Source organism: Protopterus annectens, chromosome 17.part0 (genome assembly GCF_019279795.1).
Source record: "Protopterus annectens isolate FY-2018-M chromosome 17.part0, PAN1.0, whole genome shotgun sequence".
In the NCBI taxonomy this organism is placed as follows: domain Eukaryota; kingdom Metazoa; phylum Chordata; order Ceratodontiformes; family Protopteridae; genus Protopterus; species Protopterus annectens.
In genome coordinates, this window is record NC_056751.1 from 395,489,711 (window position 1) to 395,633,889 (window position 144,179).

Below are 144,179 nucleotides of genomic sequence, written 5' to 3' on the forward strand. Positions count from 1 at the left end.
ATAGTAGTCTATGAAATGAAGAAAAAAGTAACATTGATCATTCTAATTGCTGCACCCAAAGATTACAGTGTTTTTCGTACAGAGAGACATAAAGTCATAAAATACCAGGATTTACAGGCAGAAACGAGGGCAGTGTGGAAGGATACCCATATAGTTCCAATAGTAGTAGGAGCGACGCATCTCAAAAAATAATTTACAGTTGTATTTAGATATGTTAATGATGCATCTAACTCCATCTGATTCTCAGAAATAATCATTTCTGGGCACATTGCGGGTGCTGTGAAGAGCACTTTGGGCTAAAGTCAAAGACTGAAACAATATTAACTTCATGAACTTTAATCATACTTTGACTTAGGAATGGGTTCTTTCCCATCATGGTATTAGAAACTCAAAAGTATTGAAGAAATTAAAAAGTGTCATACAAACAGTCTGTCATTTTATCTTATCACAAGTGGTTAGAAAAAAAGGATCTTATCACATTTGATCTAATGATATACTTAATTTCATTTGACCAGTTATAACTCTGATAGTAAGGAACATTTATGATTTTGTCTTAGTGGTACAAGTTTTCTTACAGATTTAAATATAATATCACAGTTTGCTTTATCACAGTGTACTGAATTGTATGAGATGGTGGTGCACTTCCAGTGTCTGTTCCCTTTTTTCTATTGTAGTGCAACTGTGGAGTTGTTATATATAAGTTTGGGGGGGTGAGGGCAGATCCACCAACATGAGGATCTTGCCCTTGTGAAAAACATTTTTTTTATTGTTTTACTTTTAATTACGCTGGGTTGGATGATGTGAGTTTACAGCACTTGTGTTTGATCAGTTGTGCTTAGATATCTTGTCTCTTAGATCAAATGGCATGCACCCATTTATTATGTTACATCTACAAAGCTGTTCACCTAATCACAAAACATCTAAACATTTAGTCTAAAACACTTTTAACTGAATCTCATTCAGTCTTAATCTTCATATATAAAGATACTACTCCAAAATGTTTTCTTTGTAGAGGCAAGCCCGGCTGTACCCCAGACCCCATACTTAAAAATAGACTCAATCTATGGTTGCACAACAGGAGAGAAAAGAGAAAACACCACATATGGTGAATCACTGTGATGCACAACCGTGTGGATGTGGAATAGAAAGGTACAAATGGAGCACTAAACTAATCTGCCTTGTAATTTCTACCACCATAACACCCTAAACCATACCAGTATTAGTTCTCTATTGCCTATGACAGATTTTTATCAAATGTAATTAGACTAAATGAGTCTTGGATGAATTTTCTAGACATTTTAGGTTTATACTAAATGAATCTTAGTTGAAACGTTACAGACACATATGTATACCATGCCCCCACACACACACGTAGATATTTGTGTTTGTGTGTTTGCAAAAATATAGCTTTATATCACAATGATTAATTTAAATTAACCTTATCTCTGTACTAAGAATGTTACTGGCTTTTTACATGAAAATAATCTTTTGTACAAATTCAGAAGATATTACAGTAAATGCAACTTTTCAGTTCTTAGAAACATGATCATGCAATAAATGGTCATCTACATAAGGGGCATTTAATAGGACTTTTTAGACTGGACATCTAATTTTTCTTTCAATAAAGTTCTTGCTGTGCTACAGTTTTATTTGTAGATAATCTGACAAGCATCTTTCTGTAGTTCTTTACTGTCATAGTTATCACATTCTCCATTTTTGCAGCAGTACTGTTTGTGGTAATTCTGGTTACTTATCTTGCTTATACAGCTTCCCATTTTTCCCAAGGACAATGTTGGAACGCAGGTCAACTGCTTTACAAACTACTTCAGCTTCAGGTTGCAGACTTTTTCATGGCTTTGCATTCTTTCTCTGACTTCAGCTTGTAAATCTGGTAGTCTTTTGCAGTCTCTATCATAATAGTATCTCTGTCTATGCAGATTTCTTTCCAGTGTTTTGTTTATTTTGTGTTGATTTTTCAGGCATCAGTAATTTAGCTGGAGGAATTTGTTTGATTTTAACCATTTAAGAAATGAACTGGAGAAAGAATGAGCCCCTGTAATGAAGCAGACTGTGAGAGGACAAACAACATAACTAGTCTGGCAACTCTTTTTCATAAGATTCTTTACTGTTTATAGTTCTGTCCACTTGTCCATCTGAGTCTGTGGGTAACATGGATTTGATGTTATGTGCCTGAATTTCCACTAAGCCTTACATATTGTGAATTCCTACTTCTGTTTTATGGACCACTGTCAGATATGAGAACAGTATGTACCATGTCTAAACTACATATGCTTTAATGCACTAGTAATATGTGCCCATGTTGAAGCTATCAGTTTGTTTCTTTTAGGGAACGTGGCCTAATAATCTATCTATATATAAAATACTTAGCTTTGTTGAATTGTAACACGTCTGTGCTCAGTTAACTAAACATATGATTCAGCACTGGATATGATACCATCTTTTCATTTAGATTATCATTATGGTATGCGTTACATATGGCATAACTCTGTACTACACATTCTATATGAGTGTACATTCTCTACAGATGCGTTACATCTCTTGCATTGCACGCTAGTTTTCCTAGATATGATTCACGTCTACTTTCTTCATTTCTTTTTTCAGTTGCTTAGGAATCACTGTTCTGTTACTTTGAACATTAAGCCATGGACACAACTTATGTCTTTCTTGAAAGAAGACTAAGACTGGATTTTGTATAGGATACCATCACTCTGTACATTCTTTCCGTAACTGCAGTGTTGAAATCAGTTTCAGTGCCTCATATCAGATCCATTCATTAGCATTTTCCATGAATAGTAAGAGAGAGAATGTTCAGTGTTAGTATATTCAAGTAATAGGGGGGTGGGATTTGACACCCCTCTGCAAAAAGGGCTTCTCCTATTGGAGTATTTTAAGCTGGGTAAATTAACAGGTCCATGCCCCCTTTTATTCACAATCCAGGGAAAAAGCAGAGAGAACAAAAACTGAAGACAAGAAAATATTGAATAAAGTGATTGCCATGAGGACAAAACATAGTACGAATGTTGACAAGATGATATCAAATAAGAAGAAACCATGACAACTACACAAGCAACTAATTACAATGAAAGGTATTAACAGATGGAAATACAAAATGTAGTCTCAAAAGGATCTTCTGAGAAATTCAAAATAAAAACTGGAACAGTCTCCAAACAATAGTATAAAACAACAAAATACTACAAACCACTGTTAAGCCAGAAGACAAGCCTTAAAACAACTCTTTAGTGTTAATGTAAATTTATTTCGCACATTCAGTAGCAATAGACTTCTTTAGAAATGAATTACACAAAAGACACATGAGCATGAATACTTGAAATAAAATCACATTAACCAGTCAGAATACAAATGCAAGTTAAAAACACGTTGAATTTTAATTGCCACTCTGTTTAACCCTTTAGCATCTAAACTCCTTTAGTCAACCTATGGTCCTTTGGAAAACATTTAATATCTATGGTGTCATTTAAACCTGGTGGTTTGTCTTCCTCTCATCTTACTTGCCATTCAGTTTCTTTTAGCTCCATCTGATCTTTATAATTTCCTTCCCTTAAATCATAAGGAATGTGTTCTACCACTGCAAAGGGAAACTTCTTATAATTACTGCACCTAACGTTATGTTTATATAGGGCATTATTTTCATTCTTTGTTTTAATAGCATAAAGATGTTCCTTTATCCTTGTACCCAACTTCCCAGTACCCATTCCTATGTAATAACGTGGACAGCTTAAACACAAAGCTATGCATGCAATCCCTTTAGTCTGGGAAGTATATATTCCAGCTATTTCTAGAGTGTACTTTAAATGTTCTAGCATCACGTAGGGCCCTTCATATATAAACCTACAAGCAGCACAGCCATTGCACTTAAAAGTGCTTTTGTTTTGTTGGTATGTGGAGCCCCAACTTTAGTGTGGTCATGTTAATTTAATGTTACTGTGCTTTTTATAAACAAAGAAAGGATGTCAACCAGATCTCTATTCTTATCTATAAGCTTCCAGTTGGATATAATATTTCTGATAGCAGTAGTATCTAAAGGGGTCTTCTTTGTTTTGTTGAGTCTCATTTCACCCCGACCATATTGCTGAAAACACACATTACTGAAAACTCATTTCACTGAGTCGAACTTAGTATATATGGCACTGTGTAGAGTACTGTAAGGCAAGTAAAAGGTATATGCCCCTTTCCCCACTGTAGTGCAATCCTGGAGTTAGTGTTTATAGTTGGGGGGGGGCTTGCGCTACAAAAATTACACTGGCTTGAATTTCCCAATCTGTTATTGCTCAATCAGCTCACTACTGCCCCACCCTATCATCCATAAACCTGAAAACTGCCCTGCCCCTCTCCAACCTAGTGCAACTAAATACCAACCCCAGGACCCTTAGATCATCTGATAAACTTATACTCAATGTTACAGAGTCCCATAATTACTTTGATGACGCTCTCTTCTCCTTCAAAGTAGACAAACAGTGGAACCTATTACTCCAGAATATCTTAAAAAACACAGGTCATCATAGCTTCAAAAAACTCCTAAAGAATACCTTACTCAACAATGGCTATGGACCTGTAATACTCCTGGCTAGTTTTCTCATGCCTTCGATCAAATGTTTTCTGTTCTGCTATCTTCATGTCTTGCTTCTTCTAAATGAAAATACCACAATGGTTTTTAGTTTTATATATATATATATATATATATATATATATATATATATATATATATATATACACACACACATATATATATATATATATATATGAGTTTCATATTACTGTCTATAGTAATACTTAAGAAATTTAATGTTTTCTGTTTTACGTTCCTCTTTTTGTAAATTGTGATTGTTGGCAACTGTCAAACTTTTTGTATATTGCTTGTAAATCTTTTAACAATTTTTGTAATCTTTTTGTACTATTGTTATGGAACTTATCTCCCCGGGTCTCTGCTGAAAATGGGCTACTTGCTCAGATGGACTCTACCCGGCTGACAAATGTAAAATAAATAAACTTGCCTTACAGTACTCTACACAGTGCCATATATACTAACTACAGTCCAGTGAAATGAGTAACTTGTGTTTTCAGCGATGTGGTTGGGGTGAAATGAAAGTGAAATGAGAATCAACGAAACAAAGTAGATCCATATATATATATATATATATATATATATATATATATATATATATATATACATATATATATATATATATATATATATATATATATACATACATGTATGTGTGTGTGTGTGTATGTATATATATATATATGTATATATATATATATATATATATATATATATATATATATATATATACACACATATACACAAACACATATATATAGGGCAAGGAAGATGGTACCATTGTAACAGGAGTGCATAGAAAATTTACTGATGGCAACCAGTTTTTACATGCATCTAGTTGCCATCCATCCCATACAATAGCTGCCCTTCCTTATAATGAATTCTTAAGGTTGTCAAGAATTTGTAATAAGGAAGATCTTTTAAAGGATGAAATTTGTTCATAAAGAGAGGGTATAGTCCAGTTATGGTTAAGGAGGCAATATATAGAGTATACTATAGGAATTTAAATAATCAAAGTAAGAGAAATAAAATAATACATGAGATGAAAGAAGTAAAGTCAAATCAAATGCAAAAGATTTATTTTGTCTCTATGTATAACATTAGAAGTAAGGAAATAATAGGGATGCTGGAGCATTACTGGGAATTTTTGATGCATGATAAATTTTTAATAAATGTTTTATCAAGACATCTCCTGAGATCGTATGTGAGAGGCAGAAGCATAAGGGACATGTTGGTACATGGATTATTTGCTTTACCAAATCTACCAGTACCTAGAATGTTGGTGGAAACAGGTTCAATCAAATGTGGGAGATGTCCAGTGTGTCCACACATTAAGTGTTTTGAATGTATTAATGATATTTCCTTTATTCCCAAAGATAGATTTTCATGTGAATCAAAGGGGGTAATTTACATTTTGAGTTGTCCTTGTAATATGTTCTATGTGGGAGAAACAAAAAGGATGTTTCGGCTAAGATTTATGGAACATATTAGGGACATTAAAAATTGTAAAGAAGAAAAAGCAATTGCTGCTCATTTTATGAAATCACATAACAATGATTATTCATTATTGAAGGGAAGCATTTTAGAACAAATTAATTGTTTTTGTATGGATGAAAATGTTTTAAAGGAAAAACTTCTATAAAAAGAAAGTATTTACATTTTGAAATTTAATACAATGGTCCCTATGGGACTTAATGGGGAATGGATTTGGAGAAGTTTGCTTTAAGAGGTAAATGGTTTAATGATGGTTTAATGAGTTAATTCATTATTTAATTGATGTATAATGTGTATATAAGCTTGATGTTTGATGAGATTTGTATTCCAAGAAGGTGTTTTCACCGAGGCGCTAGAATTAAAACAGTTTTATCTGAAGATGTGTGTTTCATTTGGTGGTGTTGTTATGTCTGTAGAAAGTAGTTTGCGCTCTTGTTTTGCATTTTAAGCAGTCACTGTCTGGCTTTGCAGAGCTAGTATGGATTTGGAGCTGTCTGTAGAAAGTAAGTGACCCTTTTGTTGTTTGCTGTCTTTAAACAATTATTGTCATATCTGGCTTTTCAGGACAAGTGCACATTTGCAGAATTAATATAATTTGTGCAAGCAGCATGAAATAAATTAATGTGCAACTATTGTTTGTTTGGACTAGATCTGATATGCAGTAGGTGGCTATCATTTTTATCAACATCATCTGAAGTACTCATAGATGTGACTATAACTGCCACGTGGAGATGGGAGCTGCCAGCAAAATGCAGCTGAGCTTGTTGTTGTTTGCTGAGGTTTAAACAGTTATCTGGCTTTACAGGAGTAGTGTGCATCTACAGTAAACAATATGGACTACTTAACTGGACATCTGAGATGTACACAGACAAAGCAGCTATAACTGCTGGGGTGTTTTATGTAGGAAATGACTAGCTACAAACAGCTGCTTGCTCATTATTTTGCCTTTGCATGACTAATGTGATTTGTGTGAAGCAACTTGGAATACTTTAATGTAATGAAAATTTTCATGTTAAGGAAATGTGACAAACATTACATGGCTATCATTGTTTGTCACAATCAGCTGTATGAACTATACACACAATTGACTGTAATTGCTTGGTGGTGGAGACTTGTCTAGATGAAAGTAATTAAGTCTCTTGTCATTTGCTCATTTTGAACAGTAATATTTCAGAGAAGACATAAAATGCATCACAGATCATATGGCGGCTTAAGGCTGTATAAGAGATTTTAACTCAGGCATAATAGAGGCCTATACCCTGAAGCCCAGCCTAGTTTAAAATTGCCCTGCTCAGAGGTATGCAAAGAAGGTCACTGTTATGTATGTGTGTGTGTGTGTGTGTGTGTGTGTGTGTGTGTGTGTGTGTGTGTGTGTGTGTGTCTGGCTGGGGATGATGTCATTATTTTTTTAATTGTTTTCTAAACCTTGGGGATGTGCAGAAGTTGCTGTATAGCTTGTGTTGGGCTGGGAACGGTGTAGTCATTATTTCTTTATCTTTTCTCACAAACCTCAGAAGTATGTACAGGGGGTCATTATAGCGTGTATTGGAACAGTGTACATTCTAAGATTAATGAGCTGGAAACATTACTTTGATCATTGTTTAAACTTTCCTCACAATCAAACATCAGATGCAAATACAGGTGGTATATTTTGTTGGAGTACATGGAGGCATACTGTTTATGTATATATCACAGCCAAAGGCTGAAATATGTTATCTTCTAATTGTCTTTTCAGTTTTTTATTAGTCTGACATTAGAGAGGTACACAGATTTTATTTTGTCTTTTGGGGGTAGGGATGAGGAGACATGCTGTATATGTATGACCTCAACAACATGAAATATATGACTGTGGCCATTTTTTGTTTTCACTATCATTCCATTCTAACAACAAAGGGGATACACAGAAAGTATTCAGGCCATCACTGGTTCAAAAAAAGATTGTTTAAAGAAAATCTCTGAAATGCACCTCAGAGCATCTCATGTGGCCTCCAGACCCCCAGCTTAATTCTATTATTTCCTCCACAGTTATTACAGTGCAGTCATAGTCAATTAGAGTGCATTGAAGGGATGCAGGGGAAAAAAAAGGAAAGTTGAAGATTAAGACTGAATGTTTTTTTCTTATGTTGAAGAGTAAGACTGAATGTTTTTTTCTTAATCAGGATGTTTGTTCAGGCCATTGTTGGATGAACAGGTTGTTTAAAAAAATTTAAAATGCATCTCAGAGCATCTAGACCTCTTATAGCTTTTGGGAGCCTTGTGGGTACTCGGATCCCCAGCTTAATGCATCTCTATAGAGATATATTATGCATCAGTGCTCTAGGCTACATCTTGAACAGAAGTCATACACCATAACAGAAACAAATCAAAATAAGAAAATACACACTGTGAGGCATCACTGACCACTCTCTAGAGTTTAAATAAGCAGACCTCCTTCATTAAACAGAAAGCTTCATTAATGTTAAAAAACATAACAGAAACAAAGCATAATGCATGATGTCAGACTGTGACAGTGAAAAGCCTATAAATGCCTGCATTAAGGTACCTATGTGTAAAAGCCAGAAGCCAATGCTATTAAAGTTTTTTCAGGAACATATCATAGGTGACTGTCTGAGCAATTTTTTCCCATGATGGTTATAAGGAAAATACCAAAATCTTTAAGGTATAATTATTTGGTTTTCCATGCTAGAAATATGATAGAGTTTGATAACAACAGTTTGGTTCAGATTTTGATATCTATTCACCTGGAACTTATGATACCAGTTAGACCTAAATGAGATAGTCCATTTCTTCATCACAACCTTTCCTGAATGTTTTAAACAGCGTGAACATCCTTCAAAGAATTATAATAGACTCAAACACCTTCCATAGATCCTTTCCAAAACAAAGGGTATAATGTCCCGTAGGGATCATCTCTGGTCTGTTTACAACCAGTTCAAACTTGATACCAGTCTGAATAAGTTAAGACAATTTAAAAACCCAGTAAATGACTTGCTATTCTCTTGAAAAAGAATTTGAGATAAGTCAGTTCATATGGCCAATACAAAAGCTATGTATGGCTCATATCTATGAGACTACATCTTAGTTCTTCAAAGACAAAAATCATTGCTTTCTGAGAGGAAATATTAGGCACCTCATAGTATTCATTTCAAAATCCCTGCAAGAGGTAATTCTTACTGAAAGATTTTCTTTCTATGACAAGACTTCTCAGTCCACCTATTATGGAAGTAACATCAATAAATCTGCTTGGTATTGCAATGCATAGCTAGCTTAGATCTGACAATTAACTGATATATTGGCAAAAACTAGAGAAAAAAGTTGACAGACTCTACAGAATTAATATATTCTTCTCACATAATACTAAATGATTACTTCAGGCATGTATAAAATAGCTAGCCCTCTCATAGCTGACCTTAGACATAGGCCAACTAGGCGGCCGCTCTAGCATAGGTGCTTTTCCAGTAAACTGGATGGTGTAAATAGACAAAGATGGGGGCTCCAGGTGGTGTGGGGGGCACTGTGGAGCCCTTTTGCTAGGGCATCACTTGACGTAAGGCAACCCTGCCATCTCAAAGAAGTGAGTGAAAAACGTATACTTCTACTTTTAAATTTTATTAATAAATAACAGTGAAATACAATGGTTTAGTCTTTTCATTTCTCAAAAAATGCCAGGATACTTCTTTAGAACATTTACCTATAATACATGACTTTAATTACTTTAAAAATATGACCTACAAATTACTCATTACACACACAGAATCATTATATATCCTGCATTCATAAGAGCATATACAGGGGCAGAGGACTCTGTTTCATACCTTAAATTGACATTGTAAGCTATACTAATATAGTACATTTGTTTTCTGCCGTCTGTCATGCAAATGAGGTGCCTGTCCATGTCTGGCAGTGTGTGCCATATGAATCTAACATGTACATAAAACTTGTTGTTAATAATGCATTGTTTTTTAAAAAGTGCAAATCAGAGGTTTTATTATGGTTGTATGAACAAGTTTTATGTACATGTTACCCTTTTAAGAGAAGTAATCACATGGGGGTAATTGTAGAGTATGAGCACATCCTATTGGACATACTTGTGTATAAAAACGTGTTCATGATGAATGATTTTAGATTCTGAAGAAGTCCATGGAGTTAGTGGACAAAAGCGTTAAATTTAATAAAGTTTTCTTCCACTCCAGATGGGTCTTTATTGTCCTATGTGGATCTAGTTGCCGGTTTTAAGTGTTTACTTCATGTTGTATTTATTAGTCGTTTTTATATAGTAATGCTTAAATAAGTTGTGTGGTTTACCAGTGTGTGCCACATGGTGTATGTGAAAAATGCTTTGGCCACCATCTTTTTTGCTATTTTTTCATGCGATTCTTCAAGGTGAGACACCATGGCTTAAGAGGATTGAAGTGCATAGGTGGTGGAGTTAAAAATCTTTCTTTACCTCCTCTATATCGCGGTGGTGGTGCTGAGGTAGCATTGTCAGCTCACAGTAAGACGTTGTCCTGTTCAATTCTCAGCTAAAGCGTCTTCTGTGTGGAGACATGCATGAATGGGCATAAATTCGTTAAAGGTTGTGCGTCAGGGCTGGCAACTCGGCACGTAAAAATCTACTGCCAATCATTAGCGGACCGGAGTTCCACTGTGGTGACCCCAAACCGGGAAAAGCCAAAAGACACAACAACCTCCTCTATAAGGATTACAGTCAGAGGCTACTGAAGGAAGGCTATCAAAGACCTCAGTATAAGATTGAAGCCTGGAATAGTTCAGCCCAGGCTGTCACCCTTGCCATTGGCATCCCTCACACAGAAGAACACTGCCATCATCATTACAGTAACATGAAGTGTCATAACCCTGATCTCCTAGGCTGATGGCAGGATGCCGTTAAACAGCAGTCAGCACCTATGCATTGTACATAGTACTTATGTGAGCTACATAGATAAGCTGCCGGTGGGTGCCATCAACAGATGTCACACAGTGCTCTTTTACTCACCTTAGCCCCTGAAGATATCACAGTGAACAGGCAGCTGCATAGGAAGAGACTGGAGCTCTTAAGGGAGCAGTGGGCTGAGTTTACCTACTTCAGAATTTACAGCTTTAACAATTAAATTAAAAGAAGTACAGCTGAAGTTTCATACAATATTCATTAAATAACTGACTAACACTTGTGTGATAACTTCCTTAGTTCAATGGCAGCAGTATGAATGTTGAATATTACAGTGTGCATGTGTGCTGAAGCTTGTCATTTACTAGGACAAGTGGGTCAAAATTATAAGACTGTGCTCCCATATTGTGCTAATGCCTATGAGTTCAGCCCCCCCCACCCTATGTGTGTACTGATCCTCTTCCCATTGAGATATCCATCTCATTATACCATGTGCGTTCTGATACTCTTCCCATTGAGATTATACCATGTGTGTTCTGATACTCTTCCCATTCAGATATCTATCTCATTATACCATGTGTGTTCTGATAATCTTCCCATTCAGATATCTATCTCATTATACTATGTGTGTTCTGATACTCTTCCCATTGAGATACCTATCTCATTATACCATGTGTGTTCTGATACTCTTCACATTCAGATATCTATCTCATTATACCAAGTGTGTTCTGATACTCTTCCCATCGAGATATCTATCTCATTATACCATGTGTGTTCTGATACTCTTCCCATTGAGATATCAGTCTCATTATACCATGTGTGTTCTGATACTCTTCCCATTGAGATATATATCTCATTATACCATGTGTGTTCTGATGCTCTTCCCATTGAGATATCTATCTCATTATACCATGTGTGTTCTGATACTCTTCCCATTGAGATATCAGTCTCATTATACCATGTGTGTTCTGATACTCTTCCCATTGAGATATCTATCTCATTATACCATGTGTGTTCTGATACTCTTCCCATTGAGATATCTATCTCATTATACCATGTGTGTTCTGATACTCTTCCCATTGAGATATCTATCTCATTATACCATGTGTGTTCTGATACTCTTCCCATTGAGATATCTACCTCATTATACCATGTGTGTTCTGATACTCTTCCCATTGAGATATCTACCTCATTATACCATGTGTGTTCTGATACTCTTCCCATTGAGATATCTATCTTATTATACCATGTGTGTTCTGATACTCTTCCCATTGAGATATCTATCTCATTATACCATGTGTGTTCTGATACTCTTCCCATTGAGATATCAGTCTCATTATACCATGTGTGTTCTGATACTCTTCCCATTGAGATATCTATCTCATTATACCATGTGTGTTCTGATACTCTTCCCATTGAGATATCTATCTCATTATACCATGTGTGTTCTGATACTCTTCCCATTGAGATATCTATCTCATTATACCATGTGTGTTCTGATACTCTTCCCATTGAGATATCTACCTCATTATACCATGTGTGTTCTGATACTCTTCCCATTCAGATATCTATCTCATTATACCATGTGTGTTCTGATACTCTTCCCATTGAGATATCTACCTCATTATACCATGTGTGTTCTGATACTCTTCCCATTGAGATATCTATCTTATTATACCATGTGTGTTCTGATACTCTTCCCATTGAGATATCAGTCTCATTATACCATGTGTGTTCTGATACTCTTCCCATTGAGATATCAGTCTCATTATACCATGTGTGTTCTGATACTCTTCCCATTGAGATATCTATCTCATTATACCATGTGTGTTCTGATACTCTTCCCATTGAGATATCTATCTCATTATACCATGTGTGTTCTGATACTCTTCCCATTGAGATATCTATCTCATTATACCATGTGTGTTCTGATACTCTTCCCATTGAGATATCTATCTCATTATACCATGTGTGTTCTGATACTCTTCCCATTGAGATATCTATCTCATTATACCATGTGTGTTCTGATACTCTTCCCATTGAGATATCTATCTCATTATACCATGTGTTTTCTGATACTCTTCCCATTGCCATATCTATCTCATTATACCATGTGTGTTCTGATACTCTTCCCATTGAGATATCTATCTCATTATACCATATGTGTTCTGATACTCTTCCCATTCAGATATCTGTCTCATTATACCATGTATGTTCTGATGCTCTTCCCATTGAGATATCTATCTCATTATACCATGTGTGTTCTGATACTCTCCTCATTCAGATATCTATCTCATTATACCATGTGTGTTCTGATACTCTTCCCATTGAGATATCAGTCTCATTATACCAAGTGTGTTCTGATACTCTTCCCATTGAGATACCTATCTCATTATACCATGTGTGTTCTGATACTCTTCCCATTCAGATATCTATCTCATTATACCATGTGTGTTCTGATACTCTTCCCATTGCGATATCTACCTCATTATACCATGTGTGTTCTGATCCTCTTCCCATTGAGATATCTATCTCATTATACCATGTGTGTTCTGATACTCTTCCCATTGAGATATCTATCTCATTATACCATGTGTGTTCTGATACTCTTCCCATTGAGATATCTATCTCATTATACCATGTGTGTTCTGATACTTTTCCCATTCAGATATCTACCTCATTATACCATGTGTGTTCTGATACTCTTCCCATTGAGATATCTGTCTCATTATACCATGTGTGTTCTGATACTCTTCCCATTGAGATATCTATCTCATTATACCAAGTGTGTTCTGATATTCTTCCCATTGAGATATCTATCTCATTATACTATATGTGTTCTGATCCTCTTCCCATTGAGATATCTATCTCATTATACTATGTACAGCATTAGACATGAAAAATATGTATGAGCATCATGTTTTAACACCTGTCCTAGCCTGCCACAGTCACATCCACACCTTCTGCACCATCCACTATCAGTATCCCTAAACTGGATGCTGGAAGTATAACAGCTACTAGTAGCAGTGCCAGTGGAGGTCACACTTTTAAATTATAAAATTCACAACACTGTTAAACTTGTAAAAATAATGAAATCTAGTTGGTTCCAAAACAGTACACCACCAGCTGTGAATTAAATATTTAATAATTGCACACAGTATTTAACGCTTTCATCTCATATCAAGTGAGACTTCATCAGAATACATTCATACAAACGCCAAAAAGAATTTAAATAACCTTGTCAGTTAAAAATGCAGGTCACATTACAACAGTAATCAATATTTAAAGACACCATTACAAAAATCACATTTTTTCCTAAAATCATTACCTTTCTTTTACTAAAAAATAATATTATCATATAATATATATATATATATATATATATATATATATATATATATATATATATGTATATATATATATATATACATCATAATATTACCAGCATAAATGTATATCCCACTAAATATACTCTGATATAAAATACATTATATTTGACTAGCCCTTTCATGTAGTAAGGGTGCAATGAATATAAAATTATTTAAGCCTGGTGAAAACATAGCAGCCAACTTATACTGCCATTTAGTTTCCTTCTTTTTCAACCTATTTTTCCAGTCACCCCCTCTTGGTTGTATTTTAACTATTTCTAGAATCCAAACATGAATTTATCAAAATTTTGGCAAACTTGAACATGTCTATATAGAGCATTGTAAACTTTTTATTTTTGATATAATTTAGATGCTCATATATCCTGTTCTTCAAATGAAGTTCTGTTTTGCTTACATAAAAATGTTGGCATGATGAACATATTGCCAAATATACTGTTATACTTGTCAAACAATTCCCTTTCTGGAATAGCACCTGACTACGCAGTTTATTATTCAAGGAAATTATTTTTTTCTTTATTAATATATGGGCATTGACTACACATTCCACAATGGTGTATACCTACAGATGTCATATCTATAGGATGTACCTTATTCTCAAATAACTGTTTAAAATTAGGTCCTGTACTATTTACAAATCTTGGTGTGCTACCCACTCTATTTAGAATGTCATGAATTATCCTAAGGATATTCCAATTTGCTCTAAATGTTCCCTTAATTTCATCTGAAAGATGATTATATTGTAGCACACAAGCCTTTTCATATTTAACCTCCTTTTTATGACCAGAGTTCATAGCCTTACTAGTGACCAATAATTCACCCAATAATGGTTTATATACAACACCCACTTTGCATAGACCTCATCCAAAACTTATTTTATTAGGGCCTGGGGGTACCCTCTTTCCTGGAACATGTATGATATTTTATCAAACTCTGCTTTCACATCTTCCAGGTGTGAAGTCATACAGGCCATTCTAACAGCTTGCCCTTTAATGATACTTCTTTTTTGTGCTAACATATGATTGCTTTTAAAGTGCAAATATCCATTACAGAAAGTATCCTTCCTAAAAATCACTGATTTTAATCCACTTTTGTCATGAGAAATATACGTATCCAAATAATTAATTCCTTTTCTATTATAATTATAAGTAAATTCAAGGAAATCTGTGGTTTGGTTCATATATACCATAAACTTCTTTATTTCTTTCTCTGGCCCATCCCACAAGATAAAAATATCATCTAAAAATCTTGCATAACTTTTTATTCTATGCTAGAAAGGGCCATCTATTACATACTTGGTCTCCCAACCCAGGAGAACCAGGTTTGCATATATAGGGGCACATGCCACCCCCATAGCTACACCCCTGATTTGTTGGTAATAATCTCCTTCGAAATAAAGGTGATTCTTTTGTCATCCATTGGCTGTTAGCAGTCATTGTGGGAGAGAAAACTGATAGGAAGTTAGATGCCCAAATCGGCAAGATGGTGAACCTCCTCCAGCAACTCATGAGTCATGTCCCTGTTCAGCACTGTCTTCACCATGTGAAATAGGGCCCAGTCATAATGATACCAGGATTGTGAGCAATCTTCCACTGGATCAATGCTGGTAGGAACTGCAGTTGTGGAACCTGAACCCCCATCCTTGTGTTCCCCTCCCTTTTCTGTTAATGCCCACCCCATTGGTTGTACCGTCCTCCCACTCACCATTGTCTCCACTTTGTTTATTTCATGTCTCCTTTACCAGTTTTGCTTCTTTGCCATCTTATCACACACCGTTTCATTCTTATCTGTCTTCTTCAGCTACCCACACTAACCCTTTTGTCTTCCTCATACTTCTTTTACCCCACACTAACCCTTTTACCTTCCTCATACTTCTTTTACTTCCTTCCCCAACTTACCTCCTATTTATGCATGAAAAATAGGCACCTGTCGCACAAAAAAAGTTTTCCCACCTTCCCCACCACCATCCTGCTCATTCCTTAGTTGGTAACCTCCTGTTCAACCCCCTGCTTACTCACTCTTTTCCTGTCTTTTCTATATCCTTTTTCCCCCTTAAATCTGTTCAAAACATAGGTACACATACCTCATACACATCCATCTAGGGCTTCCAACTGATTTATCTTTTGCGATCATAGTGGGTGCAGGAAGATGCAAAAAGCACAATTGATGCTATGTACAACTGATAAGCACTGCTCATCGTATAGCTACAAGGTATGAAAAATTCCCAACTGTCCCTTGCAAATGGACCCAAATGAGGGGGCTGCTGCATTTACGTCCGACTTCTTCCAGCACCTGAACAAGATCAGTACCAATCTGCTCTAAATATAATGGCAAATTTAGGAAAGTGCCTTACAGGTGAAACTCCCATATTAAAAATGCACAACAAAAGAAAGAAAATAAGGAAAAGCTGCAAGAAATCCCTTTCTCTACCTCAAGATTACATCAAAACATGCCAGCAAGAAACTTAAAAACACTATTAGAAAATGTAAAGCAGAGCATGAACTTAAGGTTGCTCCAAATTTCAAACCAAAGTACAAAATAGTATTCAATTGTATCAGAAAATTAAGAAGTAATGTCCAACAAACCACTGAGCTCATCCATAATGATATCACCCATTGTGAGCCCAAGGATATCGCTAATATATTAGCAGAGAAATTTAGTACCAGCTTTACTCCTCCTACGCACATTGTTGCTCCCACTAACCCTAAGAATTTAGTTTCCTCTGAAATCACCTGTCAGAGGCTAAAAATAATACTTCCATTGGTCTGGACACTATTCTGGGCTACATTCTCATTAGTGCCAAGTATGTTTTGTCTGAGCCTCTACTTATACTGTTCAACCTTAGCATATCTATAGGGTTTGTTCTTGATGCTTAGAGAACAGTCAGTGTGAAATCCCTACACAAGAGAGGTCCTTCTATAGACCTGGGTAATTATAGACCCATCAGCCTCACTAGCCTTATGTGCACAGCCATGGAGCATGTCATAGCTGAACTCATGTATACAGACATGGGCAACCTAACTGATCTAGATCCCAATCAGTTTTGTGAGGGGCAGGTCCTGTCTCCTGAACCTAGTAAGCTTCTTTGAAAAGGTTACAGGGGCTGTGGACAGTGGTCACTCTGTGCATATTGCTTATCTTGACCTGGCCAAGGCTTTTGACGCTATCCCTGAAGCTGGTATTATTGAAAAATTAGACAAGCCTAATGTAAATCCCCACATTGTCTACTAGATTACAAATTAGCTATCCAGGACATCCCAAATTGTGAAAGTTGCTGGTTCTCTCTCTGATGTAAATGGAGTGCCACAGGGGTCAGTTCTAGGCCCTTTGCTGTGTGGTACTTGTTTTGCAGACATCCAAGCCAATATCCCAGAAGAGTGATTGATCAAGGTTGCTGATGACTGTAACCAGAACTAGAACCAGTGTCTGTACAAACACCCACACTAAGGGCCTAAATCTACACCAACAAATAAACAAGACTCACTGGAGAGATAATTTCCTAACTCAGTATATTCCTAGTCTATGGAATAAGTTAACACTAGAGTTCAAAGTACTGCTTTGGCTACCTTTAAGGCTAGTCTTGATGACCGGATGCACAGACGTGTACTTATATCAGGTGTATTATGTACAGCCCTGCTCAGTTTGGGAGGTGAACATTACTAACAGCTTGAAAAGGGCCTAGTTAAAGGTGTATATGGCTAGGCATCTTATGCTCCAAGTCACTGCTTACCTAGTATGTTCTTGTGTTCCTATAATTCACATCTCCAAGTGATACATACACGCATAGTCATTAACTTCTTATGTTGGCCTTTACCATCCCCAGCCACGCAAATGAGTTTGTGTTATTGTACAACAATTAGCACAAACAAAACTGGGTATGACCAGCAAGTTTTATGTACTTCACTTTTCATTCTGTTACACTGCCTAATATGCCTGTTGATAATGAATTAGATTCCCAAGGTGGTGCCCTGAGGTATGATTGCAATATCTCTTACTCTTTTGTTTTGCAGCCGTGTGATAAACCTTTACTTTGTGTTTCCCAGAAAGCTTTTGTCTGACTACTCTTAGAGCTCAGCCTCTAAATTAACTGCCTTGCACAAAATAAGTGATGAAGATAATAGGTTCAAGTCTCCTCATGGGTGTATGCTTTTGTCTGTTTTGTTCTTTCTTGCGTGTGTGGCCTATACAACAACTATGTGTTTCCCTGATAGCTTTTTCTCTGACTGCTGCTGTAGCTCAGTCTGTAAATGAAGTGCCTTGCACAATGCAAGTGAAGAAGGTTATGGGTTCAAGTCCCTTCATGGGTTGTATGCTTTTGTCTATTTTATCCTTTCATTCTGCTCAGCCTGTATATAAAATGTTTTGCACAATTTAAATGATGAAGTTTATGGGTTAAAGTCTCCTCAGTGTTGTATGCATTTGCCTGTTTTATATATTTTTTTCACTGTGCTGTAACTCAGCTCATAAATTAAGTCCTTATTAAGGCATGCAATGAAGGGTGTAAGTTCATTTCCCACAGAGGTTGCATATAGGCACGTAATTTTTAAAGTAGTGTGTTTTTTTACTGACCTTTGCAGCATAGTACCAGTAGAGTGGTCAGATTCTGATGATGTTGTACTTTCATTTGGTCAATGTATTTGTACTCTTCTCTCCTCCAGCCATGTATGTGAAGTTTTCTTTCTTTCTGTCTCTTCCGTTATTTGATATTTATATGCAGGAGCATCCATACCAGCACCCCCTACCACCATCCAGTTATGTCATTCCACCATCAGTTGCTACTAAATTACTATCAGCAACATTACTGCCAGTCCCCAGCTGCCACATTCATATCCAGCCCCCAGCCAACACCACTGTCCTTCCTCTGTGTGCCAACTGCACCTCCTCCATGTCTTCCCCCCTCCCTAACTATATCACACCTCCCTTCACAGTCCTGTCTATTTTATATGTTTGTTTGTGTACCTACTCTAACCCTCCTAGCTTCATCTTAATTCCCTTAATAGCTTCCACAAGTTATTGTCTCAGCATATATGTTTCATTGAGTCAAAACCTAGGTCAGTATTCAGGCTGCCTTATACTCTCTTTCTCTAGCTGCAACTATGCACATAAGTGAAAAAATATGTGGCTCTGCTTACTGCTTGGTGTGATGGATCTGAAGTGTTCTTATGACACTCAGTCTTGCTGGCTGGATTCTGCTAAAATACAAAGTCTGGTTATATTTGCATTCACAGTCTGTTGCATACAGAAACTTGCAGAATATACACTGATGAGAGAATATACTTTGCAGCACTTGTCTTTAAGAGCAGCAACCAATAACTTTTATAATAAACCAAACTGGACAAACATTGCAGCTTAAAAGTACTGTTCCAACTTTACTTCTCATATAGTACAGATGATGTGAGAGATATACCATTTACCTCAGGACTTGTGTCCCTACCATACCTCTAACATAACTGGATTTATACAGCTCTTTATATACAGTTTTAGTCATGCATAAACATATACATTTCCTCTTGATATTCTATTTTGGAGAATTGCTCATCCTGTAGAAACAATACTAAGCTTCCTTGTTTAACAATGTCTTGTAAGAGACCATCTTTTCTGACAGTGTGAACATCCTGTAACAGTGTCCTGTTGTCCATGCAGAAAAACATGTTTTTGAGGAAACACATTGTCCTGTATTCTATTTGGATCTTTGTATAAGAACACCTGTTCTTGTGCCAATGCTGATAAGCATGTCCTGTTTTCCATGCAGAAAAACATATTTTTGAGGAATCACATTGTTCTGACAGTGTGATTGTCCATTCTTTAAAAGCAGATTTTGCATTTTTGCTCTTGCATACATCCTGTTTTTAAGTCTGTAAGGGAAAATGTCCATTCAGCAGGTTCCTTATTTTCCAAGCCATGGTCATTTAGTATGACTGCTGATCACATATTACTAAACTCTGTTTCTGCATTTAAGCAAGCTTTTTCTTTCAGCATATTTACAACAGAATTAATTTCAGCCTTATATTCATAAAATCTAACAATTCCCTCTGTTTTTAAACATACTCAAAACATTTTATATAGAAAACACATTAAGAAACAAACCTATAATCTTCTTTTGATAAAAGTCAAAATGCATAGCTAATACAATGATATTAAGTATTACTACAAAAACTGAATGTATTTAAAACTTTTTCTTTTGCAGACCATTCTGTCAAAATATTTTATCAATTATGACCTGTGTCTGCTTTAATGTTATTTTTTTAACTTGATCAGTTTATTCTTTTGCAATCACATAATTTAATTTATGACTTAGAACTGTTTCATTAACTCTTTGCAACTGTTGAATTAACTATAAGAGACAATAACTATGTGCTACTGCAAGCATTTATACAATGCTGAAAATATACAGTTTTAATGTCATTTTAACCATAACATTGTGGTCATGTCTCTGAACTGCTCAATAACATCTTGGTAAAATACTGAACTGGGCTTAGATGATAATAAATATTTGAAAGCAATTATTTTACTGGGGTAAAACCGGTGATATTACAACTTGACAAATTACTTTTTAACTTATTACAATGTATTCTGTACAGTATGTATTTACATAGACTGTTTGCTGTTCATGCATTTCAATCTAGTAGGTACCCTGGACCCATTTTTTCTTTAAATATGTTTTTTCACACATATTTATTACTAGACATTAATCTCATTTGTACAACATTGTTTGCCAAAAACATATTAAAAATAGTGACCAAGCTTGTTTAATTTTTTACATATCTTTACTCTCTCTTGTATAGCTGTAATCAATTTTAAGCCATCTCTTGTTTTTTAAACCATCTCTTGTATAGCTTTACAGTTTAACAGGTTGTAAATACAGCTATTAACAACTTGTAAAATATCTTATCCTGTCAGGTTTAATCCAGTTTACCAGTATTTTTTATACACTAATACCTGTTTTTTCCTCTCCCTAAAAGAGTATTGTCAAGAAGGAATGAGATATTTTTTCCTGTAGCTTTATTTTAGACCCTTATTATTTATTTTTATGTAGCTGTATTTCAGACCCTTGTTGTTTATTTTTTCTGTAGCTTTATTTCAGACCCTTGTTGTTTATTTTTTCTATAGCTTTATTTCAGACCCTTGTTGTTTATTTTTTCTATAGCTTTATTTCAGACCCTTGTGCAGTATTGCTTATACAGTCAGTGTAAAACTGAGAAAGTACCCCTCCCCCTGTAGTACTGCAGCACTATTTACCTGCTTTATGCTGTGAGAATAGAATGTATGTCAGCCTAACACTTTGGCCATACATTTACTTTAAAGCTGTTACTGTTTATTACCTCTAGTAGGTATTTATACCCTCCTGCACAATTGATTTGAACTGTATGTATACTATAGCCCATTTGCTGGCTGTACTTGATGCAACTGAGTTTTTTTTTCTTTTAACATTTACTTGCAAACAGATTATCAGTGACATCTATGCACAATTGTGACTTTATTATAATTACCAAATAGTGTTGCCTGTAAACATTTTAACAATTATGTTTTAATAACAATGATGCTTTAGAAAAACTCAAGCTACTTGTCTGGCAATCAGTCTTGTTTATCTTATCTTTCCAAAATTTCCTGTAACTATTCATCTAGTCTAGGAAGGTCTGAGCTCGCATTTCATACTCTGTAAACTATAGTTAATTATTTTGGCATTTTTCCTTTAATATGATTGTGATTTGCATAACTATGCATTTATACAACATAAATAGACATTATTTTACAATTACCTTACATGGATTTCAGTATTTTTTATTTATTTATCTATTGAACTGTCCTGCCATTAATTTTACAAAAACTGTTTGACTAATACCATCTGTGATTTTATTTATTTTTAAAATTCAGAACTTTAACTGTTTGGTGTTACTATACAATTATAACATATGTTTATTTATATTTGCTGTTGTCTCCCTTTTGCTTTTGTGCATTGTAAACAAATGTATTCTAGATGAAAAGAACACACATGCATGTCTGTCTTGTATCTGTATATCTTTATACAAGCATGTCAGTCTTGTGACTTTAAATCTTTATTCTTATTATCTATTTTTATTTAATTTTATACACTAGAACAGTTTTGTTTACCTTTTGACTGTGCTAAGAATGGCATTCATATGCTTTACTTTACTGTAGTACTGATAGATGTCTTGCTTTAACTGAATGAAAATAAAACATTTAAAAAATGATTTGTCCCTACCATCCTAGCATGTATGCTTAACCATTTTCAAAACATAAACATATTATAAAATATATTTCTTTTGCACAGATTAACTGTGTATGTAGGAAGTTCCCAGTCTCTGTCAGTTCAGCTAATTTATTTCCTTTATCCTGCAACTGCTGTTGAATTTCCTGTAATGTTGCATGGTCTTTCTGACATTCTTTAGTAAGCTGTTCTGCTGAATTTGAAACTCGTATGCCCTTTTGAAAAGATGTATGTATAACTTGTCTAAGCTTCCTGAACTCATTGTGTCTGTCTTTTAGAAGTTTACTACATTCCTTTGTAACAAAATGTACGAGGGGTTCTATCAGTAACTGATTTGACTCACATGTGGTGACAGGACATAACTGTTCAACATCAGAATGTAATGGAAACACTTTACCCTTAGTTAATTCTTTATCATGAACAGATCTGTCTTTACAGTCTATTTTTTAGCAATATGATGCAATATTATTTTATGGCATAATACACAAAATGCAGTTTTTGTTGAAGCACACAATAAACATTTGTTATATTCCACATGGTTTTCTTTGAGATACCAGTCAAATATTGTAATACATTTGCATAATGCCTTACTATCAACCTGCCCTAATAAGGTTTTACATTTACTAATGTGCTGTGTATACCAACATAGCAATTTACTAAAGTTTGGTTTACTCCCTGCATGAATTATAAATAATATCCATATTAATAACATCCAAACTGTCTAATATACAAACTGCCTAAGAATATACAAACTATCTAAGAATATACAAACTGTCTTAAGAATATACAAACTGTTTAACATCATCCACACTAAATATGTGACACAGAAAAAAGTCTTACCAGTTAGCAAGAAAACAGGTGATCAGGCTGCTGTTGCTGATGGCTAGAAATTTTTCAGAGTCACTTGAGAAGCTGGTGAAGCACAACAGGCAGCGGACCGCTGTACAAGTGGACATTCACCTTTTCTTGGAGAATTTATGGCACTGCGAATTTCTTGAACTAGTCTCACTCCGGATTTTAGACGTCTAAAAAAACTTTACTACTGCAAGCTGCATAAACTGCAATACTTCTGTTTAGGATTTACACATACGTACAAATGTTAGTTACTGCAATTTGACTGAAGTGACCCTCTGCAGGGCTTACCATCACTCCCCCTGTGTTTGAATGCAGATTGTAGGTTCAAATGCAGGCTAGCTTGCCATTGAAAAATTACATGGCTCTGCTTACTTGCTTGCTGCTGCTTGCTGTGGGATTTGAAGTCTTCTTATGACACTCAGTGTTGCTGGCTGGATTCTGCTAAAATTCAAAGTCTGGTTATATTTGCATTCACAGTCTGTTGCATACAGAAACTTGCAGAATATACACTGATGAGAGAATATACTTTGCAGCACTTGTCTTTAAGAGCAGTAACCAATAACTTTTATAATAAACCAAACTGGACAAACGTTGCAGCTTAAAAGTACTGTTCCAACTTTACTTCTCATAGAGTACAGGTGATGTGAGAGATATACCATTTACCTCAGGACTTGTGTCTCTACCATACTTCTAACATAACTGGATTTATACAGCTCTTTATATACAGTTTTAGTCATGCATAAACATATACATTTCCTCTTGATATTCTATTTTGGAGAATTGCTCATCCTGTAGAAACAATACTAAGCTTCCTTGTTTAACAATGTCTTGTAAGAGACCATCTTTTCTGACAGTGTGAACATCATGTAACAGTGTCCTGTTGTCCATGCAGAAAAACATGTTTTTGAGGAAACACATTGTCCTGTATTCTATTTGGATCTTTGTATAAGAACATCTGTTCTTGTGCCAATGCTGATAAGCATGTCCTGTTTTCCATGCAGAAAAACATATTTTTGAGGAAACACATTGTTCTGACAGTGTGATTGTCCATTCTTTAAAAGCAGATTTTGCATTTTTGCTCTTGCATACATCCTGTTTTTAAGTCTGTAAGGGAAAATGTCCATTCAGCAGGTTCCTTATTTTCCAAGCCATGGTCATTTAGTATGACTGCTGATCACATATTACTAAACTCTGTTTCTGCATTTAAGCAAGCTTTTCCTTTCAGCATATTTACAACAGAATTAATTTCAGCTTTATATTAATAAAATCTAACAATAAGATCACACCAAACACTGTTGGGGCTCATGCTTGACAGATAAGCTGCAGGGCTGCTCATCCTTCTCTGTGGTTGCAACGTGCTGCTATACAGTCTTCCTGCAGTCTCTGCTGCAGCCACAGCCATAATGTTTAATGAGCTACTCATTGTGCACCCTTATTTAGTTGCATTCATTGCTAATGAGCATTGGGGCTCATTGCATTTGCACAGTAAACAGAGAAGGTCTAGCTGCAGTAATTCTGAATCACAGGGCCAGTGTATTGGTTTGCACTGGATATGCACTCAATGTGGCAAGTGATCTGTACAGAGTCAACAATGACTGAAAAATGTAATCAGTGTTAAGAAATGACTTGCCTAAACAAATTGTCATTGATAAATGTCCACTACTCGCATCAGAAGAATTTAATAAAATTGAAAGTAAGGACTCCTCTTTTTTTTTTTTTTTCAGTCCAGCATGATTTTTATAAAGGTCATAGTACCAAACTAGCTTATCTTTCTTGCAACTTCTCACTTTTGTTTAGGACAGTATATTGTTGTCCTATTTTTAAATTTATCAAAAGCATTTGCTGCTGTCAGTCACTCAATTCTTTTCAATAATCTTGCTTTATGTGACAGCTAAGAACTTTATTTTTGCTGATTCTACATCTGTCTGAATAACAGGACCCAGATTGTTAGGTGGGCACATTGAACCTCTGATCCTTTCTATATTTTGTCTGGTGTCCTCACAGGAGCTATTCTTAGCCTTCTTCCATTCACTGTTTTTGTGAATAAGATAGCCAAGATCTAGGAACTGCCACATTGATTTAGTATGCTGATAATTCTGCTCTTTTGTTTGCTGATTCTCAAACTGATTAAATAAACACCAGTTTCCAATTTGCATTTGATAAAATCCAATTCTGCCTGTATGAAAATGGGTTATTGTTAAATAGATCTAAAACTTAAAACTGTTATTTTTCTCACATCAGATTGACCTTCAGAGTTGTCTGCTTATAGAACATGTTAAGAGCAGTAGTGTTCTGTGAGCTATGGCAGATTTTAAACTATACAGAGTCACCCTCAGTCAGCATCTGAAGTCTGCCATATGTATTAATAGTTACTCATTATGTCAACCAAAACTTGGACTTTTTTTATTGTAATAAAATATTTATGGCTGACCAAACTAATAATTTTCTTGCAGAATAACTCCTCTTTCCTACCTTGGCCACTTGGGACTGGCTTCTTGACATACACTTCTCAGCTCTCCACTCTAGATAAATGTTATAATAAGGTAGCCAAGTCTGCATGCTTCAATATTTGGCATCTCATTAAGGTCTCTACAGTGGCTAGGACATTCGCATTATAAAGAGAGTTGCACCCTGTATACCAAATCAGATCTTCATCATCCATCCAACAGATCATTTGCATTTACTCCATCCATGCTAATTTGGTGCTACCTTGCTCCTATTTGTAGTTGATGTAGTATATAACAGCTTTGCACCTGATTTCTGTATGTTACCATAGACGATGCAGTTTGGAAATTCTTTCTCTCACACTTTTTCAGTAACTGGTCTTGCAGCTGTAATGAGGTACCACATAATTAATACTATACTGATATGACAGCTATAGTCTGTTGTCTGATTGCCTTCCTCTTCTCACTCATGCCCAATCGTACCAGCATGTATATTGTACTGAAAAGTGTATATAACTCTTGAAAAGGGGTAAAAGAAAAGAAAATGAAGAAAAAACTTATTTTTGCAAAGCCATGTTTGCAAGACTTTGATACATGTTTATATATTGTTTTAATGTGGAGCTTTTCTTTGGGTCTTTGAAGTGCAAGGCCTACTGCCAAGTCCAAGAAAAGTATTTCTAATTGTTTCTGACATTACTTGTTTCCTGTCTGATATAGGGAAATTGTTTTGTTGTTTCATATTTGGTGATAATAGAAAGTAATGAATGTCTTGTTAAATAAAGTAAACTAAGAAGAAGTGCATGATGTGAAAAATAAAATTATGGAAGTAATGACTGCCTATGATTACATAGTAATAGCAAACCACAAATTCCATAATGTATCCTTAATTAGACCCACAAAAAGATAATGGGATGACTTCCTGAAGAAGATGACTAAAAGATAGAGGTGTCTCTGTTTACATCAAAAATAAATATACTTCAAGGCTGGTCAAACAGGACAATGCACTTGAGCTGATCCATGTTCAAATCACCATAGGTAGAATCCAATACCACTTCCTTGCAAGCTATAGGTTCCCCCCCATGACCCAGGAAACCCATACCATGTATTTAAACTTATTGGAAATGTTCACCATCCATCCCAATACCATATTCATGGGTGACTTTAATTACCCCACTATTAACTGGGAATCCTATATGACACCAAATATATATGCACAGAGATTCTTGGATTTTGTAAACACAAACTCCATGGACCAGGTAGTCAATACACCAACGAGGGCGTGCAACCATACTTGATCTGGTTCTAACTAATATGGGAGACTCCTGCACACACCCTACTGTAATTACTTCCCTGGTAAGATCAGACCACAAAATGTCTCCTTTGAAGTAAAAATAAAAGCTGGACCCCCAGCTAAACATGGAATATTTGGGAAGTATTCTAAGGCTAGCTTCCTGCTATTAAGTGAGAACCTGGCAAAAGTTCAAGCCCCTATAAACCCTGAGAACTCTGCTGCCTATGCAGAACTGTTCACAGAAACCCTGTACAAGCATGTTAATAGCTGCATAGATGCAGCTGTACCCACCAGGAAGAGATACAGAACTAACTCAAAAAACAAGCCACCCTGGTGGAATCACAAAATCAGTAGGCTGCATAACAAGAGGAAGAAAATCATGGCAAAAATTAGGAGGTGAGGCAGCCAGCAGGATAAAAGTACTCTCATCAAACAACTCAGAGGGCAAATAGTTTACTAAAGCTGAATTTGAGGCAAGTTTGGCCTCCCAGGCCAAGGACAACCACAAAGCATTATTTAGTTATGTCCGCAACCTCAAAGACAATACACAATTGTGTGCAGAGCTCATTGTAAATGGAGCCACCTATACTGAGCCAGAAGATATAGCAAACCTCCTGGTTGATAAATGCAGCTCCAACTTTACCTCACTCTCCCCCTCAACCTTCCCTCAGGAAATATAATCAAATATAACTCCCTCTACTGTCACTAGGGAATAGTTCCTTAATGCTATCTCTAAGACCAAGAACACTGCATCAATGGGCCAAGATAATATCCCAGTATGCCTTCTAAATAGCATGAAACATGACCTATCAGGGCCTCTGGAATTACTATTTAACTGTAGCCTCCAAACAGGATGTTCTTCGTTCCACATTGCTGCAGTCCTAACTATTGGGTAGTCCGCTGTCCAGTCGGCCCGAATACCAAAGTATAAGGCTGACGTCGGTCAGGGCGCATTAGACTGACGTCAGTACGTCAGGGTACTAATGCGCATGACCGATGCCATATCCTCAGTCTTTTTTGCCGCATGGTCCGATGCAGAAGCAGTTTTGCGAGTGCAGGTTGGCGTTCTGAAATTTTCTGAAGTCGGAGTTTCAGACCGAATCAAAGTTGGCTAAGTACCCCGTTGGGGAACATTTTGGTTTTTTCTTGCCTCAGTATTTAACCGGATGTCAGAAAAAGTGAATAACTGTATTTCTTGTGGGAAACAGATACCTCATAGGGATTACCATACCTTGTGTATACCTTGTTTAGGGCCTGAGCACGTCGTTGTTGGATGCCGCTCTTGTGCTAGATTTAACAAACGCACTATTAAGAGAAGGTTAGACTGTGCCAGGTTAGTGTTTGGGAAGCGTTGCAATTATAAAATGCCGTCGGATGTTCCGACGCCCGCTTCGTCCAAAAAGCGCAAGGACAAAACAGCAAAGCCTAGGGTTGATGAACCGGCAGTCCCAGACGTCGGTTCTTTAGAAGGCTCAGTGGAGCCAGAGGTTTTGCCAGGAGTATCTTTGGAGTCTCAGGCAGAGACTTTACTGTTACAGGATGTGCCTTCTCAGGAGGTAGGCCAGGCTGAAGGGGCTTCTCAGGTAACTGTTCTTCCCAAGGTAGTTAGAGCCTCTCCTTCTGTTTCCAAAACTTCCTTGAGAGGTAGGCCAAGTTTAGCTTCAGTGGGGGCTTCTCCTAGCACTTCAGGTTCTGTGCCTAAGAAACATATGCTTAAAATGGCAGAAGATTTGATTACTATGATTAGAGGTTCTATGCCCCCTTCTGATAAGAGGCCTAGGGTGGAACCTGAGTTTGAGAGTTTTGAACAGTGTTCAGAGGCTTCTGAGTCTTCTGCGGAAGACTTGCAAGAGTATCCTCCTTATTCTGATTCTGATGTGGATGATTCCACTCCTACAGCTTCTCCTCCTGAGGATTTCTCATTTTCAGAGACTCTGCATTCCATGCGGGAACACTTTAAATGGGAAGGCCAGGATTACTCTGATTCCAGGAAAAGGCTTAGGGAATTCTTGTTTTTACCCCAGCATAGGCCTTTAGCTATACCTCCTGTGTTGAATGTGGTGGAAGATGTTTTTGCGGAGGCTTCCCTGAATCCTGATTCTTTGCCTCCTGCTCCTGTTAAACCTGATAGGTACTATAGGGTGCCTGAAGCTCATAAGTATCTTTTTAAGAGCCCTAGGGCAGACCCGGAAACTGTTTCTCAGGGACCTAAAGGTGTTAAGGCCTCTGTTGTTAAAACCCTGTTCCCACTGATAAAGAGGCAAGGGCTTTGGATAGATGGGGAAAGAAAGTGTATACTTCTTCCACTTTAGCCATGAGGGCGTTGAATTGTCAATTTCACATGCTAAAATATCAGAATTATCTCCTTTCACAATTGAAATCTAAGGTGGATGCTTTGGCGGAAGGTATTGAGTGTAAAGAGTTGCTGGATTTAGTTCATGTGTCTGAACAGGTGGGTAAGCCTTCTTTGCAATGTGGTTTTGATGCTGTACAGGCCTCCTCGAGGGTGGCTGCCACTAGTTCTGTTCTTCGCAGGCATGCCTGGTTGAGGGATCAGAATTTAGCTGAGCATGTTAAGACAAGGATTTTGGATGCTCCTTTACAGTCTGATGTGTTGTTTGGTCCACCTGTGGAAGCAGTTTTAAAGAAAATGGAGGACAAAGCTAAGTCTATGCAAACTGTTAAAGATTTTTTGCAGGTACAGCCACCGAAATTTAGTAGAAATTGGCCTACTAAGGGATGGACATATCCTGCTTATGATTCCCAGTCTAGGGGTAGGTCTAGACGTGGTAGGGGCAGAGCTCAAGGTTCTTTTAGGCCTAGAACAGGAGTTCACCTGCTCAGACTTCTGGTGAGGGCAGGGGTCAGTCCTTTCGTAAACAGACCCAATGACCTGCCTTTTCGGCTGCCAGTAGATTCTCGTCTGGCAGCTCCTCTGGGAGGAAGACTGTCTCTTTTCAAAGAAAATTGGGATTTAATTACTCAAGACAGATGGGTGTTGGATATCATTCACCACGGTTACAGGTTTTATTTCCACACATTGCCCCCTTTCAAAGGCATGCCAGACGTTCCTCCTCCACAAAGGAAAGAGGCTCACAAGCAAATTTTTCAGTTACTCCAAATGGGGGCCATTCAGCCAGTCCCTGTATCAGAAAGGGGCCTAGGATTTTATTCTCGCCTGTTCCTAGTACCAAAGAAGGGGAACACGTGGAGACCAATTTTGGATTTATCTCTCCTCAACACTTATCTGGACATTCCCAAGTTCAAGATGTTGACGTTACAACAGCTTTTACCTCTGCTGGGCAAAGATCACTGGATGGTAACTTTAGATCTCAAGGAAGCTTACCTTCATGTGCCTATACGACTAAGTTGCAGGAAGTATCTGCGTTTTCGAGCTGGAAATTCTCATTATCAGTTCTCTGCATTGCCCTTTGGCTTATCTACTGCGCCCAGAGTATTCACAAAGGTTCTGGCTCCAGTGATAGCTTACTTCAGGCTACAAGGAATTCAAATCTATCCTTACTTGGACGACTGCCTGATTCTGGCTCAAGAAAAGGAAGACCTTCTACAGCATCTGGAACATGTTATAGCAGTGCTAAGATGCCTAGGGTATTCTGTGAACGAAATAAAGTCCAGTCTAGTACCCTCTCAAGACATGTGCTTTCTGGGTGTGAGACTGAATACAGCAGCCCAGATGGCCTTTTTAACCCCGGACAAACAACAGAGTCTATCACTTTACTTCCATCAACTATCTCATCAGTCCGTGCTGACTGCAAGGACAGTCCTTCAAGCATTAGGGTTCATGGCATCTTGTATTCTGGTGCTTCCCAATGCCAAACTGCATATGAGGAAGCTACAATGGTATCTCAAAATGTATGGACACAGCACTGCCAGGATTTGGACACTGTCATTCAAATAATACCTTGCCTTCAAAAAGAATTTTTGTGGTGGGCTCAGGAATGTCACCTAAACAAGGGACTCTCTGTGACCCGGCCAGAGGCGAGTCAGATTTTAACGACAGATGCCTCGGACATTGCTTGGGGAGCTCATCTGAATGGAAAGTGGATACAAGACAAGTGGCCTGCCAGACTACAGCATCTACATATCAACATGAAGGAGATGTTAGCAGTCCAGTTTGCATTAATGGCTTTCAAGGAGTTACTTCTTCCAGGGCAGGTGTTGATTCTAACAGACAACACAACTGTCATGTGGTACATCAACAAACAAGGGGGAACACATTCTTATCCTCTATGCAGGCAAGCAATGATTTTATGGGAGACTGCGCTCAGCTTGCAACTAACTCTTCAGGCAAGGTTTCTGCCGGGAGCACAGAACTCCTTAGCAGATGTGTTAAGCAGACAAATCATGGATCCCCACAAGTGGAAACTGGATCTTCATGTATTTCAAAAATTGACAGTGTCCTGGGGAACTCCAGACATAGATCTGTTCGCTTCTCCACTAAACCACCAGCTGCCACAGTTTTGCACAAAGGGGTTTCATCACACAGCTTGGAAAGTGGATGCTCTGTCTTTCAGTTGGAAAAATCTTCATGTGTATGCCTTTCCACCTCTACCTCTTCTTCCAAAGGTGCTCTTAAAGGTCAGACAAGACAAGCCAAGGATGATTTTAATAGCTCCAGATTGGCCTCGGCAGCACTGGTACCCATTACTGAGGAGTCTGGTAAGGAAGCCTCCATGGCCTTTACCCTTGATTCCACACCTATTGTCTCAGAGGGACGGTCATCTGCTCAATGTCAAGCTTCAATCTCTTCATCTAACAGCCTGGCATATTCTGTTTTGAAAGACAGCAGGTCTCAACTTCCTCAACAAGTTTTAAATGTGATTTTGGAAGCTAGAAGACCTAGTACGAGAAAAGTGTACGCAGAAAAATGGAAGAGATTTTTATTTTGGAGTGCAGCAAACAATTTGGAGATTTCTGAGCCTAATTTGAGTGTGGCTCTTCAATATCTTACTGAGTTATTGGACAAAGGTTTGTCCTTCTCTTCCATTTAGATTCATGCTGCAGCAATTTCAGCTCACTATGATTGTGACCCACCATTGTTTTCGCATCCTTTGTTCAAGCAGTTTCTCAGAGGGGCAAAGAATATAAGACCCCCACGTAGAGCTCCTACTCCTGCTTGGGATCTCAATTTTGTGTTGGAAAAACTTACTCTACAACCTTTTGAGCCTGCAGCTACTGCTGAATTCAAATACTTGTCATGGAAGACTGCTTTTCTGTTGGCTATTACTTCTGCAAGAAGGGTGTCTGAGTTGCAGGCCCTTATGGCAGTAGAGCCCTTTTTGATTTTCCATAAGGATAGGGTATCATTACGTACTAATCCTTCTTTTATGCCTAAGGTGGTTTCTAGTGTGGCTTTAAACCAAACTATTCATTTGCCTACGTTTTATGCAGACTCTCAACATAGAGCGGAAAAGATTTTGCACACTTTAGATGTGCACAGGCAATGCGTTATTATTTGAGCAGGACTAAGGATTTTAGGCAGTCTCAGCAGTTGTTTGTTTCTTTTGCTTTGAGTTCGCAGGGCAAGCCTGTGTCAAAACAAACTATTTCTAGGTGGATTGGGTTTTGCATTGCATTTTGTTATTCCCATCATGGCAAGGAGATTCCAGCTGGGATTAGGCCTCATTCCACTAGGGCTACTGCCACTTCAACAGCATTTCTAAGGGGGTGGCAACTAAGGATATTTTGGAGGCAGCTACTTGGAGTTCAGTGCATACTTTCTCTAAGCATTATCACCTTCCTCTCTACTCTAAGTCTAGGGCTGGTTTTGCCACAGCTATTTTGCAAGGCATGTTGTCAGCTCCTGCTTCTTTATGATTTGCCAGCCTCCCTTACCTCTGCTTTGGGATTCTACCCAATAGTTAGGACTGCAGCAATGTGGAACGAAGAACATAGTACAGTTTTGTACCTACCATAAATGTAGATGTTCGAGGATCCACATTGCTGCAGTCCAATTTACCCTCCCTCCTTCCCCTCTGTGTTTAGGGGTGGTTGTGTAGGTGAGGTTATATGCTGATATTTTTGTATATATTGTACATATTTTTGGTGCAGGTATATTGGGCCTTGTCTTTTTAGGGTCTTCTGACATCTGGGGCAAGAAAAGACTGAGGATATGGCGTCGGTCATGCGCATTAGTACCCTGACGTACTGACGTCAGTCTAATGCGCCCTGACCGACGTCAGCCTTATACTTTGGTATTCGGGCCGACTGGACAGCGGACTACCCAATAGTTAGGACTGCAGCAATGTGGATCCTCGAACATCTACATTTATGGTAGGTACAAAACTGTACTTTTCATGCCTCATGAATAGAGAAAGGCAACAGTCATCCCTCTGCACAAAGGTGGACCATCTACAGATCCTGGAAATTATAGACTCATACGTCTCACTGGTCATATATTTACATCCATGGAAAGAATTATCATGGAGATGATTAATAGAGATATAGTAAACCTCCAGACAGTGGACCCAACCCAGTTTGGTTTCGTCAAGGGCAGATCATGCCTACTCAACCTGGTGGACTTCTTTGAGAATGTCACCAAAGCAATGGATGAGGGCAAAATTATTCACACTGCCTACTTTGACCTGGCCAAGGCATTTGACACAATACCTCACTAGGGCATTGTTGACAAACTCAAGAGGTTAGGTACAAACTCATATGTCACCCGGTGGATAGCCAACTGGCTCACAGACAGGACCCAGGAAGTCAGAACTGGGGAATCCACCTCTACAAAGAGGCCAGTCAGAAGTGGAGTCTCTCAGGGACCAGTCCTTGGACCGCTCCTTTTTGGCATTTAATTCTCTGATGTCAAGGCCAATGTCAGTGGTCTCTGGCTGGCTAAATTTGCAGATGATTGCAAAGTAGGAGCTGTCATTGAATCTTAACACTGACACAAATGTTCTCCAGAAGGGGCTGACACAGACAAATGACTGGTGTCAGAGCCATGGACTAAACCTAAATGCCAATAAATGCATAATAGTATCCTTTGGGAAGTCATCAATCCCTTGTAACTATCATATTGACAACAGACCCCTTAGAGTTGACCCAGTAGTCAGGGACTTAGGGACACAGATAGTAATCTAGCCTTTGACCATCATGTGTCTACAGTGGTGAGGAATAATTCTATGTTGCACAATGTATAGACAAAGGTATGGTATTTAAGTCCAAGGAAGTCATTATTCCACTGTATTCGGCATTCATCAGACCTATCATTGAGTACAATACCCCCCTTTGGTATGTACCTAACCAGGCATATCCAACAATTGGAATGCCCATACAGGTTCCTCATTAAAAGAATACAGGGTGCAAGTAAAATGTCCTATGCAGACCACCTCAGGGCCCTATCCCTGTATTCTGTCTCCTACAGGCTTTTGAGGGGAGATCTAGGCCTGGCATATGGGGCATTGTCAGACCCCACTCTGATGGACCTCCTGAATATCCATAAAATAAACAGCAGCAGAATTACCCATTCTAAAGACTTAAACATTGCCTGTGATATACATAAGACCTGCTGGAGAGATAGGTATGTATCCCAGAGACTACCCTGTGTATGGAACATGCTCCCCATCCATGTGAAGCAGAGATCCTCCCTAACCCAGTTCAAGTGCAACTTGGATAATTGGATGGGAAACCAGAAATTCATCCCTGGTTTGGCACCTATGTCTCTAATGGGCTCAGGTAACCTGTAAATGGTTCATCTCTCAGGCCCATGCTTAGACTTATCAAGGGTATCAGAACTGGTCAGAGATTTGGGATGCATGGCTAGGCTTAAAAAGGCCCTTGTGGTTGGTAGCCTAGTAAACACCTATGAACCTAATAGTTTCACATTCTGAGAGGGATGAGAGACCAGATTAGAAATAAGAACCAGTTTGAGAAGGTAATGACCAAACAGTTTCACATTTCAAAAAAAAAAATGACAGACCAGAACATTGAACAGGGTGATATGGTTGATCAATGTCAAGTGACAGAAACTGATAATATAGGGTCCCCAGTGGGGGGAAAAAACATCAGATAGCATTTCTCAAGTTACTGTTCCAGTCTTTGCTGGGCCTTGAAATGCTTTTTGCAGCCCTCAAATAATTTCATGCAGATGCAAAATTTGGATGGGAGGAGTGTATTTTTGGTTAAGAAATAGTATACTTGTTCAAAAATGATTAAGAAAAAGTATTACTGTTAGACAAAAAGAATGGCTCGGTTATACAACAATGCTGAATGAAAGAATAATTAAAACATGAAGTCATAGTGCTTAGTTATATTAACTTACCGAGAGTCTAGGATAGGTGTTCAGTGATGGTAAAGCTTAATCGTAGCTAAATTATATGCACACATTTGAAAATTAACTTGAAATTTGCATTATTAAATAAGTATCTCTGATCATATGTACATTGTTCTTTTTATGCTATGTAATAAAATGTAAAAGAAGGAAAATGCCATGTGCAATTTATACATATATTGATTTACTTATTTATTTAGCTTCATGTTATCTTGCTGATCTAATAATTGGGCATACCAGTTGAACATGAGACACTATAAATACAAATATATTAATAAGTAACTCTTTCACATATATTAATATTTTATTCTTATTGCACGCTTAGAACAAATACACAACAAGCTCCAAGTTTATGTATTTTTATATACAGACACACACAAACATATGTAGAGCGAAAACAGAACAAGTTCCAAATGTGTGTATGTGTGTGCATGTGTGTATGTGTGAAACTAGATATATAAAGAGTGAAACAGAGCTGCATGTGCATTTCTTTTCAATGTATCTATATGTATCTATACCTATATGTATAGCTAGATACAAATATAGGTACATACATATGAGCATGTATGTATGTATTTCTTGCAATGCAAAAATAAAAATTTTTTGCATATGTATGTATATTTAATTTTTAAATAGAAAATACAGCTTAAAAACAACCTATCATATTAATTCACGTTGATCCTTACAGAAGATAAGAAACCATGTGTTACAGAAAAAGACTGTAACCAATGTCCTTTTCCTTGTATGAACAACAGATAATCCCATATCTAAGGCCAACCAAGGCTGTTCTAATTGAATCAAAAAGGGTGGTCCCCTTTTCCCTTCTTCCTTTAATACTTTCGTTCCCGACATACCACCTACCTTGGATGCATCAGCACTTCCCCAAAGTGGGATACTTATAAGTATAAAGCAGCCATGTCCAATAGTTCTTTCCTGATAAACAAAAGGTAGATAACTGAATCAGACCAGCTTTTTTATGCTCTGTTACATTTCTGCTTCCTGCTTTCTCCTTTCTTTTGACCTCCTGCTGAAACTGTTTCTTTATGTGACAATCAAGATATTCATCCTAATGCTCCCAGATAATGTGAAAAAGATACATAAGCCCTTTCTGTCCTTCCACTTTCCTTGTTCTTAAAAGGTAAGTCTTTTGTTGTTTAGACAAAAGGTGCCCCACAGAGCCAATTGCTTTTGTCCAACAGTGTAAGCAGTAGTTTCACTAAACTGTTCTCATTCAACAATAAGCCCCATTCTGTGAATACTCCAACTGCATATTCCCCGACTTTTGTTGCCATTTTATGGGTGAAAAAGACCCAGATTCTGTACACATGTGCTTTGCAAACCTAACAATGTATTAGTTTATATTTAGTAACCTTGGTTTTATCTTGCTGTACCTTTATGATATCCAGTTGTTGTAGGGCAGTATGTGCTTTTTGGCAATGAACGTACATATGGTTGGGATAAATTGCACTGCAAACTGATTGTGAGCTTTTCTTCACCTATCACCACACACAATGAATTTGACATAGCATCAGCAGCTTGACTAAAAAACAAAACAATACATACTTTTAATCCCTATCCTCAGGCCAGTTTGTGTAAAATAATGTATGTTTCCTATTGTATCCAGTTTCTTTGAATATGGAAAATCTGTAATTACTGGCATTGTAGAACCCTATAGCAACCTAAAACTATTTGAAAGAATATTTTAAGTGATGGACTAAATACTGATGACTTCTTATTAAATATTTTAAAACTCAAAATACTTATTTTTAAGTTTAATTGAATAACTCTACTATTTTTTTTTTCCATCTATGTCTTTCTTCAGGGCAGAGTTGCTTTTTTAAAAATAACTCACACTGAATAGAATTAACCAAACTATTTTAGATATTTCTGTTATGATGAACATTGCAGCAAATAGGAAAATGGTGTACACATAAGCTACATAAAAACTGAAACTTTGAACAACAGCAGTAGATTCTGTACTGATAGAACATGTACAGATATTTTCTTGTGTTTAAGTTTAGTACAAAAAATAGTTGTTTCTCAAAAATGCAATCATCTTAGAAAATATGTGCTGCTTGACATGAAATTCATATCGAATCCATTGTAACATTATGGTATATAACATTATAGTAGTCCAACTACTCTGTTTTGGGCTTGACCTATGGCCCTGTGCAATTGATGTAAAAATAACAGGTAAAGAGATAGAATTAAGTCTGCTTTCCTGAATAATTGCTGAAAAGCTAGAAACGCTGCCTTAGTGACCAGAACGAATAATGAGAATCGCTAACAAGGCAAAGGTTTTATGCCAAACTATTTGGTTTCCTCATGTATGAAAATGTTATCTTGGACCACTCTAACCTGACAGAAGTCTTTTGAATCAGATTCTGGTGATTGATTACTTCAGAGTGAGACCAAGATGAGGGGTAATGCAACCGCTAAGTCTCTTTTATTTTAGAAGGGCACAGATTTTGGTACAGCAGATGATTTCCTGCTTTGTCTTTCAGAACATGGCAGTCCTAGTAAAGGTGAGTTTTACTGAATGCCTCTAAGATGTGTCTACAACTTGCTTCATGACAGCATCCATAGCATACATTCTGAATCCAGCTCATATCCTTTTGAATTCCATTAAAATTGCAACATTAGTACCCCCTTTTGAAAGCAGGAATACCTTTCTTCAGATGGGAACTAGCAGTTTGTTTCTCATGTTTCCCATATTCTGCTGAAAATAATCTCTCTCCAGCTGAATAGTTATATTGACAATAAGAAGGCTTACTATCTGATAACAAGGAGCAGTGGTGTGTGTACTACTAACAAAGTCTAGCCGTGTTTATCAAATGACACTAAAGAATGGTTTGCTAGTGAAGCATTATTGCAGAGTTTATATTATAGGACATCAGAGTTTATATTATAGGACATCAGTTCTTTATTAAGTTCCTCCAATTCTACATGCATTTTTTTCCTGGTTTATTAATAACCTGACTTGAAAAATAACAGGGCTATATTTAATACCATAACTGTTGAATTAAAAAGTCCCAAGACAGGCCAGTGTTTGCTTAATATTTCAAAATATCTGAGCCATCACATCCACACTTAGCTTAGAAAATGAAACCTACTACTGTAATTCTGGACAAAGCAAACCAAATATATAATCATCTAGGAATATCCAAGTAAGGGCTAGATTTGGCCCTCAGATATAAGTACTTGGAGAGTCAAGTGCCTGTCACATTGGCATATTGTCACATACATCAGGATATAGCCTGAATAGCTTTAGTCTTTATAAAAATGTTAAATCCAAATAAAACAGACAGCCACGGTACAGCACAGCAAAGTGTCCTGGTTAAACACACAAGAAAACTTCCAGTAGTTCCAGGTAAGTTAACAGGTGTATTTTTCAAAAACAAATTTAAAAACAAGTTAAAAACAAAGATAAGCACTTGCGTTGCCTCTTTTCACTAGCCACTTCATCAGCTCTAACTAGTAACACACTAACATTTAAAAAGAGAGATGCAGTTACATCATCAAGTCACCTGACATCAGTATAGGTCTTAAGAGGGCAGCTTCATTTAAACCAATCCCTTTATCAACTTGCATTTCTAAAATCCATTTTGTTTCTATACATTCAACCTTGGTTCTAATGTCACCACCCCTTTTATTACAGTTAAACAATTCTAATATCTTAAATCTAAACTGATAAGTATCACATTTTAATGCATGTTTATATAAAGCATTCCTGCTATCATGTTCTCTTACACTATATAAGTGCTCACACATCCAGTTCTTCAGGCATCGATTTGTTACCCACATAGCTGTTACGGAGCATACAGAATACAAAGTAGACAAGATTACTGCTTTTGCAGTCTCCTTAGAAATGGAAAGTATAAGTGTGTCTTGTGGTGGGGTGCATATACGTATCACCATTGCATATATACTTACAAAAGTTACAAGTCCTGCAGACATACATACCTTTCCTTTCTGATATATTATTCTTCTTAATAAGGGATTTGTAACACAGAATCTGTTTTAAAGACCTATTGTTCTTAAAACAGAAATGTGGTCTATCACTCAGCATGTTCATATACCTCATATCAGATGTTAAGACATGCCAGTTTTTCTTTACCACTTCACACAATGTGTCAACATCACTCCAGTAAGTAATACCCATTCTAAAGTTATTTCCATATGTATTATTTAATCTAGCGGATGTTACATTCTCAATTTATACAGAAAAATAAGGTCTAGCCTTATCACCCATGTGATGAACAACTTCATCACATACAGTATTAACCTCAGTCTCATTACACCTCCTTGTCAAAAAGTCATTTCTAAGACTCTCACGGGATTTTTTCATAGTGTCATCACTTACATGTAAGTGTGCATACCTATAAAACTGTCCCTTCAGGACTTTTTGATGAACATGTTTCGATGCATACTATTTCGATGCAATACACTGTTCTTCTTACATTCCTTCTTCTAAAGTTTTGTGCTCAATGCATTATCTTTCAGGAATACATTTACATCTAAAAAAATCAGCACTTGTTTCAGATATAGATGTTAGAAACTTCAAAAAATCTATTGTATGGTTCAGATACGATATAAATTCTTGTAACATTTAATTTGAACCAAACCAAAAAATATCATCCACAAAGTGTGAATAAAAAGATACATAATTCAAAAAGAAATTACTTCTGTCAAAGATGTTCCCAGTATGCCAGCACCATGTTGGCGTATATGTTCGTGCACATGGTACCCATTGCTACACCACCCTTTTGAAGGAAATACTGGTTATTAAAAATAAAAACATTATTTTCCAGTATAATATTTAGTAATACACGTAGAAGTTATATCCTGTCTATACTATATGTTGAATTTTTAGACAAAAAGAGTCTCACATACTCCACACCTATATAGGATCATAGGACATTAATAGACTATTGGCCCTGAGGCCCTTACAAGCCCAGCTAAGAATTTAGCCCATGTTCCAACAAGTCAGCACCTGATGCCCCTGTCCAGCAGGGACACGGGTGGAATCCCAGGGATGTATTTTCTGTTCCCCATCCAGTTATCTAGGTTGTGCTTAAAAAGGGATAATGAGGTACTCTGCTTGACGTGAAGAGAGAGTCTATTCCACAGAAGGTGGCAGTCTCTGGAACACAAATCTATCCCACTAACAAGTCCTATTCATGTCATAGACCAGGTTGAGGTCATGCATGCGGGTTACTGAGTGGAGCCTGACTTGCGGATATGCAGCAGTCTCGTCAAGGAAGGTCTGAGATTGCTTTGTGTGCAGAGAGAGGTCACCTCTGAGGAGTCTGTATGAGACTGAATAGAGGGACAGGGCTTTTAGCCTATCTGTGTAGGGTAGATGTTTGAGGCTCTGGATTCTCCTGGTGAGGAACCTCTGTGGTCTCTCCAGCTGCTGCCTGTGCTTTGTGAGGTTCATGCTGGAAGGGGGGGTTGTACTCAATAATAGGTCTTATAAGGGAAGAATACGGGGATGTTATGACTTCCTTGTCCCTGGATGAGATACCCTTCCTAATGAGGTGGGCCACGTGGAAAGCCTTCAGTACAACGGAGGCAATATGATGGTCAAAATTCAGGTTGCTATAAACCTGGGTGCCCAGGTTCCTCATGGCTGACTGCATGATAAGACTTTGTTATCAATGCAATAATTTGTGGGATGTCACTCTCCTCAAAAAGGATGATGATGTATTTTTTGGCATTCAGTTTGTGGCCATGTTCTGGCACCAGTTATTTGTTTGGGTGAGACCCTCTTGGAGGATGTCCACATCACTAGGGGAATTGATGACAGCACCCAGCTTGCAATCATTTGCAACTTGGTCAACCATAGCCCACTGGTTTTGGCCTGCACCTCAGAAAAGTTTATTCCAAACAACAGAGGCCCCAAGACCAATCCCTGGGGTATGCCACTCATTACGGGTCTACTGCTTGAGATGGCTTCCCCTATTTTGACTAGGTGGGTTCTATCAGTGAGCCAGTTTGCTACCCATCTGGTAACATATGGATTGATGCCTAGCTGAGAGAGTTTATCTATTATACCTAAGAGGGGAATAGTATTGAGGGCTTTGGCCAGTTCAAGGTAGGTGGTGTGAACCGTCTTCCCCTCGTCCCTGGCTTTGGTGACTGTCTCAAAGAAGTCAACCAAGTTTAATAGGCATGACCTCCCCTTGATGAAACCAGACTGTGTGAAATCAAGTGTTTGGAGGTTGCAAATGTCCTTGTTAATGAGGTCCATGATAATCTGTTCCATGGCCTTGCAGATCAAGCTAGTTAGGATGATGGGTCTATAATTTCCTGGATCAGTAGATGCACCACCTTTGTGCAAAGGGATGACAGTGGCTGTCCTCCACTTGGCTGGGATGAAGCCGGTACTCAGGTTTTGGTTGAATAAGAGTGTCTAATGGTGCTGCAAGTTCTTGCCTGAGTTCATGTAGGATGCAGCCTGGGATGTTATTGGGTGCCATGGAGACTATATTTTCTTGCCTTTGAGAGGGCAATGATGACTTGCTCCTTAGAGATAAGGGGAGGGGGGCTGGTACTGGGGATACCCTGATTTACTGATTTCATTTGGGATTACTGTATATAAAGATGTACCATCTAAAATGACCAAAGTACATGTATTCAGAGTTCAGACTAGACCAACTATATAATCTCTTCAGAAAGTTATTGGTATATGACCGAAGCCTATTTGACTGAGACCAAATGACCGAAAGTTTATTTGACTGAAAACTCATATGACCGAAAAACAGCACTGGCAGGTATATGTCCTGTTCCCCACTGTAGTGCAACCCTGGAGTGAGAATATATTATTAGGGGGTGTGGGGGGCACAGCCTCCCACATTGGGGTTGTGGGGGGGGCATAGCCCCCTACATAATTGCAGTTTATATACTATTATATACATGTGTATCCATTAACAATACATTAAAACATATAACCAGTAAAAACTGGTTGCAAAATGTGGGGGGGGGACTACACCCTCACACCCCCATTGTGGGGGGCTGTGCCCCCCACACCCCCCAACTTTATATCCTCACTCCAGGGTCGCACTACAGTGGGAAACAGGGCATATACCTGCCAGTGCTGTTTGTCGGTCAAATGAGTTTTCGGTCATATGGATTTTCGGTCAAATAAACTTTCGGCCATTTGGTCTCAGTCAAATGGGCTTTAGTCATATGAACTTTCGGTCATATGTAGTGAACCCATATATATATATATATATATATATATATATATATATATATATATATATATATATATATATATATATATATATATATATATATATATATATATATACATATATATATATATATATATATATATACACACATATATATGTATATATATATATATATATATATATATATACACAGTGGCTCTGTGGCCCATCCCAGTCCAGACACAGTAGGTCTTAGAGGTGGATCTGCTAAAGATTGTGCACTTTAGGCAAACCATATATATAGTGGGAATAGTTAGAAATTCCACCAAAAAATATTGATAAAGATTCTCATTTATAGCACCTTCCATTAATAATTCACATATTTCAGAATACACATTATTTACCAGCGTACACACCTCAGATTGCTCACACTCCTTATAGGTTGATGAGTCACTTAACATCAAGTTCCTACCATCCATCAAGACAACTCCACCCCCTTTATCAGCGAGGCCTACCTGAACATGTTCTAAAGATACTACCTCATGTAAAGCAGTCCTTTCCAAACTAGGAATGAATTGGTTAGGCTTCCTAAAACCCATACCTGATTGTGTGCTGTTATTGCCATGACGCAGTCTAAGTGAAATATTTCTGACAAAACAATTTAAATCAGTTAATATATATCAGGTATATTTGAACTTCTAGAAGGCTCAAAAGAAAGCCCTTTATTTAAAACAGTATACTGTTCACTGATTAGTTCATGAGATGAAATATTTCTAGTCCATTGTATTTTGCTTCGCATGGATGGTGCCAAATCTAGCTGTTCCAGCTGGACTAATTTCCTCTGTGGTTGTCAATTCCTGCTCATTGACCAGCCTTTTTTTTCCTCTTCTCTTGTCTCTTACCAGCTCTGGTAGAGTAACATGTAAAAAAGGGTTTGAAACACTACCAGTGTCTGTGGAGGCACCCATTTGTACATTAGATGAAGTTGTTGGAGCCCCATCATCACATAAAGTAGAAATCAGTTTACTTAAAACACATCCAGTCCCCACCCCCCAACATCAGAATTAACAGATACACCCATCTTTTTACTGACAGTGGTAGGCTGTTTAATAGTTTCAGGTGCAGCAGTAGGAGGTTTGTCCTTCTGGAATCCCACATTCATGCTGTTTCTAGCTTCTTCCTTGCTGCCCTGTATCTTTGAGAATACATGGCCCTCATGGAAGTCAGTTATGTCCCTAGCAAGCTTTCTACATTTTGTCTCTTGTAGACATTTCTGACATAAAGAGACATATTGAAGTAAATCATCTAGCTTCTGTTTGCATCTGTCCGAAGTTATAAATACATCCAGTTTACCTTTAGACACTAAAACAGTATTCATGGTAGCTTCTTTCAAAGGGCGAAAGACATCAATAAGAAGTCGCGTATATTTGTAGCTCAACTCAAGGCTAAGGCATTGCCATTGATTCAACAAATTAGGATAGAAATTCCTATAAGTTGGCATCCTGAGTATTCACAGGCCTCTTGGGACTACTTTATGATGTATACAGGCTTCCAAATGAAGCCTCTGCCATTGTAAACATTTCAAATTGTAAACAGCATTCTCAAGTGCTTTAAAATATACATTGAATGTATTAAAATCAAAAGTCACTGACCCAGAGGCATCGGCACAATCAATATTTCGTTCATTAGTTGTAGGTAAAAGTGGATTACCTTATATCTCAAGAATTCTTCCAAAGTGATTAAATCCAATTCTATCAGGCTTATAGTCCAATTCAATAGTATTCCTTTCTGCCATCCTTCTAGTATCCAGGAACAAAAAAGTGAATCAGAAAAACACCGGATACAAGGTTAAGGCTGGTAATCAAATGAAAAAAATTAAATCCAAATAAAACAGACAGACAGCCACAGCATAGCACAGCAAAGTGTCCTGGTTAAATACACAACAAAACTTCCAGAAGTTCCAGGTAAGTAAACAGATTTAATGCATCAAAAACAAGTTTAAAAACAAGTTAAAAACAGAGATAGGCTCTTTCACTGCCTCTTTTCACTAGCCGCTTCAACAGATCTAACTAGTAACACACAAACTAACATTTAAAAAGAGAGCTGCACTGTTACCTCATCAAGTCACATGACTTCAGTATAGGTCTTAAGGGGACAGCTTTATTTTTAATGATCAGTATTTCCTTCAAAAGGTTGACATAACAATGGGTACCATATGTGCGAACAGCTATGCCAACATGGTGCTGGCATATTGGGAACATCTTTACATCTCGGACAGAAGTAATTTCTTTTTGAAGTATGTATCTTTTTATGCACGCTTTGTGGATGATATTTTTGATTTGTTCTGGTTCAAATGAAATGTTACAAGAATTTATATCATATCTGAATCATACAACAGATTTTTTGAAGTTTGTACCATCTACATCTGAAGCAAGTGTTGATTTTTTAGATGTAAAAGTATTTCTTTTAGATAATGCATTGAGCACAAAACTTATTAAAAAGGAATGTAAGAGGAACAGTGTCTTGCATTGAAAAAGCATGCATCCAAAACATGTTCATCAAAATGTCCTGAAGGGACAGTTTTATAGGTATGCACGCTTAAATAAGTGATAACACTATAAAAGAATCCTTTGCCAGTCTTAGAAATACTTTTTTGACAAGGGGGTATAATGAGACTGAGGTTAATACTCTATTTGATGAAGTTGTTCATCACGGGGTTGTTAAAGCTAGACCTTATTTTTCTGCATAAATTGAGAATGTAAAATCCTCTAGATTATAATAATACATATGGAAATAACTTTAGAATGAGTATTACTTACTGAAATGATTTAGAATGAGTATTACTTACTGGAATGATTTAGAATGAGTATTACTTACCGGAGTGATTTAGAATGAGTATTACTTACCGGAGTGATTTAGAATGAGTATTACTTACTGGAGTGATTTAGAATGAGTATTACTTACCGGAGTGATTTAGAATGAGTATTACTTACTGGAGTGATTTAGAATGAGTATTACTTACTGGAGTGATTTAGAATGAGTATTACTTACTGGAATGATCTAGAATGAGTATTACTTACTGGAGTGATCTAGAATGAGTATTACTTACTGGAGTGATTTAGAATGAGTATTACTTACTGGAGTGATTTAGAATGAGTATTACTTACTGGAATGATTTAGAATGAGTATTACTTACTGGAGTGATTTAGAATGAGTATTACTTACCGGAGTGATTTAGAATGAGTATTACTTACTGGAATGATTTAGAATGAGTATTACTTACTGGAGTGATGTTGGTACACTGCATGAAGAGGTAAAAAAGAACTGGCATATCTTAACATCTGGTATGAGGTATAGGAACATACTGGGTGATACACCACATTTCTGTTTTAAGAACAATAGGTCTTTAAAACAGATTCTATGTTAACAAATCCCTTATTAAGAAGAATAAAATATCAGAAAGGAAAGGCATGTGTGCCTGCAGGACTTGTAACTTTTGTAAATATATATGTAATGGTGATGCATATACGCACCCCAGCACAAGACACACTTATACTTTCCATTTCTATGCAGACTACAAAAGCAGTAATCTTGTCTACCTTGCATTATGTGTGGTCTGTAACAGCTACTAAATGGGTAAAATAAATCGATGCCTGAAGAATTGGATGTGTGAGCACTTACTGTATATAGTATAAGAAAACAGGATAGCAGGAATGCTTTATATAAACATGTATTAAAATGTGGTACTTCTCGTCAGTTAAAATTTTTGGTATTAGAATTGTTTAACTGTAATAAAAGGGGTGGTGTCATTAGAATCAAGGTTGAATGTATAGAAACAAAATGGATTTTAGAAATACAAGCTGATAAAGGGATTGGTTTAAATGAAGCTCCCCCTTAAGATCTATACTGAAGTCACATGACTTGAAGTAACTGCCTCTCTTGTTTTAAATGTTAGTGTGCCACTAGTTAGATCTGATAAGGCGGCTAGTGAAAAAAGTTGTGAAAGTGCTTATCTCTGTTTTTCTATTATCTTTAAACTTGTTTTTGAAGCATCATCAAAAGCATCATCTCATCACAAAAGGATTCTCATCCAGAAAAAAAGAGGTAATTGTTCCCCTCTACTCATCACTCATTAGACCCATTATAGAGTACAACGCCCCTTTTGGTATGTACCTCACAAGACATCTACAACAACTGGAAAGACCACAGAAATGCCTCACAAAGAGGATTACTGGCCTCAAACAGATGCCCTATGCAGACCGTCTCAAAAAGCTACAGCTTTACTCCATCGCATATCGCCTACTCAGGGGCGATCTCTGCCTAACATACAAAGCTATGTCAAACCCAGAGCTGTTGGACATGCTCCACTTAAAGAAATCCCAATCCCTCCAAGCTACACACTCTAGGGACCTTAACCTTGTCACCACAATAAACAGAAAATGCTGGAGGGATAGATTCCTGTCCCAGAGACTTCCAATACTCTGGAACAGACTACCTATCTATGTCAAACAGAGCTCCTCATTAGCACTCTTCAAGAAAAATCTTGATGATTGGGTGGGAAATGGAAAATTCACCCCGGGGATCACTTGTGTGGCTCTGCTTGACAGGGGCACAGGAAAATAATTTTCTTGGGTGGCAAAAGCCAGGGTACATTTTTTGGCTAGGCTTGTATGGGCCCTAGGGCCGATAGCCTAGTACCTACCTATAAACTTATAAATGTGTTTACTTACCCGAAAATTCTGGATGTTTTCTTATGTGTTTAACAAGGACATTTTGTTGTGCTGTAGGGTGGCTGTCTGTCTGTTTTGTTTGGATTTAAACTTTTTAATTTGATTACCAGCCTTAACCTTGCATCTGGTGTTTTTCTGATTCACTTTATAAAGACATACTGATAGTTGTACTACATATCTCAAACTTAATATTATTCATAAACAGACTTCACAGTTACCAGTGATGTACCACAAGGCTTAGTTTTAGGTCCTTTCTTATCTGGCATATATTTCTCAGTTCAGGACAGGACTTCTGGCCTAAGGTTAACTAAATTTGCAGATGATTGTAAATTGGGTGATATTCAACTGACTTACAATTGCTACAGCATGGCTTAGACCATGTTAATAATTAGTACAAGGACAAGGGTCTCAGATTAAATGTAAAAAAAAAGTGTAGCATAGTTCAGTTTGGTAAATAAACCAATTTCACTTACCGTATAGGAGGTTCATCCTTCTGATCAGGCACTGTTGTAAAGGATCTTGGTACTCTTGTCGATAATTACTTATCATTTGACCTTCATGTCTCCACTAGATTAAAATAAGTCTTAATTCCCCTTTATTCATATTTTTCCAGACCCATTATTGAATATAATGCACCTTTTGATATGTATTTATCTAAACATATCACAAAACTTTAGAGACCTCAGAGATTCATAACTAAAAAGATCTTTGGCCTCAAAAATCTTAGTTATCGGGAAAGACTGGCAACCCTTCTTTATACTCAGTCTCTTACAGACTCCTCCAAGAAGATCTATGTCTGGCCTTTCGTGCCATGAAAGCTCTAACCCTATTTGATCTCTTATTCCTTTGCACAACTGATGGAACATCAAACACTCAGTTAAAGGGACTAATCCTTCATCAGCAGATAAGTAAGGCACAGCTGATGTGTGAACATTGGGTCCACTTCTTAATTTCGAAATCTCAAAATCCCGAACATCAGAATCCCAATGCCCAGATGTTGGAAATTTTGAAATCTCGAAGTTAAACAATTGAGATCACCCAACAGTGCAGAATGGTAACTTTACCATTCTCTTCAGTCTAGTGTGATCTCGGAGTTGGTATATTTAAATAGCAGGGGGTGTGGGGGCGCAGCAACGTAATGTCTAACTTTTTTTGTTTTAGTTTTGTTTTTTTTTTTTTTTTTTGCATTTCAAGATTTCAAAATCTTGAACATCTGAATGCTGGGATTCTGATGTTCGAGAATTTGACTTTTTGAAATTACGTAGTGGCTGTGGACCCGATAGCTTTATACCCCAATGTATCCCTTACCTCTGGAAAAAACTTCCACTATATGTCAAGCAGAGTAGACACCCTTGCCACCTTCAAGGCAAACCTAGATAATTGGATGAGCAGCCTCAAATTCCCTCCTGGTGTATCTTGTCTTGTCTCCTGGATGCTAAAGGAAATTTTTAAATGAGGTTTTAGCTAGGCTTGAAATGGTCTGCAGACCAATTGCCTAGTACTGACCTATGAACCAAATAATATCCTCAGATTCAACCCTTTAAACAAGGTGGCATATGTTTTGCTAAGGTTCATTTCTCCCTCCATTCTACTAGCTTTTTCTAAGCTGGTTTTCTTTTCCTTTCCTGTTCCTTTCTGGGGAGAAGGTACTTTTCACTGAGATAAATACTATTTGTGTTTCTTTATAATGAATGTTGTCCACAACAAGATTCAAGCTTTTGTGCAGGGATTATTCAGGTTTCCCTTTCAGCTTTTATTACTAAGAGTCTGTACAACTATAGATTGTGTGATCTTCTCTGTTTACTGTACGTTAACTTCAAAACAGCATTTCTCTCTACTTAATGTGTGACCTTTGATATGAACTTCAAAAATGACCTCAAAAGATTTTTGGTTATAGAGGTTAGTTGCCATTACAGTATTTGATAATTTCATCCCAAATGCTTATGTACTATTCACTGCGACTGTTTTGAGATTTAATATTGTACATAAGCATGATCATGATTTGCAGTAATGTGTACTGTATGTTTATTTCCTTGCCTTACTCCTGCCTTACATTATCAAATATTGTGCTTGAAATTTGCATTCATATTACATCACATTTGTTTAATTGTGGAAGTAACAATAAGCTTGTCTGTTACTTCGGAGTACTTAACATTCTGCTGCCTCTCCATCCTCACATTCCTCTTCACCCTTTCTCTACCTGTCCAATGCCCTCTGGAATGCCTTTTTCAATTCTTTCTCTTTTACCTGTTCTGGTAATCCATTCAGTGTGTTCACATCTTTCACTCTGAATAATAGTCACATTTGCTGCCTTTGCATTAACAGACATTTTGGTATCAGGCAGTTTGATTAAAGCTAAACCATTCAAAATTATTTCATGTACTTCTCATGATGCTCTTCATTATGGGCTATAAAAAGTGGTGAGTAATAGCTAACTGTAGATTTGATCTAGGACACTCCCCCAGTCCCATCTCTTTACCGCATTCTACCTAATAAACCCTTTCTGCACTTGCTTTTAGTCTTTTTTAATTTAATTACATTTTTTCAAACTGTGTGTGGACTAATATTGCTACATACTCAAGTGTGCCAGCTTGCACTGCATGTGAATTGTTTTTACTACTGTTTTTGCTACTTCTCTGAAAAAAAAATTGTAAGCCTGTTTCCTACCTTTCCTGTAATTAGTGTTCCAGAAACAGATTTGCTGTATCCAGGAGTATTTGTAAGCTTCTGAGCCCCCAAGCCTTTCTGTGTTGGAGGGAAGCCTTCTAGCTTATCAGTGGGAGTGGTAAGCACTAGGTAACCTGTCTACCACATAAGGAGTGGTTCTGGCCCAGAATTTGTAGTTATTGGCCATTTGGGCTTCCATCTCTCTCAACTTTCTGATTTGAAGGCCTGCATTTGCACTTGTTTCTGTCCTGTAACTACTGGGCCCATCTCATTTGCTCACTCAAAAAAAAAAAAAAAAAATCTGCTTTTACTGTATTTGTGTTTCTTCCTACTTTATTTTGTTTTTGCGTCATCTTAAAAGTACTCAGTTGTATTTATTACTGCTTGGTGTAACTCATTCTAAGCCTTTTAGTTTAAGCACTTGGGCTTCAGACCAGTTGTTTTACATTAGGAAGGTTTGTGGTCTGCAATGTAGTGGCAGGACAGGTAGCTTACATCCTTCTAGTTTGGGAAATGCTGATTGAGGGCTCAGTGTCTGTTATTCTAAAAGTGTATTAATTCTGTTTTAAGCACTTGGGCTTCAGGCCAGTTATTTTACATTAAAAGGGTTCGTGGTCTGCACTCTTGTGGGAGGAGAGGCTGGACTCTGCCCTTCTAGCTGGGAATTTCTGGTTAAAGGCTTATAGTGCCTGCATATTTAAACTGCTTCTTACTGAAATTGGTACACCTTGTTTGCTATAACATAGACTAGATCCAGGCCTGCTGAATCTAGCTTTGTTTGTATAACTTGAGCACTAATCCAGGCATTCTTTAAAGTATTCAATTGTATTTATTACTGCTTGGTAGTAACTTGATTATAGTGTAGCTATCATTCTAAGTCTTTTGGAATAAGCACTTGGGCTTCAGACCAGTTGTTTTACATTAGGAAGGTTTGTGGCCTGCACTGTGGTGGCAGGACAGGTAGCTTACATCCATCTAAGCTGTGAACTGCTGATTGAGGGCTCAGTGTCTGTTATTCTAAAAGTGTATTAGTTCTGATTTAAGCACTTGGGCTTCAGGCCAGTTATTTTACATTAAGAAGGTTCGTGGTCTGCACTCTTGTGGGAGGAGAGGCTGGACTCTGCCCTTCTGAGCTGGGAATTTCTGGTTAAAGGCTTATAGTGCCTGCATATTTGAACTGTTTCTTACTGAAATTGCTACACCTTGTTTGCTGTAGCATAGACTAGATCCAGGCCTGCTGAATCTAGCTTTATTTGTATGCTTGTTGTTTGTTTGCTTATTTTCCTGAAACACTAGTTCCACCTAAAACGCGGCTTTTCAGTGCTTCTGTGGATCCCTAGTGATATCTGCATTGCTTACTGTACTTATTTCCTTGTTTCACTTGAAAGAAAGGTACTGTTTGTCATTTTGCATTTAAGTTACCTGTAACACATTGCATTTAAGTTACCTGGCACTTGCTCACTAAAGCAATTATATAAGTCAGCACTAAAATATTAAAAGCACTACACCCTCACAAACTCCCCTTGAGTACCTTGTTCCTCATTGGCCCTTTTTTTCAATTATAAAGGAATTCCCAATACTATTCTAGCATGTCCAAAGGTCAGTTGTCAATCTCCTCTCCGGTCCAGCTTGTGAATCTGGGAATCTTGAGGCAATGTTACAACTGCCTCATGTACACAGACAACCCTCTCCTCCTCCCAACAAATTCCAACACATGTGAGAGATGCAACCATATAACCATACTGGAGGCTAAGCTCTCTCAACTCAGTACTGGCGAAACCAGTCAGGAGGAGAAGGAAACCACACTCACTACAATTCCAGTCTCACATAGACCTACCATGACAGCAAACCAAACACATAAACACACAAAAACATACTCGGAGGCTCTAAATAAAAATCTGCCTAAGCAGCAGAGACCTCCAAAGCAGACACCCAAGCAACCGCTACGCCAAAACAAAACACGTGCAACACATAGCTCACAAAGCCAGTGTGCCGAACAGTCACAGCCCTTAAGGCTAAACAACACACCTGATACACTTGTAATAAGTGACTCTATCGTCAGGCACACTGACGTCCCGTTCACCAGGCTGAACAAGGAGAAAGTCATGGTGAGCTGCCTGTCGGGCGCTAGGATCCGCCACATAACACAAGCACTCAGGTCACTCCAAGGCAAGTACAAATATGACTCAGTCATTGTCCATGCTGGTGTGAATGACCTGAGATGTACCTCCCTGGACTACATGAAAAGAGACATAGAGGAGCTCTCTGATCATGTAGCCCAGGCCGATATGACCCTGACCTTGAGTAGCATCTTACCCTCACCAAGAATGATGCCACAATATGAAGACAAGATGATCAATTTCAACAATTGGCTTAAGTATTGGTGTCATTCAAAGGGGATCCAATGCCTGTCAGCCTGGGATGACATGCTCGACAAGCCACGATGCTTTGCTAGGGACGGCTTGCACCTGTCACCCCTGGGCATTCGGATATTGGCAAAGGCTCTTGCTACCCCCATAGTGCCTTTTTTAGGCAAGGCTCAAAAGACAAACCCACCTCCATAGGTATCACAAGGGATAAGAAACTAAGAGTAATGCTACTCAATGCCAGAAGTCTAAACCTCAAGATGCACACACTCGAAACTCTCCTTACCATGGAGAACATCGATATCTGTGCAGTAACAGAAACCTGGTTCAAGGCTACCGAGAGCACCCCAGCACTACCAGGTTATACCTCATACCATGCTTTTTGGCCCCAAAACCTGGACCGAACCACAAAAGGAAGGGGAGTATCAATATTCGTCAAAGATACCCACACCTCCAGGTTGGTGGCACAGCACGAAGCATCAGAGACTATCCATGTGCAACTAACAGTGGGTAAAACTGCCTTCCAGTTTATAGCCTGCTACAGACCACCCTCCCAAACCCAGGAACCCCACTCGGCCTTCCTGAGAACACTGGAATATATGAAGGGCTCTCCAAACACCATTATATTGGGCGACTTCAACTACCCAGACATAGACTGGGAGCATTACTCTACCTCCAACACCCTAGCCCAAAGGTTCCTAGAATTTATAAACTCAAATGCTATGGAACAACTTGTTACCACTCCCACAAGAGGGGAAAACATAGTGGACCAGATCATCACCAACATGGAGACTCTATGCTCCAGACCAGAAGTGTATCCCTCACTGGTATGATCAGACCATAAACTAATCTCACTGGATATTCACATCCCGACTCCACCCCCTGACCTGAAAACCACAGTGAAAAACTTCTGTAAAGCAAATTTCACACTCCTCAAAACCGAGGTGGAATCCTTCAAAGACCCCGGGCCTGTGGAAAATACGGTCCAGACCGCAGAATCCTTTATAAACGCATTCTATGAACACCTTCAGGAATGCATGGATCATGCATTCCCAAATAAAACCAAGACCCAATCCTCCAAAGGCAGACGTCCTGTCTGGTGAACCCCAGCCATAAACAAACTATACAATAGAAGGAGGAAGCTACTACATGATAGAGCAAAATCCCAAAAAGGGAAGGCATCTCTGATCAGTATTAGCAAAAAACTACGGGCACTCATAAAATCGTCTAAGGCCAGCTTTGAGAGAAAAATTGCACAGGACACTAAGGATAATCACAAGGCTTTCTTTACTTATGTTAGGAACCTGGGTAGGAATTCCCAGATATGCTCAGAATTAGTCCAAAATTACAAAAAATACACCAAACCCACAGACATTGCCAACATCCTAGCTGACAGGTTCAGTGCAAACTTGTCCCCCCCCTCTCCACCAAAAGGGCAAATATCTATCCCAGCAGAGTGCTGCCCCCCTGACATCTCAGATGCTCAGGTAAGAGCTGTCCTCTCCAAAGCAAAAAACACAGCATCAGTGGGACCAGACGGTGTCCCGGACTGCATCCTACATGAACTCCAAGAAGAGCTAAACCCAAACATAAAAACTACCGTTCAATCTCAGCCTTACTACAGGATATGTACCCAAAGACTGGCGTACAGCAACAGTGGTCCCTCTCCACAAAGGTGGTGCCTCAACGGATCCTGGAAACTATCGCCCCATAAGCCTGACTAGCTTGGTCTGCAAGGCTATGGAAAGGATCATCATTGACCTCATAAATAAAGATATTGGGGACCTACAGACACTGGATCCTACCCAGTTCGGCTTTGTTAAGGGAAGATCCTGCCTCTTAAACCTGGTTGATTTCTTTGAAACAGTCACCAAGGCCATTGACGAGGGGAAGGTGGTCCACACAGCCTACCTGGACCTCGGAAAAGTCTTCGATACAATACCCCACTTGGGCATTATAGATAAGCTCACCAGCTTAAATATAAACCCCTATGTCACTAGATGGGTTGCAAACTGGCTCAAGGACAGAACCCACATGGTAAGAATTGCTGGAGCCATGTCAGACTCCAAACCAGTTACAAGTGGTGTCTCGCAAGGCTCAGTCCTGGGACCTCTCTTGTTCGGTATATATTTCTTGGAGGTACAGGCCAACACGGAAAGACTGTGGCTGACCAAGTTCACAGATGACTGCAAACTGGGTGCCATAATCGACTCTCCAGCCAACACAAGCATCCTCCGAAAGGGCCTCATAGAAACAGACAACTGGTGCCAAAACCATGGCCTCAAGCTAAACGTCAAAAAGTGTATAATCATCCCCTTTGGCAAAAACAAAGTGCCCACAAATTACCACATAGGTGGTAATCCATTAAGTACAGAAGAAGTAATTAGGGACCTGGGGACCCAAGTTGATAGCAATCTCTCATTTGACAACCACGTGGCCAAAGTGGTTAGAAAAACATTTTATATAGCCCACCTAATCATGAAGGGATTCACATCTAGATCAGGGGAGGTCATCGTGCCTCTTTACTCATCCCTCATCAGGCCCATAATTGAGTACAATGCTCCTTTTGGGATGTGCCTTACCAGACACCTGCAGCAACTGGAAAGACCCCAAAAGTACCTCACCAAGAGGATCAAAGGGCTCAAACAGATGCCATATGCTGCCCGGTTAAAGAAACTCCAGCTCTTCTCAGTGGCATACCGCCTGCTCAGAGGCGATCTGTGCCTGACGTATAAAGCCATGTCCAACCCGGAATTAATGGACATGCTGCACCTCAGAAAATCCAAATCCCATCGAGCTTGAGAGACTTGAACCTCAGCACTGAAATAAATAGGACATGCTGGAGGGACAGATTCATAACCCAGAGGCTCCCTTCACTCTGGAATAAAATCCCAGTCCAGGTTAGGCAGAGTCCCTCATTGACTCTCTTCAAGAGGAATCTTGATGAGTGGATGGGAGATCGTAGGTTTACCCCGGGTATCACTTCTGTGTCACTGTTAGACAGAGGCACAGTATACTAACCTCGAAAAAGGGCATAGCAAAATTAATTTAAAATGGATGGCGAAAGCCAAACACACTCTGGCTAGGCTTATAAATGCCCTAGGATAGATATCCTAGTATGAACCTAGGAACCTATAAGCACTTTTGGAGAGCCAGACAGCAGTTAACCCCTTAAAATCTGCTGCCCAGATACCTCTTGAACTCTTAGTCAAAGAAATCAGAGCAGAAGCAAACATAATGGTGGGACAAAGGCCCAAAATCAAGAATGGATTTTAATTATTGCTCTTATAAACAAAGAAATTTGCTAGAATAACAGGTTTTGTAGTAACATGCATTTGCTGAAGAATATGAAGTCTGAAACTCAAATGTCTGACATTATTTAGCTACTTTACTTTTCAATGATTTTCCAGCAAACCACAAATGTCATGAGGAACAGACCAAAAATATGAGACAAAAACCTCTTCCTGTCTCTAGTAGACACTGTTTTGAAGAGCTTTAGCTTCTCTTATCTCTCTCATCATATTCTTTTTCCACCATCCCATGCACCTGTTCGGTGTCTTTCTTATGGACTTCTAGAATTCTAAGATCCCTCTCCTTGTATGACTTTCAAACTATCAAACAGTTGCACTTGCTTCACAAGCTAACAAGGCAGTACTTAAAATCCTGCAAACTAGCTTCCAGGAATATATAGACCTTAAATTTCCAAATGTACAGTCTGATTTTGTAAGAGGCAGAGGCACAAAAGATTCAACTGGAAGTATTAACTGGAAAATAGAGAAATGAATGGAGTTCCAGAAAAAAAGTATTTACTTCTTCTTTGCTGTCTATTCAAACACCTTTAGTTGTGTAGGACATAACAAACTGCGACAAATTCTTAAAGAAGAGGGTATACCAGGTCATCGTATTTGCCTCCTGAGGAATCTATATGCTGACAAAGAGGCGACAATTAGAAGTGAATCTGTACTAAATGACTGCTTCAAGATTTGGTTAGGAGTGTGACAAGGCTGCACCAAGTCACACAGCTTATTTCATTTATACACTGAATATATCATGGAAAATGTCGGAGTAGATAAAGAAGATAGTGGATGCATAGCAACAACCTCAGAAATGCAGATGATGCTACTCTGGTGGCTGAAAGTGAGAAAGAGCTGGAGAGCCTGTTGATGAAGGTGAAAGCAAAAAGTGCAAAGGCTGGCTTCCTGCTCAGTGTCCAGAAAATGAATATTAAATCTTCTAGCTCACCAAATGTTTGTAAAAAACGGCAAAGAAGTGAAGGCTTGTGAACAGTACCTAACTTAATTAAATCTTATAGTCACACCATTGCATTTCCTAATTGCTGGTGCGGAATTTCATATGTTAAACACATTAATACCGTTTTTCCTCCTTCACTAGCGTTACTCATTCGTTTCTTATCAGTCACATTTTCCTGTCTGCTATTTTTACAGAGAAACAGGTACAGTGTTTGCTATTCTTCATTTCATCTCTCATTTTTCTGGATATATTTCCACTTTTGTAAGTTATATATTGTATCACATGCATTATGAAACTTTTTTGGCCAGATTCACAAAATTTGCAGAACTACTTGGCATCAGCCTGTAGCAAGCTGCTGAGGCTAAGCTTAGCCAGAACTGCTGATTCAAGGCTCCAAGGCAGCTTAGTGTAGCCTTCCCTGTGTTGAGCAACCCGAGACTGGTTTAATGTCAAACTGGGAGAGTAGCACCTGAGCAGCTTGGCATATTAGCACATTATTTCCGTATTATAAAGTAAACAACGGTGTACTCCTGAATTCAGTGCGACTTCACAAAGCAGCTTCAGCATCAGCCTAGTATTGCTGTCTGTGCTCGGGGTGCACAGGACTTGTTCTGTCCACTGCAGATTCAAGTGCACAAAGCTGGACCATATGTGCAATTAAATGAAAGTTATTCTGAATCCCACAACATGTATTTTATATTGCATTAATCTCCACAGTATTTGTTACTGTTAGTATGGTTAGACATGTTATTGTCCATATTATTGTTGATCTACTTTTCTCTTGGGGTCTTGTCTGAAAAAAAAATATTACCAATTTTATTAAGATTCACTGAAACAACTAAAGCTTTATTTGTTTTTTTTCTCCCGCAAATATAGTATGCTTGGAGCCATTGTATGGCTTTCACTTAGCTATTACTCACCAATTTTATAGCCCATAATGCAGAGCATCATGAGAAGTACATTAATATTCACATGAAATAATTTTGAATGGTTTAGCTTTAATCAAACTGCCTAATACCAAAATGTCTGTTAATGCAGTCAGTAAAGCTCAGGGCAGCAAATGCGTCTTGTTTCAGCATCACTCTAATATTCATAGTAAATGGAGAAAGAACCAATCATTTCTTTATAACAAATAGTTCTTCATTGTACATGCAAAACTAAAACAATAAAGACAGTAGCTTGTTCAACAACAATTTTCTAAATTTTCTAAATGAACTGCTCCTCATCAGAACTAGTCCCTATCAGAACTAAAAGACTAACATTTAATCCAGCTCCATGGCTATCAAGGCAAATTGAACTCCGAAGCATATCTAGGCTGGGTCGAAAGGTACAACTGCCCTGGGCACAAAGTGTTGGGGGGTACTCAGCTGATTCTGAGCTCTGTTTAAAGCAGTACTGACTTTTAAATGCTGTCATTGCATTTGTAATCAAAACTGAGCACTGTAGTGCTGCACGTGTAGTCTAAAGTGTAGTAACTCCACACTCCCTGCATATTATATATACCAACTCCGAGATCACACTACAGTGGGGAAAAAGCTGTATTTCTCAGTCCCCAGTGGACTAGGATCTCCATTCAAAAGCTTTGACATTTTAAAAATTTGATTATATGGTCTTGCTCATATGAAGTTTGACTTTCCATTGAGTTAGTCTTCTGAATGGGACCACTTTTGCAGCATGTGAGCTACACCTGCATGCAGGTAAATGGTGTTTTACCTCTTAGGGTAAGAATAAGGCTAGATAATGGGATAAACAGAGTGCTGTGTATATTAGTGTTTTTGTTTTAAGCTTAGCTTAAGGGAGAGGTAAGGTGATAGTTTAGCAGTGTGTATGTGTAGACGACTGTGTGCAGTGCATGTGTGTGTGTGTGTGTGTGTGTGTGTGTGTGTATGTGTAGACGACTATGTGCAGTGCATGTGTGTGTTATGTGTGTGTGTGTGTGTGTGTGTGTGTGTGTGTGTGTGTGTGTGTGTGTGTGTAGACGACTGTGTGCAGTGCATGTGTGTGTGTGTGTGTGTGTGTGTGTGTGTGTGTGTGTGTGTGTGTGTGTGTGTGTAGACGACTATGTGCAGTGTGTGTGTGTGTGTATGTGTAGACGACTATGTGCAGTGCATGTGTGTGTGTGTGTGTGTGTGTGTGTGTGTGTGTGTGTACTTTCTTACCTGTCTTGTGTAGTGATACTGTTAGGGGAAAGGGCTTTTGGTAAGGTAGTGTATAGGTATGAGGTTAAGGGCAGTGGGAGGGTTATGGTTAGGTATAGCACATTTGGGTACGCCTGTATCGGGGTGAGGGAAAAACATAGAAGTACCAAAAAAGTACCAGAAACATATATGCCAATTCAAACACTTTACTAAGTCTGCAATAATAATAATAAATTAAAATAATAGCAATACCTAGCAGTACAGAAATAAATCAAAACAAGAATCAGGATTGTGACACAAATTTAACATATTCTACAATAACAAAAAAGCACTAAAAATCACAAATTCAAATATAGTATTAGCAAGAGATATACAAAAAATGTAAAAAACGTTCTCTTGATGAAACAGAAACCATTCTAACATGAAATGAATCAGTGCAGGGAGAGACATTAACTCAATATTTAGCAAAAACAGTCCCCAGCAGCAACAGAAAAGAGCCACTCTAAGTTAGGAATCAAATTGTACAAACACACACGCACACACATATGCGGCTCCCTATCAGACGATCGAAATGCTGCTTCCACGAATACGAAATGATTGGCACGTATTGCGCGAACTACGTAAACACTGAATGTCCAAAACAGCAAAATCCAAAATGTTGAAGTGTTTTGGTTGGCCCTTCTGCGGTATAGCTCCATAAGATAAGTGTGCGATAGGTATGGACCTTAGGGTAGGGTCCGGGTTAAGGTAAGTGTATAGATAGGTAATGTATGTAAGATTTAGTGTAGTGTTAGAAGTAAGGTTTTGTTAAATGTATTTATGTGTATTATTTATTTTGTTAGGATATATCTCCGTAGGGGAAGTGTATGGTAGTTACGGACCTTAGGGTTAGGGAGTGGTTAAGGGTAGTGCATAGATAGTTGTGTATGTGAGGTTTAGTATAGTGTTAGAAGTAGGGTTTTGTTAAATGTATTTATGTGTATTATTTATTTTGTTAGGGTATGCCTCCATAGGGTAAGTGTGCAGTAGTTACGGACCTTAGGGTTAAGGAGGGGTTAAGGATAGTGCATAGATAGTTGTGTATGTGGGATTTAGTGTAGTGTTAGAAGTTGGGTTTTGGTGCTTTACTTTAGGGTTAGGAGTAGGGTTTGGTTAGTGCTTGTATGTGTATATAAAAATAACAGAGGAGTGCACCATGCGCTGCATAGTCAAGACACTTCAAAAAAGTCCATAAAATCCAACGTTTAATGCTTCACACTCACAGAACATTTTCCAACAGCATACCAGCATGGTCCACGCCCTTACAATCTGATTGTAAGTTCTGTGAGTGTGAAGCATTAAACGTTGGATTTTATGGACTTTTTTGAAGTGTCTTGACTACGCAGCGCATGGTGCACTCCTCTGTTATTTTTATATACTTGTACTTTTTTGAACTGAGGGTGCTTAACCTTGCAGGTATTGGTTATTTTCTTGTTAGTGCTTGTATGTGGTTTATTTATTTTGTTTGGGTAGGTAGTATGTAGCGGGTGGTGGGGTTGGCAGACTATGACCATTCGATGTTTTAAATTTTGCGGTTTAGTGCGTTCAGTGTATTCGCGGTTCGAGTAATGCATGTCGCTCTTTTAGTATTCGTTGTAATGGATTTTCGCGGAACTGATACAGACCCCGCATATGCAATCACACCAATACACAAAGTGTAAAATCTCTACTAGACACTGACCAGAGGTAAATTTGAAGAAGCAGGACAGAAAAGTACAACATTGCATGAATACAAATGCATATTAAAACAAAACATTCATATTGTCACAAAAAACTATTAAACAAAAACAAGCATAGGATCAGCTAAACTAGATAAGAAAAACAATGGAATAAAAAAAAATGATGGGGTGTGCGGTGATTACTGCTTACATATACGTGTGTTTTTCAGTACTTAGTACTTGCCACTGAGATGATTCCCCTTGTATTTTCTTAAGGTGCAACAATATACCATAAGCTAAACCAACTTAAAAATGATGGGAGAATCACAACATTTGAATGTCTTCTAGTTTTTGGAGCTGCCACCAGAATCATTACTCTTGCGAACATTTTTGAGACTGTGTTATCTGGAAAATAGTATACATGTTTGTGAAGCACTGTGCTACTGATTCATAAGTCTACTCATCCGGATCCATTTACCTACCAGAACTCAAATGAGGTGTTATGTTGTGCTAACACCTGTTTATAAACTGAACTATGCAATACACTCATCAGTTTGACAGAAGAGGCCCTCAAACAACTCCTCTGAAAATTTCATGCCAACATTTGACACATTTAAAAAGTTATAGCCTTGCACATCAGTTGATTTGTGACAATGCATGGCTGAACTACCTTACGTTAGAATACAAAATTGACCATATAATTATCATATATAAGCTACTAAACAAAAAAAAAAAAACAAAAAATAAAAAACACTTGCAGATGCTCATTTTATATGGGCAATGAAACACCTGGGGAAGGGCACGGTACAGCTATTACTGTTTTATACCTGGGGATGGGTACAGTACAGGTATTACTGCTTTACACCTGTGGATGGGCACTGTACAGATACTTTACACCTAGAGATGGGCACAGTACAGGTTTTACTGCTTTCCCAGAGATTGTAAGGTACAAGCCCTTTAGGTTCTTCCCTTAAAACAGAGTTGGATGTAATGTAACATCTATACCACAAACACCCCTTCACAAGTTATTTCATACATGGAGCAATGTACTGTTTTCTGTTTGCTAAACTTCATATATTTATTAATTAAAACAAACTTTGATTTAACATTTTGAGGTATGAAGCTCTGCAATCTGATCAATATTTATCAGTTTCTTATAGAAATATTGCTACATTGAAAAGGTCATAAATAGGAGTACATGCTAAGTGTAGTTTCTTTGTTTCTTTCTTTCAGCCTCATTACTGTTACAACTGAGTACATATTAAACTGGAAGGATGTTTTGTGAGTCTAGGGGCTCGCCCCTCAGAAAAAATATGATTTTCTTTACTTTGGTGAGTGTCATTAATTTAATAAGTTTTCCTTGAGACAGCATTCACTGCAGCATACTTTGAAGATGTGCTCGATAATCTGTTTTCTGTAATTTAGTAAACAGAGTATATTTATGTGACATGCCCAACACATGATAAGGTTCTGAAAATGTACTGATACCTGTATGGTGACTGTTCTTCACTGCTGTGAAATTCTTTTTCCAGAGTGTTTCTCCCCAGGTTGTCTTTATAAATGAGCTACGCTCAGCATGGACAACCAAGTCAATAATGTATAAAGTAAAATAACTATTTTACTATATGTTTTTTCCACAAGACAGTCATGAAATTCACAGTCACTGGGATTCACTAGAATCCTCATTACTTGCGCTAAGTGCCCACAGTGGATTGGCCAATTAGTGACATGACAAGGCAATGTAATTCATATATAGGTTAGGTTGCAATGAGAAAGACCTCATTTTCATTTCATTAACCATGCTAGTGTTCTCCGTAGGGCAGTGTGCATCCCATTAGCAAAAGCAACCTATTACACACACATACATGCATTCAGACATCCATGCACATGCATACACTCATAAATAAACCCACACGTGTGCACACACAAACACACACATGCTCCCAGACATTCAAACACTCATACCCACACTGTCTTCTCCACAAACAAGCCCACTACACTCACTTACACTCAGAAAAAAGTCACCCATTCACCCACATGCATATCCCAACACAACCACACTTGTGACTCCCTTCCTAACCCCTACCCAGTGTGACCATCTAGGCAGATACCCCTGACACACACACACACATATCTTTACTGAACTTAAACATAAGACAACTATTCCCATAGGAGAGAATGAGTGACTACTGTGTTTTTTAAGGTGGTCACTTTTTCCTCTTAGAGTAAAATTTTACTCAGCCAAGCTGTTCTCTCAATCACTTGGCTGAGCAAATAGACAACCATAGACATTTCTTGGGAGTGCACATGGCTAATTAAAATTAGCTACTCCCGTGGACTGCCACATTATTATGTGGTTCCACACATGAGACCATTCTCCATGCCATGGTCCCTATGAGGGTTAAACCTCAGAGGTAGAGTGGTTTGAATCAGAAGGGCCTGGTGCAATAGAGAAACCTTCCTAACAAAGGCTTCCACATTGTACTAAGCCTTTCTGAATCTCAGCCAGTAACTTGGATTATTTTTTAATTATTACTGATTCTTACCAAAGTTAATTAATGTACATTATTTATTCTATTCCACCATGTTGACAAAACATATATTTCAAAAATTGTAGTACCAAGAGCACACAGTACTTAATGGCACCTTTTTAAAAGAGGAATAAACCAGAAGTTTCCTTTTAATAATAAAGACAGTAATTTCATCATTCAGAGCAACAGGTGCAGCTTTTTTCTACAGCTTGAAATATATTCACAGCTTTATGAAGAGTTTTAGTATCATGACTTTACTGTGTTTTTCCTCTTGACATTTCTTTGCACTATGATGTTAAATATGGGGTAGTAAATTGCTAGTATGGTATGTACAAAGGTTGAAAACGTACATAGCCTATTTTATATATACTGATGAGCAAAATAATGTAACATAGAGATGTTGTAGAGATTGACACCCTCACTTATATAGGGAATGTCTGTTTCTCTCTGTCACCACTACTTTGTTTTTCAATCCCCCTGTGTCTTGTTATTGGCTGTACTATTTTATGTGTCTGTATTGCTCCTTAATGATTGGGTTGATTATAAGTGATGTGTAATGTTTGCAACTAGGATTGTGTCAATATGGTTTGTGATGTAAAATGCTTGCAGCTGGGATTTTGTCAATATGGCTTGTTTTAATTTATATAAATGCATGATTGCCTGTGTCGTAAGTGATAATTTAATAAAGGTATTTCTTGTTAAAAAAAAAAAAAAAACATTTGCTGTCAGTACAACACGCGACAGAGTAGTTATGAAACAGTGGCCTGCCACAACATCAGCCCAGCATGTGACAAGTACAAACAGACAAGTAACAAATCCTTGTATCTCACGGTTGCTTCTGTTAAACTTGTGAATTTTGCACAGGTAAAGGGCCTTAATGCCACGATTTTAAAAAAGCTGAATGACTGTAGTAGAAATGAATGATTACTTAAAATATCTTGTGTGTATGTATGTGTGTGTGTGTGTGTGTGTGTGTGTGTGTGTGTGTGTGTGTGTGTGTGTGTGTGTGTGTGTATGTGTATATATATATATATATATATATATATATATATATATATAGAGAGAGAGAGAGAGAGAGATTGCATTTGTATACTTAATATGACTCCCTGAAGTCAAAAGGGCTGAACAATGAATGTTCCTGGGGGCATTTGTTTTGCTGGTGGTCTTGAGTGTAATTTATTGCTAATTTCTATAGGTTGTGTCTTTATTTTGTGTTAATTCTCTTTATTCTCCTTTGAAGGCTTTGCCAAGACTCCTGTAAGTTTTTTTTTTTTTTTTTTAATAAACTAAGCTACAGAAGCTTATTACAGTGTTTCATTTATTTTAATGCTGTTTTTCTAGTGGACCATTATACGATCTATTACTTGCATTTGTGCAGTGTAGCATTTATGATCTATAGTATGCTACATGTAATTATTTCAACATAAATCCCAGAGTGAATAATTTTCATATTGCTATACCTTACACAAACAAAACACAGTAAATCTGTGAGTTTTCATATTTTCATATCTTACGCAAGCAAAACAGAATACTCCAGTCCATATCCATCTGATCCCTTTCAGACCCTAAGCTATTTATCAGCTAGCTCATCTTAATACAAGACTCCATCTTTCCCATATTTAGGACACGGCTTAAAGGTCACCCTTACCCAGAGAAACTAGCTATGTATGCAGGTGCCTTCCTCTTAATTAAGTTTGTTGTGTGTCTACCAGACGTACAAAATAAACTCCAGTACAGCTTTGCACTGCTCTGTGACTGGAAAGTCAAGCACCACATTTCTAATTAACCCCTTCCCCAAAAATACATGTTATGTGCCACCCCAAAGAAACTAATGAGCTCCCACCATTCTTGTTACAATATGAGCAACAGAACAACTAATATAAATAAACAAAAATATCTCAGCATGATTTTGGATCCAACTCTTTCCTTTACAAAGCTTACTGAAGAGATTATTATTAAAATTCAAGCTCAACTGAAACTTTGTTAGAAAGTTCACACCTTATTTGTCCTGAAGCATGAAAAGCAATTTCTAAAACTGCTATTATTTGCAAATTTCAGTAGGGTCATCCTTTGCTGGCTGTACAACCTGGACCTAACACCTATAGTCTACAAATGGCAGAAAATAAATCTTGCAAATTTTCTGCACACCTAATAAAAAATAAATTGGCTCCCAATACAAAGCATAGCCACCCTGCTGCTGAGATCAATGCTGTTTAAATTCTTAATAATCTGCAAGTGTTCTCTCTTAATCGCCAATAAAAATTTAAGGATTAGTCATACTCACTTAGAGAAAAAAGATGACACCCCAAACCTAATTAGACCCAAGTAGAAAACAAATACTGGAGAAAAAGCCTTGATGAAAATTGTTCCTTCTATATGGATTGAGCTTCCCACACATACAAGAATTCAAGAAACACTGAGATGCTTTAAGATTAAACTGGAAAAAAAAATTCTGGAAAATTCTGAATGTTCATGTTTCTGGGACTCTGGTTAAAGCTGCATGCTAAGAATTTTTGTACTTTTGAAAGTAAAATCTGGCTGTTTTCCTTTACTTATATTGATGTTAATTAACAACTGTTGTGTAATGCATACTACTGAAATTAGGAACTCTTGTAAATACTTAACTGTATTCTATTGCTCCTTGGAGACTGGGTCATGAATAATAAATAGGCTAATAGACTAACCTACCCACCTGGTCATTGAATAGTAGTAAATAATTACATCTATATCTACCCCTACCTACATAAATTCGTCTGTCTATCTGACATGTAGTATGAAATAATATGACCATAAAATAACAAAGGTTTATTGAACAGAAGTAAAATACTGTTACAGATTTTTTTTGTATATAAAGCTAAAGCAACAGAAGCTATATAAAGGACATTCTCAGTGCATCATAACAGTTTTAAGAGAGTTGAAAGACACTTTAAACTAGCTTCCCTCTTTCTGCATTCCCAGTGACAAATGTCCAGGCTTCTGAGTGTTATTACTGAATTTCTAGTTTGTTGAAGCATACTCCTCAGAACCATTGTACCAGGCAAAAAAATCTCCCTACATCAACCTCTCTGATAAACAAGGCCATAGCCTTCCTTTTATATATTATTTTAATGGAATAATTAAGAAGTAACCCACGCATGGGTGTGGGTAATGCTGGATTTACCCATGGTTGGTGTGGTTTAGAAACGAGGGTGAAGCCTGAGTGGCCAAACAAAGACAACCGTGGGTAAATCCAGTATTACCCACACCCAGAAGTGGGTTATTGCTATTATACAATGACATTATTTAAGAAAGAAAATACTTACTTTTCTTAAATAATGGCGTTGTATAATGCCTCCGTGCTGCCCTTCCGCAGCTGTCCGGTATTCTGCGGCAGTTCTGATGCACTGCACATGCCTATGGTTACGTAGTACATCAGAGCTGTGTGTGGAAGCAATGGAGAAAGCAAGATCTCCGTTGCTTTTTAAAAGGTGTCTTGCTATGTTAAAAGAGTTTAACATAGCGAGATAGCTTTAAAAAAAGCAACAGAGATCTTCCTTTCTCCGTTGCTTTTTTTAAAGCTGTCTCACTATGTTAAATGAGTTGACCTATCAGTGTGCTCGTTTTAGAATATTAATGAGGGGTCATTGTATAATTGGTTATTAACAACAGTTCCTGAGGGCAGCTTCTGTAGCTAATACAAAATGCTAAAGAGACAATGTTGTTTACACTATTTCCAGTGATATTCTATACATATATCACTGTTATTCATGTTATGTCACTTCAGTTTTACAACATATAATAGGATGAGAATGTTTTTATATGTGTGTGTGTGTGTGTGTGTGTGTGTGTGTGTGTGTGTGTGTGTGTGTGTGTGTGTGTGTGTGCGCGCGTGAGTGAGTGTGCGTGAGTGTGTGTGCAAAACAGGGACAAAATGAGTTAAGCTGCCTTTTCTGGAGAGTAAAAAAAACATGGCTAAGTGACCAGCACCTGTCAATGATTACTAATGAAGAAGAACAACATTACTATTTTGCATTTCTGTTACTTTTCTTGATATGGAGGCAGAAAACAGAGCAACATAAATAGAACAGTCTATGAATACTTTTTGTAGGCTTCATCAGTTACTCTGTTCAAAGATATGTTTAAATATAGAATCTTCACATAGAGTAAATCAAATAAAAAACCCTGTAGTGCGGCGTGCCACAAATTATAACTTTTGCAGACTGTGGCATACCTCGCAGCTTGCCTTATCGGCTGTGATCCACTGGAGCACTCATCTAATTATTCGTGAGCAGAATACTGTTTATCCAAATGCATTACAGAAATACCATGCAACATGCAATCTGTTCCTGCCAAGTGGAATGTCATCCATAATTATTTGTCCAACAGATGAACAAGGTTACGCTTTCTCATACATGCCACACTACTTCAAAGCATGGAATTACACAATGTGACCTATCTGTACACATCTGCCTCACACAGAATCAGCGGCATCTAACATTTCTAATGCTCCTTTACTCCAACTCCTACTGGCACATATACAGCATGGACAAAATTTGAAAAATATTTAAAACTATTAATAGGCAGTAGCTTCTGAGTTGTATTCCTGCACAGATATAACCACTGAAACTTGGAGTCAGTAGGATTTCTAGTTTTCTGCTTGCCTGGTTTGCATCACAATCTGTGAAATTCTGGTTGGACACAAACACATTTTACATATAAATGTTTATTCTCATTTAAAGATTTCTTGCAATCTTCATTAGTAAATGCTGATCACACGTGGGTTAATTTGCTTTGCAGTAAGCATGACAGAAGTGTTTTGTGTGCTTCTCTTAAGTTATGATACCTATTTAGATTTTATTTATTTATTTATTTGACATTTGTTTACCGGGATGGTCTGACTGGTCTACAGAACCAGTTTTCAGCAGAGCCCCAGGGAGAAAAGCTCCACATACAGTACAATACAAATATACTATAATCCAATACAATACAAATGACATGAGAAAAACTATACAGAAATAAGTTTAATGAACATAAACTATGTTACAAGGTGTTACAAGATAAACTGCACATCTAGATAATGCTATGCAATTAAAACATTATAGATAATAATAGGCACTCTCAGCATATACATAGCCTATGAGTAGATAATGTCCAAAAATAGTATGTACGTTGTACATTGTATGACATTGACTGTTCTAGTACATGAAAAAACAGAATGTTGGTTTCAGTTAGGAAAATAATAGCCAGAAAGTTAGTGATGCAGAAAGACAGTGAGAGAGTTAAGAAGAATAGAGGCAATCCAGCCTGAGAAGTGCCTGAAGGATATGATATAGAAACAGAGAAGGAGTTAGAAGAGTCTTAGGATCTTATAGACCGTGAGGGAGTGAAATGTGACACAAGAGGATGATGAGGCTAGTGTAGCAGAAGAGGAGGAGATGAGCATTAGGTAGGCTTTATGCAGGAGCACAGGCTTGTATTTTTGAGATTAATTTTTAAAAAGGCTTTAAATTGGGTTAGGCCATGCATAGACCTGGTAGCTAGAGGTAGTGAATTCCATAGTATAGAGACAGAGTATGAATACAGAGAATGACCTGGTTTTCTCATGGGTTTTGAGATAGCCAAGAGGTTTTTGTCTTCAGATCATAGGGATCAATTTGGTGTGTAAGGTGTGACTAGATTGGCTAGTGCAGGGCAGACAATAGGGTTAAAAATAAGGTTGTGCAAGGTGGATAGATGAATAAAGGCAAGTTGGTTGAGGAGTTCAAGCCTGTTTAGTTCTAGGAGTGGTTTACAGTGGTGTGTGTGATATCTACAGTTTGTGGCAAACTTTGCAACTTTGTTGTAGCACTGCTCCATCTTGCTTAGGGTAGAAGATTGTAAGTTAGTTAGGACAGGGGCAACTTAAAGGAGGGAGGGAAGTAAAAAGGATTTTGCAAGGGTAGTTTTGGTTGCTGTAGTAAAGAAATGTTTGTTTCTATATAAGAGTCTCGGTTTTTGATGAGTTTTCTTTATATTTTGCTGTATATGGGAGTTGAATGAAAGTTTATTGTCAATGATAACTCCTAGAAGATTGGTTTCCTGCACTATTTCCGTGACACTGTTGTCAGATGCAAGGATGTTGAAATAATCACTGACAGGTGAGGTTCTAGTTTAATCTTCTTTGGATTAAGAAAGAGTTGGGCATTTCTTAGCCAGGATTCGACTGCAGTAAAGGACTGTTGAGTTTTTGAAAGTAGTTCTGGTAGTGATTGAGCAGTGCAGATTATGGTGGAATCATCAGGGTATTGAATGAAGGTTCCAGGGTGAGAGGCAGTGTGAAGGTCGCTTGTGAAAATGTTGAAGAGTAGGGGTCAGAGGATGGAGCCTTGAGGGACTCCAATAGGGTTATGTAGAAAGGGTGAGAGTTCATTGGACCATTTCACTGCTTATTTACGATCCTTGAGGTAGCTCTGAAACCATTTTACTGTGTTATCTGAAAAGCCTAAATCAGACAGTGTGTTCAATAGTAAGGGGTGAGACACTGTGTCAAAGACCTTGGAGAGATCAAGAAAAACTGAGGCTGTATAGCATCCTGCATCTCTGGCCTTGTTCACGATGTCTGTAAAGGATAATAGGGCTGTAGCTGTGCTGTGGCTAGGTCGGAAGCCATGTTGGGTTTTGGTTAAAAGATTGTTTTTCAATAAATATTGCATTACCTGCTGATGGATAACTCTCTCAAGAATTTTGGATATGGGTGACAAGATGGATATAGGATGAAAATTGGATGGTTCAAAAGTGTTGCCTCCTTTGCGGATGGGGGTGATGTGAGATTGCTTCTATTTGGTAGGTACTTCTGATTTAGATAAAGATCTATTTATAAGGATACTGGTTGGTTAGGCAATTGAGCTGGCAGCCAGTTGGAGGTGGTGTGGTGGAAGATTATCAGCTGAGGTGGAGCAGGGTTTTAGTTTTTGTAGCAGTTTCTTAATGGTGTCAGTGGGTATGGGCTGTCATGAGAATGGGGTTTGTATGACATTTTGTTGAGTAGGGATTATTATTGAGAGGGTTAGAAGTAGTTGATGGTGTAGAGTTAGTATCTGAATAGGTTGAAGATCGGGGGGGAGGTCCAGCATTAGTGGTGTTAGTTAGTAGGTCTGATATTGATTTTATGAAGTGCTTGTTAATGTTTTTGACTATTTTTGATGAAGGGGTATCAGGTGGTGGGGTGTGCTCTCTGTATGTTCCAGAGTTAAGTAGAGAAGATATGGAGTGCCAACATTTTTTGGGGTTGATTTTATGCTGTAGTTGAAGCCGGGAATAGTATGACTTCTTATCTCTGTTGATTACTTTTGTCTCTTCCATGTACTTTCCATATAGAGTCCACATACTTTCAATATATATATATATATATATATATATATATATATATATATATATATATATATATATATTACTGTGTGACTAGGACAGCTCAGTGAGTGTATATTAATATACAACAGTTAGATGCAAAATATTTTGTCATGAATACATGTCATTAAGAAGTGAAACTTTTTCTCCAGTTTTTATTTGTTTTAGGGTTTATTATTTTTACTAACGGTATCCAGGAGGCGTAGCTTTCCAGTGTACTGAAATGAATCAAAAACTGATTAAAAAGTATGTTTTTTTGACATATTAATGTTTTGTATGAACTGCCCTAATTCCATGATAGTCATGCACTGTTGCTAGAAATATTGTCCTGTTGATTGTGGCTTGTACAAAGTGCCATGACCTTTCAGTGACAGTAACAGTATTGTGTTCTTAATGTTGAATTGCACAGTATAATGAATTTATTCATCATGTTTCAGTATAAAAAAGAATGCCTTTGTGCTTTATCTGTTATGGATTTGATCACTGGTATTATTGAAGAAAGAACTCTGAGCAAAAGGTACATGAAAGGCGTTCTGAGCTCAAATTGAATGCCTCAAGGGCAGCGAAGACAGATGAGTTATACCATTGTATAGGTGTAAGAGTATTGCTTTGCTGTAACCTTGAAGTCAAAATAGACTTTGTGAATGGCTGTATTGGAACTCGGCAGTCTTTGAAAAGAATGTATGACAGAACTTTACTGACAGGCACTATAAGTTTGACAATATTGACAGTTTACAGTGTATTGACAGAGGTCAGATCAAGTTTCTTATGATCAAGAATGTGCAAAACAAAAAAGCAGTTTCTAATGACTTTCTTAATTGACATCAGGTCATAAAACTACCTGGTTAACACACAAATAAATAAATAAATACATACATACATACGTTTAGGTTATAACTGCAGTTGCTTTTAAGAATATTATTTTAATACATTGTTCAGTCATCAAATACTGCTGCAGGCTTATTACTGATTTTACTTTCTGCCAACGTCAGTACACATGTCGACTTCACTTTATTTCCTTTTACTCAGTTAAAGAATGGTGTTTGTCTTATATGTGAATAAATAACTTTAATAATCTCAATTTGTGATTAAAAGTTCTGAATTTGCAAACTTGCTAATAATTCAAAGCAGTTTTTAAATTAATAACTGACATTTTGTATGATACTGCATCTCTAGATTAGTACAGATAATAATTTCCAAGAGATACTTCTATTGTCCTTTCTTGTTCCTATCATCAGAAGCAGTTACTTTCCATTCAAATACGAAATTTACCCATTTAGTTTAGTAAAGTGCCACATCAATGTGCACAACCTAATTAAAGCAATGTACTGAAACAGTCACACTGCCCCCCCCCCCAAAAAAAAATCAACAAACTAGAAGAAATATTTATGCACTGTTACTTGCTGGGAGTAGAGGCCCCCTCACAACCATGTATGTAGGATTTATGCCTATGCCCCTTGTATCACATAAAATCCATTTTTCCAATGCTGCTGAACTACATACGACTCCTGTAGCAACCCCATAAACAGCCAACATCATCAAAAATGTTTAGTAAACAACAAAAGAATGGAAGGAGATTGCCAGACCCTTCTTCCATATCACACACACACACACACACACACACACACACACACACACACACACACACACACACACACACACACACACACACACACACACACACTTACAGATAATTTGGAATTGCTAATCCACCTACTACATGTCTTTGGTTTGTGGCAGGAACTGAAGTACCCACAGGAAACTCATGCAGATACAGAGAGGATGTGCAGACTCTGCACAGAAGGCACTCCAGCCAAGAACTAGACAAAATAAATTCTTAATGTGAGGTGATAGTGCTACTCATGGCACCACTGTGCTGCCCACCTCATAAATATTATAATCAAACCTCTGGCTACTGATGCTGGAGGAAATTTATATTTCCACTATTGCAGTAACCAGCATTTGAGGTGTACTGCCCATATTCAGGCAGCACTTACTAACAGTTTCAGCACAGTCAATATATGGTGCACTGACAAAATGTAACTGCTACAAAAACACAGTCAACATGTGATGTATTGACATAATGTGATTGTCAGCATGACATACACTGTATACAGTACACTGGCACAATGTGACTGTCACTGTATCACAGTCAGCATATGTTGCAATGACACAATATGACTGTTACTGTACCACAGTCAGTATATGCTGTACTGACATAATGTTACTTTTACTGTTACTATAGCACAGTCAACATATGCTGCAGTGACACAATATGAATGTCATTGTAGCACAGTCAATATGCACTGCACTGACACAATGTGACTGTCATTGTACCACAGACAGTACATATGGTTATTACTGTAGTACAGTTAGTATATTTTGCTGCTGCTGTGACACAATGTGATTGTTACACTAGCACAGTCATTATATGCTACACTGACACAATGCATCTCTCACTGTACCATAGTCAGTTTATGCTGCACTGACACAATGTGACTGTTAATGCAGCATAGCCAGTATATGATGCACTGAAACAAAGTGACTATCCAATGAAGCGCAGTTAGTATATGAGGCACTGACACAATGAGACTGTTACTGTACCCCAGTCAGTATATAATGCACTGATCCAATCTGACTGTCACTGAAGTACAGTCAGCATAAGAGTGTCTAAATTATGCTATTGAAAATTTATAAGTTTGAATATCATATGGTCATTACCATATGATCAAACTCGTAAATTTTTGAAAACGTAAAAAAAAACAATTTAACTCCTGAACATCTTAAGCAAGGGAGCAAGCCCACTGCACCCCCCCACACCCCCCGCCACTTAAATATACCAACTCGGAGATCGCACTACAGTGCAGAAAAGGGAAATCTTCCCATTCTGTGCTGTAATGCAGCTCTCCATTGACATGCTCACACATCAAAAAATTTGAACATATGGTGCCGACCATATGACGTTCGATTTTTTCGCTATGCGATAACGTGGTATAGATCCGCATATGATGTGGTAACACAATGTGACTGACACTGTGGTACACTTATTATACATTGTGCTGACATAGAATAGCTGTTACTGTACCAAAGTTAGTATTTGCTCCACTGACACAATATGACTCTCACTGTAGCATAGTCAGCATATGCTGCTGACACAATGTGACTGTCACCATGGACACTCAATATATGCTGCCCTGATGCAATGTAATTATTACTGTAGTATAGTCAGCATATGGTGCAGTGACATAATGAGACTGTCACTGTACCACTGTCAGTATATACAGCACAGGCACAATGTGACTGTCACTGGAGCACAGTCAACATATGCTGTTGTGACAAAATATGATTGTCATTATGACACATTAAGTATAAGTTGCACTGAGACAATATGACAGTCACTGTACCATAGTTAGTGTGTGCTGCACTGACACAATGTGACTGACATTGTAGTACAGTCAGTATATGCTGCATTGACATAATGTGACTGTCACTGTACCAGAGTCAGTATATGCTGCACTGACACAATGTGACTGTCACTGTACCAGAGTCAGTATATGCTGCACTGACACAATGTGACTGTCACTGTACCAGAGTCAGTATATGCTGCACTGACACAATGTGACTGTCACTGTACCAGAGTCAGTATATGCTGCACTGACACAATGTGACTGTCACTGTACCAGAGTCAGTATATGCTGCACTGACACAATGTGACTGCCTGTGTAGCACACTCAGTATATGTTGCACTGACATATGTGGCTGTCACCATAGCACATTCAATATACACTGCACTGACACAATGTGACTGTCACTGTGCCACAGTCAGTATATTGTGCACTGACACAATTCCAGTTTAGCAGTCAAAATATGCTATGGGCACAGTCCAATTGTCATGTTGACACACTCAGTAAATTGTCAGATAAATTAACTGATTCCACCACAGAAACTTCAAAATGTATCTTGTTTTGTTGTCCAGTGTCCTTTGGAGAGCCTTCTTAGGCAGTACATAAACCTTTGGAAACAAAGTAAATCAGTAAGATAGGAAAAACTCTTTGCCCTATGAGGATTACCAATAAATAGCTTTGGACCCAGATAGTTTGAATATAGGTGGTATGAGTCGTTCTGGTAGTAAAACTGAAGTAACAATTTTTTTTTTCTTTTATTCCCAAACCATTAATTAATACAGCTGATGTATTTTAAAAAGAAAAAAAAACTGGAACCATATTCATTTCAACAAAGCCTTATGTCCTTAACATTAGGTGACTGAAATATTCTCAATAATGCATAAAACAAGTGAAAAGGCCAAAAAAAAGTTTATAGACAAAAACATTGAAAAGACCATGGCAAACCTGAAACTTCACGGTGTAATACCTTAAACCTCCTTTAAAGGATGCTCATTGGAGAGATCATTCTAAATGAAGGCCTTGTTTCAACCTAAGGATTTTCAGATAATGCCCAAACTATCCACTTATGTTATACTGATGAGACCATAAAAAGGGCAAAAGCCAGTGGAATTTGGCTTTATTGCCCTGAATGGCTTAAGACTTATAAAAATAAAAGGTCAGGGCCATTCAGAAGCCATGTAGAAACACTTGTATATCCTTAAGGGATTATTTGCATATTTTCCATGAACTCTCTTCAAAGGAAGTTTAAGGTATTATACACTGAAGTATCCGGCTTCCCAGTGTCATTTTGAGGTTTTTGCCTATCAGGTTTTTCTGTGTGGTGTTTCTACTTGTTTTTATATATAAGTAGCATGGGGCTGGGGAGTGCAGCCAAACATCAGGGGGTAGAGAAGGGCAATGTACCCATGCAAAAATGCTGGAAACCTTTATCAGTAAGTCTGCAATTTGCTTTTTTTATCACTGTTTATTTTTCAGAGTATCAGGAATTGAAGAATCTTGCCTTACATTTCTGATAGGGAGCCCAGAGAAAAAAACATGCAAACAGTACGAAGATATAAATCTCAAACAAAGTTTCACAAACTGTAACCATGTCTTCTGTAGCAGTGCCATAATGGCAACTGAAGTGAGCATCCAGGCAGACATGGTATTCCTTGATTCCTCAGCTGCTTCTGATAGTCAGTCATTTGTTGATCAGAAAGTTGATTATTACTGTCCAGCTTGATCCATTGTAAAGTAGATATTGGCCTGATTGCAGAACAGAAAATGGCAACTAGAGTATAAGTAATACCCAGGCATCATCATGGAATGTGGTAACAGAGGACTACAAGGGTCCATTATGTGGGCATTGTTGTTTAACCTGTATATCTCCAACATTAATCCCCATAAACAAAGACATAGGTGACCTCCAAACGATGGATTCTACCCAATTCGGTTTCATGAAGAGCAGATCCTGCCTGTTAAATCTGGTGGATATCTTTGAAAATATGAAGAAGGCCATTGACAAGGGCAAATATGTGCACACAGCATACCTCGACCTGACAAAGGCTTTTGACACAATCCCGCATTCAGGCATTATCGATAAACCTAGCAAGCTGAATGTAAACCCCTTCGTTGTAAGATGGGTTGCCAACTGGCTCACAAACTGGACACACACTATCAAAGTGGGTGACTCCACATCAACCAGCAGATTTGTTACCAGTGGGGTGCCACAAGGGTCAGTGTTGGGGCCCCCCTACTGTTTGGTATATACTTCTCATAAGTTCAGGTTAAATCTAAGGAGTCATGGCTGACAAAGTCTGCAAATGACTCCAAACTGCGTGCAATTACTGAATCCCCAAATGCTGTCAGTATACTCCAGGAGGGTCTCACACAGACCAACGACTGGTGTATTAGTCACTGTCTCAAAACTGAATGCAAAGAAATGCATCATTATTCCCTTCAGCATAAACAATGTCCCCTCACACTTTCAGATCAACTACAATACCCTAAGTACCCATGAAGTGGTAAGGGACCTGAGATCACAAGTTGATGGTGACCTTAACATTGACCACCATGTGTCTACTGTAGTAAGGAAAGCTTTCTACAGGCTAAACCCAAAGGACTGCAAACTGGGAATGATCATTGAAACCCCTAGCAGTGTCAACATCCTGCAAGAAGGTCTTTCACAGACTAATGACTGGTGCCAAGTCATGGGCTTAAACTTAATGCAAAAAAATGCATTATCATCCCCTTCAGCAAGGGTGATGCTCCTGCAAACTACCACATCAATAGCAATACCCTAAGCATTGGTGGTGAGACATCTGGGCACACAGGTTGACAGCAACCTTAACTTCAATCACCATGTCTCCACAGTGGTAAGAAATGCATTTTGTATTGCTCATCTTATAAGTAGGGGCATTGCCAACAGAAAAAAAGAGGTTATAACTCCCTTGTACTCTTCCATCATCAGGCAAACAATACAGTACAATGCTCCCTCTGGCATGTTGCTTTCCAAACACCTGCAGCAATTGGAGAAACCACAAAGGTTCATTACAAAGAAAATTCAGGGTCTTCAAGATCTGTCTTATGCGGGCAGACTGAAATCATTGTCACTTTACTCTGTGTCGTATAGACTGCTCAGAGGTGACCTGTGCCTTGCATACAGAGCAATCTCTGACACAGCTTTATTGGAAATGCTGCATATTCACAAATCAAATGGCACATGGGTCACTTGCTCAAAGGACCTTAACCCGGTATGTGACATCAACAGAACTTGCTGAAGAGACAGGTTTGTCTCACAGAGGTTGCTCCACCTTTGGAACAAGCTTCCTATTCATGTTAAACAAAGCCCCTCATTGGCCCTATTTAAGCACAATTTGCACAGTTGTATGGGTCCCTCTTGGACAGGGGCAATAGGTGCTGATTTTAGTGTCTACTTGAGTCAGACACCCTTTGGAACATGGAATGAACTTGACTAGGCTTGTAAGGGCCCTGGGAGTGTTAGCCTAGTAACCTCCTATGATCCTGTGATCAAGTCCCTGTCACTGTACTCTGTATTGTATAGTCTTCTTAGGGAGACTTATGTCTAGTCTACAGAGCAATCCAAGACTTAAACCTAATGAACTTGCTGCATATCTATAAATCAAACAGGACCAGGGCTACCCATTCCAGGGACCTAAATATGGCCTGTGACTTAAATAGGACATTATGGAGGGGCAGATTTATCTCCCAGCGACTGCTGCAGCTTTGGAACAGGCTACCAATTCATGTGAAAAAAAGCACCTCTAAAGCACTGTTCAAGAGGAACCTGGACGAGTGGATGGGGCACCATAACTTCATACCAGGGATAGAGCCCACAACCTTACTGGACATGTGCAGTCATCACTAAATGCAATCTTGGGTATTGACTAGCATTTCCATGGTATTACATTTGGATGTAATGGCTAGGCTTAAAATGATGTCCATGTTGATAGCCTAGTAATCTCCTATGACCCCATGAGGAATATTCCATCTGACAGTTTTTGTCTGTACACTGGCAATCTAAAATTAGGGAAACATGTAGCCTGTATAGAAGACCAGTTGAAATTACAGTACTGTCTAGATAAGTTCTGTGTTTGGGTGGCTACCAAGAATATGAAGAACATAAAAATTAACTCAGACTAAAAAAGCAGATGGTCTTTGGTCCCTCTCACATATTGAACTATTATAAAATTGGCAGCGGCAACTGGAGCTAGCATTCCATATCTGAGGACTTAGGAATATAGGTGGACAGTAAATGTAGTTTCAGCAGTCATATAGACTGTGTTATGAAAGGAAGTATTAAGATCATTGTGTGTGTCAGAAGATGCATGAAACCCAGTAATGCAGCGGTGATAAGAAATATATAAATATATATGTCACTTTGATTAGACCTAAAGTAGAGTTTAACTGCTGTTTCATAAAAATTATCATTTCTTCAAATAATTATTTTATGTAGCATATCTGCTTAGGCATGAGAATCTGATTCAAGTATATAATGTCACATTGGCTCCCTTTTGTGGGAGTGTGCTGGCTTAAACAGAATGAAAAGTGTAAAGCACAAAAGTCATTAAGATCATTTAAGAAAAATGACAGAGTGATCACATAGTTTTCAGAGAGAGTGATGGTACACTGGAACTATACACCGTTATACATAAAGAATAGAGACTACTTAAAACTGTTTTAAGAATGCCATCAATAACTTATATGGGGCTGGCCATTACAAGACTAGACAGGCTGACAGCACCTTCAACATAGGCCTGAAAAATGTATTGTATTTTATTGTCTTTAACCAGAAGTCAGGACTAACCCCAGAATGTGGATCTGTGAAGTAAAAACTTTAACTACAGAGTCACAGTGTTCTCTTAAAACTGAGAGACCAAAAACAATAGCAAGAGATGTTTTAGTATACTAATAGGCTTTATCCATGACCAGAGTGGTTTACTCATAAGGATGAAGCCTGAGAGGGTAAATCCTGTTTCTCCAAGAGTCAGGCAGTGATTCTAGTGCTACATATTCGATTTATTAAAAAAAGTTGTTTCTTAAGTTTATAAAATAACTTGGGTGTACAAAGTCATCTTTTCAGGTAATGGATGTTTTAGTACATGCCAGGAAGTAGAGACATCATCTGTACAGATTGAACGTGTGCACATTTCAACCCATGCCCCTTGTGGTGAAATTATTTGAGTAAATGACTATATTCGTGGCAGTGATGTAAGTGATTATATTTGCATTTCTTTAACTTTCAGTAGAGAACAACTGATTTGTTATTGTTATGGATATAAATCAGCAAGTCTGAATGCTTTACGTTTGTTGAATGGAGCTTTTTGTGATGGTAGTTATAGTTTGCCACCACTAAAAAGATGCCATTAAGGTATATAGTAGACCCATTTAGAGGGGCTATGTTTACAAATGATATAGTAGACCCATTTAGAGGGGCTATGTTTACAAATGATATAGTAGACCCATTTAGAGGGGCTATGTTTACAAATTATATAGTAGGCCCATTTAGAGGGGCTATGTTTACAAATGATATAGTAGACCCATTTAGAGGGGCTATGTTTACAAATGATATAGTAGACCCATTTAGAGGGGCTATGTTTACAAATTATATAGTAGACCCATTTAGAGGGGCTATGTTGAGAAATGAAAGCAGGAGCATACAGTAAGTATAGCTGATAAAGCATACTACTACACTTCACCTGCTCAAATACTGCCTACTGAAACATTATTTGAATAACATATATATATATACACACACACACACACAAACACATATTAATAGATTTTATTCATAAAAATAACTTCAAACATATAAGAAGCCCAACAAGGGTAGTATTATTTTAGAGTTCTGTTTGAAATGATAGACTTCGTCACAAGTGACTCAGTTTTATACGTCAAATGCAGAAATTACTTAAAAATAATAAAATGCTAACTTTGAACACAGACCAAAAAAGTTGCAAAATGAACAGAAGTAACAAGTCAAAAGTAATAAAATGCGCACATGCAGCCTTCTTCAGCTTCCTCCTAATTGCATAATCCAAATTTAGGACTACAATACTGCAGAGAGAATTGCATAGTATCATAGATGTAGCCTAGCATGCTGGTGCCCCAAGCAAAACAGTTTGCCACCCCCTTCCCACTGTATCTGTAAGTCATTGGAATTGTAATAGCTTAATGACAACTTGCAAGCTGTTTTACTTTCCAGGGCACCAGAAATGTAGTATCGTTATTAGGTTATGTGGCAATATAATAACACATTGCTAGTTTTGAAAGAAAAGAACAGTTTGACAGTTTTCAAAGCCCCCTACCAGTGGAGGCCCAGGACAGCTGTCCCACTGTCTGATCCTTGCTGTGGCTCTACATAGCATATTAAGTATTGCAAAATACGTAGATATAGAAATGCAGGACTTGCAAATATCTTCAAAGAGAAGCAGCCTTGGATGTAATACAAATGAAGTGACAGTAACACCAGCCACACCCTGTATCATGTTAGAACCGGTCAAGGTCAACCTTTGAAGGTGAAGAACTCATTAAACCTTGCACATACATAAGCATATGTAATCCAGGCACTGTAGTTATGTGATGGATTTTTATTTATTTATTTTTATTTGCAGACAGCTACACTGAATGCACTGATAAGCAAATTTCAGCTGCTTTCTCCTAGATCAGCCTTTGTCATATAAGCAATGACACTAAGCTAGAAGGTTAAATTGAAGATGGAAATCCTTAGTATTTCCATGTGATAAAGAAGGTGAACTTCAAATGGAATTGTATTTTTTATGTTCTGTTGATTTCAGGAGTTAGGCTTTCAACTCCAAAGGTCAGGAATGGAGAAAACTTAATTCAATTCTCTCATCATCAACATGAATCAGACATCACTGTCATAGACACCAGCACATTTATCCAGAGTATGGAAAAGCAAGTTGTAGCAACTTATGACAGCAAAACTCAAACAATAGAAGCAATGTGGCCAAGCTCGGCAGCTGAAATAATAAATTACACTACCTCCAAAACATTAACTATAGCTAATCTTGCAGAAAAAGTGATTAGTGTCCACCGCAAATTTGAAGCACAATATTAAATTGTATGAGTGCAAATTCAGAGACTGCTCTTAAAAACACTCTCTGTGTACTATCATTATCCAGAGAAAACATTACCAAAATTATTCTAAATACAAAGGCCAAACGGAAAATTTTCTGAACAATGAATACTGCTTAATATAGAGAACAATTCTGATCAAAGCTACAATATGCAAGCAGGCACACATATTATACTGCAAAGTTGGTGGTTAACATAAATGGTAGAGTCATTGCACATGTACATTCCCTCATCACAAGGAAAGCCAAGACCATATAAACCTGCTAACTGAATCCTTATATGAAATGACTGATGCCATGAACATAAACCTCTATCCTAAATTCATAATGACAGCCTGAGAAATATGTCACAAGTGCCATCTGAAAAACCTCTGTGCCATGTGTTACCACTGCATTTGTTTGTGCCATCTGTTATCACTGCGTTTATGTTTGTGCCATGTGTTACCACTGCATTTATGTTTGTGACATGTTACCACTGCATTTAAATTTGTGCCATGTGTTACCACTGCATTTAATACTTAGACAACTACTAGCATTCACAAAAAATGGACAATGGAAATTGTGCCAAGATATAATTGCCAACAAAGATTTCCATAACATGCTACACTATATACGTGCTATTGTTCTCAGTTGTAAATTGTAAATGTAGCAATCCCTCCTAACACAAAATAATATACCAAGCTTGTTTCACATTAAGCATAGTAAATCTTAGCATACTAACATTAATTTGACTAGTACATAAAACATATACAGTGTCTGCCCAAACCTTAAATGCACATATGTAGGATTTTGAAATTTGGTATATTGCTATTCAGTCATACATCTATTTAGCATTAAAAATGCAATATTTTGTGAGCTAGTCTCTCTGGATTTGATCATTTGTGCACAACCATATTTCTAATATGAGGTCTCCCTGTTTCTTATCAGAAATTTTTTCCACTATTGGATCATAGGTAGGTACTAGGCTATCGGCCCAAGAGCCTACGTAAGCCTAGCCAGCAAGGTTCCATAGCTTACGCCACCCAAGAAAGTTATTTTTCTGTGCCACTGTCCAGCAGCGACACAGAAGTGATCCCTGGGGTGTATTTCCTATTTCCCATCCACTCATCAAGATTTTTCTCTTTTGAAGAGTGCTAATGATAAACTTTGCTTGACATAGATGAGTAGCTTGTTCCAGAGTATAGGAAGTCTCTGGGACAGGAATCTATCCCTCCAGCATGTTCTGTTTATTGTGGTGACAAGGTTTAGGTCCCTAGAGCGTGTAGCTCGGAGGGATTGGGATTTCTTTAGGTGTAGCATGTCCAACAGATCTGGGTTTGACATAGCTTTATATGTTAGGCAGAGATCACCTTGGAGTAGGCGATATGCTACGGAGTAAAGCTGGAATTTTTTGAGGCGGTCAGTGTAGGGTATATGTTTGAGGCCAGTAATCCTCTTTGTGAGGTACTTCTGTGGCCTTTCCAGCTGCTGCAGATGTCTTGTGAGATACATTCCAAGAGGGGCATTGTACTCTATAATGGGTCTAATGAGTGACAAGTAGAGGGGAACAATGACCTCTCTTTTCCTGGATGAGAACCCTTTTATGATGAGGTGTGCCATGTAGAAGGACTTCCTGACTACTGTGGCGATGTGACTATCAAAGGAGAGACTACTGTCCACCTGGGTCCCAAGGTCTCATCACACATTCGGTATTACGTAGATTGCTGCCTATGTGGTAGTTCATGGGTACAGAGTTTTCACCAAAGGGGATGACACTGCACCTTTTGGCATTGAGCTTGAGGCCATGGCTCTGACACCAGGCATCTGTCTCAGTGAGGCCCTTCTGTAGGATGTCCACATCATTTGGGGACTTGACTATGGCTCCTAGTTTGCAGTCATCTGCGATCTTCATTAGCCAGAGGCCTTCTGTGTTAGCCTGTACTTCAGAGAAGCAGATACCAAACAGGAGAGGTCCCAGGATGGAACCCTGTGGTACTCCACTTGTCACTGCTTTGAGGTCAGATTTGGAGTCTGCAACTTTTACAGTGTGGGTTCTGTCAGTGAGCCAGTTGGCAACCCATCTTGTGACGTAGGGATTTATACCTAGTTTAGTGAGTTTAGCTATACTTCCAGAATGGGGGATGGTGTTGAATGCCTTAGTGAGGTCAAGATAGGCTGTGTGAACCACCTTACCCTCATCCATGGCTTTGGTGACTGCCTCAAAGAAGTCGATCAGGTTCAGGAGGTATGATCTGCCTTTCACAAACCCAAACTGGGTGGGATCCAGAGTTTGGAGGTTACCAATGTCTTTATTTATGAGTTCCATGATGATACATTCCATGGCCTTGCAGACTAGGCTCGTCAGGCTAATAGGTTGATAGTTCCTGGGATCAGTGGTGGCTCCCCCTTTGTGGAGTGGGATAACTGTTGCTGTGCGCCATTCAGTTGGCACAAAGCCTGATGCAAGGCTATTATTGAACATGGTGCTTAAGTGGGGAGCCAGTTCATTCTGAAGTTCATGTAAAACACAGCCTGGGATGTTGTGTTTTTGGCTTTAGAGAGTGCAGCTTTTACCTGCGTAGTTGTGATTACAGGGACTCTGCATTCTTCCTGTATAGATATGGGCCCTTTAGGGGGTGAGAGGGGGGGTAAAATTAGCACTGAACCTATCTGTCAGGATGTTGGCAGTATCAGTTGGTTCTGTAATTTTCGTGCCTTTGTGCAGAACACTGGTATATGTAAACTTAAACTGAATAAACTATGACAAAACACCAGTCAAATTCTGAGATTTCTGAAATGATAATTATGATGTCATTATGCAATACACTAGCCAGTTATGATGAAGATCTGTTATTCAGCACTGATGCAAAGAATAGAATGTGAGGTAGTGGATGAATCTACCATACAATAAATGAATACATGCCCAAATCAATTCCTTAAAACACAAGTATGCTAAAAAATTCAAAAATAAACAACTAAAACATGCATACAAATAATGGTGCTGCATAGCCTATCAAAAAAAAAGACAACACATACTAAAACTAGATTAAACACACAGTGCTCTAATTAGAGTTAATGAGCTGCTACAGAAATAAAAAACAAGCTTACAGCTATAAAAATATTATTTTTATCTACATCAGAAATATGAAAGCTAAAAAACCAGGAATGTGATATATTAAGACAAGGCGACATAGTAGTTTGCGACTCTATATATGTATCCAGTATACTCTCAAAAGGATTTTGTATAGTTTAGGGAAGTAAAAATGGAACTCAGAAACAATATACTACTAATCGAAGATGCTGTAGAAAGCATCTTTAAAGAAATCAGGATCACTACCACAAGCTCTCTGGGGCATAATATATTTATAGGGTTATGGGGGGTTTCCAATACTAAGCCAAAATCACCATTCTCAAATTACTAAAAGATGGGTACATGCCAGAAACATCTGGCAGCTTAGTGGAGATAATTAAACCTATGAGGTGCTAAGGAGATTCATCTTGAAGTCCTGAGTTTGATTCTCCCAGTCTTCATACGCCAGCTGTGTGAACAAAGATCAAATTACTGAGCCAGGTATTTCTCCTGAATCATTCCTAAAAAGCAGCACTTGTGCCTAGTTGGTTTAACTGGTTAAATAAAATAACATTGTGACAAGGAGTGCTGTTTTTGCTTTATTCACAGAAAGGGTGGGGTTTACTATAGATTCACATATGGACTTACTATTCAGAGTAACAAGCATATTTTATATAGTAAAGCAATGGAAAAGGTGACCAATTATCTGTCATAGGAAGAAGTGGAAGTGCTGTCACGCATAATTCAAGATCCGTATGGATACATGAAGGAAGGATCCTGCTTCCTAAACATGGTACAATTTTTTAAAGAAGTGAATCTTAGCACAGATGAAGTTCTAACAGTTCATGCAACAGAATATAGCAAAAGCATTTCACTCAATCCCTTTTGTTGGTATACTGCAAGGAAAAAACTGCCATACTGCTCCAGTGTAGTACTGGATATGGCAAACATAACCAGTGGAGTATTGAGTATACTACACAAAACCAGTTAAGTACTGGGTATGACACACATAACCAATGGAGTGCTGGGTATATTACATAAAACCAGTTAAGTACTGGGTATGACACATATAACCAATGGAATAATCATTGGAGTACTAGGCATACTACAGGAAACCAGTCAAGTACTGGGTATGACGCACATAACTAATAGAATAACCACTGCAGTACTGGGCATATTACACAAAACCAGTCGAGTAGTGGGTATGACACACACAACCAGTAGAGAACTGAGTATACAACATGAAACTGGTCTGGTACTGGGTATGACACATATAACCCATCGAGTAGTAGGTATGATGCACATAACCAATTACGTACCACAAAGCTAAGTAATAGGGCATTTTACTGTTTAGTACCATGACTTAGAACTAAAAGCCATTACTAGATATGCTAGTGTCTATAAGAAGGGAAACTTGTTACATGCACCACAAGTGTACCAGTGCTACAGGGAGACCTGTGTAATGTACACTTATGGCACTCTGACATCAGTCTCATGTTCACTGCAAGGAAATGTAACATCATATGCTTTGGTAGAATACTACAAACTTGCATTATAAAACTGATGCCTGTATACACAAATGGGTGCTGCTGTGGGACCTAGGCATATCTGTAGATAACAGCCTTAGCAGTAATCAGTATGTCTCCATAGTTGTTAGAAGGTATTTAGGATGGGTTATCTAATCTTGACAGGAAGATCAAGATGATGCAGAGAAATGATGGTGCAAGACAATACACTGATATGTGTAAGTATAGAGTACACCACAAGGTTTTGTACATTCCAAGCTAAAAATGTTGTACATCAAATGGAAGTTCACAGGTTTCTCACAAAGAAAGTAGTGATGTTACAACATTCAAGTTGTACACATATCAGGACACCTATTATGATGCTTTTAGTCACAGTCGTAAGTATGGAGTGATTTGTTTCCACGTCTGAAGGCACTGTCAGACCTAATCTTTTTTGAAATACTGTGTTTGGTATATACAGCCCATGAGGCTAACACAAGGTTTGGTAATTTGCTAACACAGCTAAAGATGAACAATGCAGAAAAACAATTTTGGTTTGTATAGCAACATCTTTCTAGGTTATGGAACGAGATACCATTGCTAATAAAGCAATGTATGTATTTATCTACCATAAAAAATAAAAAGATCAGTAGTTGATATTATACACACACACACACACACACACACACACAATGGATTATATCAATGACATTTCTGAAAGAGATGCACAATGAAAGCTTCATCCTCGAGCCAATCTCATCTGTCTTTTGGCTTTTCCCGGTTAGGGGTCGCCACAGCAGAACTCCCATCTGCTAATGATTGGCAGTGGATTTTTATGGTGCTGAGTTGCCAGCCCGATGCCCAACCTACAAAGAAGGCACGCCCATTCACGCACGCACCTACCTGCATGTCTTTAACGTCACTCGACCGCGGGGAGGACATGCAGACTCCACACAGAAGGCGCTCCAGCCGAGAATCGAACGGGAGAACCTCTTGCTGTGAGGCGACAATGCTAACTGCTGCACCACCGTGGCAACATCCTCGAGTCAATGAAGATGTAAAATTGTAAGATGTTTACATCGAGTACTTTCCTTTTCGAATATCATTTGTATGTAACATATAACATCATTATGACACGAAACTTTTAGGCAGTCCTTGGTCAAAAGTTCCTACTTTAAGTATATTCTACAGTCTGTCATACCATTTCAAAATGATCCTCAGATTATTTATTTATTTACTCACTTATTTATTTTGGTACATAATTGTGATTTCTCTATGGCTGCACATACAGCTATCTGTCAAAGGACACAGCAAAGATGTTAATCGTGTTACCCTGCTGCAGTCATTACACTTGGGTTATCCTGTCGTCAGGCGGTCCCGCAGTCGGCCAGATTTCCAAAGTCTTTGTCCGACGTCGGTTGCAGTCACCTCATCCCTGACGTCAGTGCACCAGGGGTATATATATTGCAACCAACGCCATTTTCTTCAGTCTTTCTTGCCGCGCGGTGCCCGAAGCAGAAGCAGTTCGCAAGTGCTGGTCGGCCGACTCCTGAGATTTTCAAATCCGAATTTCAGACCAAAGTCTTCTATAAAGCTAAGTACCCCATTGGGGAAACTTTTCTTGCCACAGACCGATGTCAGAAAAAGTTAACAATTGTATTTCTTGTGGTAAGCAATTACCTCATAAGGATTTTCATTCTTACTGCATACCTTGCCTAGGCCCTGACCACGACGTCACTTCTTGTCATTTTTGTGCTAGATTTAATAAACGTACTATTAAAAGACGATTTGATTTCGCACGACACTTTTTTGGCAGAAAATTTAATTATAACATGCCGTCAGAGCTTCCGACTACCGGCGTGCACAAAAAGTGCAGGGATAAGGATCGACAGCCCAGGCCTAAGCCCGATTCCGAGGCCTCGGTTGATCCGGTCTCCGGTTCTCTGGTTATCAGTGAGGCTCCAACGCAGCCTCTGACTACTGCAGTTCAAGAAACCGAGACCGCTACAGACATTTTGATGGAATGTACTAGGCCGACGCAGCCTTTTACTTCAGGCCCTACCGACGACTTACCTTCCAAGGACGTCGGTGCTTCTGAAACGCCATCAGTTTCTGAAGGCGTTTTCAGACTGACGACCCTTACAGTCAAAACGTTTTCCAAGTTGAAGACACCTTCCAAACTGAAAAAGGCTTCACTTCAGTCTCCTGTTCAAGGCCCTATGCCTAAGAAACAGATGCTCAAGATGGCTGAAGATTTGATTTCTCTTATCAGGGATTCTCAACCTCCTCCTGACAAAAGGCCTAGACTAGAGGAAGAATCTATCTGTCTATCTGTCTATTTCTTCGGATTCCTCTGAGGACCAAGACTATTCCTTCTCTCCTTATGAAGATTCTGATGCTGAGGACTCCATTCCCTCAGCTTCCCCTCCAGAAGATTACTTTTTTGGGGAAACTTTATATACTATGAGGGAACATTTTCACTGGGAAGGTCAGGATTACTCTGATTCCAAGGAAAGGCTCAGAGAGTTTCTTTTACTCCCCCAACACAGACCTCTGGCCATCCCTCCTGTTTTGGACATTGTGGATGATGTCTATTTAGAATCCAGTTTCAACCCTGACTCTCTGCCTCCTGCTCCGGCCAAGCCTGACAGATACTACAGAGTACCTGATTCCCACAAATTTCTTTACAAAAGCCCAGTAGCTGACCCAGAGACTATCTCCCAGGGTCCCAAGGGGGCTAAGGCTTCCATGGCTAAAAATCCAGTACCTTCTGAAAGGGATTCTAGAGCTCTTGACAGATGGGGGAAAAAAGTTTATACCTCAGCCACTTTAGCTATGAGAGCTCTAAACTGTCAATTTCATATGCTTAAGTATCAGCAATTTCTGATCTCTCAGTTAAAACAAAAGATAACCACCCTCCCTCAACAATCTGAATTGAAAGAAGTACAGGATTTGTTGCACACCACCGAACAGGTAGGCAAACATACCTTGCAATGTGGGTTTGATTCTTTAGAGGCCTCTTGCAGAGCAGCTGTGACTGGATCAGTTATTCATAGGCATGCCTGGTTAAAGGAACAAAGTCTGCCTGATCATGTTAAAGCAAAACTACTAGATGCTCCCTTACAGCAGGATGTTCTTTTTGGTGTTAAAGCAGAAGAAGTTTTAAAGAAAATGGAAGATAAGGCAAAATCAATGCAGACAGTCAAAGATTTCCTACAAGTACAACCCCCTCGCTTCAGCAGAAACTGGCCAACAAAAAATTGGTCCTTTCCAGCCACAGACAGGCCTCAGAGGGGTAAATACAGGTGCCCGAAGGGCAGAGGACAACCACAAGCTCAGTATAAACCTCGCCAATGGGGCACTCCAGCCCAGAAGGGAGGAGAAGACAGGGCTCAACCCACCAGAAGGCAAACTCAATGACTTGCACCTCAACTGGCCAAACAAAGCTCTTTTGTCAGCCCCCCTGGGGGGGGGAAGCTGGCACTATTTGCAGACAACTGGCACATGGTCACAAAAGACAAATGGGTACTAGACATAATTTTATGAGGATACAGATTCCACTTTCACACCTTGCCAATAAAAGGAGTAATGCCAAACTGCCACAAAATCAAAGGGCAGAGGCTCAAAAGCAAATTTCAGCTCTCATGGCCATGAGAGCCATTCAAAGAGTGCCAACTCAAGAACAAGGCCAAGGATTTTACTCAAGACTCTTCCTAGTACCCAGAAAAGAAAATGCTTGGAGACCAATTCTGGACCTTTCAATTCTAAACACTTACTTACAAGTTCCCAAATTCAAGATGCTAACACTACAGCAGCTACTTCCCATGTTGGGCAAGGAAGCATGGCTGGTAACGTTGGACCTCAAGGAGGCATACCTGCATGTCCCTATCAGACAAAGTTGCAGAAGATACCTCCGTTTCATTGCAGGTTCAACCCATTATCAATTCTCTGCACTGCCCTTTGGCTTATCTACTGCGCCCAGAGTATTCACAAAATGCCTGGCACCAGTAATTGCATACTGCAGACAAAGAGGAATTCGAATATATCCATACCTGAACAACTGCCTCATTCAAGCAGAAAGAAAAGACATTCTCTTACAACATCTGTTTTTTGTGAAGCATCTTCTGAATTGTCTGGGGTACACAGTAAACGAAAAGAAGTCAAAACTAGTACCCTCACAAAAAATTACATTCCTGGGTGCCAGCATGGACACAACGGCCCAGAAGGCTTATCTGACACCAGACAAGCAATTACACCTGACTCAATATTTCAAAACAATGGCAACAAAGACCCAATTAACTGCAATAAAAATTCTGCAGGCTTTGGGCTTCATGGCATCTTGTATTCTGATAATACCATTTGCAAAACTGCATATGAGAAAACTACAGTGGTACCTAAAAAGCGTATGGTCTCAACACAGCCACAGCTTGGACACAGTGATATCTCTCATTCCCTGCCTTCAATAGGAATTTCTATGGTGGGCACAGGCATGTCACCTCAACAAGGGTCAGCCTTTCACCTTGCCCCCACCCAGGCAAACTATCACAACAGATGCTTAAGACTATGCCTGGGGGGCACACATGGCGGGGCAATGCATTCAAGGCCTATGGACTGCAGAACAAAGAAAACTGCACATAAACCAAAAAGAGATGCTAGCTGTACAGAAAGCTCTGACAGCCTTCAAGGATCTACTTCAGCCTAGACAACTTGCAATAAAAACTGACAACACCACAGTAATGTGGTACATAAACAAACAAGGGGGCACACATTCCTACTCTCTTTGCAGGCAAGCAATAATCTTATGGAACACAGCTCTGGCCTACCAAGTCCAGTTACAAGCTAATTTCCTGCCAGGACAGAAAAACACATTGGCAGATGCCCTAAGTAGAAACATCAAGGATCCCCACGAGTGGAAGCTGGACCCACAAATATTTACAATGATAACTCAAAGATGGGGCCTACCAAACATAGACCTGTTTGCCAGTCCTCAAAACTACCAGCTGACAAAATTTTGTACAAGGACATTCCACCATCAAGCTTGGAAAGCGGACGCTCTTTCCTTCAGTTGGAAAAACCTGACAGTATATGCCTTTCCTCCATTGCCTCTTCTCACAACGGTTCTTTTGAAGGTCAAAAAGGAGAAACCTTGAATGATTCTCATAGCCCCAGACTGGCCATGCCAGCACTGGTACCCGCTATTGAAGAATATGGCTCACAGCCCACCATGGATTTTGCCACAAATACCTCATTTGCTCACGCAGCAAGACAAGCAGATTCTACACAGCCAGATCAAAACCTTAAACCTGGCTGCATGGCAAATCAATTAAGCATTCAACTAGCCCCTCTTTCACAAGCAGTGCTGGAAGTTATTCTAGAAGCCAGGAGGCCAAGCACCAGGAAGGCTTACTCGGACAAATGGAAAAGGTTTTCTGCTTGGAACCAAGCTAAAGGCCAAGACACAACTCAGCCTCATATGCCTCACATTCTGCAGTATTCAGCTGAGATGTTACATAAAGGACTTTCCTTCTCCTCAATTAAAATCCATGCTTCAGCTATTTCAGCTCACTGCGACACAAATCCACCTTTATTTTCAAATCCTCTCCTAAGGCAGTTCCTCAGAGGGGCGAAAAACATTAGACCACCTAGAAGAGCTCCTACACCAACATGGGACCTCAACTTTGTACTGGAAAAACAAACGCTACCTCCTTTTGAACCAGCTTTTTCTGCAGACCTTCAGTTCCTATCTTGGAAGACTGCACTGCTCCTGGCAATAACTTCTGCTAGGAGAGTTTCAGAATTGCAGGCACTTATGGCAGTGGAACCTTTCCTCATTTTCCATCAGGACAGAGTTTCTCTATGAACTAATCCTTCTTTCATGCCTAAGGTGGTTTCCAGTGTAGCTCTAAATCAAACCATCCACCTACCCACTTTCTATCCCAATCCCCAGAACAAAGGTGAGAGACTCCTGCATTCCTTGGACATTCACAGGCAGCTTTGTTACTACTTGGATAAAACTAAGGCTTTCAGAAAAACAGACCACCTCTTTGTTTCCTATGCTACAGCCTCTCAAGGGAAGGCCATATCCAAGCAAACCATTTCTAAATGGATAGGCCATTGCATCAGATTCTGCTATACCCATCATGGGAAACCAGTTCCTCCTACCATTAGATCCCACTCTACCAAGGCAACAGCTACTTCTACAGCCTTTCTCAGGGGGGTTCCTACCAAGGAAATCTTAGAAGCTGCAACTTGGAGTTCAGTGCACACCTTCACCAAATACTATCACTTACCTCTTTATTCTAAGTCCAGGGCAGGCTTCGCCACTGCAGTTCTGCAGGGCCTCATTGCCTCTACTAACCCTCTATGATGCCTCCACCCTACCTTAGCTTTGGGACTCAACCCAAGTGTAATGACTGCAGCAGGGTAACACGATGAACATAATACAGTTTTGTACCTACCATAAATGTAGATGTTCGAGTGTTCACCCTGCTGCAGTCCAGGTTACCCTCCCTCCAACCCCTCTGATCTACTGGCTAAACCTCTGCTATGCCTTACTGATGTATTTGCTTATAGCTTAAGGGATTTTGTGCTTATACAGTGTTCACACCTTTTGGTACTGATTTGGATCACCTTTTTGGGGGCACCTGACATCTGGGGCAAGAAAAACTGAAGAAAATGGCATCGGTTGCAATATATATACCCCTAGCGCACTGACGTCAGGGATGAGGCGACTGCAACCAATGTCGGACCAAGACTTTGGAAATCCGGCTGACTGCGGGACCGCCTGACGACAGGATAACCCAAGTGTAATGACTGCAGCAGGGTGAACACTCGAACATCTACATTTATGGTAGGTACAAAACTGTACTTTCACATGGTTCATTGTTAATTCGATCGCAGATTACTCATCCCGATTGTTAATTTTTAAAAAGAACACATGCTGATGTGTAACTTTTGTGTTCATGTGTTAAGTTTTAAATCCCTGGAAGAGACTGCATGATTTCCCTAGAAGACATTAGGACACTGGTCCATGCCTCTTTGTCTTCCAGGTTTGATCACTATAATGTGGTTTAACTAATCCTGGCTACAGACCTGTTGAAGGTAACTAATGGGAAGTGTTGTAGCCAAGGTACTTATTGAGAGGGGTTATGTAGCACCTTAGTTTTGCCATGTGTAATCCATACACTGCACTGCTTCCCAGTCTACATCATTATCATCTCTAAGGCTGTTAACCTATAAGAATTTTCTTGAACACACACTTATCTTTTTTGTAAAACCTGGTGCAGAGCCACTATCCAGGGTATGTCACTGCATTCTCTGTGCCAACAAGGGGCTGTCAGAAGTAGCCAAAGTTAAGATTTGGTCATTAAGTACAATGACTTTTGCCTAATGTCACACTGTGCCTACTCCATGGAATTTGCTAGCTTGTTTGGACTCCACACACCTCACAACCATCAGTCTCCAATTCCATACTGACCCAATCATTTCCCAAACCCTGTCTAGCATCCAAGGTCACTGAAAGAGGGATGCAAGAGCCAGGGAGCACAGCCTTATTCAGTAGGTGAGGATTTCCTGCATGCTCTTAACCTCCTCCCTGTTGGCCAGAAAAAACACATCAAAGAAATGTCGCCTATGCCTGGCTTTTATTAGTGTGGTCTTCTGGATGCCTAATTCTCCACCTTGACAGCAGGTCTTCCTTTGCAGGCTTACACCCTCCCTTGTACCTCATGTATAAGCTGCAATCCCAGGCCTTCTCACAGGTGAAGCTTGTGCAGTGGGACTTTACAAAAAAAAAAACACTTTCAGAATGGCGGACCTGATACTATTTTTTTCAAGTCCATCTGACAGCTGACATCTGTGTTGTCCAGGCATCTAATCAAATGCAAGTCATTTTTGTCTGAGCAGTAATTAGTACCTAAAAAACGTGCACCGCTGAGCTGGCACGGTGGAATTTAGTACCATGCCAGCTTGTGTGTTGTCAGTAGTAGAAAGCTTCATGTTGTAGCTAAACTCTAATTTAACTGAAATAATTTGTATGCACTGCTCAAGTTTTGCTTACAGTTCTTATGATTAATTGACAAAAAACTTAAGCATCTGTATTGTCATACTTCAAGTTTTGCACAGTGCTTTAGGTTTTGATACTATGCAATAGATGTCAAATTCTGAGCTGTATCATACCATAGTGCTAATTTTTATTTAATACAGCTTATGGTGTACATTACTGCAATTATAACGTGCTGGCTTGTAATGCAAACTGGTGCTTGTAAACATGCAGTTAAGTATAAGGAATGCTCTACAGAAGAGTCAAGGTTGGCAGCAGTTATTGCAAAAGAATGTCAATAGTTTCATGATCTGTCGGATTAAATAGAAAATAACTCACATGATATGTAGTCTGTTGTCCATGAAATAAATGACTAATAGAAAACACTGTACTGGAAGCAACTTTAAATGAAAATGTTTAGTGCTTTGTTCCACAAATAAACCAGCACTTCTTCATACAAAAATAGTTTTGAAGCTCACATCCATTCAAATGGAAAAACAACATACATAATGTTATGAGCTGACTGACACACGCACACACACACACACACACACACACACACACACACACACTGTAAAACTCTTCTTAAAAAAAATGAACATTTTATTAACTATACACTATTGATGAGGATACACAAACAAGTCTCATCTTCACGGTCTAACTTTAATTAAACATTTAATATTAATTCATTTAGCCGTAGCAGCTAATTAAACTAGCTAACTAAATTTGCTTTCTTTCACCTCTAGTCTGTAGTTGCAACCCTATGTTATATCATTGTGTTTTTGTTCTATCACGCAAAAAAACAAACTTCTTAAAATTTTCACAATGCATTCTGTGAGTCTGTAAGTAATTAGGGTTACCACCTTTTCAAATGCCCAAAGTGGGACATTTTTGGTACAAATGTTAGATTTTGCAGGCTGAAACATACCCATGGCCAGTACAAAAGACTGAACTTCACTTTTTTGCCTAAATAAAATCTTATTCTTGTAGCATTTTAGTTGCTTACTCTGTTTCTTATAACACTTAGGTGTTTCAGGCACAGAATAACTGTTTTATGCAACTATTACATAAAATATAGGAAATAATTTTGCTGTAAAATCTCAGGACATTTGCCATTTTTACAATTTTTTTGCAGGACACAACTGCTCAAAGAGGGACTGTCCCTCGCAAAGTGGGACAGGTGGTAACCCTATAAGTAATACATTATTTGTGGCTTTGTTTTTGGTTGACCGATAATGTTCAGAAATATGCTGCGAGAGCCTTCATGTGGTTTTTACCTGCACAAAAGCTCTCAGTTCTAAACATCTAGCAATGTAAACCACTTTGAAAGAATCACGGTTAAATCTTCCTTTAAGTAAAAAACTTTTCTGAATGTTTGAAAAAATCAACACGACATTAATATGAATGTATTTACACTGATTGCAAAAAATACATGGATAGGTGTCATGTCGTTTGTTGGTGATAACTCAAGGTGCATGTTGACAAGGCTTGTCTAATAAACTCTAAATTAAATGACATCTTAAAAACAAAATCAGGTTAAAAGGTCAGCATTATTGAAATAACTTTCCAGTTACATGTTAATACCATTTCTATAAATGGAAAAAGGAATTGGAAATGCTCTGTAAATGTCTCTAGTTCCCTTTAAGAAATGTAATATTAGAACTAGAGAAAATTTGTGAGTTCTGTTATTTTTATCTGCCATCATTATCTCTCTTAATTTCACAGTATGCAGGTTGAGACTGAGAGAATCAAACCTGCGGACTACATGATGAAGCCTGTTTTTAATTTGAATTTATTTTGTTAACTGAGTAAGCAAACTAGACCTCTTTTCATCCATAACCTGGTTCATGGTGGCAACATTAAAAGCAACAATATATGTACACAATTTATTACAAACTGCTAACCCTTATTTATTTATTTATTTATTGGGGGGGGGGGGGCAACCAGACTACCTGGAAAAATCTCAGGCAGATAATGTGAGAGTGTGTAAGACTCCACCCAGACAGAAAATGGTGGTCAGGACTGAATCTAGACCTGTGTAGTAGAGATCTTATCACTCAGGCTCTGTTCTGCCCCTGAGAAGCATTGCCCACTGTGTTATAATGTTATACAAGTATGTCTTGTAGCTTGCAGAAGAATATCAAAGCTAGAAACTGAGTATATTTTGTTGATATGCCTAAATATGTATACAGTTAGCATGCTGGTATCGCCCAGAGGTTTAATCTCAATATTAAGCATATTTGCAAAGTCTTGCTTCACCACAAACCTTCTTCCAGTTGACCAAATGATTACTTTGGTGTCCTGATCCTTTTCTGCTACATCCACATTATTTATTTCAATGAATCTGAGTATCCCAACTATATTTCATTATGTACTTATTAAGAGTGTTTTAACAGAGCCTGCATTACAGCACCATTCCCGTTTTTCACAAGACTATGCTGTTTTTGCCAGGGTTATATCACTTTTACAGTTGTATGATAATGTTGAACTGTATATTTATCCACTGTTTTAATAATGCAATGTTTTCAAATAATACATTTTGTTTAAATAATGTATCACAGTTTTTGAAATGTTAACATGAAGCATTGCCAGATCATAAGGTTGACACCAGCATTAATAATTCATGCCCAGAAAACTACTTTAGCTTTAATTTATAAACTGCATTCTATCCTTAAGCTATGTACCCAGTCAGTTTAAAGTGATTTAGCAAATATCCATCAGCATTCACTGCTTCACTGAAAATTCTGAACCCATTCTTAGACTAAGGGACTGTTCATAGTCATTGCATAAATGCTGTAGGATATCCATGATGTTTGAGAGTGAGCGTAGCTAAGACATAATTCAATAAGGCTATTTACAATAATGCACAATGCCTGTAAGTAAATTAATTATAATGAGATGTAAATGAGACATTGTGTAAAGCAGCATAATGTTAGGGAACTTTTATTGCAATTCACAGTCCAGTACCCGAGCTGTGCACACATCTGCTATTAAAAGCGTTGCTTCATCTTTGATATCTACTTTGCAATCCAAGAACTTGCCCAAGTTATCCCTTCAGTAGTATGCATGAGCACATAAATAACGTCATTGCCCAACCAATCCTTTCAGTAATTTAACCGTGTATGTACAAGCAGTAAATGACATCATTTGTCCATCAATTTCTTCAGTAATTTAACCATGTATGCACAAGCACATAAGTTATACTATTTCACAACCAATCCCTTCAGTAATTTAACCATGTATGCACAAGCACATAAATTATACCATTTCACAACCATTCCCTTCAGTAGTTTAACTATGTATGTGCAAGCAGTAAATGACACCATTTCCCCATTGATCCATTCAGTAGTTTAACCATGTGTGCACAAGTAGTGAATAACGCCATTCCAACAATGATCCCTTCAGAAGTTTAACCATGTATGCACAAGCACTTAAACATCACCATTTCCAAATTGATCATTTCAGTAGTTCATCCATGTATGCACACACACACTTAAATGAGAACATTTCCCCTCTGACCCCTTCAGTAGTTTAACCCTGTATGCACAAGTACTTAAATGACACCATTTTCCCACTGACCCCGTCAGTAGTTGAACCATGCATGCAGAAGCAGTAAATGAAACAGTTTCCACAGTGGTCCTTTCAGCAGTTTAACCATGTATACACAAGTACTTATATGACACCATTTCTGAATCAGTTCTTTCAGTAGTTTAATCATGTTTACAAAAACACTTAAATGACACCATTTCCCCATCAGTCCCTTCATTAGTCTTACAATGTATGCACAAGCAATTAAAGGACACAAAAACAAATCATCTCCCTCCTGACAATCCCCTCAGCAGTTTTTCCATGTATGCACAAACACTTCAGTGACAACAAAATGTATAATTTCCACTAATGATCCTTTCAGTAGTTTGTCCATGTATGCACAGCTATTCAAATGACATCAAAATGAATAATTTGTCTCATCAATCCCTCCAGCATTTTGTCCATGTATGCAAAAGCAATCAAATGACATCAAATGAATAATTTCCCCAGTGATCCCTTCAGTAGTTTGTCCATGTATGCACAAGCACTTCAATGACATAAAAATTAATCATTTCCTCAAATGATCCCTTCAGTGATTTGTCCATGTATACATAAGCACTTCAAAAACACCAAAATGAATAATTACAACCAGCAATCTAGTCAGTAATTTGTCTAAGTGTGCACAAGCACTTCAATGACACCAGATATGAATTATTTACCCCAAAAGTCTCTTCATTACTTTGTCCATTTATGGAAAACTACTCAAATGGCAACAAAATGAATCGGTCCCCCCAATAATTCCTTCAGTACCCTTGGTTGTTTAACCATGCATACACAAGCACTTCAATGATACCAAAATGAATCAGTTACCCCAATCATCCCTTCAGTAGCTAATCTAGGTATGCAAAAGCACTTCAACAACACCAAAATGAATCAGTTATCCTAATGTTCACTTCAATGGCACCAAAATTAATAATTTCCCTCAATGATCTCTCCAGTAGTTTGTGTATGTATGCACAAGTACTTGGAATGACACCAAAATGAAATATTACCCCAGCAATCCTTTTAGTATTTTATCCATGTATGCTCAAGCACTTCAGTAAAACCAAAATTAATTATTAGCCCCAGAAATCCCTTCAGTACTTTGTCCATGTATGCACAAGCACTAAAATGACATGAAAATGAAATATTTCTCCCAGCGGTCCTTTCAGTAGATTATCCATGTATGCACAGCACTTCAATGATACCCAAATGAAATACTACCCCGGCAATCCCTTCTGTAGTTTATTGATCCATGCAGAAACACTTTAATTGTACCAAAATGAATTATCACTCCCAGCGATCCCTTCAGCACAAGCACTTTAGTGACACCAAAATGAATTATTACCCCAGTGAACCCATCCGTAGTTTGCCCATGTATGCACAAGTACTTGAATGACACAGAAATGAAATATTACACCCAGTGATCCCTTCACTAGTTTGTCTGCTTATGTAGACACATAGGCTTGTTTGCCATTATTATTATAGTAGTATGAAACATATATATTTAGGTTAGATTATATAATATATATGTATTTTTTTATATATATGTTTCATATATTTTATATGTATTTTTATATTTGTTATTTGATAGGGTTTCAGTTCTTATTTGTTGTTTGGTGTAAGGGTTGGTATGTATTTCAGAAACAGATGGTTGTCATTAAGTCAGCGTGATGGGCGAATGAAAATGTATACTTAATAACACCATCGTTTAAAATAAAAAGGAAATGATGTACTTTTTGTCAGAGGAAGTTTGTCATTCAGTACAAACGAATTGCCTTTTATTTTGTTTTTGAGCGTATATTGTAAATTTATTTACACGCTATTCAAGCTGTTTAAGCTATTTACTCATTGAGCGTATATTGTAAATATGTTTACACGCTAATCAAGCTGTTTCAAGCTGATTTATTAAAGATGTTTTTCTTGCTAGTCCGGATCCATTTTTGCCTTTATCTGGTTTGGATTCCTATGTTCGTGTCTGTCTATGTACAAGCACTTCAATGGCACCATAATGAATAATTTCCCCCAGCGATTCCTTCAGTAGTTTGTCCATCTATGCACAAACACTTCAATGACACCAAAATGAATTATTTCCCCAACAGTCCCTTCAGTAGTTTGTCCATGTATCCACAAGCACTTCACTGACACCTGAATGAAATAATATCCCCAGTGTTCCCTTCAGTATACACAAGCATTTCAAAGACACCAAAGTGAATCATTACTCCCCAACAATCTCTTTAGTAGTTTGTCCATGTATGCACAAGCAGTAAAATATAATAAAATGAGCATTTCTTGTAATGAAGTCAATAATCCTACCTCCTTTTAAAAAGTAAGGTAGTAGAAGTTCAGTTTTTCCTTCTAGTTAGCTAATTAATTTGCAGCCTAACTCCCATATTCCCAAGGGAAAGTGATGCATACTAGCATAAGTTCAGGGTTCTTTAGACATTTTGTGTGGAAATGAGGCCCTTTTACATTTATTCATATAAATCATAGTAATACACAAACATGTATCTTCACAATAGCTCCCCTTTTAAAGTGTATATCTTAAGCACGTTACACTTTTGCCATAGGGATGTGTGTTTACCAAAACGCCTCCTTATTTCCGTATGCAGCATGAATGATCTTTGCTGACCTTTTTTTGCATAAGGAGTTAGTGCCACTCTTTGCAGATTATCACTGAGCTTACAGAGGACAGGACATGAATATCGCCCTTAATATGATACTTAGTAAGATTATATGTAATGACTGAAAGAGTATTGCATTTTGTTTGATGGCTCCTAAAATGAATAGTAATTCAGTTCAATAAGTCATTCCATTATTAAACATACTTTGATTACCCCATAAAATATTAGGTCAAAACAATAGCAGTATAAATTCTCTATACAGTCCACATATACACACACACAGACACATATACGCACACCTGTATATATATATATATATATATATATATATATATATATATATATATATACACACACACACACACACACACACACACACACACACACACACACACACACACACACACACACACACACACAACATGCATGTATGTTTCAGTTTTTTTATATATCTTGCATCAGTAGTCTCCATCAATGTGACACTTTCCCTTTAGCAGTTATTTAGATTTGTTTTGGACTTTATAAAAGTATCAGAAGCAGAAATAGTTTAGTTAAAATCCATGCTTCTATAGGATTCTAGTGTGTCAGGTGCTCCAAGATGATTCTAGCATCTTCATCCAGTATGCAAAAAATAATTCAAACAGAGAAACTCTAACAATGCCTTGAGTTTTGGAATTTTCCTGTCTCATAATTAGCACTGGCTAGGATATCACCAAGTAACATTTCACATCAGGAAAGTAGTGGACATTACTCTAAAACTGACAACAAAACTCACGAAATGTAGACTGAAAAATCTGTAAAATGTATATACTTTGTTTTCCCCTTGCTTTCTGTACTACTCCTCCTAATTTCTGAGTCCATGTTATGTACATTGTGTATATGTTTCCCATTTGCCTTCTTTATATAAATAATCATTGTAATCATCCATAAAGGGTACAGACCAATAGGAATGCAGAATCCTGTCTGAAATGGAGGATATTTTGCATGAGGTAAAAATATTCAAGACTGATAGATACCATTTCAGCTGATGGTCTGTTACCAAGAGAAGAGTAAAAACACGAGTATTTTATAAAACCAGTTTGTACTAGCCAGAGGCTGCCACGATTTTGTCTTGAACAGTCTCAACTGAGACTACAGTCCTTATACTTTGCAAGGACTACGTTGTTGCTAAGTGTCAACACTGCCAATTAATAGAATAGTTATTTTTTACATGGCTGCTGCTTCCCTTTGAAATCAGTACTCCTACAAGTGCCAGAAACATCAAATAAACAAATGAATGCTGTTTCTTATTTTTACACTAGGTGGCAATAGCATATGGCAGTTCTTCGTCATTGATTCAAAGATATTCTAAGGCAACATTTAGGCAGAGAAATCTATAAGGTATTTTATGGAAAATGTGTCCAAATTGTTCAGTCATCATTGTAAAGAATGCTAGAAAGAGGAACAATAGGTTAAATCATTTCTCTACTAAAAAGCGAAAGTGTGGGCAGAAGCTGATAGCTTCAGTGCAGGTTTATTTGCTGAAGTATGTAGCATTGTCAGGTGTCTTGATGCAGGGCATTTTGGCCTCCATAGTCAGAGTTTCCATTTGTGCAGTAGAGACAAACACACTGGGTACAATTTAGAGCATAGCTAGTGCTCAGCAATACTAAGCCATTTACTGATCTCCAGCTGTGCCAACCATCCCAAAATACAAAATTAGATTCTGATGTACAAGTTAAGTATCCCTTCACGAAAATTGTTTAACATTTAGCTCTAAATGTCACTATAGAAAAAAACACAGTGGTTTGGGGGTGGCTTATTTGCAGAGGTATACTCAGGTTTTTACATCATTTTGTTTGGTGTTCACAAACCTACTCCACAATGCAGCTGCAGAAAAGATGCTGTTTTAAGGGTGTTCTTAGATGTTTCTTAAATTATGGCTTGACAGAATACAGAATAATGTACTTCTATTATTCAGGATAAACACCTTTCATTTAAGCAAAACATGCATTGATTACTTTCCAAGTAGTAGAGTGCAGTGTCATTTAACTGTTTTGAGAATACAAGATGCTGTTTTCTTCAAGTTACTGGGCAACATTCAGAAAACTTTTTCACAAGGCAATAAGTGCATTTGCATGATGCCATACAAAAGGCATATCATTCATAAAGAGATGTGTCACAAACAGGGAAAGTTGAGCAGCATGGTCAGGTGTGGTGTATGCTAATAGTCATATTATGACATGGTAATGAGTAACATTATTACAGTTAGCATCTCATGGTATGCAAATGAGGCAAGAAAAGATGGTGGAAGCAATTCAGAAATGTAGAAATGCCATACAACAAGGTTGCTGTATATTTGTACTTGGATGAATGTTTATGTACATACTAAGGGAATTACTAAAGAATTTGTTAGGGGTTGCTATAACAGTAAATGTGTATCTGCAAGAGGCTTTTTTTGTAGCTGCCCAATGGTGGACTACATCACCACCAGAGGCACTGGGGATATCTGACTGTGCTTAACATTTCTTGGATTCCATGACACCAGCATTGTGGATCAGTACTGTGTGACTAAGGACACTGTACAAGAAATTTTGGATATGTGTTGGCACCATCTATAGTCACATGATAATTGTGGAGTACTTATTCCATTGCATATTAGCTACATGGACCTTTCGGTGACCTACTGGGGACACAGTGGGTGTAGCTGAGGCATCTGCCTCAAGAATATTCCATCAATTTCATGATGCCATGCTTCTGCATGTGGAGAATATATGTGGTTCCCATGTATCATAGAGGAAAGAGCCAACATCATGTGGATTCTGTATGACATAGCCTATTTCCGCAGGTACTGTGGGCCATACAATGTAAGTACATGGAAATAAAAGCCCTCATCAGTTGAACTGGGAAGGAGATACATAAAACATAAAAGGTATCACTCCATCAACTGTTAGATGCTCTGTAAAGCAGAGGGTATCATCTATAATGTGTCTGCAGACCACCCAGGCACGAGTCACAATTCCCATATATGGCACACTTGTAACCTGTGCTTTATGAGGTGTGATGTTCCCTGGGGGAGTCTTGCTGGTGATGCTGAACATGTTCTGGAACACTGGCTCATGACAACTGCAAGAAATCCATAAAATCAGGCAGATCAGCTGCAAACAAGGATCATTGTTATTATTTTTTTAAACAAGGAATGTTATTGAGCATGTGTTTGGGCTGCTAAAAGCATGCTTTAGCTGTCTGAATTAATCTGGTGGTGTCCTGCATTATGATCCTTTCATGTCTATAAAATATGTATCAGTTTGTGCAGTGCTACACAATATCATACTTAGGAGGCAGTTACAGTAGGGTGGTCACTTGCAGGAGCAGCAGTCCCCAGCACACCAGTTAGTGGGGGCTGAGACAGCAGAGGTTCATAGGTTAGTAAAGAAGACCATGCATGATGGAGACTGGCATAATATGTGGTAGCACCAGCAAAGAGCAGCGGCTTGCACATATCTTCAAAACATAGTAGACAAGAGTAAAGCAGATACACTACAGTAAAAAAGAAAAATGCAAAACCAATACCAGGCTGTACCTACTTAGGCATAGGCTGGCTATAGTCTGCATCAGACACAGATAAACCAAGTAACAATGTGCAAAGGACTGGGTACAGTTTTCATCATTTGCACAGAGCGAGAAGGGAACACAAGTAGATCCTTTTACAGGAAAACGTGTATGTTCAGAGGATTATTAAAGTAAAATGTTGCGTCTTTTGCCTTTCAGAGAGCGTGTTGGAGGGGGGCAGTTAACATAAAAGGATCTGTGAAAGGTGAGTGTAAGTTTGTGTGTCTGATGTAATAGGGTCTGTGGTGGGATGAGAGTGGGTCTGCTGGAAGACAGCCTCAGCAGTAATTGCAGAATTGCAGTTTGATGTACTGGACAGGTCCAGGGTGTACATGGCAGAGGTTTTAACATCCCTTGCATTCATCTGCCTATGAGACATTATACTACCATGAATTGCACTGGTTGTACCATGACCGTGATGAGATACTGTTGTGTTGCATGACCATGAACAATGTCTGCTATGAGATGTACACTGCTGTGCCTGACACAGCTATTCAGATATTCATGGGGGTATTCTTTTCTGGGTGTAGACAGTGTCACAATAGATGTAGCTATGAAGGTGCTAGTGCACCATGAGCACAATCTAGGTTATCCACGGTCAAGATGGCTACCATCTGCAGAGGCAATGGCAGACCAGCTTCAAGGATAGTGCCTCACCACTGGAAGGTGAGCTTGAGAGGATATAACATGTTCCAGTATGTGATCAAGTCTATTCAGCCAATCAGACATGCACACCCATAGGTTATCACAGACACTCTGCATGACCCTCACTAACTCTGCTATTGCTGTGATGCTATTAGCCTGTACTTCCTAGATGGTTTTATACATGCACTGGTTGTGGTCAGGTACACACCAACCTCAGAGGGTGGGCAGTAACGATGTCTCTGCTAGCACCACTACTCACCACCCTATCTGTACACTTCTCTGCCCGTGGATGCTAGGAGGCAGATTCTGCCATATGTCTACCAGGGTAGTGCCCAACTTATATGACTGCTAATGCCCCCATTAAGCTGTCTGAATGGTGTGGGTCTGGCTATCTGCAGGCATAGAAGCTATGTCCATGGTGTGTGTAAAGGATGCAGTGGTCACATTCCCTGTGTCCAAAACACTCCCAGACTGTGCCAGCTGATCATTGCTTTCATCAGCACTTGTTGAAGATATTCCAACATCTGATGTTGGCCGTTCAAAGTACTCATGCCAGTAAGGAATCACCTGGGAATACACCAAAGCACAATATCTTTTGTAAGTATGACCCAGCAGCAGAAGTATATACGAATTTGAGGAGTACAGATATTCATTAAAAAAGTAGATATTTTAATGGTATATCTTGTGGAGGTGGCCATTCAAGAGGAATCCCAGAGGGTACTGTATACCATAAATGAGACATTTTTAATAATTTGTACAGTGACTAAGGGATTCAGTGGACTTACAGGTGGTCTTAGACAGAAAGAGGTCTACATACGTGGGGCTTCTGTCTTGTCTCCCAGTCACACTCTGCCACAATATCCACCTCCACACTATGGGACTATGTGGTAGTACCACTCTCTCTAACAGAGGTGAAAAACTCTTTCATCTCCATGAGAAGAGGTTTACTACATGCCCCCCCACTGACCTACCTTCCTTTCTGTGCCAGGTGCTCAGCTTTTAATTCAGCAGCACATGTTATGTCAGTGCCCCCTGTACCACATTAATGTTTACCTCCACATCTTGCCAGGCACAGGTCCTGCAGGCCTGGTTAGCAGCATGCAGACCAAAGAACCATCATCCATAGAAAAAGAAGGCCTTATGTAGCACCTTATTCTATACATCAGCAAACATTGGCTTATGTGTTATCTTTTCACCAGCGTCTGCAATGTGCTTCTGCTTCCCCTGTTTTTACATATTGCTCTGCAGGTATAGAAAGCAGGGAAATTAACATCCTTGTTTGTTAGTGGCCCTGCAAAATCCTTATACCACCAGTCTCCCCATTGTCCATGTAGCATGTTGTTTTGTGTGTCTGACAGTTAGATATCTATATTCACACTCTTTAAGTAATGTCAGGCACATAAGTTAGTTATGAAATTGTCCCCAGAAAAACAATACCTTTAACACTGCAACTGACAAAGGTGACTACAGTAGATTGTATCTCAGAGTTAAAAAGATTTTTTCTAAACACCAAAATGAAATATATATATATATATATATATATATATATATATATATATATATAGATAGATAGATAGATGTGTGTGTGTGTGTGTGTGTGTGTGTGTGTGTGTGTGTGTGTGTGTGTGTGTGTGTGTGTGTGTGTGCGTGTGTGTAATGTATAGAATAAACTTTTATTTTAGTAGAAATGGTATCGCAAAGCTAGACAGAAAGTGATGAACTGTACTGTGAGTATGTGCTCATGGGTATGTCACCCTGTCCTTCAGTCCAACAACTGCCTTACCCTTGCAGTCACTCTCTCAATACACCTTCCCAAAACACGTAGAAGTAGTGACAACTTAGTTTAAATTATGTCAACAAGTGCAATAGCAATTAAAGCCATACTTTTCAAAATATACTTGTGAAAGTAGTATTTACATTGTACAAGTGCAGATTTACTTTGGCTTAACAATTGCTCTCAGGTACAGCTGTTGCAAGTTCAGAAGCTGCTGCTCTGTAAGTTCTTCCATAGCATGATGGGAGTCTCCGTGTCCCATGGCTCTTATATCACACAGATCCACCAGGCTGGGCATGACAGTTGATGAGGGTCTCTGACTCCCATGGCTCTTATATCATGCAGATTCACCAGGCAGGGCATGTCTCTGACTCCCATGGCTGTTATATCGTGCATTTCCACCAGGCTGGGCATGACAAATAATTAGGGTCTCTGACTCCCATGGCTCTTACATCATGCAGATTCACTAGGCTGAGCTTGACAAAGCTTGATTGTCTTTGGTGGAAGTACTACACAGATTGGGAGCTCACCTCATAACTGTTTCTTAATTCATCAACTTGTGCAATGAGTATACCTGCTAAGCACTGAGGTCAATTGCCCTCGATGCCATGCACACACCTGGGTCCTTGTGGGTAGCACTGTGCATGTGTAGTCCATGCCATACCTTTTGAAGGGAGATGTAATTCTACATAAAAGTTCATGGAAATGGAGTCACTGTAGTGCCTGCTTTCTTAACAGCATAAACAGGGCTATAGGCCTGCCATGCTTCACACCTTAAAGTGCCATTGTTATCCATAATAATGCAGTACTTATATTAGCCTAGCCCACCATCTACCATGCAGATGAAGTGCACATCAATGCCTGTCCTTGTGTAGCAGTTGGTATTTGTGAAAACTGCTTTGGGTGGGATTTTTCTGCCATTAGCCCATGTGATTCTTCAATGTGAGAAAGCATGGCTGTAGAAGGAGAGTACAGTGCCCATCTTACAGCTTATAGGTAGTGGAGATAAAAATCTTCTCCACATGCTGCATAACAATTATTACTAGAAGCTCCTGCAGGAGGACTATGAAGGGCCGCAGTATAAAACTGAGGCCTGGAATAGTTTAAGCCCAGGATATCATCTATGCCACTGGTATCCCACATACAAGTGAACAGTGCTGTTACCATTATAGTGATATGAGACAACAACATCTTGACCTCCTAGGCAAATGGGAGGTTGAAGTTAGATGGCAGGCACCACCTATGTGCTGTAAGTAGTAATTTAATAGTAATTTTGTGAAGAAACCCAGGGAATATCACTCCACCATAGAAAATACATCCATCTATTCCTTGTGTATAAAACATTTACTGCGTGCCTATTACTGTGAGTAGATAACCTTCTAACATTTAAGGCAAATATAGAAACCATAACTGTAATCTTATTTAAAATGTTAATAAGAGAGGAAATCCTAACAAATAGACAATTAAAATGTCAACAAAGGTATCTTGTCATTACTGCAATGATCACCATTGCTATCAAGTATGTCTATGATCGTCACAAGATCATTAGTCTTGCACGGTTGAAAAGTGCTCTCAGAGAATGACTATCACCTGTAGCTGAAAAGATACTTCATGTGGGTTATTTCTTTTGTTTTCCTTACTTCCTGGATGCCTTTCTTCTCTGTAGACCCTGTAAACCTATGGATACCATAAAGGTTTAACAGTGTAGAAAAATGTTGGTTTAGAGATGACCTCTGTTTGAGACGAGGATGAAGTACTTATCTTCTGGGAGGTAATCACTGCTAGGATTGAAAATATTTTCTAGTTGGTTCTCCTGGCTGGAGCAGCTGCCTGACTATGTATTTCCTCTGCATCTTTCTTGGACCCTCGACATCTTTGCTCAGATTGTCTTTGGTGGAAGTACTACACAGATTGGGAGAAGATTTAAGGACTTGCACTCACACAAGTTTTATTGATTAAGTTATCACCTTTGACCTCTCTGTTATGTGTTTTGCTTGTGCCACTTCAGTATCTTTAGATTGGACTCAGTTGTCCAGCATTTACAGCAAGAGATTATCTGGTAGAAATTACATAGCAGTACCCACTGATGGAAAGGCATGGCTATTCTGCCCATTTACCTGCAGCCTTGATAGGCATTTAATGTGGAAATCCTGTATAGAAATAAAGCAGTCTGGAGAGATGTTGTCAGATAAGCATCAGTGTTTCTTGTTTCTCACACCACATATTGCAAATACTACCTGTAAGTCTGGGCTACATCCTCATCACAGTGAGCTGAGGGTTTGGATTAACCTCAGCCAGACCAGGGCTGTTGGAGTATTGCAGAATAGCCTAACCCTAATAGTTAGTCCCCAGGCTGTGGCACTAAATGGTGCCCTGCTGCATCATGCAAGTTGCTTTGCACATGACGCAGAGATAAGAGACATATCTGAGTAAAGCCTAACCCCTCTCCTGGTTGCTGATGTGCAGCTACCTCATAGAGGCCTGTCATGACTCCCAGTCATCCATGTATGCTTCTGCAGATGTGCAGAAGAGGCTACTATCGCTGGCTTTGCTAAGGCAATCAAATGTTCCTGATCATTATGCTGGACACTATATGTACTGACACCACAGTGCTGAGACTGCTGGGGCAAAACATTGTCAGACATTTAATCCTGTCTTTTCCTTGTTGGTTGCTCCTGCACTGAAGTTACTAACTCAACTCCGGTTGTTTGGGTCACAGCTAGGGCTTTATCATGCTGCACCATGGAGTTATTTGTCAATGTTGTTTAATAGTTTAAAATGATTTGTCGTGGATGTCTCCGTTTACATATGAGTGGTTTCAAACTTCATTAGGCTCTTTCTATGAGAGATTCAGCTGAAGGCTTTTGGGACAGCTTATGATAGAAATGCATCCTTTATGCTAATAAGGCAGAGATTGTTATGCCATTCCATAGTCCTGAGTTTTTCCATGCAGATTGCCAACTAAGATGCATCCTGATTAGGGGTGCAGAGCTGTACCGTTGCTTCTGATGCTTGTATCACCTGAATGTATAAGGCAGTTTCAAGACTTTGGCTTGTAGCTGTACAATTTTGTATTAGAATTTGTTGTAGTTTGCTGTAACAGTCTTAGCGATGTAATGATAGCTGTATCCATCAATACATATGCCACTCACTCTGTTAGATAATCTATTTTGGTCTTAGTGTCTATATCCCTAGCCTCTGAGACTCTGGCAGCACTAATAGAAACTTAGTTGTGGTTGTCACTGGCAGGATGTATTCTGGTCATAGTTTCAAAATAGTTCAAGTGTTTTAAATGTTGCAAAACTCACACTACTTTTAGCATGAGCTGTCTCATTCTAATGTTAAAAGCTTTGATGTAAGATCCTTATATTTTACCTAGCACGTGTAATAAAATTTGCAGTAATCTTATAGAGCTACAGAGTTATTCTGCCATTCCTGTAAAATGTACCTCTTCTCTCTAGATCCTGATATAACTCATTACTCCCCGCACCCAAGCTGAAAATCTTGCTTCGAATCACCCAGGTTTATTTCTGTTTCCTCCCTCAATGTACATGCCAGTGAACCAGAACAAATAAGTTATGTGGATGGATAGCATTCCTGTTTGCTCTGATTACTTCAGTGTGCATAATCAGTACATGTAAAGGGCTCATAACATGATACAATGGCCATGCAGCACCCTAATGAGCATTCCTTACTGTATTTGGATGATCATAAGAGCAAAAGGAGGGGCACATTGCTTCACTAAAATTATTTTGGGTATTACAAATTACTATTTTGCATTTAATGTTTTATGGTTTTGTTTTTGATTTATACAGTTATTTCTTTATCACGTTGAAGGTATTTTTAATGTATATAAAGGTGTATCCAAAAAACATTTCTGACAAAAAAGAGCATGTTGTTTCAGAAGGTGCAAGGCTTACTTTAGAGTTGTTGATATAGTTGTACTGTCATTGTCTGTTGTCTGTACTGAAAAGCATATGAATACATGTTTTTTTATAATTCATTTTGTTCTATACCTCTCAGAATTAATACAGTAATGTCCATAAATAAAAAGGTAAGTCACTGGTTCATTATCTCAGCATAACATCTATTCAGTGAACAGATTGTTACTGTCATATATGTATTGGTGAACCACTGTAAGTATTATGTACACAGATTTTTTAAACAGTTTTGAAATCTACTCATATGGAAGTTCCCTTAATTAGACATAGTTTGAAAAGTGCCCATATTTCTTGCTTTATATGTTTCACTGCATATTTCATTCTGCATTTATAACCACTGCATAAGCAATGCCTTGGGGACACACTATGGGATTTACTGGCCAGACATAGATGACTAAATGTGTTTTCTGTCAGCTTATCTCACATGACATGATTTATATTCATTATTACTCTGTAGATGTATAGTGTTTGCTACACAGATTATCAGGCTCCTTTCTTGGACTGTCAGTTAATTGCATGCACCAGAGGTTTTTAAGGTTCACATTATCATTAATATATTGAAACACTGATGCATCTGATTTATTTCTGTAGCAAATGCAAACAGTAAATATTCTTCGCATTTCAATAAGCCATTTAGTTTTCAGTCAGATTATGGTACAGCAAAACAGATATATTAATATATTAAGGCCTATAGCCAGGCAAAGCCTACAGTTATCTGCTCTTGAACATTACCTTGCGCATTGTAGTGGTTGATTTTTTTAGACAGTTGCATCTTTTTGTTTACATGCCTTGCTAATGACCAGTGGCATTTTTCAGTATTTGTTCCTCAGCAATGTGTCCATTGAGATCAGGGAACTGGAATAAGTACATCAAAGAATGATGACATGAAAGAACAATATAATATCTATTTACTCCCTTCATTTTATTTCTGTAAACAAATACTCAGGCAATCATCCTTTCTCTCAGTGAGTAACCTGTATGGGTGAATGTCATTAACCAATATTTATGAAAATGACATGCCTTTATATGGGTCTCTTCTAAAACAAGCCTGACAAATTTAAGGCCTTTCTGAAATTGCACCTCTGTTCTATATTTGTGTTTTATAAAAAGTGGTTGAAGTATAGTGTGTGTTATTAATACCCATTGGAGTTTCTGGAAGTGCTATCCTGAATGGAGATTGGGGGGATAAAATGTTATTAAAAAATATTGCATGTTACACTCATGGACATAGTTCTTGAGATTCTGTCCCAGACTGGATCCTCAATAAAACATTTAAGGGACATTTAACTAAACTACTTACTTCTAGTGTGTACCACCCCCTTCTTTCCCAACTGTTCTAAACATTTAGACTACACCTGTCTGCTACCTATTGCTTAAATCCACCTAATTTGATCATTGAAATAACTGGTCCTCTCAGCCTTACCTGGTTGGGTGGTTCAAGACATAATACTTACAGAACACTACAAAAGTTTGACCATATCAAGAGGGTGCACATCTTACTTGTTCCACCCCCTTACTTATCTAATTATTCATCTTATGGGGAGCTATATAGCAACTCAAAGGAGAAGATTTGTAAAATGTATAAACATGACCCCTCCATCACTGGCCAGTATTGTATTATAACAACGTGGTGTGGGAAGTCTGCCTAAGAAAATTCTTCCATAATATGATTTTGAGACCTCTCTAAATGTGACATTAACTCTCACCTCATAGAATCTGCAGATGAAGATGCATTTCTGTAAGAATCAAATAATGTAAAATTCGCCCTTTCAGTAAGGTTGACATCTGTTGATAATCTGCCCAATATACAATACGAGGTGAGAACAATCAAGAACTCAGAGACGGATAAACAATTTCTTGTCTGTATAACTCTTAGCAAGCAGCTGCTAATGCCATATTTTAACTTACATTGCCTACTCTGGTAACTTGCATTCACATGATGCCTATAATATCTGTACAAGATCACAGAGGTGATTTATTAGCCTCAAAAGGGAGGGAGTAGAACAGAGGTCCCTGTCATTAAAAAAATTAAATTTTAGGGAATGTGTGTAGCACTAATTTGAACATTTGTGAAATATTATTGGTACAAATGTCATTCAGTTTGTCTAAAAATGTTGGTAAAATAGTTAAGACAAAGCCTGGAAAAGCTCGGACTATCTCTCATGGCATTATGATTATTCTGCTTGGGTATACTCTGACAGTTAGCAAAACATTGGCAGTAGAATCAGCACCAAAGTTATAAAGCCTGCCCAAGATGAAAAATACCAAGTATAAAAAGAAAATGAAGCCTTTGGTTCTAATGATAACTAATTTCCAGTCCAAGTAAAATAATTTTCAAAGTATTCCTAAAGACATAAGAATATCACTATAGACTGTGAAGGTTATATAGGTAACAACAAATCAAATTCAACTATTTAAATAATCCAGTATACTAGATGGTAAACTAGAAGGGTTAAAATAATTGATAACTTCTGTAGTTTACTTGGTAGAGTTAATATGTTAATATCTGATCATTGTTAGGTAACAATATTTAATAAAGTGCGAAATTCAAACACAGAGAAACAGTTGCCAAAAAGTACCAATAACCAAAAGAAACGCAGCTGAAGGAGAATTGGGCAGTAAATGGTAAAAAATCCAGCTTTAATCCACTAGGCAAAAACTGTAACAGCAGCAAAGAACAGATGCATAAGCGCTTAAAATCACACTGTGCTTTTGTTTCAATGAACTTCCTCAGATGTAAAAACATTTCATAATGTAAAGTGCTCATTATAAACCCTGCCAATTAACTTTCATCCAATGGGAACAACATTCAAGTTAAAATTAGTAAAACAACTTCCTTTTGCACAACCAACTTTGACCTGACATGAGTTTGTTCACAGACATAGTAAACTGCAACTTAAAACCATCAGTTTCAACTGATCACCCAAAACAACAAATGCTATAATAGTGTAAAAATATAAGCAAAAGTAATGCTGCCTTTCTTTTGGTTAATATTTAATAAAGCTGAACAACAAAGCAGGATTCAGATTTATGCTTCATTTATTTATTTATTATTTATTTGAAATTTGTTTGCCAGGATGGTCCAATTGGGCCGAAGGAGCCCGTTTACAATGGAGTACTAGGGAGAAAAGTTCCATAGATACGTTTTGTTAAACAACAGGTTATTACAATACAAGATGAGTACATGAAGCAAAATAATATGTTAGTACAATTCGAAGAGGAAAAAAACAGAGTTATATCACAATTAGTAAAGTTTACAAATATATCGTCACTATCATTGTTAACATAGATATTAAGTCTAAACAGTAATGAGTAGGTATTTACAAGTCTAAGCAGTAATAAGTAGGTTTTTACAAGTCATTTACAATATGTATGTTGCCCCAGAGGGAATATAATCAGTGGGTCAAATATCTTTGAATTTGGTTATGATAAGAGGAGAGGGGGAGAAGGGGTAGGGAGTAAGGTAGCTGCTGGGGATGTTATGCAGATGGGAACGTGAGCATTCCCAGAGAGATGTTAGGTGTGAGTGGAGCAGAGTTTTAAAGGTGGATAGGCTGCTGGTGAGACGAATTTGAGGTGGGAGGGAGTTCCAGAGGCGTGTCAAGGAAAAAGAAAATAGAAGTTTGCCTGCAGGATGAGCAGGCTTGTGAAGTTCAATCAGATTTTGAGCATTGGTTCTTAGGAGTCTGTTAGGTTGCTGCATTTTAAATGTGAAGGCAAGGGAGGGGCAGAGACTGGGACTGAAAATGAGTTTCTGAGCAAGGATTAATTGAGAATAGATAAGGTATTTGGGCATCTCTCGCCAGTTTAGATTATGGAGGGCAATACAGTGGTGATTGCAGGATTTGTGTCCAGTGGCGAATTTGGCAATTTTGTTGTAGCAAGAAGAGAGTTTTGTTTTAATAGAAGATTGTAGGTTGGTTAGAAGTGGGGCACCAACTTCTTAATTTGTCATTAAATAAATCAAGTAGGGACTAAATGTCATAGCTATTACTAAATGGTTAGTCACTTTATCAAATTCAAGTATAACATCATATTAATAGAAGTTCAGAGATGAAAAGTGTGTGAATGCAGTGGAGATCCATCTCAGCTTTGAAAGATTTCCAGGAGGTTTAACAACTGTGACACAGGATTTTACATCTAGCTAGAGACACACTTTCCAAAGTCAGCTGAAGGAACAAGTAAAACACAAGTTTTTTAAGTGATGCAGATAAAAAATGTCAGACAACATTCCTAACTATGAGGAATGAACTTTAGAAAAAATTAGGGCACCAACCCCTGCAGCAATATATTTCAGCCAAGCAGATTCCCAGCGCAGTTGTTCCAAACTAAGAAGACGATATGAGTTAAACTAGCAAGGGGAATAGTTAAACGCAGACACATTTTACCCCAATAGCATGACCACCAAATTGAAAAAAAACACCTTCTGGAATACTGAAACTGCTGGATGAAAAACATCTGTAGCAAAATGCACGTAACAGTAACTTCAGGGCACTAGCCAGAAATGTTCACAAATGAGGAAGCAGAAGTCCCACAGTGGTGTAGACAAACCATAAATGTGATTATCCATGTAAGAAAAATAAGCAGCATTCAGCAATAAAAAACTCTGCATGCAGAATATATGTCAAGTACATTCCGGATAACAGATGGCTACTGAAAATTTGCAGAAACATACTGCTGAAAATATAGGTGCATTTCAGGGAAATTGCAGATAGGTTGAGTGGAAGTTACAGTAAGCTGCAAGGAAATTGCTGGCCTTGCGGGATCTTCCACATACTCCCTTAGTTGTATGGATTAACGTTTTTGGCACAACTTGGATAAATAATGACATGAGTTATACTTTTGTTTACCGAAGACATGCACAAAAATATATGTAAAACAACTGTAATGAAACATATATTAACCTGGCAAATCTTAAATCTCACCTTCCAAAGTAATAGCTTATAAAATACAGTTTAAAAAATAATTAAACACACAAATGAAATGTAAACAAGAAATGAGTAACCTCCACACATAATCTCTAGAAAAACTTGTATTTTACCATAAGCAAACATTCTGCAATGTCCACAAACATTCCTTCTCATCTTTTGCGTATCAGAATGTCTACATTAAAAAAAAATGGTTCCGCATCTGCTATAGTAACTGCGAGCCAGATGTATGTCTTTGCAACAACAGCAAACCACTCATTAATGTCCATACCACATAGCATGGATTGTGCAGCGTCTCTACATGTGAGACCCAAAAGCTGTGTACATTTGCCAGTTCCTCTTGTTTTACACATATGCTTTGTCCTGAACATAGTAATGGTTACATATGTACTCTGTACTGAACATAGTATTAGCAGCTATTGTGGGTGTACTATAAGAGGTCATTTACACGTGGGCAGTGACGGATGGCCTGCTCATTGCTGCTTTGTAACATGACTGAAACAAATCCACGCAACTTTGTCTGACAGACGATGACTTTCCATACAGGGCTATTACTGACATAGGTCTATATACCCCCTTATCAGGTGTAATGCAATAATCAAAGAACAATTACAATTTATTAATGAAGATGAGCGCTATATGCACTCAAGGTATTGTGCTTACCTGCACATTTTAGCAGTTTTCTAAAATCACAGAAATGTTCTACCAAATTTCATGTGGTTTGGCAGCTCTTTTTCCATTGAAGGATTAACTTTGGACACTGTACTGTCTCTGTATCACAACACCTTCCTTACTTGAATATCTTCCTCCATAAGACTTATAATTAGATAAATATATTTGTAATGGTTCTCTATTGAAATGTCAGAAGTTGTAATGCTGAGTGCTGACAATATATATATATATATATATATATATATATATATATATATATATATATATATATATATATATATAAAAGGGAATATGCCAAAAAAGTAAATCTTAGACTTGGCATATATATATATATATATATATATATATATATATATATATATATATATATATATGTTCATCTTTTTCACCTTTCAGTCTCCATATTACGGGATTCACTAAAGTGAGTTCTGACATTTCAAATATTTACTATTTGTAACACATGACTGCGGTGGTGGTGCTGCGGTAGCGTTGTCACCTCACAGTTAGACGTTGCCCATTTGAGTCTCAGTTAGAGCGTCTTCTGTGTGGCAACATGCGTGAATGGGCGTTCCTTTGTTGAAGGTTGTGTGTTAGGCCTGGCAAGCCAGCACGTAAAAATCTACTGCCAATCATTAGCGGACCGGAGTAACGCTGTGGCGACCCCTAACCGGGAAAAGCCGAAAGACACAAACAAACTATTTGTAACACAAGATTATGAAAGTGTGTCACAGAGGTCACACCCACAGAACTGTGCAACATGCCAGTCAAAATTATGTTGGATACTTCAAACACACGGTGTCTGTTACAAAAACAGATGACCCTGCAAAAGTCCACAGCATTGCCATTTAGCACTTGCAGCAAAGCCTGTGCCTCTGTTGTGTTGCTAATACCTTGCAGAAAGTCAGTACCAACTATAACTGACTACTTAGAGACACATGTTAATGGCTTTTCCAAAACTACCAGAACAGTGTGTCCACAGACGTTTTGGACCTCATCTAGAAAAATACAGACTCGCTCAGCTTTTGGGTGTGATTTCAGAAAGGTTTCATGCAGAGTATGCTAATCTATCAGGTAGATGGATATAAGTTGTGCAGGTTCACAAAAACTGCCAACTTGTCTGGTATATTTGCAGATAAAATCACTGAAGCTGAAGCTTTCTTCCAAGGGAAGTCTGTCCAGAAATGTATCACAAATTCTTTATTTTCATGAGATACAGCAAGAGCTAAATCCAGTATAAGGACCTAGGCAGGTGCCTGGTATAACAATAATAAATTCAAACTGGAATAATAATTTAAAAAAGTCCAGTCTGGGCTCTTTAAAAAAAGAAATATCCACACAATTCCTCTTGTCTACAGTGTCCTTCATTAGTTCTGCATGATATTTGAAACACTGAGCCAATGAGAGACTTCCAAGAAGTGGAGTGAGTTTTAGAAATTGGAGCTACAATAAACAGGTGGTGGAACAGATATGCTTCTTCAGCTCAGGCATCAGAATGAACTGTGGAACTCAGGCAGCAGCAATGAACAAAGGTACAACAAACAGACTTGTGAGGGCTACGAAATGGATGTGTGTGTGTGTGTGTGTGTGTGTGTGTGTGTGTGTGTGTGTGTGTGTGTGTGTGTGTGTGTGTGTGTGTGTGTGTAATGCCTCTGTTATGGTTACTAATCTAGTGAGGAGATTATATTGGAGTCAAATCATGCATCTTAGATGCTGGAGGCAAGAACCTTAATCATCCACACCAACTGCCAGACTTCCATTAACTTTTGTAAATGACTAAGGATTACAGTCGGTAATTTGGTGTTATGGTGTAAAGGAAGGAAACTGATTGTAGAAAAAAGGAGCATCATATGGGATATTTTATGTGGAGGTGATCCTTGGTTTCCTTGCTCTGTTGAATGTTGACAGTGTGTCCATTAAACTGTAAATAAACTGGGTAGCATAAAGTCTACAAATTTAATGGTAATATTTTAAGTATGAATACCATTATTAACTTAGCTTGTTTTTTTAGTAGGCACATAGGTGTGAAATGCACTGTTTGGGCTGCAACAGTTTGCTTATTACTTGGTACAAATAGTAAGGCTATGAGCTGTTAAAGAACTGCTTCCTTCCTATAGTACATTGATTGATTCTGCCGTGAAATGCACTGTTTGGGCTGCAACAGTTTGCTTATTACTCTGTACAAAATAGTAAGACTATGAGCTGTTAAAGAACTGCTTCCTTCCCATAGTACATTGATTGATTCTACCAGCCTGCATTTGTCTTCTGAGTGATTTTGCCAAGTTACTTCACCACACAGCACTCCTGAGCTGCTCCTAAAAAGGCACACCTGTGACCAGTGAGCTGTCTCAGGCTGTTAGTAAATGTATTACAATTCTTGTACCCTTTACTTATGTGCTAATTAGTGTATCATTAAATTCTATTTGAGTATGAATCCCAACTCTTTTGTATTTTAATGGGTTGCCAGATGCATTTCACTAAATGTGAGTTTCAAGGGAAGAGAAGTATATTTTTTCTCATGTTAAGTCTGTTTTGAATGTGACAGTATTTTGTTTTAAAAAAATGGTCATCGGTGTGTTTTTTTATTTTTTTTTTTTTGTGTAAAATTTGAAAAATATTTTAAATGAAATCCAAATGTCAGTGATAGCCATTTGCTCTGTTGAGTCTGGAGGTGTATACTGCTACACAGCAACATTGTTAGTCATTTAGATAGGTGAGAGCAGTGCTGAGTGATGTCAGACAGGATAGCTACTCTTCATAGGTTCATAGGTTCATAGGTTCATACTAGGCTATCTGCCCAAGGGCATTTATAAGCCTAGCCCAGAGTTTTGTGGCTTTCGCTACCCCTTTAGTTTGAAGGATACTATGCCCATTATTTTGCTGTGCCTCTGTCAAGCAGTGACACTGAGGTAATCCCTGGGGTATACCTGCGATCTCCCATCCATTGGTCAAGATTTCTCTTGAACAAAGCCAGCAAGGTGCTCTGCCTCACATGTACCGGGATTTTGTTCCACAGCATAGGGAGTCTGTGGGTGATGAATCTGTCCCTCCAGCATGTCCTATTAATAACCGTGTTAAGGTTTAAGTCTCTTGCCCTTGTAGTTCTAATGGATTTAGATTTTTTGAGGTGAAGCATGTTCATCCATTCCAGGTTGGACATGGCCTTGTATGTCAGGCACAGGTCACCTCTGAGCAGACGGTAAGTGACTGAATAGAGCTGGAGTTCCTTCAGTCGGGCAGCATAAGACATATTTTTGAGACCCTTTATCCTTTTGGTGAGGAACTTTTGGGGCCTTTCCAGTTGCTGCAGGTGTCGGGTCAGATACATTCCGAATGGGGCATTGTACTCAATCATTGGTCTGATGAGTGATGAGTACAGGGGAATGATGACCTCCCTTGATCTAGATGTGAATCCCTTCATGATCAGGTGGGCAATGTAGAAGGTCTTCCTAACTACTTTGGCAACGTGAGTGTCAAACGAAAGGTTACTGTCAACCTGGGTCCCCAGATCCCTGATAACCTCTTCTGTGCTTAGTGGATTGCCACCTATATGGTAGCTAGGGGTAACCTTGTTTTTCCCGAAAGGTATGACTATGCATTTTTTGGCGTTTAACTTTAGGCCATGGCTCTGGCACCAGTTATCCGTTTCTATAAGGCCCTTCTGAAGGATATCTGTGTCAGATGTGTTCTCGACTATGGCGCCCAGTTTGCAGTCATCTGCAAACTTTGTCAGCCATAATCCTCCTGTGTTTGCTTGTACTTCTGAAAAGTAGATGCCGAACAAGAGTGGGCCCAGGACTGAGCCCTGTGGGACACCACTTGTGACAGGCTTTGAGTCTGACATGGCGCCAGCAACTCTGACCCTGTGGGTTCTGTCACTTAGCCAGTTTGCAACCTATCTTGTGACGTATGGGTTTACATTTAAGCTGGTGAGTTTTTCAATGATACCTGAGTGGGGTATTGTGTCAAAAGCTTTTGCCAGGTCAAGGTAGGCTGTGTGGACTGCCTTGCCCTCATCAATGGCCTTGGTGACTGTTTCGAAAAAGTCAACCAAGTTTAAAAGGCATGATCTGCCTTTGACAAAGCCAAACTGGGTTGGATCCAATGTCTGCAAGTCCCCTATGTCATTATTTATGAGTTCCATTATGATCCTCTCCATAGCTTTGCAGACCAGGCTTGTCAAGCTGATGGGACGGTAATTTCCAGGGTCGGTGGAGGCACCGCCTTTGTGAAGTGGGACCACAGTTGCCGTACGTCACTCCTTGGGTACATATCCTGAGGTGAGGCTAAGATTAAACAGCTGCCCTAATTGCGGGTTTAGTTCCTCATTGAGTTTGTGGAGCACACAACCGGGAACACCATCTGGTCCCATGGATGCTGTGTTTTTCGCCTTAGAGAGAGCAGTTCTCACCTGGGCATTTGAGATGTTTGGGGGGCTACAATCCTCTGGTATAGATATCTCTCCTTTTGGGGGGGGGGAATTTGCACTGAACCTGTCTGCCAGTATGTTGGCAATGTCTGTAGGTTCAGTGATTTTTGCATCATTTTGAACTAATTCTGAGCATATCTGGGAGTTTCCTCCCAGGTTTCTAACATAGCTAAAAAAGGCCTTATGATTGTCTTTTGAGTCCTTAGTGACTTTTCTCTCAAAATTTGCCTTGGATGATTTTATGAGAGATCTTAGTTTTTTACTTATAATGATCAAGGGTGTCTTCCCTTTTGGGGATTTTGCTCTATCTTGTAGTAGCTTCCTCCTTTTGTTGTAGAGCTTGTTTATGGCTGGGGTCCACCAGACTGGACGCTTGCCTTTGGTACAAAGAGTCTTTGTTTTGTTTGGGATAGCCTGATCCATGCAGTCCTGTAGGTGCTGGTAGAAGGCATTTGCAAGTGATTCAGCGGCTAGAGTAATGGTTTCCGCAGGCTCGGGGGCCTTAAAAGAGACCACACTAGTCTTTAGAAGTGTGAAGTCGGCTTTTGAGAAGTTCTTCACTGTGGTCTTTTTTATCTGGGGTGGGGGCAGGATGTGGACTTCCAGTGAGATTAGTTTATGATCTGATCTCACCAGTGAGGGGTATACTTCCGGTGTTGAACATTGTGACCCCATGTTCGTGATGATGAGATCTAGTATGTTTTCTCCTCTTGTGGGGATGGTGACTAGTTGTCCCATGGCATTTGAGTTTATGAACTCTAGGAACCTTTGGGCTAGAGTGTTGGGGCTTGAGTAGTGATCCCAGTCTATATTCGGGTAGTTGAAATCACCATGACAGAGAAGAAGTATGGAGGTAAAAAATGAGATGTAGGTATCCTGCAATCATGTACCCCCTCCAAAAAAAAAATAAAGACAGTATGTTATTTTCAGTAATACCTCTGAGTTTTGTATGACTTGTGGGTTGTTTAGCAAAAGCTGCTGCTTGTTTTGCTCCATTCACTGCACTGACGAATGACACAATTAATTAACAAGTCTGGGTTGTGTAAAACAGTCCAAACATGTTTCATTGTAGTAATGTTTGGCAGTGCCTTTTTGTACAGCATCCAGCAACTGGAAAGGGGTTGGCATTTGTTAGGTCATATTGTCTGCATTATTTGGAGTGATGATCAAAATAATCTAATCTTCAGCATCTATTATGTAGTCATTGCTGCATGTTACATCATTGTATGCTACTGTGATACAGTCTTCTCTACAAATCATTTTGTAAAGAATTTCTGCATTCGGTTAAAATGGTTACTGCAGCAGCTGGTGCAGAGGACTAAAACTCCGACTTGTTAATGAGATGCTTTCTGTGGCAAATGTGAAGGGTTCGAATCTTTCAACTTTCAATTACCTGTTATGTGACATTGAGCAAGTCCCTTAACAAGACAGTGTTTTGAAGCAATTGATAATTTGAGCTAGGTTCCTTAAAAGTATTCAGGGCACATGTAGGGTTGCCAACTTTTCATGTCAAGAATTCTGAACATATATGTGAACAGAGCCGGATCAAGGTCAAATGGGACCCTAGGCAGAGTAATAAATTAACCCCCCCAGCAGACCCCTCCCCAGCCATTCCAGTGTTCCATTACTTGGCTACTTCTTCCCAGTTATAAACACTCTTCAAACCTGTCAGTGTGCATACTGCTTTATGTATTTCTACAGTGATTACAGATATTGAAATAAAATAGCACAAACACTAATAGTCATTTGCTAAACAAACGGTACAGTCCCACAATGAAAGCAGGTTTAGCATGAGCAGTAAACTTCTCTGCCCTTGACACTCACATTCAATGAAACACCATTAAAACCCACATTTAAAGAAAATGCATCTGGCCAGTGGAGGATTAAATTTACCTGTGGGCTGTTTTCAAACCATAGGCTTCTTGCCCACATTTTTAGGGCCATGCATACATGTATGTGTTCTTTGATTCACCTTCCTGATTGTATTAAATTATATTCATTGTATAATACAGCACCACTTGTTAGAATGTTTTAAATTTGTACTTTTGAACATTCTTTCAGTAAGCAATGAAACAAAGTATATGAATGAACCAATAATGACAAAACTACACATTTCAGAAAATGTCAACCATAAAAGGCCACTCAGACATTAACATCCACCAATATCAGTCAATAAGCATAATCTCTGCAGAAGTAAAAGTCATCCGCATAATTCCACATTAAAGAGATCTGTAACTAATGAAGAAGTTGCTACTGTCAAACAGCCTTTCCTTTCAGTGTTTTATCTACAAATTCAGGGCCTGCTGCCCTTGAAGAATTAATTGTCTATGTTACATTTAAAAAATAGGTAAGCTGGTAATATTGCAATAGGGAATGACTGAGAAACTGACAAGTTTGGCAAAAACCACGACTGCAGGTGAACTCAGACAGTACTACAAAACCACTTATTTTACAATGTTTTTTATAACTTATGAATCTACTGACATACCCACCTTCAATGCTGGCCCTAAATTTTTATCTTTCTTTTCATTCACATTTGTGGGGTACCCTCCCTTCAGTGTAGGCTTAAATAAGGTTTCCCTTCCATTATACACTTCTAAGGCCACTTTATGTAACATTTCTTCACTATAACCCCTATCTTTGAACATTTCTATAACTGTTGAAGTTTCTCTTAAAAAGTCAGTGTCCCTAGTAGTCATCCTAGAAGCAGGTATTAATTGCCCCCTAGGTATATTGTATTTTATATGATTAGGGTGACCACTTCTGAAGTGTAAATAATTATTGGAGAACATCTAATTTCTATATATCTTACTATTAATTTATTTCACAAATTCTGCTCTAAATCAACATCCAGAAAATGAATACGTGTTCCAAATGCATTAACTTTAAACTTTAAAAATTCTGAAGTTAAATTTAGCTCTTTAGCAAAATCATCCACTTCTTCTTCTTTTAAATCTACTATAGAGAAAAGGTTATCTATAAAATATTTGTATAACACAATTTGACTAAAAAAAAAAAAATTTAACCAACAATTCTCATTCCCATTAACCTAATACCAAGTTTGTGTAAGATGGAGCCACACTAGCCCCCATGACTTCTCCCTGAATTTGTTTAAAATAAAGTTTGTCAAATATAAAATAATTAGTTTCTAAAATAATGTCCATTAAGGTGCAACAAATATGTCTTGTCTGATGAAAAAATGGTATATTTAGATAAATAACACCTTAGTGCTTCAATATGTTTAACATGAGGTATACAGGTAAACAAAGAATTGACATCTGCAGTAATGAAATTAATATTTTTATCACTATAATTAGTTTATATTAAAACTTCTTATTTTATCTGGAAAATCTTAAATATGACTTAAGACTCTGTACAAGGGGGTTAAAAAGGCTGTCTAAATATAGTGCCACGCCATCACAAACATTGTTAGGTGCTGAGACAATGGGTGAAAATGGAGGGTTGTTGCTACCTTGGTGTAACATAGGTATCCCAAATAGGACTCATATTTTCTATGATTCTATAAACATAAAATCATAAACACCATATGTAATATAACCTTCCATTAATAATTCTTATAAAAAACTATGAATCATTCTATAACTTTTATGTATCTTCCCTAAATCAGCCTCTAAATATTCATCAGAATTTCTCAACATATTTAGCATGACTTCTTTATACTGGTTTTCATTCATCAATAACAGCCCCCCACCCTTGTCGGCACTCATGAACTGTAAATTTCTGTTATTTCTCAACTCGTAAAATACTTTAGTTTTCATTTGAGTCATGTTATAATACTTAAACATACTTTTATTTATTTATTTTTACATTTGTTGATTGGGATAGTCTGACTGGATATATGTCCATTTTCAGCGGACACCTGGGGAGAAAAGCTCCATACATACACACAGAGAATTTACATGTTACAATCTAAGAGCACTATTACAGCACCACACATACAGAGAGGTATTGTACATACATAGGTATTTTACATAATACAAGTAAATCACTATTACAAGTACATTTCAATAGCACACGTGTCAGGATAAAAGTCAGTACAGTCTATCATATTTAATACAAAGTAGTAACCTTTCAATTAGAAAGAAAACTAGATGAAGACAGGCGTCCTATTTAGCACGTGTTTGTATTGTGGGAGTTAGTCAGGGTAAGAACAAGGACAAAGCCAGCGGCTTTTAAGGGGCAGTTTAAGACTATTTTTGAAATGGGACAGAGTGGGATCTGAGGTCAGCTCAGCAGGGAGTGAGGTCCATGTTTTGCCAACATAGTTGACAAATAGAGAGTCGCCAGCTGAGTTGTTGGATTTGAGTGTTTGAACTAGTAGCTTGTTGGATGAGTGAAGTGTCTTGAGGTTACTATAAGGGTTTATGATGCTTTTAAGTACAGGCGTGTTTTCAGGTTGGTAGAGAATTTTATAGGCTACTATTAATTGGTTGTACTGAAGCTGGTTAGGCAATTCAAGCCCCTCTAGGAGATTTAGGTTCAAAACGTTGTGCATTCTGTAGGCTGCACCAGTGGCAAATCTAACAATATGGTTATAGCAGCTAGAGAGTTTGTTAAGGTCAGTCTTACTCAAGTTAGTGAAAAGATAAGAGGCATAGAGCATAGTGGAGAGTAGATGTGTACGCACAATAACAGTCCTAGCTAGTGGAGTTAGAAATAGTTTAATCTTGTATAGAAATCCAAATTTTTTGTTAACTTTTTTGATGGTTTGATTAATACGCAAATCAAACTTGAGGTTATGTCAACTGTTACCCCTAAGAGCTTGGTATTAAGATCTTGGGCAATGATAGTTCCATTGTTAGATTTTATAGTAAAGGTAGGAGATGAGGCCTTACATGTGGGAGAGAAGAGCAACAGCTTAATTTTGTTTGGATTTAAAATTAGTCAACGATCTAAGAGCCAATTTTCGACAGTATTAAATACATTTTGGGTTACAGTCTGCAGGTCTGTAGGAGAGGTGGCAGAACAAATCAGAGTGGAATCATCCACATATTGAATACAAGATGCTTTAGGGATGACAGTGTACAAGTCATTGATAAAGATAGAAAACAGGAGGGGACCTAATATAGAGCCCTGGGGGCCCTTATGGTGATGGGTAGCAGGGAAGATAGCTTGTCCTGCCAAAGTACAGCCTGTTGCCTCCCACACAGGTAGGATTGAAACCACTGGATAGCCTGGTCATCTAGAGGGATAGTCTTGAGTGTATTTATGAGTAGTGGGTGGTTTACCATGTCAAAAGCTTTGGAAAGATCAAGAAAGAGGGCAGAAGAGAGCTTGTTATTGTTTTGGATTTGATTGATAACATTAGAGAAAGAGAGGAGGGCAGTGGTGGTGTTGTGGAAAGGTGTGAATCCAGGCTGTGATTTGGCCAGGCAATTGTTCTGAATGCGATAGATCAGAAGTTGTTTATGGATACACTTCTCCATAATTTTAACCAGGGGTGATAGAATAGCTATAGGTCTGTAGGTCTGTAATTTGACAGTTCTGTTGAACTACCTCCTTTATGGAGTGGAATAACATGTGATATCTTCCAGATAGAGGGAATATAGGATTCTGATATAGTTCTATTAATCAGTATAGAAATGGGGTATACTATGGTGTCCACTGCTTTTTGAAGATACTCAGCAGTGTGAAGATCTGCAGATAGGGTGGTTGGTTTTAGTTTCTTGATTAGAGTTTGGATAAGTGATGTAGAAACTGGTTGAAAGTTAAAGGAGAGTTGGGAACTGATAGTGGAGACAGTCAGACTTCGGCAACCGGGAGATAGTTTGCTAGCTAGTGAATGAATAATTCTGTAAAGAAACTGTTTTAGGTATTGGCAACATCCTCTGAAGGTTTTTGGTTGGTAGCCGAGGGGGTAGACGTAGTAGTTTGTCCTGGGTGAAGAAGTTTTTTTATGCCTGCACAGAACTTTTGCGGATTGTTTTCATGCCCGTGTTGTAATTGGCACTAAAAGTTTTTTTTGTCTAGTGTAATGGATTTTTTTTGTCTCATTCCTTAGCTGTCTATATCTGAGTTGATCTAAGAGGAATTTTGTAGTATGCCAGGTAGCCCACAGTTTGTTTCTGAGTAAGATCTTTTGTCTGGTATCTTTCGAAAGCCATGGTGCAGTTCTTGTTTTAGTTCTGATAGAACATGTAGGTGCATGGGTATCATGGATGGCTAGGAATTTGGTACTGACGTATATTACTGCTTCTTCAAGTGGCAAATGTTTTAGGATTCACCAATTACATGATTTGAGTTAATTTTGGAAATTAGTGGGGTTGAAGTTTTTAATTGTTTCTTATTGTTTTGTAAATGAGTTGGTAAGGCATATCAGTCTTCTGCCTGATTATATAGGTAAGAAAATGATCACTTATATCATCAGGTAGGGTCCCAGTCCTGTACATGTTTGGATGACTGTTAATGGGTATCCAATCCAGGGTACTTTCTTTATTGTTAGGTTTATTGATCCTAGTAGAGGATGATGTAGTCTGAGTAAAGCCATATAGATTCATATGGATAGTGGGTGATTCTGAGGAACAACTGTTCCAGTCTACGTTGAAGTCTCAAAGAATAATTGTTTCTTGGGGTAGTTAGTAGCCAGCCAGGAGAGGATGTCTTCTAAGGTATTAGCGTTATTACCTGGGGGAATGTAGATACAGACAATATTTATACTTTTGTTTTTATTAATTTGTAGCTTAGTAATGAGGATTTCTGCATTACTTGCATGATTGTGGGGAGTCAGAGGTCACATGAAGGGTAGATTTGTAAAGTACAGCAACCCTCCTCCCTTCCTAGTGGTATGGTCTAATCTTAGTATGTTATAACCTGGTGGTATTACTTCATTATCTATAGTTGAGGGTTTTAACCAGGTTTCAGTGAGACATAGTATGTATGGGGAATATATATCTAAGAGGGCATGAAGGTGATGGACCTTATTATTTATGCTTCTAATGTATAGGTGACTGACCAAGAGAGAATTCAGAGGTCTATTTAAGGTTTGAAAGTTAGTGGGAGTATTGATAATGGGGCAGGAGCTGACTGGTGAGGTAGGGCCTGGATTTTGATGGATATCACCATCCTTTGTGAGATTCCTTTGTAGACTAGTTGAGAGCTTCAGGAATTTAATTATCAGTCTTAGATAATTTTTGATTTTGGGGTTAATATACCTGGGTGTAATAGGATGCTGATATTTTATATTTGATGGGTTAGTTGTTGAAGGGGTTATTAGGTGATCTAACCTATTTGGAATTATTGGAGTGGCAGTTTGGCATCTTGGGTAGTGGAAACCTAGGTAGGATTGGTTTTCATAGAGGGTGACAAGATATATGGTGAATATCAAGGGTAACAAGCAGTATGATAGCATAAATTTGGAAGCTTTCTTTACAAGTGGCAGAGGCATTATATGGTAATTGACTTTGACATATACCATAATTCGGTAATAGGATGAGTAGGAAAGGGTGAGTAAGGAGGGTCCTATTGCTGACTAGGGACTTATTGATTGGTTCTAGAAAGAGGAGGAGTGGCTTTAGAGCTATAAATTTAGGAGCACGAGGGGTGGGTGGAATTCGGTTGCAGAGTGGGGTGCGGAGCAAGCCCGAGTGGAGCGAGGGAGAGCAGAGCAGGGCTAAACCTGTCCATGAAATCTGTAGGACCTGGGTATGCTACGTGAATACAACAAGACTTTTTAAAAACTCACTTTCTTTTTATTTTAGCCTTCGGTTTACACTTTTAGCGTAATATAACTTTAGAAGCCTCTTAACTGCAGTGGTGGTGCTGCGGTAGCATTGTCGTCTCACAGTAAGACGTTGTCCTGTTCGATTCTCAGCTATAGCTTCTTCTGTGTGGAGACATGCATGAATGGGCGTACCTTCATTGAAGGTTGTGCATCAGGGCCAGCGACTCGGCGCGTAAAAATCTACTGCCAATCATTAGCGGACTGGAATTCTGCTGTGGCGTCCCCTAACCGAAACAACAACAACTTGCTGAGTTTCTTCTGCCAATTTTTCTATATTTTGCAGTATTTAGGGCATAGTAACTCAGATATGGTCACTTATTGACAAAGTTATAGGGATTTATCCACTTCAGTGTTATAGGGTAAACAGATATTACAGGGGTTTTTAGTTGTGCTACAGACCCAGTTTGGCTAAAAAGTAATGCATACAGGCAGGATATAAGTAGTATTAACCTTGGAAGGTCTTTACAGAGTTGAGGGATAGTGCAGTGATGTTTTCAAATAGATTTCCTCAAGGAGGTGTTCATTTATGTTACAAGCCTTTCAGAAAGTTAGCAGATAGAGGCAGTTGGTACCTGATGAAAGATACATATATTAGTACATGTGCGGTGCCAAATACTACTTTTATGGTGTAAAGCATCTCTAATTTTGTTTTCACATGCTTCTTCAAACATTCTAATACTGTCATTTAAACTAGGATTGTAAAGTGATGGCTGTTTAAAAGTATTTAAAATAGCAACATCTTTCAACAAGTAATTCAAATTTAGTTTGCAAGTAAACAGCTTTAATTGCACTAAAGTCTCTGCTAAGTCTTCTGTATGACTTGGGACAAAATTAATGCCCAAATTAAGTACTTTATCGTGTTCTTCTGACAAACAGAAATCTGACAAATTAACAATTTTGACTGCGTAGCTTACTGGGTGGAATGTTTTTAAAAGTTCTTTGAAATATTCCCCGTAACGAACATCCATTAGATATAGAATGGGCCACAACTAAAACTTTGTTAAGAGGATTATTTATTCAGAAAGCCACATATTATAAAAAACTGCAAAATAAAGAACAACTGGATTTGGAAACCAAAATACAATTATTGGACCAGGAGCTGATGAGGAACTACACTGAACAAACAGAAAATGAGTTGTTAAGATGTCAGAAAGAGCTGTTTCTTATGCACAACAGAAAATTGACACTGTATGAACAAAGAAGTTTAGTTAAATATGCAAATCACATTCATATTCCCTCGAAAGCATTAGCCCGTATTATTAATCAGACGAAATCGACACGATTAATTACTGAAATAAATCATAACAATACGTTATATACTGATAAGTCAGATATCATGAAGATTTTTGAATCAATTTTTAATCAGATATATGGTGAGCAACAAACTCAAGTGCATGATAAAGAGAGAAAAGAGTTCTTACAAAAAATTAATTTTCCCAATATTGACAAGGATTCCCATGGAGAATTGACTGCATTGATTACAGTCGAGGAAGTTTTAGAGGCAATTAAGAAATTAAAGCCCCATAAAGCCCCAGGACCAGATGGTATGACCTCTGAATTTTATAAATCTTTTAGTGGGATTCTGAGCACCGTACTTTCACAGACCTTTAATTATATCATTTTGAATGGCAGCAGTGATCTTCATTTTAATGCTTCAAGAACAATTCTGATATTGAAAGAGAATAGTGATCCCAAAAATCCAGACAATTACAGGCCCATATCACTGTTGAATATTGATATGAAAATCATGACATCTATTCTAGCTAGTAGATTAAAAAAAACAATAAACTTGATAATATCAGAAGAACAGGCGGGGTTTATAGAGGGGAGACAGACTACAGACAATACATTAACTCTTCATACATTAACATCTTATGCGAAGTATAAAAATATGAACATATATGCTTTAATAATTGATGCTCAAAAAGCATTCGATAGAGTTAATTTGGCATATTTATTTGAAATATTATCATATTTCAATATACCTCAGGTCTTTATTTCTATGTTAAGAAATTTATACAAGAATGCATACACTAGTTTATCTATAAATCATGAATGCTCCAAAAGGATTCAAATTAAAAATGGAACTCGACAGGGATGCCCATTATCTCCCATACTGTTTAATCTGTATTTGGAACCTTTATTTCTTCATATGAAACAAAATGTTTTTTATAACTTTCCTGTACTTCTTGGGATAAAGGTTAGGATGGCTGCTTTTGCAGACGATCTAAATATATACAGTACCACACCGGTGTCGGATATGGAAAAAATACTAACAGCAATACAAACCTTTGAGAAAATTGCTAATTACAAACTAAATTTAAAAAAAAACAAAATATTCCCTCTAAAGACACCTACACCTTTTTCAATGCTGCCATTGATAGGACGAGTAAGGACAGAAGAAAGAATAAAATATTTGGGGATTGACTTCTCAACTGAAAATAGAGAATTTTTTATCAACAATATTAAGGCAACTGGAGACCGAATAACAATGGATTTGAAAAGATGGAGTAAGTTGAAGTTACCGATGCTGGCAAGAGCAGCGATAATAAAAATGAACGTTCTCCCCAGAATGCTTTATATTTTTAGAGCAGCACAACTTAAAATCACGAAATCTTTTTTTAAGCAGTTTCAGATAGGATTGGGGAAATTTCTGTGGGAACCCAGAAAAACGAGAATATCCTATGAGAAACTGATGGCTCCTAAAACTAGGGGGGGTTGGATTTACCGGATTTTGAGATGTATTATACAGTGATTCAGGCCAATAGGATTTTAAGGGTGTCTTACTTGGACAGTGAAAATAAAAAATGGATACCCAAATGGGTACTGCTAAATTATAAACATATAAAAGGAAAGGGAATTAATGTTAAAGCTGTACCATTTTTGAATATAAGAACATTGAGTAAATATGAGTTATTGGAGCACATCAAGATATGGGCAATGGCGACTCAAACTCTGTTTGCCTCCTTGAACCTATTAAAATATATGATAATGTTTCAACCGTTTCATGGGAATCCTAATATGACTATTGGTAATCAACTGATAGACTTAAAGAAATTTCCATTTATTAAGGATTTAACTGTAAGTGATTTATACCCCTTCTTAGGAGTAGCGGTACAAGATATCTTAAAAGAGATGAATCTTCCCATTTCTTATTTAATTATAATGAGGCAGATAAAAGATCTGGCCATAAATTATTTTAACAGTTCTGAAATTAAAAAAGAGGAACTAGTTATTTCGCGTCATCTGTGGGAAGCATTGCAACAAAACAGAAAATACATATCCTCAGCGTATAAAATGGTAAAAGAGAGAAAATATAATAATCATATTCTGTTATCGAAATACTGGAGAGAGAAATTGCCATCCCTAGACGACAGTAAAATAGTAGAGGCATTTAACTTAACATTAAAATCCATATCACTTCAAAAACTGGTCTTTACTCAATTGATGATATTTAACAATGCGTATTATACCCATCTAACACTTCATAAATTTGATTCAAAAAAGTCACCTAAATGTCCACAGTGTGTAGATCAGACAGCAGACCTGTTACACATGTTCTGGAGTTGCAAGTGCATTTATAAATTATGGAACTCATTAAAGTTGCAGCTACAAAAAATGGGTTACCAAAACTCAACACTCACCTGGGAATTTTTGATTTTACATATTCCACCAGAGAATTTGGACAAAACAAAAAAGATTGTAATTATGAATATTAGTTTACTAATGAAATTATATATAGCCACAAATTGGTTGAACCCAGCACAGACATCGTGGCAAAATTTCAGGCTATTAGCGATCAAGCATATATTAGCGCACAAATTGTTAATTAGAAATAATAAGAAAAGTATAAACAGTATAAAAATTTGGGAACAAATCTTTAATATTATGTTGGCTTAGCGGTTCCTATCCACTTTCCTTTAGGACATTCTGTATGTGTACTAACACATTCTTGGATTAGATAGAAAATGTAGAAATAATACAAATTATTGGCTTGAGTTGGTTCATAATTGTCTATAGTAGATGCTTTTATGTTTATTTTTTTTTCATTTTCCTGTACTTGAATAATATGATACTTATTCTTAATGTATAACGTGGAAATTCAAATGGAACTAAACATTGGAAGCAGTATTGTACATAATGTAAATAGTGTGTGAAATGTATAATGGTTTTGAAAAATAATAAAAACGATTATTGAAAAAAAAAAAGTTCTTTGAACTCTATTGCCCTCTTGTCTTCCTCTTCCTTGGACCATTTTTTTAAAGAGAAATTGTGTTTATTGAAATTCTCACTGTTCTATTCTAAAGGTTGTTTGGGTCAGTAGTCCAACTCCATGGCCACTTCGTTGCTGTCAACTTCTGATTCTTTTATAGCTATATCCTCTATGATGTTATCCCGTTCCTCCCGTTCTGATGTACTTTCTTCTCGCATCTTATAGGTTGTAGTAGAATATCTCTATGTCTTAAAGGAGTTTTCTCCCTTTTAACTTCTCCATGGAATTGATTAGTTGTAGAAGTAATCGAGATAGAATAAGCAGTCTTATTGGCATAAGCTATTTTATCGCATTGTAGCTTTTTGTTTTTTCCCACTACTAACTTCTCATGTTTTTCAACATTCTATATAACTTCTTTGTAGTCATGCTGAAGATGAGGCATTTGGCATAATACACTCATAATAACACTGTCTAAAGAGTGTATCTTTTTTTTTAATTGACTCATAATATGGGAATTCCGTTTAACCAATAATTTCATTAACTGTATGCCAAAATTATTGAAAAATTCTACTAGCTCCTCAAAAAAAGCATCTTGAAATGTAATTCCTTTGAGCTATTTGAACAAATGGAGCCATTTAGGTACTATATTTAAAGCTATACAGCATTTGAAATACTTATTTTGAGTCACTAGTGTCCTAAATTTCTTAAGGCACTTTTCTAAAGCTGTAAGATGTTCTCTAAATTCTTGAAGGTTTATACTGTCTATTTCATCTATATTACCAGTTCCAAAAGGATCATAACTGTGGTTTAATAGTGATAGTACAGTTTTCGAATGCTTAACAGTATTCTGGGGCTCACAATTCAGTTTCTTTACTGGCATTTGTATAACAGTTCAAGTTTCTTCTTCTTCTGAACTAATGGAGCCACCAGAAACTCTTTGAGTTGAAGGGAGGGTACCCCACAAATGTGAATGAAAAGAAAGATAACAATTTAGGGCCAGCATTAAAGGTGGATATGTCAGTAGATTCATAAGTTCTAAAAAACATTATAAAAGAAGTGGTTTTGTAGTACTGTCTGAGTTCTCCTGCAGTCTTCGTGGTTTTTGCCAGGTTTGTCAGTTTTTCCACTCTTGGTGTGTGTTTTAGTTTTTGTTTTTGGGATTACACCTATGGATGAACTTGGAGATGAACTGTTGAATCTGACAACACATTTGGTTCCTACGAATCAAGACAACCTACTAAAGACTTTGATATCTACACTTGAAGGTATGCAGAAGACCTTACAAAATATTGGTCATACAAATTAAGGAAACTGTGATAGAAAAAGAGAACCCGTGGTGGGCAGCCTAAACTGCCCCAACAGAGTCCAACAGTAACAGGGGAAGCCACTAGTTCAGGTACACAGCCAGGTTCAAGGGTTAAATGTAACTAATGGGGCCATGTAGCATATAGATGTCCATGGAGGCAAGGTGGGGAACAAAAGGTAGGGAAGCAAGTAAGTGAGAATGACAGAATGCTAGTGGTAAGTTGTCTGCAGACAACAAGGTACCAAACTACCACAAGAGGTTATATCCTATCTTAGCAGATGGAAAACATGCTAGTTCTAAGAGAGACACAGCCTCTGACTTAACCATTGTGAGGCCTGCAATGGTTAAAGAGGAACACTACTTGTTTGGGTAGTCTACTCCAGTCAGAGCATTAGGAGGGACCCCATTAACCATACCTTTGGCTAGGGTTTACCTTGACTGGGAGGTTGGAAAAGGATGCAAGCAAGTAGGAGTGTTTGAGGATATCTCTGCAGATATCCTGATAGGGAATGATTTTGATAATGCAGTACTTTGTGTGCATGCAGTTACATGCAGTCAGGCTTGGAGACAAGCATGTGGGTCTGGTAGCCTGGAGGGCACCCAGACAGACCACACACTTGAACCCAGGACTGGTGAGGTGGCTACTTCAGGGAGGGAGCTACCCTTTAGCAGTGAGACTGAAGATGAGCCACAGCTGCTGGTGGGTACTGATGTTCCCGTGGTCAGAGTGACTACAAGGGTAGAGGTGAGTAGTAGTACCCAGGCTGACAGTGAGGCACCGCTGTCAGATGATACCAGACTTCCTGTGGAAGGGGAACTGGGAAGGGTTACAAGGAGAGAGTTGAGACAGACCCAGCTCTCAGACCCTACATTACAAGGGTTGAAAGAGAGGTAGCCAGGGAGCTGCCCGATTCTGATTTAAAAGGGGACTCTGTATACTGGGACAATGGGACACTGTATAGAGAGTGGACTCATGAGGGAGGGCTAGAGGGTGAGAGAATACAGCAGTTGGAAGTGCCTACAGCCTACCACCTGGCACTTCTAGCCATAGCCTATGATATTTCCTTTGCAGGTCATATGTACAAAAAGCATACCAAGAGATGTATTATGCAAACTTTTATTGGCCTGGCATTTCCATGGATGTAACAGGGTACTGCTGGACCTGTGAGCAGTCCCAAAAGGAAGGCAAGGCAGGAGGCAAGGTCAAATCTCTTTTGGTGCTTTTGCCTGTGATTGAGGAGCCATTTCAGAGGGTAGCTATGGATATTGTGAGGCCTCTGAGTACCCCACGTTCCACAGGGAAGAAGTATATCCTAGTGGTTGTAGATTATGCTACCGGATACCCTGAGGCAGTGGCTCTATCCTCCATTGAGGTAGAAAGGTGGCAAGTGCCTTGATAGAGATTTTCATCAGGGTAGGTTTCCCAAAAGAAATACTGACTGATAGAGGTAGTATTTTCATGTCAGACATGTTGGCTTGTCTGTGAAAGCACTGTGGAGTGAAGCACCTTAAGACCACCCCCTACCATCCCCAGACTAATGGTCTGGTGTAGAAGTTACACTCTACACTAAAGACCATGCTAGAGACATTTGCAGACCAGTTTAAGAGGGAGTGGAACAAATATTTCCCCCATCTGTTGTTTGCTTACAGAGAGGTGCCCCAGGAATCCACAGGCTTTTCACTCTTTGGGTTGCTGTATTGGCATAGGGTGAGGGGACCTCTAGGTTTGATTTGCGATGAGTGGGAGGGTGAGTGTGAAACTCACAAGGAGCCTGTTGTGGCATATGTCCTAAACCTCAGGACAAGGCTCATGGAACTCATGGGCTTTGTATAGAAGAGCCTGGCAGAAGCCAAATAGCAGACAAATGAAGGGTGTTTTAACCTGAAAGTGCTTACGTTTTATAATAAAAGATTATGGCCAGTTTGGACTCTGTTTCATTTATTTTTGGATCTGTTCTTATAAGAGGTTCAAGAGGAGTCCTTAAGGGAAGTTAAGAGGCTTGTGTTTTGCTACATTTTGGTTTGTTGTTGCATCTTCTTTCCACATGGCTGCACTGCAGAATGAAGAGGTTGAACTGGATTATCAACCACACAAACATTCACTGGACTCAGTAAGTAAGAAATTTAAAAGCAATGCTTCTTGCTGTTTAAATCCTTTACTTGGGATGAACTTGGTGAAGAACTATACACAGGAAAATGGTCAAGCCACAGGTGAGCTGTTAAATGAGACTTTTTTTGAGCTTTTGACTTAATACTACAAGGAAACTGAAATGCCTTAAATGGCAGAGGTTTCATATGGAAGCATGCTTGGAATATAAAATAGTGCCCAGGGGGATGAGAGTATTGTGTATGCCAGCACAAGGAGAAACATGTCCTGATTTGCTAGTGTGCTGGCAGCAAATAAATATAGATACCAGCTTTCGTTATATGAATTTGTTTATAAAATATTATTCACCTGTTAAAGAGGAACTACGTAGTGAGGTGAAAGATCTACAGAGTAATCTACAAATGCACTATAACACAGACCAACATCTATGTACAGTTACTCATGTATTGAATAATATAGCCTTATTTGAAAATAAATTGCAGCAAAGATGAAAAAGCTGCAAAGGGACCATCAGGACTTCATGACAGGCTGTATTTTCACATGGCCTCGTTAAGGCTAGAACGGAGTCTAATCCAGTAGTAGCAAGTAATTCACATACCAATGATGTATTTACTGAGTCCAGTACTGTTAATGTTCAACAAAATATGAACAATGCCTCTGTGGCCACAACCACGACAGTAGAAGGTTCCATGGTTGCCATGGATCCGAATAGCAATACTTCTACTATGGCTCGGGCTGATGACATCACACAAAGAACCAAACAGTCCAGCACCAGCATGGGAGCAAGACCGAAAACCTCACTTTCTTCTTCTTCATCTTCTTCTTTTTTTGCAGCAGGGAGCAGCTCTATGACTTTTCCAACTTTCCCAGTACCAGTAAGGATGAAAACAGAAAACAGGTGAGGTTGCTCTGTACAGAGGGACGTGAAATGGTGGAGAGTCATGAACTGACTGTTTTTAATGACTGTAATGTATTTAATATATGTAATGTTCAAATGACTAAAGAACAAATTAATGTTTTAGAAAAAGGATTATCATTTGTACCCAGTAGGGCATCAGTATTAAGTGACATTATACTGGATTAGCACATGTTTGGGCGGAATGGTATTCTGAATAACATGTTCAGGGGAAATAGCCATTATACTAATGTTATGAAACATCCGAGTAATTTTGTACCTGTAATGCACCCCACAGTTCATACTTTTTTAAAAACTTGTGAGGATGAAATGAGACTTTATCTTGACAATGCAACATGCAGGTTAACAATTTAACTTATTTGGAAAGGCAAGCATTGCTAGATTTAATGAATGATGATAGATTGGTTATCAAACCAGCTGATAAGGGTGGGGCTGTTGCAGTTATAGATGCCACAGCATACACACAATCTTTGGATGCACTAACTAGTGGTATTAATACTTGCAGAAGTATTTCACCTTTGATGGTTAAGCAATCTATATGCAATATAGGTAAGAAGTTAAGGGCTTTAAGAATAAATGGAGTGTTAGATGATGATGTGTATGTATTTCTAGGCACTGAACATCCAGTAATTCCTGTTTTTAAAGCACTACCAAAAATGCATAAAAATACCCTACCCCTACCGATGAGACCCATAGTCTCAGGGAGGGGATGGGTTACTGAACATTTATCTATGTGGGTAGAAGCAAAGTTGAAAAATCTGCTTGCTCATTTTCCTAAAATTTTGAAAGACACTGCACAGTTTTTATCAAAATTGTCTGATGCATGCCAAACTTTAGATTTGAAGAATGTATTGATGGTAACCATGGACATCAATAGTCTGTTCACGGTCACCACTAATGAATTTGGGATAAAGGCAGTGGAAGAGGTACTGCATACAGTTAATATATATGATGAGAACACCAACACTTTAATTCTGGAAGCATTCGCATTGGTGTTAGAAAATAACATCTTCTTAGCAATGGAACACACTATAGGCAGGTACAGGGTGTTGCCATAGGCACACCTTGTGCCAACACTTATGCTAACTTAGTGTTAGCCTTCTGAGAAGATAAATATATTTTTAAATGTGAACATTTATGGAAGACTTCAATAATTTTTTATGCCAGATTTGTTGATGATATCTTTTTGATGTGGGCACAGGGCAGTGATGAACTGCTGAATTTTGTTGATTACCTGGAAAAAAAACACAGATTTTCTCAGGTTTTCAGTAGAGCACAGCAATGAGACCATTATCTTCTTAGATGTCACGTTAAATAAAAATGTAACTGGCAAATTGGACACCACCCTGCATAGGAAACAATGTTGGAGAAATTATTATTTGAATGCACTTAGTATTCATCCTAGGCATACTTTTCATAATATTATACAAGGCCAAGGATATACAGTTTCTCGGCTGTGCACAGATAATAATGAGTTTCATAAAGAAATTGATGTGTTAAATGAACATCTTAAGGAAAAGGGGTACTCAAAGTAAAACTTAGAAAAAACTAAGAACAGCATAAAATCCAATAGGGAAGCCTGGCTAGACCATGGTTTTCTGATAATAAAGAACAGCAGGGAGATAAGTTGAAGTCATCTGATAAGTATGACAAAAAACCCAAGGTAATGCTGCGTTATAGTAATAATGTGTATGGGATATGTGATATTATTAAGCAAAACTGGAAGATACTAAGAAGTGATAGTCATCTGAAAGATATTTTAGATGAGAAACCTAGATTTACTTTCAAGCGAAATAGTAACATAAAAGACATATTACGCATAGAACCTGGGTTAAAAAATAAGAAGGCTAACAGTGTTTCCTCTGCACACATGAGAACAGGGACCTTTCAATGCAGACATTGTAAAGCATGTTCAAATGTGAATGGTTTAAATTACTTTATACATCCTGTTACGAACAACAAATATACATTTGAGTTTTATGTAGATTGCCACACAGAGAATGTGGTTTACTTGGCAAGTCCTGTTCGAGTTTTTATGTTGGAAAAACTAATTGCAAGTTAATAACAAGAATACTGTACCACTTTTCATCCATTAGACAGAAGGATAAACACAATGCATTATACCAGTATGTTTCTAGCTTTCCAAATCACACTTTTGTTTTTATGGCTCTGTATGTTGCACAGATGAAAAAAAGGGGTGGGGGACATTGTTAATGATACAGAGTATGCAGAATTAAGATGGATCATACAGTTGGCTGCTGATAACCCACCTGGGTTAAATAGTTCTATGCCTTTAAAACCAGCCCTAAAGAAAAGGCTGGTCAAGTATAGAAAGTGATTGGTTGTTTTTAAAATTGTTTTAGTATTTAAAGACTGTCATGGTTATGTGAAGTTTGTCTGATGAAGGATTTTTTTAACCTGAAGCGCTTATGTTTTATAATAAAAGATTATGGTCAGTTTGCACTCTGTTTTGTTTGTTTTTGGATATGTCCTAAACCTCAGGACAAGGCTCATGGAACTCATGGGCTTTGCGTAGGAGAGCCTGGCAGAAGCCAAACAGCAGACAAATGTTTGGTATGATAGGAATGCTTGAACTAGAGAGTATGCTGTAGGGCAGCAGGTTATAGCTGTCATTCCTGTCAGACATAACAAGCTTTAGGCAGCTTGGGAAGGATGCTTCAAAGTGGTAAAGTATGTCAGTGATGTTAACTACATGGTAGAACTGCTGGGTAGGAGGCAGAAGTACAAACTGTAACATGTTATAACTACCATGATAGAGATGCCTTTGTGCAGAGTACTTGCAGTGGATGGCAGGAGGAGTCTGAGGGGGATCTGGTGACTGACACATCAGTGGAAGGGGTACCAAGGTTCAAGAAATCCGAGCAATGTTACAGGAGTTTGGGGGCATGTTCACTGGGAAACCAGGGTTCACCCACCTGGTCCAGCACCATGTGGATACAGGACCCCAAAGGCTATTAAGCAGGCCCCTTATAGGGTGCCTGAGATAATAAAACAGACTCTGAAGGAGGAGATACAGGAAATGTTGAAACTAGGGGTAATCCAGGGGTTCAGCAGTCCCTGGGCCTTCCCAGTGGTGCTGTTACCAAAGAAAGATGTCAGAACCATGTTCTGTGTGGACTACAGGAAATTAAATAGTCACAGAGAGTCAGATGCTTACCCCATGCCTAGGACAGATGAAACCCTAGAGCAGCTGGGTGGAGCTAAGTATCTTACCACTATTGATCTTACCAAGAGCTACTGGTAGGTGCTCTGAAGCTAGAGAGCGGTCAGCCTTTGTGAATCTTTTTGGCTTGTAGGAGTTCACAAAGATGCCCTTTGGGATGAAAAATGCCCCAGTGACTTTCCAGAGGCAGGTAGATTGTATCCTAGCAGGAGTAGGAGATTTTGCCCTTGTTTACCTGGGTGATATCACCATCTATAGCCATTCATGGCCATAGCACCTTCAGCATTTCAGGAAGGTGCTGGGCAGACTACAGAGGGCAGGCTTGACCATTAAGCCCAGTAAGTAAGTGTCAGGTGGGGATGGCAGTGGTCTTCCACCTGGGACATAGAGTGGGGAGTGATAAGATCAGACCAGAACCTGCCAAAGTGGAAGCCATTCAGGCATGGCCTCTCCCTGTTATAAAAAAAATAGCTGAGGGTATTCTTAGTGTCAGCAGGGTACTGCAGAAAGTTTGTCCCCAATTATAGTAGCATAGCTGCTCCCCTCACTGTCCTGATAAAGAAAACAGGCCAGATAAGGTAGGGTGGACACCAGCATGTGAGCAGGCATTCCAGAAGCTTAAAGGAGCTTTGGGAGGACCCCCTGTCTTAGCCAGTCCAGGTTAAAGCAAAGAATTTGTTGTGCAGGTGGATGCTTCAAACCATGGGGAGGGGGCTACACTCAGCCAGGTTTTCTCAAAGGGAGAAAAGCACCCAGTGGTATATTTCAGCCATAGGATCTAACCCAGGGAGGAATGCTATGCAGCTGTAGAACAGAAATGTCTAGCCATAGTGTGGGCACTACAGAAACTTCAGCCCTATCTTTGTGGAACAAAATACACTGTAGTTACAGACCACAATCCCTTAACATGGCTACATTGAGCCAGCCAACAAAATGCCAAGTTACTGAGGTGGAGCCTAGGGTTGCAGGCTTATGATATGACAGTGCAGCACTGCAGTGGGGTTAGCAATGCCAACACAGATGGGCTCTCAAGACAGGATATGGGGTAGTGTATTCCCAGCTAGGATCATCCCTCTCAAGCAATGTTTCTCAAGAGTCACTTGAAAAAATAGCTTGAGTCTTGGGGTGGGGGGGTGTGTGACAAACGGAGATACTGCCAGTACAGCTCTCTGGAATTTTGTAAACAATTATATGTCATTTGTTAATATCAGCATAATTCATTTAAGATGCTTGTGTTACAACTGTATTAGAACTGTATGTTATGTGTATATTAAACTGGTCTGTACAGATGTGTGTTAAAAAAGGTATTTTGTAAAGCACTGAGCTTAAAGATGTACCACAGTGTGTCCTACTGGAAGAGAACAGAAATATACATGCATGATTGTAATTGTTTAAATGCATATATTTTAGGAATGGAAACTGGAATATAGGAGGTTACCTTCAGAAAAAATGGCTGAAATTAAATTACTTTATGGCTACACAATAAAAGATGATATATTTCAGTTTCCATGCAGCAAGGAGGCACAATGTATAAAACTAGGGAGGTTTCTGTATTGTCTCTAAAGTGAAATAATTACTAGGCTTGATATGTGGAGATATGTAATTGTTTTATGACTTCCAGCATCTACCAAAGATCTAAAGTCTGTGCATTTTCAGAAGTAGATGCTAAATACTGCTAGCTTCCAGCAATGAGGGTTTCACCTGGGATAGTGTCAGATGACAAGAAATGATGTCATGCTGCAAGCTATCCAGCAGTAATATTTCAGATATTAATTTGCGAACTCTCAGAGAGAGAGAGAGAGAGAGAGAGAGAGAGCATTCTGTATTCTGATTTGGACCTGACAAGATCCATTCACCACACATCTGCCTTACTCTGATGAAGTAAGTTTCTAGGGAATGGTATAATTCTCTTAGATATAGTCAGAAATATAGTAAACCTTAGTTTAGATATTTTCTTTATGTGAGACTGTCCTGCAATGTTGTTTCAAATATTTCCTGGGATTTTGAACTCTCATGTCACTGTGAATATATACTATTTTCTTGTTCTTTTATTATTTAATATTAAATATATTTAAACCTTTCATTGTGGCTGATCTTTGTGAGACATATTTAAATTCTGAGAGTACTTGCATATTTATTTGGTGACACTGTGTGTGCCACTCCTAATAACCTTGCTCTTGATCAAACTACCATTTGTATTAGTATTAATATTTCACAGTAAGATTGGAAACCCTTTGTTAATTGCCTTAAAGTAGCTGATAAAGAGTTGGTTGGTAGCAGTGATAACTACCTTATGTTCTAGGCAAAAAGAGGCACAGCTAGTAAACCTATGCCAGCCTCCCCCAGGTGTGTGTGTGTGTGTGTGTGTGTGTGGTATAAATCAAACCTCAAAGAGTTTGTGTGTGTCAGCTACTTGGGCAGGGACACGAAGCACTGGTTGGACAGAGAGGGTGCTGAAGGTCTAGGCTGGCCAGTCAGCTGAGATCTCAAATCTATAGCTGTGCCAGAGGGGAGTCTTACTGAACATCTGGAGAAAGGGGGAGAAACCAGCCTTGGACTGACTGTGGTCCCTGTGTCCTCTTAAGGGAAAGTGCACTTGATGCACAGAGCTGCATCTGGAAATACTGTGTGTATACCTGTTATCCTTCCAGTGTACGCCCCCCACTGTTGCCAGTGGTGAGGATTGGAGTTCCTTGATTACTGGTCTAGTGGTGGGTCGTCACACCTAGAAAAATTGCCAGAGATTACTTAAGCATCTTTAACCTGTATATAATCAAGCTAACAGGCTGTCAATTTCCTTTAAATTGTAAAAAAAATGTAATTCATTGTATCTATTCAAAACAACTGTCTGCACAAAATTGTACCAGATCTTTCCATGACTTTAGTTAAACATTGCTAGGGTACTTTCTGACAAAGCCAATTGTCTGGCAGCCAAATCAGCTAAACCATTTTCAGCAATGTGCATGCAAATCTGACAGAAATTGTATGCCTGATCCAACAAATGGAGCTGGACATATTGTAAGTCTTGGCTTCTTAATGAGAAATGCCTGGATGTTTTTGCTTACATGAACATGTTGAAACTGCCATCTTAGAGTGAAGACAGTGTATCAGTCTGTGTAATATATATATATATATATATATATATATATATATATATATATATATATATATATATATATACATGTGTTAAATATAATGAAATTAGCTTTTACAGCAGTCCAACACCAAAGATGCCACAACCAGCAGTTTAAAAGCCTGTGTAAATGGGATTATGTGCTATATATAACAAAAAAAGCTTGCACAGCAGTACAGCATTAAATGTGGTCTATTAAGTAGGTTCATCATAGGCTGATACTAGACTATAGGCCCAAGAGCCATTTTAAGCCTAGCAAACTTACCCCTAGTTTCCCCAAAAGATTCCAAGAAATGCTATGGTTACAATATAGGCTTGTATACATCAAGCATTTACAAGGTTTCTTCTGTCCATTAGGAAGTTAAGTGCCAAACCAGGGGTACATTTGTGATTTCACTCTGTTGGTCCAAGTTATGTTTGACTAGGGTGAGAGATGAGCTTTGCTTCATACGGATGAGAAGTCTGTTCCAGAGAAGAGGTAATCACATACGCATGAATTGTACAATTAAAGCACTATATCATGTAGAGATGAGGGTAATGGGTTTCCCAATGGCTAGTATGGATTGATCAGATTATTTAAAAAACAAATACATTTCTTACTAATTTTAAACAGTCATTGTATTACAGAACCTCATTTGCACTCCATATTTTATCACCCACTGTAGTGTCTGAAGGATGGCTTATTGAAGTACTATGAATGCATAGGATTCATGACAACCCATCAAAGGAAAGATATCTGACTTTAAAAGCAACAAAGCAATTTCATGGAGTGCTACATTCAGAAAAATAAAAGGAAAGCTTGTTCTTGCTGGAGACAAGTCCCTTGTAGCTCCATGTGGGGAATCTCCACACACCCATAAGTATATGTATTAACTCCACAATCACACAAAGTGTGGAAAAGGCAAAGTCAGTTTCCTTGAATCTTGGTATTCAACAAAACCATTTGGTAGCTTTATGATTTGTAGAACTGATACTGACAGATTAGTTGCATTCCTCAGGCATATTTTAGTTTCAGTTGATGGCTACATAGTCCAGCTGATTTTATACAGCTGTCAATTCTACTTCATTAGACCTGCCAATAGCATCATCCAAATCCACATCTGCTATGTTCTGTAGATACATGTGAAGTCACAACACTTGCAATAGTGCAGTAATGTCTGTCTGTCAGGGTCTTGAGAGATGGATATATTTACCATGCACCATAGCTTTGTCAACACGTTACAAATATTTTGCAGTATTGGTTGCATCTTCTCTCAGATATCAAGGTAATAAACTCTAACCAAACATCTTTATAAACAATTTTGTTGATTTAGCGTATTGTTAATTTGTGACATGAACAGAAACATGTTAATAATAATGAAAAAACATCATCATAACACTGTCATACATATGTGTTCTGCATAATATTTCTATCATGACTTTATTTTATTCTTGTGGATTAGAACATACTCATATTTTTTCAGTCCTCTGAACCCTACTTGGAGTATAAAAATATGTGTGCAGACATTTCCATGCAAATATCTTAAATCTTCTGAACTTTATAGCATACTTGAGAGCCCTGAAAATATCCTCCCGTTGTATTTTGTAATCTGTCATTCTATCTTCCTCTCTTCTTGACTCCCCTACAAACCCTAACAGAGTTGGCCTTTCATTTGATACTCTCTCTCTCTCTGTGTATTCTGCCAACAGTCCTAGATATGGATGGCATTATTTGACCTACAGGTCAAACACCTGGTTGGCATCAAGTAGTGCAGGTCTTGTGATGTGTGTGTGTGTGTGTGTGTGTGTGTGTGTGTGTGTGTGTGTGTGTGTGTGTATATATATATATATATATATATATATATATATATATATATCTATATAAAAGATGATGATATATGGGATGGGTCCCCTTCTTCAGAAGCTCAA